The sequence below is a fragment of the Jatropha curcas genome, chromosome 2 (genome assembly GCF_041381405.1).
Source record: "Jatropha curcas cultivar XTBG-Jc1 chromosome 2, XTBG_Jcur_1.0, whole genome shotgun sequence".
Lineage (NCBI taxonomy): Eukaryota > Viridiplantae > Streptophyta > Magnoliopsida > Malpighiales > Euphorbiaceae > Jatropha > Jatropha curcas.
In genome coordinates, this window is record NC_143152.1 from 5276105 (window position 1) to 5420283 (window position 144179).

Here is a 144179-nt window from a genome sequence, read left to right on the forward strand (position 1 = left end):
TTTGTAATAGTTAATAAACCTTAAATGTTTTTGGTACCATCTTAGTGGGGTTATTAATTTCTCTCATTTTATGGGATTGTTTCTCGTTATTGAGGAGTCTTTTATATGGATCTTTTATTTCTCTCGCAGTTCGAAATATAAAATGGATTGTTGATTGCTTGTAGTTGGAGATTTTGGATCTTCAAGTTTTCAAGTAAGTTTTGTTCTACCAATAGAGCCTGGTAATTTGACATGTTTCTCTAGTAAAAGTTTGATATATTAAACTCTTCTATGTATGTCAATTCTAATATTCTGAAAAATAATATTCGAATAATATTGTAGAAGTTTCTTTTATCGTTTTATTTAAAAATAGACCAAGCTTTACCCGAAAAGTTAACATCTTCTGTGAATATCATCTCTAAATAGAAAATTTCAATTTTCTATGCTTGTATTTCTTATTTTTATGTGAATTTTAGGATGTGCTCAACTTATATTCATGATTAATGAATTATCAAGTATTTTTAAAAAAAAAAAAAAAAAAGATTAACAAATCTAATTGTTTAGATTGGAAGTTGACCGTATTTTGGTACGTGAATTATAGTTATTTGCTATATAAGGTAATGTATTTTATTATTATTGAATGATATTGTTCTAATAATTTGGGGTGCACCAATATGGTATATGCCACTTGTTATTTAAGGTATGAATTTGTGCCATATGTGAATTTTTATATTTATATATGTTAATGTGATGTAAGAAATTAAAAAGTTATTCTCAAGAAGCCAAAGCTTAAACCATATTAAGAAGTTTAATATTTCCTTTAGAAGTCTCCACACACACATATATATATTTAGAAAATGATATTATTATAATGCTATAATTTAAGCGGATTTATAAGTTTAATACAACCATAAACTATAAGCTTGTATGAGCAATCCATAACGGAGAATAGCTATATATGAAAAAGAAAGAGTTACATACATCGAGTATACAGGGTCATCTATATATTAAGTCAATCAAAAATAATTTGTTGGTTCAAATGAAAATATTTTTGACTATTCATGGGAAAAAAAGATAAAATAATAATTGTTTAAAGACAAGACATTTGCAAATTTACTTGGTGTATGGATGGGCCATATACCTAATATAGACAACTCTTATACGTGAAAAATAATACACATGATACTCAAATGAATGTGAGTCCACTAAAAATATTATTATTATTATTATTATTAGAGTAAAATAGGAAAAGACAAATGATATTTTCCAAACCAAGTTGGTTTTTTAATAGCTTTTTGCATTTTAGTTAGCAAATCTACTATTTTAGATTTAAAGGTAATAATATTTTGGCAAGTGAGTTATAGTTCTTTGTTGTATCCAGTAAGAGTTTTAATTATTGTTTAATGATAATATTCTAGCAATTTAGGGAGGACTCAATATGATATTTGCACTTATTATTCAAGATAGTGAATTTGTGCCATACATAAATTTATATTTATATATATAAAGGTAGAGTAAAAAAAATAAAATGTGGTCCTTAATGTGCCAAAGCTTAAAGAAACATTAAAAAAAGTTTATTATTTCTTCTAACAGTCTTAAATTCCTTTATTTTAAGATTTTTTAGAGAATTATATTATTATAATGCTATAATTTTAAGTGGCAAAACCATTAAGAAAACCCCTAAATTTATGGTTATTTTAATTTTATCCTAAATTTAATTTTCTTTTTCAACATTAGTTACGATACCACTCCAAATTCAAATTTTACGCGATTTAATGGATAAAAAATTATTTTACGGGGCCACAAACTTTCTCGCGGTCAATTTAACATAAGGAATGGTCAAAATTATTTGCAAATATAATGTTTGTCTTTTGTTTTTAGATAACTTTCGTGACTCATCTGCATCATTCACTATTCAAACTAGCTTGATCTTCTTTTTTTGTCATTCTTATTTTGGCTAGGCTATAGCTAGTAGCTGCTTCTCTTTTTCTTTACATTTAGTTAGATTAAGGATCATATACCAAGATTGATGTGTATGGAAATAATTATACATGAAAAAGGAAAGTGTTACCAAAATTTGATGTATGGAGCCATTTATCTACCAAACAAATCAAAATAGTTTCTTGATTTAAATGAGAGTGATTTTGACCATTTACTGAAAAAAATTAAAACAGTAAAATTTTCTTAAAAACCCATTTATAGAATTGTTCCATATAACAGGACCAGGTAAATCTTATCCATGAAAGTCTATACTATACTCAAATTTACGTGAGTGCCTGTCACGACCCGTCTCTATGGGCCAGACCGGCACTAGGGCCCAGGTAAGCTTAAGGCCCCCGAGGCCCGTAGTAAGCCTAAATCACTAATATCTATGATTTCAATATAATATTTAAAACATTCAGCCTATATTTATAGAAAAATAAATCTCAAGATTCTATTAAATTTCGGCCCAAATTTATCAGTTACAACATTTCCACAGATCGGACCCAATTAACAATGCATCACATTTATAATAATAAACGATTAAAAGTATACAAATCCTACAACTGCGGAGTCACTAACTGTTAGTATACATAGCAAAATAATTATGGAACTAGGAAAAATTCTTTATTGCCCTACGCCGAAGAAACATAGCCTAAATCCGATTAAAGGAAAAACCTACTTCCTGAAAAATCAAACAAGACATGTGAGTTTTCTAAGGAGTAATAATTATTGCACAACACACGCAGTCACACAAATGTGTACACATATTAATCTAGTCATCCGACTAGTTATATGCTCACTCAGCCAGTCACACAAATGGCATATCACCAGCACTCACAATCATAAACATCTTCATATAATCACATCACGTGGAAATTAGTCAGTGGCGCCACCTGAAACCCCAACGAGCCGTCCTCACACATGGCTCGCCCTCTCATACATGTGCACCAGGGAGCCGATCCCCCATACGGCCAACTGGTCTAATCCTCACTGACCAGTCCTCTCATTGTATTTCCATTCTCTCTTTTCTTTTCCATACCAACAGGAGGCAACCCGGTGGTCTCCATCCAATCTAGATCATCAAGTGCTCACAACAGGAGGCCACCCTGCGGGCTACAATCAAATCTAGATTATCAGGTGCGCAACAACAAGAGGCCATCCTGTGGTTCTATATAACCCATATCATCAGGTGCACACGGGGGCGCCGATCTCCCATTTTCCCGGCCGACGGTCAAATATCATATCATAATCAGGATCCATATCACAGACCGTCCTCACAAACCCATGGTGGTCCACTTCATCCCAATTCCACACAAACAAGGCATAGTATATTCATAGCACAAGTAATCAAACATTTCAATTAAATGCAGACATATTAATCAATTAGACATCGTAATGCGATGCACAATTAAACATCCAAAATTAATGCAAATAAATAAATAAATAAATAAATAGCATTAACAATAAACAACAATAATAATATAAATAACAATAATAACAATAATAATGAGAATAAATAAATAAAGATGTGAATGATTAAATGAATAATAAAGACAATAACTAATCAGAGCCCTATATTTATTATGTACCAAATCATAGAACTAATCTAAATAAGACTTATTAATTATGTTATTAATCAAAATTTATCTAAGTTCTATCGAAATTTCGGCAGCACCTCCCCTAAAAATTGGACTATCTACCTGCTCAGATATCGCAATATTATCATATCTTTATCAATCATTGCACACAGCCCATCCGTCGGGCAATCAATCAATTTAAAATCCCATCCTCCTTCCAAAACAACAATACTCATACAAGATTATTTGTTAAGTCATAAGCCGACCAAACTAAAAACTTATGGTAATTAAATTGTTAAGCTGTTAAAACTCATTTTTAACAGTAACTATTTATAACTACTATTTATTTAGATTCGATCATCTAATTATCTAACTAATTAGTTCCGATTCGTCCTTCACGTTTCGATTTATGACAATTATTCCAAAATGACTTATGTCCTAGATTTTCAACATTAAATATATTTAGCTAGGTTGAATAGTGATTTTTAAATTATATACTCAACCTAATATAATCACAATTTCTAACAAGTGAATCCTAAGTTCGAATTCTCCTATAAATCCCCCAATTAAATTCACAAGCTTCCAACCTAATATATTTACAAAAGACCATAACTGTCTATATATATTTAAACTATTCCAATAACCTAACTTCTTATTATTCAATTCAATTTATTTAATAACTCAATTAAATTCGTTACTCAATTAATTCTTTATATACAAAAATTAAGAGTTGAATCTTAGAACGTACCAATTGAGAATCGGGCAACGATTCCGTGATCAGCGTGAAGAGAGGAACATTCTGTCTCTCGGGGCCTCGCCGGAGTGTCGCCGGCCGGTCACCGGACCGCCGCCGCCCGCCGCCGTGCACGGTGGCCGAAAAGTCGCGAGTGTCCAGAAAGTTGCAGGGTTACAACCACCCGACTCCAATTTTTGTGAGGATTCCAAATCTACAATCGGTTTGTTGAACTAGTGGCTCGTTTGGCCGAAACAAGCCCGACAGTCCCTTCCTTGCCGGCGGCCATGGTGTTTTCGATTTCTTCCACTAAAACCGTCGCTTCTTGGATGGAAAACGTTCACACAGGATGGAGGAGTCGATCGGAGCTCACCTTGAAGCTTCACGTCGCCGGAATCGCTCGATCTCGCCGGAGTTGCAGCTGCGTCGCGAAGAAGTTGAGGAAGCCATATCCGCGCCACTGAAGGTTCGATCGGAGCGAGGGAAGACTGGAATCGTGCCCAGTATCGCCAAAGGAATCGATCGCCACTTCATTCTTGTCGAACGGTGGCCGGAAGCGAAAAGGAAAGGGAAGAGGAGGGGCTGTCGCGCGTGCCAGGAAGAAGAAGGGGAAGAAGAAAGAAAAGAGAAAGAAAGGCGATTCTAGAAGAATCTGGGTCATTTCGGTTCGATTCGAACCGGTTTGATTCAATTCAGCGATTTAGCTCGATTTTGTTTTGTTATCTGGTTTTTTTTTTTTTTTTTTCTTGGTTTTTAGGTTATTCGTGTGGTTTCGAAAATTAATTTGATTTCTGGGTCCGGTTCGATTTATTTTTAATTATTTTACTTAGGTTCCTTAACTTTTTCTCCATTTACTCAATAAAAATTAAAAATATTAATAGTAATGATATTTGATTTTGGGTTAATTAATTTATATATATTCATAATAGATTAAATTGCTGGAGTTTCATATTATTTCTTGAAAATTTTAACTGTTTTCAAATCGAAACTTCTGATGATATATTTGGGCTTAGGCCCAACTCGCAAACCTGGGCTCGATTTGGGATTTTTATTCTAATTGTAGCCCACACGATCAAAATTTCTGATTTTTGATTTAATAAAAATTCAAAGGTTTCGAAAATAAAAATTCGGGGTGTTTCAGTGCCACTCAAAAATATAATAATTATTATTAGGGTAAGATAGGAAAGGACAAATGATATTTTCAAAATCAAGTTGGATTTTTAATAGTCTCTTGCATTTATGTTAATAAATCTACTTGTTTAGATTCGAAAGTAATGGTATTTTAACAAGTGAGTTATAGTTCTTTACTATACATAGTAAGATGTATAATCTTTATTTATAATATTGTTTTAACAATTTAGGATGGACGAATATGATATTTGCTACTTGTTATTCAAGGTATGAATATGTTCCACCTGTTAATTTATATTTATATATATAAATGAATGTAAAAAGTAAAATGTATTCTTCATGGAGCCAAAGCCTACACCAAAATTAAAAAGTTCAGTATTTTCTTTACAAGTCTTAAATTCTTTTCCTTTTTTAGACTTTTTAGAGAATGACATTATAATGCTATAATTTAAGCAAATTTATATGAACACATATTTTTACATCTTTATATTATTAAAAAGCAATTAGAAAAGATACAGTTCGAATCGATGTTCAATTGAAATGTTCAATTGGTCAAGAATCAAATCAAAAACTTAAAAAAAAATCAAAAGGTGACTTTTATCTACTCTTTTGATTATAACATTCGCTAATAATTCTAGTGACATTAAAAATTAGACTTTCCAAAAATTCTAATTATATATTGTATGCCAAAATCCGCCTTAAAACGAGTGAGAATGGAACCTTAGAAATCAGGTCAAAGAAGTTTGAAAGTAAAAAACTGAAAGAAAAGTTGAAATTAGGGCAAGATTTGGCACTGGCTGCACCTAGGCTTGGCATCAGCCGCAAACCTATTTGTCGCCGCCACAGGTGGCTAGCAGCAGTTGCAATTGAGTATGCGCCATAAACAGCTTTGCGGTCGTCGTACTCCTGGCACATGGCACACTCTGCTCAGTGTTTTAACTTTGATTTTGATGAATTTACCCCTAATTTTCCCTATAAATGGACACTTAGGCCTCATTCTTTCATACTCTAATTTCTTCAACTGTATTGATATTGAAAAATCTCTCTTCTCTCTCCTATTGCAATCTTTTGCAATTTTAAGCTTTCCCTTTTCCAAATTAATTAGGCCTTCACCATCCTAAAATAAATTAATTAAATTTTCAAATTTGATTTATGGCTTTTCAATTTTATTTAAATTAATTAATTTTTATCTTTCCAAATTAATATTTTTTGAACTAAATTTGGCCTGCTTTTCGCGAAATAAAACAGAATTGAGATCTGGATTCGTTGTTTTTCAAAATCCTCAATATCCCTCCAAACTAATGTATGATTCCATATTCCTTAATTCTCTCTTCTTCACAAATTTGAATTGCGAAAATATGATAAATAAAGATAAAATAAGATAATAGAACTTCATGGTTTTGATTCCCGATCTGAATGTAGATCTAAGGGATATGCAGACAGATTTTGAAATTTATCTATAAATTATGAATAAAATCAACAGAAACCCCTTTCTCCTTTCTCATGAAATATTATTTAATTTAATTTATTTAATTTCTTTTTTTAAGCATAAAATATTATTGATTTTGTTTATAATATTATTTTTATTTGCTCGTGCATTATTTATATATTCATGCATTATATTAATTGTTCATTAAAAATTATTTTCATTAAATCTTGTTTTAATTTTAAGCCAAATAATTTATTGCTTTTATACCAAAAACCTACTCCTCGAATCCTTTTTTGTTTCGAGTTTTAATGCACTTTTCCATTAGACAATAATTTTCTTGGAGACAAATTGGGAATTTTCTCTAAATTTTTCCTTTAAATAATAATTAAACTTAAAGGTGGTGACTCTGTTTTTTTAAAAGCAAAACAGATTAAATAGGGTTTTTTCTATATAGTTCTAGTCTAATTAAGCATTTCAATCTCTTTAATTAGAATGGTGCTGGGGTGTAATCACATAATTTACAAATTTAATACAACTATAAACTATAAGGGTAGCCCATAATGAGGACAATAACAAAAATAATATTTGTTTTTTCAAAACTTATTTATCAATTTCATGTCAAATCGAAACTCTTTATAAATTTATTGTTGGTGCTGTCATAGGGAAAAAATTATTGCATTAAAACCATAATTTCTGCTGGTAGTGTCAAGATAACACAAAATTATCCTTACTACTTAATTTTAAGTAAAAAATAATTAAAAGAGTAAATAATAAATTTTATTTTGTGAAGAATTCACCAAATAATAAATAATAATAATTATTACTTCCTGTCAATGAAATTTTAACTCACCTGAGAATTCCATCATCAATAGTTTGAGCTATGGCAAAAAACAGAGAAAGAAGGTAAGTCTATTTTGTGCAGAGCTCAGTTCGACCTGTTTGCCTCTTGTTTACTCGGTTTATACACATTAAAGCCCATTTTTACAGGTTTGAGCCCAAACCTAGGAAACACTCCGATCAAGCCCATTTTTTTAGAAAGCATTTTAGACTGTCTGCATCAAAACATGAGACAAGTACAAAGGAAAGGGCAATGACATTTATGTTAGATACCCTTTCTAAATAACTGTGATCCTATTTAACTTTTTGAATTCAGTTTATATATGCTTGATTAAATATAACTTGCTTATAATGTCGTTGGTTGTTATAAGAATTATTAGAGGTTGTTAGGCATTTATTTATAAATTTCGAAAAGAAATTTTTTAGTTTAGTGCAGAGGATGAATTTTAAAGTAATTTAATTCAATCCGTAAGATGCTACTAAGCAGCACCGATAAGTTTAAAGTCATAGAAAGACGAACTTGGAAAAGAACTTATAATTACAATTTGCAAGGAAATTTCTTTCTTGCCACGTAAAGAAGCTTGTGCGATAATTTGTGTGCTTTGTCTTTAATTTTCTCTTGCTTTTTATTTTTATTTTTTTTTTTTTGACATTTGAATTACGGATTATATTAATAAGAGAAGAAACGAGCAATACAAGCGGGAGCACCATTCCAAGTTTGAAAACAAGTTCCACTAGGGACGGATTTAGCCAACACATGAGTTATATCATTTATTTGTCTTCTAATCCAAGTCAATATAACATTAGGCAATTGGACTAAGAGTAGTTTACGTGACAACACCAAACTCGGACCAGTCGCTAGCTAACTAGCAAAGAAATAAGAGGAATGTAAAGGAAGGCAGTACAACAGCTTTAATGTAATAAAGTTCAATGCAGCAGGATCCAATATAGTAACGGTCCAATTAGATTTAAAGAAAGCATGAAGGCATTTATTTACAGAAAACAGTTTTTTATTTTTTATTTTTTGTTCTGTAATAAAACACCTTTCTTAAAAAATAAAAATTAGAAAACAGAAAATGAAAAATGAGAAATGCGTTCACTTGATAATAATAAAAAATTATAATTTAATTTAACTTCACAAACTTTATTTAGAATTTTCATAATTAAAAGAAATAAAATATTATAAAATAAATTTAGAAATTTTGTATGTAAAAGTTTTTGAATTTTTACTATTGATTATTTATAATAATAATATCATTTTTATCATTTTATAAAATTTTTCAAAATTAAAGGATATAATATATTTGTAATAATAAAATTAATTATTTATTAAAGCATAATATTAAATTTTATTTTACTTAAATATTTTTATTTTTCAAATGAAAATATTTTATACAAAAAATTATTTTGAGATATTATAATTTTAATTATGAAAATTTCATTTTAAAAAAATGGAAAATAATTGGAGAACATGTAATTTTGTTATAAAGAAAAACTATGGAAAACAACTTAAAACTGTTTTTAAATCTTAGTTAAATTTTGGAAAACTGAAAATTTGTTTTCTAGTTTTTCAGATAGAAAATTGACTGATTTGAATACAAAATTCTATTTTCCAGTTTTCTTGAAAAATTTTTTTAGAAAAAGATTTTTCTAGAAAACTACTACAGTTTTCTACAGGTGAACACACCCTTAGCATTTAAAACTCTTGTCTTAACCACAGTTGTTTTTCACTAATTTGGTGAGCCAAAAGAAAGGCTATCTTGCATTACGTAATCTACAGTATTATTTCGGCTCATAAAAGTCTCCAATGAATTAACTACTTTTTTTTTTTTCTCCATAACATTTAGGTATGCAAATAGCGCCACGTGACGAAAATAAAATGTCAAAAAACCAAGTTGTTGATTATTGTTAAATTGGTAGATCCAAAAGATTGACGAAACTTTTTTGGATTTTTTTCTAAAAAAGCAAATACATTACAATAAAAGTTGAAAGTTTTAATTTATGGAAGGGAAAAAAACTTCTTCAAAAATTGGTGTACCCTAGTCAATATTTTTGTTTTTTTAATATAATTAAAAGGTGTAATTTCTTTCAAATTATAGAATTAAATATTGTTAATTCTCTCAATCAAATTGATTAGTCATGAGTCAACATTGGCACAACACAGACAGCATTTCCACAAGACAATAGCATAAAAATGAAAAAAAAAAAAAAAGACCGATCAAATCTTGAAAAGTTTTGATTTTTTGAAGGAAAAATACTGTACAATTTATGTGGTTTACGAAATACAATTCGGTCGTCTTTGTCTTTTTTAAAATAGGTTAAAACATTCTTATATTCTACTTCCATAAGACTATAAAGTTCTTCTATCTAATTTTTAGATTTTTTTCCGTTAAGCAACTTATGAAATGACGAAGATCCCCCTCTTATTTTTAAAAAATAGAGGGACAGATTAATTGTATTTCTCAAACTATAAGACCGTACTGTAATTTTTTTAGTATAATGTTTTGGAATCTCTCTTTCGATCTCTGTGTTTTCTTGTTGATTTAATTAAAATGATACAAAAAATGGACAAAAGAATCTAATAGTATAATAAAAGCAAAACATAGAAATAAATCAATATATTTTTTAAAAAATAAAGACAGACTAATTACATTTCGCTAACTACATAGATTATACTGTAATTTTCCCTTTTTGAATTCATTGTCGTCTTTAGGCATGGCCGGTTCAGTGAACCGCCGGTTCTAGATGTTTAAAATTTTGAACCAGAATCGACCCTTGAACCTCCGGTTCCAGTTCCTGCATGGTTCCGGCGAACCGACGGTTCGAATTACGGTTCCGATTCGATTCCGACATTACGCAAATTTTTAAAAAAATAATAAAATTTTGATTCCGAATTCATAAATAAATAATAATTTTAAAATGTTTAAATTTTATTAACTAAATAAATTATTATAAAATTTTAAAAGAAAAACTTCTATTAACTAACTTAGAATTATTATTATATTAAATTTATAAATTTTGCTAATTCACTAATATAGAAAACTATAAATGGAATATAAAATTAATGAAATGAGTTGGAAATTATTATTTTCAAATACTAAGAAAATTATTAAAAAAATCAAATGAAGTAAATTTATGAATGGAAAAAATTGAGATTAGAGAAAGAATTTGGAATTAGATGTAAGAAAATAAAAAATAAACAATAGATAATTCCAATATTAAGAAAAATAAAGCAATAGAAAAAATAATGAAATATGGAAATTTGAGAGAATTTTGATTGAGAATAAGAGAAGAGTTATGATATAATTGGCTGTGAAATAAAAAATCATCAACTCATCATATTTATACATGTTTCTCATTTATTAGTTTGCCAAATTGTCCCTTATAATAGAAAAATAACAACTATATTTTTGGATAATTTAGTAAATTACAGTAAATAAATAAATAAATGATTAAAAAATGAATAAAATTTATTTACCAAAAAATAAATAAAATAACACCTATTATATCAAAAACTATTGGTTACACTCTTTTTTTATACACTTGAAAGTATATATATATTTTTTTATAAATCAACTATTCATGTATCATTTTTTGTATAAATTAAGTAAAAAAATGTGTATTTTTTTCACCACTTTTTATAACTTATGTACCATTGTACTTCTCTTCGCCATAAATCAAATCAACTACAATCAAATCAAGTAATATAAATTTTTTTATAAAAATTTTAAGCAACAATTTTTTTGTGCATCCGGTTCGAACCAGACTGGAATCGCTGGTTAACCACCGGTTCCGGACCGATTCCGATTCATATTTTAAGATTCACATGAACTTTAATCGGTACTTGAACCGCCGGTTTCGATTCAAAATTATGAACCAGCGATTTTAGTCCGATTTCAATTCATTTACAGTACGGTTCGGTTCTGATTATGGCCATGCCTAGTGGTCTTTAGTTAGCAAAAATTGTTGGCAACCTTTCTTATCAGTTGGGCAGTTGGATTGGAAATAAGTGCTTGACTTGGGGACACAATTATTGGAGGCGTTTATCAAATCATCTAAACCGCCTTAGCCCATTCAAATTGATTTGAAACCGCAGTTTTAAAAAATTGAAAATTTTAGTTAGTTTTGTAAAATAAAAAATCGAGCTTTTGATTTGATTTATGTTTTTAGGATTAAAATCATCCAAATTGAATCAAACATATATGTGTGTGTACGTGTGCATTTTTTAAGTTTTTAAATTCAATTCAATTTCTTGAATGAAATTTTTCTTTGTATTAATTAATATATATTGGATAGTAAATTATGAAATTAATTTATATCAATAATGGTTGAACAATAATTTTATATTAATTAAATAAATTATATAATTATTTTATAAAAAAGTTTAAATATTAAATATTCATGAAAAATTAGATTAATATATATGTAAAAATTTTATGTTAGCAAAACTATAGTTTTTTATAATTTTTCAGTAATAAATACAAAAATAAATCATAATTTAGATTTTACATTTATAAATTGCTTAACCAATGTTTATTGAATATATAATTTTTTTTTTGGTAAATCATCCGATATCCAGAACTTTGGACATTGCTTAATGGATCCAGCGCCTCATCCCACTGGACCAACTGGTAGTTGGTAATATAAACCATTTTTTAAAACATACTAAGAATAAATATATAAAAAATTAATTTAAAAATTTTCAATAGCTATTTGAAATCATGTGTACTATATAGCATAATTTGAATTATTTTATTCCCTATATTTAGTATAATGTTATTTTTTTTTATTAACTAGATGAATGATGAAATTTAATTTTTCTTCTAAATTAAATCGCCAAGAAAGATTTAATTTAGTTTGAAATTTGATAATTTTATTTGGTTTTAATATTTTTCAAGCTACCATTTTAAGTTTTTGATTCGATTATTATATTTAAATTGAATAAAACTGATCGACGAGCAGCCCTAATAAATATTATGACCTGGGCTTTTTTTTTTCCACAACGATGACTTTGTCTTCTTTTTGGAAACTGCATTGAGACTCTTGAATTCTAATTAAAAGGCATTCTAGTCAACAATATAAATATCAATAGTACTATTAGACATCAACAATGACCATTGACCTGGAATTTTGAAATATTTTTATGAGTTATATTAAATTTATTTTCATGGAAAAAAACAGATAATTCACACTGAAAATATTAGAAATTTTATAAAGGAAAAATAAATTCTTCTGTGATTTAATTGAAAGTTTATTATTAAAAACTTAATGAACAAATTAAGAATTAAATTTATTGATCAATTAGGCTAATTCTTTGATAGATAAGTGTGATTTTCAATTAGTGTACTGACTTATTAGTACCATTAATATAATTTACTTGTTAGATAGAGCTCATCAGTGACTACTTTTTCTTTTTCATCCTTTTGTAATTTAATTATAAATAAATCAGCGAATTTGTAAATTTCAATTTTATTTAGACAAATTAACTAGCAATATTTTTTTTTTGAAATAGTAAGATAATACATATAGAATTACATCAAACAAAATCTTTAATATAAAATCCCTAAATATCATGAAAAACAATCTGCTGATATTTGTGCAAAAAGAAAGCAGTAATAACGCGTTTGATATGAGTGGTTCAATACTTTTATCCCTTAACACTTAAGTAAATTACGAAATAGCAATCAATAAATTGTATTCTGCATTTTATCCTAATCGTGTTTCTTAAACTATTAAATGGATATAGCCCCTAATTACTCCGTCCACAGGACAGAGAGAAAAAAAAAAGAAATCAATAAAATTTTCTTTTCTCAGTGTAAAAAAATTAAGGAATATATTTGGATCATCATGTTCTAGGTTCGTGCATGCATCAAGACAGATTAATTTAAGATTAGTTTGTTTTTAGTACTTACATGAGGTATTCAAACTCGTGTTCGTTTAACGGTCCATAAACCTGTCTAATTTTCGTTCGTTTTTGAGCTAGTTCCGGGGGGGGGGGGGAGTTGGTGTTGCGGAAGATCAAACCTGTGATCTTAACTATGGTAATCAACCCGGCAGATGTTTTTTTGCCACTGAATTATCCTATTCGGATTAATTAAATATAATTATGGATAAATAAAAATAAGAAAAGTATAATTTTTATATATTTATAGCAGTCAACTATGGTTAGACATTGTTTATAAACAAATTGAAAGCAGCCAGATTGACTGGACTTTTTTTGTAGAACGGCAAGCAAAAACAGAATAAGAAAAGGTCGTGTTATGCAATTCTCCGTTCTATAGAATTATTTTTCTTATTTCTCTTCTAACTAAGTTCTATATATAAAACTAAAACTCCGACATTACAATCATCAATCTTCTCTGCAATCTTCAAATTAACAAGCAAAGAAAAAGAAACCATGGCCGCCTCTTCCGCCTTTGCTGCTGTTGCCAAGAGGTAAACGACCCATCTCTTCTTCTTCTTCTTTTGTATAGTTGTCATCACCATCACTTCTTTATGACATTTTTTATTCCTGCAGACTACAAGGCAAAGTTGCCTTAATAACCGGAGGAGCTAGTGGGATCGGCGAGGCAACTGCAAGACTTTTTGCTAGACATGGCGCCAAGGTTCTCATCGCCGATGTCCAAAACAAGTTGGGTCAATCCTTATCGGAGGAAATCCGGTCAGAAACCGGACAACCTGTATCATACATCCAGTGCGATGTAACTCAAGAAACCGATGTCGAAAACGCAGTAAACACTGCCGTTTCAATGCACGGAAAGCTTGATATAATGTACAACAATGCAGGAATTATAGGAAAATTTGATCCCAATATTTTATCACTGGAACGCGAAGATTTTAAAAGTGTGATGGACATAAATTTGTACGGTGCATTTTTAGGAGCCAAACACGCCGCAAGAGTAATGGTTCCAGAAAAGAAAGGGAATATCCTTTTCACAGCAAGTGTTGCTGCTGTAACTTATGGTGGGACTCCATTACCTTACGCAGCATCAAAACATGCAGTTGTTGGGTTAACAAAGAATTTAGCAGTTGAATTAGGAAAATATGGCATTAGGGTGAATTGCATTTCACCTGCTGGAATACCAACACCTATGGCTGCCAAAATAATGGGGGCGGATATAAAAACTGTGCAAGAAGTATCAATGGCTGTGGCAAATCTAAAAGGAGTGAAGATTGAAGCTGATGATGTTGCTGAGGCTGCATTATATCTTGGAAGTGAAGAGTCTAAGTTCGTTAGCGGATTGAATCTTGTTGTTGATGGAGGTCATTCTTTAAGGCATTCAGATTTTGGTTTTGAAGATAAATAAGTCTTAATTAAGGTTTAATTACACTTAATAAGTCTTAATTAAGGTCACACAAGGTGATGATTTTTTTTTTTTTGGGTTAAATTTGTATTGATCAAGGAAGAGATTTGTTTCGTTGTTGGTGAAATTCAAAACCTTATGTGATTCTTGAAGTGTTTTATTTTTGTTATTGTAGTAATAACAACGATAATTGGAATAAATGTATTACCTGGCTCTTCTGTCCAAATGATATTCAAAAAAAAAAAAAATTAAATTGTGTTTATTTATACTTCTAATTTCCCTTATTAATTATTTTAAATGGTAAATTTTCTATATTTCTTTAATTAAATATAACAATTTTCTTATCAAGTTCATTGACTGAAAGGGTTCGGAGAGTTTAAACAAATGAGACCACAAAAATTCATTTGAAAGAGATTTACGCTTTAGCTCCTCTCACTATCTCAAGTATGGGTGCGCATTTGGTGATTTCAGTCAATTTAATTAATATTTTTAACAAAAATAAATTAATTGATATTTTTTTAATTAATAACTCAACCGAATTGATTTTTTAATCAAAATTAATTGAATCATTTTGGCCGAATTAATTTCGATTATTAGTGTTGAGATTCAATTGAAATAAAAACTAACCGAAATTATTAAAAGTTAAAAAAAATTAAACTGAAATATTTTTAATTGTTATTATTTACTTAATCAAAAACGATATAATTGGGAGTAAATTAATTTGATTAATTTGGTTAGATTAATTTTTAATCAAACCTTTAATCAATTATCCAAAATCTAATTTTTTTTGAACCGGACCATTAATTGAACAATTTTTCACTGAATCGAATTGATCCAACCGAATACTTACCTTAATATGAAGGACTTTTTGTCTTTAACATTTCACTATTTTCTGATTTTTTTTTTTTTTTGAAATAGGTTATTTTCTTATACTTGTTTACCTTTTATATAATGAGGTAAGCATTATTGATTATTTGACTATATTAAGTAAATGTCACCGTTACTATTCATTATTTTTGTTATTGCCATATTGCTGACTTTTGAAACTTCATCGTTTGGTGTGATTGTTTAAAAAAAAAAAAAAAAAAAAAAAATCTTTGTCATAGGTAATGGAGAATTAATTACTTATACTCACTCTCCCGTCCCAATCTTCCACTATTTTATTAGTGATTAATTATGCGCTAAGTCAATATTATGTTAAGTTCAGACCAATGACCAAGTCGCATTGAATTTGGAATGTATAATACAAACCGTTGCATTCATCATTTCTAATAATTAATACTCCCTCCAAAAAAATAAATCAATTTTTTATTTTCACACATATTAAAAAAGTAATTTTAATTTTTTTATACTTGGACAAAGTCCATAAATCTGACTAATACCGTTTTACCCTTGGAGGCAAAAGGGTTGACCCGAGGGAGTTTGCATCGTGGAGGATTGCACCAATGACCTAAGTCATGGTAATCAACCCTGCAAATGCTCTTTGCCACTGAGCTACCCTATTCGGATTAAAAAGTAGCGATTATTATGGCTAAAACACAATTTTATTTATATAACTTACTTATTATGTTCATCTTAAATAACACATGAGCAATTATTATGTTGAAATAACAAATAAGAATCGACAAGATTTATTGAAAATAAGATAAAATTTAATAAGGGTATAATAGAAAATTTAAGGATTAAATATAATACAAAAGAAGAAAGTGGACTATATTTTGAGACAAACCAAAATGGAAAGATGGATTATCTTTTTAGGACGGAGGGAGTGTAATATAATAATAGTAGGAAGTGATATTTTCTTAGATTCTGGATATCATTTAAATGGCTATACTAATAATTATAGGTAATAATCATTTAGTAATATCTTTCTATAAATTATAATTGCAATAAAATTTAGTTCATAATTTAATTTAGTAATTTTATTAGTTATCTAAAAAATTCATAATCTGATTAATTAATTACTTTATTTTATAAATACTCTATCAAATTTAAAAATTAAATATTTGTAGTGACTCTCAATATAAAAAATAAAACCACGAAATATGATAGTAATTAATTATAATATTAAAAATATTTTATAAAGAAACTTTAAAAATTTTCAATTAATTTTGTCATACTTTTCTACTTCAATAATTTGATTATTGTTTGAATGTTTTGGCATCGAACGAAATTGACCGCTGAATTGTATGTTATGATCACATCATGTCAATATCTGATACGTTCGACATGTGGAAAATTTTTAAAGAAAGAAAAACCAAATCAACAGACCACTAAATTCTAAAATGGAGGCCGGCCTGGAATTAAAATTACGTACCGTGAATCTACGAGTTATTTGATAATGCAAATTGGATATAGGAAAAAAGTTTTTAAATTTGCTTTTCACTGAAATATACCTATAATGTATTAAATTAGGCGATTTCTAATAATTGAGTTTAAATACAATGGTTTAAAAAAAAAAAGTTTTCATGAATTAAATATTTTTTTTTTTTTTCAAAAGAAGGTTAGTCAAGTTAACCTTCTAGAAATCAGTCGGAATTTCATTATGGTTCTGTTTCGAGTCTTTCGTTTGCTCATTTTTATTTCTTGGAGTAATAATAACAAGTTGGTATCACAGTAACTTATTTTTTAAAAAATAATTAATTTTCCTTTTGTAATTAAGAATATTTTAAGATCAATTCATAAGCATCAAAACTATATATTTTTTCCAGATAATTTTAAAGATACATTCAAAAATATTATCTTTCTTAAGGTGCTTTAGAATAAACTAAACTTCCTTCTCCAAAAAACAAAGAATAAAATAAACTTTAACTGATAAAGGAGAAGAACTTGCATCTTGACGAAATTGATTAATACATTTCTACTAATTGTCAAAATACTAATATTATATTATAGTATTAATTATATTCCACTGCCATTTACGACGTAGAGACACACACTGATAAGACCCGAAGCCTATCAGAGGAATTTCTTTATTCCAATTCTCTTTAAGCTCTCCCTATAAATGACTATTCTCAACTTGAAGCTCCTCTAATGTTTGCATATTCTTGTTTCTGCAAACCAAATTCGATCATGGCCACTCTTGCCAAGAGGTACATATTCTTTCTTTTCTTTCTTTTTATTTTTAATTTCCTCTTTTTTTGTAAAATTTCTTTCTGTAAAATTAAAACGAGAAAGGTACTAAATTACAATTTTTTGACATTGGAATATATATTCTTTAATTAATTAAACCCTTTATTTTATAAGTTACCGGCATCATTATATTTCTATAATCAATCGCTACCATCTACAGTTTTATTTTGTAATTATATATTTAGCTCCGACCAAAATTTTTTTAACTTGCAATCCTATAATTAAGGTTGTCAAAATTGCTTTTTTAACCAGAATTAATGGAAGGATTTATTAAATTACATCTCAAATTATAAAATCATAAAATTTATGGAATGAAATATAATTGCTTTTTTGCTCTAAACGATGAACTCATCCATTTTATAACATGAAATTAAAACATCATATTATATTTAATTTCCCAATGTAACAAAATAGAATTAAAAAAAAAAAAAAACATGATGCATAATATCTGGGTTACATATATTGTTCTTACGTGACATAAATTCTACAATTTTTTCTCTTTATTTATTTTTTAAAAAGTATATATTGGAGGAATTAAAATTCTAAAGAACTGTACTATTATCTGTACAGGTTACAAGGCAAGGTAGCCTTGATAACCGGCGGCGCAAGTGGAATCGGAGAAGCCACCGCAAGACTCTTTGCCAGGCAAGGAGCGAAAGTTGTAATTACAGATATCCAATCCGATTTGGGTCACTCTGTATCAAACCAAATCGAATCAGAATCCAACCAACCAGTATCCTACATTCATTGCGACGTATCAAAAGAATCCGATGTCCAAAACGCAGTAAACGCTGCCGTTTCAATGCACGGCCACCTTGATATAATGTTTAACAATGCAGGAATTACAGGAAACTACAATCCAAGCATATTATCCATTGAACGTGAAGATTTTAAGAAGGTTATGGATATAAATGTTTATGGCGGATTATTAGGAGCCAAACACGCCGCAAGAGTAATGATACCAGAAAAGAAAGGAGCTATTCTGTTTACTTCAAGTGTTGCAGCAGTTACTTATGGTGGTGTACCGCATGCTTATACGACGTCGAAGCATGCAATTGTTGGGTTAACCAAGAATTTAGCTGTAGAGTTAGGGAAATATGGGATAAGGGTTAATTGTATTTCTCCGGCGGCGGTAGCCACCCCTTCCGTTGTTAAAGCTTTGGGTATGGATGAAAAGCAAATAGAGGAATTTAATTTGGCAATAGCAAATTTAAAAGGAGTAAAAGTAGATGCGAATGACATGGCAGAGGCAGCTTTGTATCTTGCGAGTGGAGAGTCTAAGTTTGTCAGTGGATTGAATCTTGTTGTTGATGGAGGTTTTAGCTTGAGACAATCTGGTTATGGGATTGATAAGTCTTGATTTAGTATTTACTTTTCTTGAATTTGTCTTTTCTTTGAAGTTCTGAAAAGGGGTAAATTAAGGTCCAAATAAGTATGATTATGATCTTAATACAATTTTCTATATTTAATAAATATGTCTAATATTTTTTCTCTCTTTATTTGCAAATGTATTTTTATGTTCGAGAATATTTATGTATATCCCTCTGCATTAAATTTTGAACTCTTGACCATTAGGTAAAGTTAAAAACGATTTACATTTCAAACTCATGATCCTATAGGTAAAAGTGATATGATAGTACAATCTATTTTTGTTAATCCAACTGATTATAGTTTCTTGATGAAGTAATTAACTGTATTTTAATATTTTCTCCATTCCATTTTGTTAGCTTTTTATTCCTTTTTTAAATGTCCTAAAATATTTATAATGTTTGTAAATTTAGATATATAAATAATTATTTTTGAGAACATTACAGTAAAATCTTTATATTTTACAAAATACAATTACCGTCTCTGTCTTTTAGAAAATAAATTAAAATGTTTTTATAATTTACTTCAGTCATACTATAAGATCATTTCGTCTAAATTTTGCATCTTTTCCATTAAGTACATTATAAAATGACGAAAATACTCATTTTGTTTTTAAAAACACAGAGACAAACTAATTGTATTTTTCAAACCATAGGGGCTGCACTATAATTTTTCTAGTATAATATTTTAGTATCTCTCATTCGACCTCTGTATTTTCTTGTTAACTTAACAGAAAAAATACAAAAATTGAAACTTAATAGTGTAACAGAAGCAAAATATAAAAACAAATTAGTATACTTTAAAAAAAATAGGGACGGATTAGTTGTATTTCACAAATCACAAGGATCGCATTGTAATTTTTTCTTTTTTTTTTTTTCAAAATAACATCTATGATTTTTTTTTTTTCAAAATAACATTTATGATTAGTATACATTTAATTATGCGATAACATATTTCTCACAAACCAATACCATATGTAATCACATAATGCAGCATCTTCCATGTACCCATTAAACTTAACAAGTGGACGACACATGCGGCTTAGTTTTGAAGAAGGAAATTAAGAAAAGTTGTCCAAAATTGTGAAATAGTCAAAGTTCGAACTTTTTCAATAATTTACACTCTCTTTTTAGTCTTTTTATTAAAGAAGGAGGGCATTAACCCATAGAACACTCATTGCACACGCTGCCAAAGGACCCCTAACGCATCTGCTTGAAGCTGCATACGAAGAGCACTTAGAAGGCTACTCCACACCCTTTATTCAATTATGAATCACTACAGAATTTAATAATTAGTTATAAATTTGTTGAATACTTCCCCTGACAAAATAAAATTGATGTCAAAAGAAAATATTAGTGAAACATTATGCAACCAAATTTGGTGACATTTTAACTCATAGCATACTAGCTAAGCTAACAAGAAAACGAAGAATTAATATGATAAATTTTGATTTTACATAGAAGAGAAATAATTGACTGAATTTTATTAATTAGTGCACAATACATACTAAAATTCATATGAAATTGATCAAAATTGTTATGGAAAGTATGAATCTAATAAAAGAAATTGAAGGCCTTAATACAAAAAAGGTTTAGTGCTTTAAAATCTTTGTAGTAACTGGCAAGCTGGCAGCTCCATCAACAAAAAGGTTCAACCCACTTACAAATTTAGAATCATCACTTGCAAGATATAAAGCTGCCTCTGCAACATCATCAGCATCTAATTTCACTTCTTTCAAATTTGCCATTTCAGACCCCCATTCTTGCACTTGCTTCGCATCTAAACCCAATGGTTTAGTGATTAAAGCAGTTGGTACAGGACCAGGTGAAATACAATTAACTCTTATACCATATTGCCCTAACTCTACGGCCAAGTTCTTGGTCAAACCAACAACGGCATGTTTTGAAGCTGTGTAAGCATGTTGTGCACCATATAAAGCTGAAGCAAGACTAGCGGTAAATAAAATACAACCTTTCTTTCTTGGGATCATTACCCTTGCAGCGTGTTTGGCTCCTAACACTCCACCATAAACATTTACTTCGAGGACTCGCATGAAATCTTCACGTTCAGCTGACGATATACTAGCGTTTAGACTGCCAGCTATGCCTGCGTTATTGAACATTATATCAAGCTTTCCATACACTGACACAGTTTTATTTATTGCGTTTTCCACTTCTGTTTCATTGACAACGTTACAATCTACGTATATAACTGGTTGTCCAGTTTCTGACCGGATTTTCTCTGCTACAGAATGACCTAACTCAGATTGGATATCGGCGATGACAACTTTGGCACCATGGTGAGCAAAGAGTCTTGCGGTGCTCTCGCCAATGCCACTGGCTCCACCTGTTATTAAAGCTACCTTTCCTTCTAACCTGCATAAGTAATTTCATAAGGAACTAAGACTAACTTGATGGGGCAAGAATTGGAAAAGGAGTTTAATTATATGAAGGAGATAAGAACATGCTTACCTCTTGGTAATAGGAGCAAGCGGGGAAGAGCTTTCCATGATCTTTTAGGCTTAATAATCTGTTTGGACGATGAATAATTATGAGATCCTTCAGTTAGGAGTGTTGCTTCAGCTTTATAATTAAAGAAACGATGATATAGAAATTACTTAATTAGCAATTTTCGCTATCAAAATTTTTGGTAATGAAATTTCATTTAAACACATATGCTATGCTCTGTTATGCAACACCTTTTCACGTACTGTTTACTGGATTGAGGTCAAAATATCACCTCTACTATTTATATTGTTGTTGATACAGTGTTTGCGCTCTTATTTAGAGTTTGAAGAAGTATATTATGAAACGTAACGTCTTTGTGTTCGATAAAATGTTAATTAAACAGTTGATTATAGTTATAAAACATCAAATGATTTTGCTAAAAATAACTAATTTTACCGAATAGATTCATATACAACGTATTGAAAATTAAAATATTATAACAGATTAATTTCATTTCTTTAATTAGAACTAAAATAATATGAGTGAACATTCTATCTATTTGATTTGAACTCAAATGAATCAATATAAATAGAACATATATTGAAATTCTTAAACTTAAAATCATATTAAATTTTAAAAAAAATAGTTTGGAGATTAAGGCTTGATTATTGATATTGTTGTAATCTGAATAAAAGTTGAGTAGTGTATAGAATCGAATCGAATCAGTTCAATTGATTCAATCTTAACAATTTTTGATAGATGTAGGTTTATTTTTTAGGTTTAGAAAAAGTTGAACTTAAAAAAAAAATCAATTTTCTCTATTACAATTAAACTATATAGAATTGATTTTATGAAATATCAAAATGGACTGAATCTTCGATTTGAGAATTCGATTTTCCAAAGTGTGCTCCATATAAGAGTACCCTAAGCGTACAGTCATTTATATAATCGAAACAGATATGGTAAGATTCTGAAAATACCCTGCCCCTAAGTAATTTGCATATAATTTATATATTCTTTTTATGTTTTTTGAATATATTTTTAGTTTTTTTAATATATAAACATTTGCTCCAAAGGTCTTGTATAAGTGCTTTGAATACTTCAATCATAGAACAGAAGACAAAACTAACTACTCATGCTTTTCAAAAATCAAGTTCATTTGAACTTCTGACTTTCTGTAAAAATATAAGGAGCATGAGAAGTGGATGCCATAAATTAAAGTTAGGCGACTGTTCATGATAATAAATCAGAATATAAGTAGAAAGAGAGATAAAATGGCGACAAAGAGAATATAATAATAAAAATAATATTAATTACATACCTTTGAAGTGGATGCTTCAGACTTCAAAGTATCCTTTGCTTCTGCCAGACTTTTCTGAGGATGAAGAAGAACTCTTAGCCCTTCATATTTATAGGCAAATGAATTTCATGTTCTATACTAAAAAGCAAAGGTCATTTTCAAAAATAAAGATTCAGAGAACCAAATATGAAAAGAAAGAAAAACTCTAGATAAAAATTTTCAGTGGATAAATATTAAAAAAATAAGAAAAAAGAAAATTCCATAAGAGAAAATGAAGGGTAAAAAAAAGAAAGGGAAATTTATTATTTAGTCCCTCAGGTTTTACATAATTAACCAACTAATCCCAGATTTTGCCCAAATATCTAGCTAGTCCCTCAGGTTTAACTCTGTATAATTAAAAGGTCTTTCCATTCGAAAAGTTGATTTTTTTCCGTTAATTATAGACTAAAAGACTAAAACACCCCTCCCTAGCTGACGTGGACCATAAGAAAAAATTATTATCTAATCCCTCAGGTTTTACATAATTATCTAACTAATCCCAAGTTTTGCGCAAATATCTAACTAGTCCCTCAGGTTTAACTCCGTCTAATTGAAAGGTCCGTCCGTCCGAAAAGTTAGTTTTTTTCCGTTAATTGAAGACTAAAAGACTATTCATTATCGCTTCATACAGGTCTAAAATACTTGTTATATTTGCGGTTTTAAGGAGTAATAAATATTTTTTTCATATTTACCCTTTGTGTATGATTAATAATTATTACTTCAATTTAATGATTTTCTTAGAGATTAATATTAAATTAAGAGTAATATTGTCAAAATTTATTCAATAATTTATACAAATTTAATAATTTTTTTAAAAGACATGAAATTCTAAATGTGACGAATATTATAGAATGAAGATAGTAATATTTTAGAGACATAATTATATTTAATGGTTTTCGATTTGCAAATATTCATAATCTAAAACTAAACCGTACATTTAAGAGAGAAAAATGATTATGTCTCCATCGACTTTATATGAAACTCTTCAATTTTCATTTTTAAATTTAGCGAAGCTAATTTTCCTACTCGTGTAATTAAGCTTAGTCTATACAATTCTACATGTGCATAAAATTATAGGGAAAATTATTATTTAGTCTTTTAGTTTATACAATTCCCTCCCTTATCGCTTTATACTGGTCCACGTCAGCTAGGGAGAGGTGCTTTAGTCTTTTAGTCTTCAATTAACGGAAAAAAACTAACTTTTCAGACGGAAGGACCTTTCAATTAGACGGAGTTAAACCTGAGGGACTAGTTAGATATTTGCGCAAAACTTGGGATTAGTTAGATAATTATGTAAAACCTGAGGGACTAGATAATAATTTTCCCTTATGGTCCACGTCAGCTAGGGAAGGGTGTTTTAGTCTTTTAGTCTATAATTAACTGAAAAAAACCAACTTTTCAGACGGAAGGACCTTTTAATTAGACGGGGTTAAACCTGAGAGACTAGCTAGATATTTGGGCAAAATCTGAGATTAGTTGGTTAATTATGTAAAACCTGAGGAACTAAATAATAAATTTCCCAAAAAGAAACGAAGGAGATGGGGAAGGACTAACAGTAAAAAAACTTTTGAGTGGACAAGAATAAAAATGTATAAAAATGTATAAAATAATAAGTGGGAATGAAAAGGAAAAATGATGAGTCCTCAGAAAATGTGGATTCAATTTCAATCAATCCATTCAACACAGCGTGACTCACGGGCTCGCGCCAGCGCCTCACTTGACCTGACCATTCAGATGTGGAATTTGAACCCACTCAGGCTCAGCTTCGCACTCGCAGAACTCGCATTCGCGTGCACATGGACTTTCAAAGCGCAACGTGTACCTTCTTAGACTTGCAATGATGTTGCAACAAAAATAACAAATTAAGAGGAAAAGGAATCAAATATCTCCGCATATTACAAAATTTTGTACAAGTTCATTCGAAAAATCAAAATATAGTGTTTGAAATAAAAAAATATATATTTAAATTCTACAAATTGAATTCTATAGAATTGGGTATACCTAACTTAAATTCTACTAAAATTGATGGAATTTATAAATGAATTTCACAAAATTAACTTTTAAAATATTTATTGACAAAATTATCTTCCACTGTAAACTCAACTATTTTTACTTTTTTTTCTTTGTTATTTATTTTGATTGGAAAATTCCAAATTTAATAACGTTTTTTTTATCCAATAATAACATTAGTTTAGATATATATTTTTTTAAATTTCAAACTAGTAATGACTTTTTTTTCCCTTTTGACGTCGAATAATAACGTTAGTTATTATTACTATGAAATTATAAAAATTGAGTATCAACAATTGTTTTCAAATGCAATTAAAAACAATAATAACATTCTTAATTTTTTTTTAGTTTCCAAATTAATTACTTAAATCAACAAAATTTTTTACATTAATTAAAAAATAATTATTATCATGAATGTTACTACTTATATAACTAATTAATTAGCGTGGAATATTAGTGTACTTATTTATATGAAATTTATTATTTATATTTTGATAAAAAATAAAAAGTTATTATATTGTACATAATAAATATAATTGGTATTATTTATTTATTTTTGTTAAATTATTATGTCAAGGGTGTTATAAGAAATAGAGACAAATGAATTTTCATTTAAAAATTTATTCCAAATATAATTTTGTGAAATTTAATTGAATTTTTTATTTTAAATTGTAGCATACCAAACATAACAAATTCATTTACAAATGGAATTCTATTTGGAATTCATTTACAACTGAATTCTACAACCGTAATTTATATTCTACAATTATAATTCATTTATTCCAAACGGGCTGTAAAAGGATAAATTCAGAGCCAAACCCTTAAACATGTAAACATTATCTTTCAACATCTCGTGTACGATTCTGAAATGACAAAATCATAAAAACAAAAATCGCTTCAGTCTTTTTTACTCTAATCTCCTCAATCAAACAAATAATTAATCTCCCAAGAAAACATATAACACAATAGAAAAATCTAAAAATATTTTTTTTCAAAAAAAATAAAACAAAGGAAAACAATAAGGAGTAACTATTATTTAATTAGGCGAGATTTTTCATCAATCAATTTACAAATATGAATTTTCAGTAAAAAAACCCAAAAAAAAAATATACACATGCTAATGAAAAAATAAATAAGTAAAAGCAAATCAAATTAAAATTAAACAAAAGAAAAAAGAAATGCACATGTTGAAATAAATCAAGAGAGATTTCATTTTTGCATATTAAAGTATTGGATGGTCAATTATCGCTACAGAAAGAGTTCTTAAGGAATCAAGCTCATGAAACTAGTTAGACAATTCTCTTCTAACAATAACTCCAGGTCGCAATGAATTTGGTGAAAGTAATTGATAGAAAATAGAAATTTTAAGAGATTCAGATAGAGATTTTACATAAGGAGAAAAGAGAATCAAAACAAAGAATATTAAGAATAGTGTGAATGACTCGGAGTTAGCAATCGTTTTGATGGAGATGAGAGTTCTATTTAGAGTGGAGAATAAATATAGAGGAAGATTTTAAGGAGGGCTAGATCACCGATAGCTTTGACAATGATGAAGAAAAATACTTATGAGGCGAATAAAAAGGTAAAATGGGAATAACAAAAAAAGAAATGAGTTAAAGTATCGTATATTGTTTTTGTCAACAATAATTTTTGGTTGCGTTTTAGCATATACGAACACATAATTCGGTGTTATGCGCCGATTAATTATCATAAATTGCATGTTTTTAAATATAATTTTAAAGTCATGTCATAATATAATGAAATATAGTATTACATAATATTATATATGATAATTTATGTTTTTTAACTTCATAAATAATAATTCAATTTATAGGAAACATTATGAATACTATACATGCATAATTATAAGAAGTCATAATAATATTTAATTATTTATACAGCTTTGTAATGCTATTTCTTCAAAATATTTGTCACTGCAAAATATTTTTTTAATCAAATACACTTACAAATTCATGTATGTCTGTTTTTGCTTTAATTGGCACAACTTTATTATAAATTTTTTTACAATACAATTTTATTGTCAACATATAATAATTTTAAAATATTTTGAAAAATAACAACAACAATTAAATGAATTATTAATGAAATTAATTTCATTTTTAATTTATAATTTAAATAATCTTTAAAGACAGTTATATTTATAATTAATTGACTTATATAAATTAAAAAATTTTAATTTGATAAATTTTACTAAAATTTAAGCTATGGCATGAATATAACTAAAGAATAATAAAATAGTTTAAGTGGGAAAATAATGTTGGACAAAAATTGATTAAAGAACAATATGAGGGTTAAGTGAGAAAAATATTATTGTGGTAAGAATATAATTAAAGAATAACAAAAGAATTAAAAGGAAAAATATCTTTGGGTAGAAATATAAGGAATAGCAAATAAAATGGTTAGATTGTAAATATTTAAAAAGTAAATTTAAATATTTAATTTTTTTCTTTTTTTGAAATTAACATTTGATTTAGTTATTTTTGTTAATTGTTAGCTGGTAGTAACTGATAACTAATGGCTGGCAATTTAGAATTAATGAATTTTCTTTTTTTTCTTTTTTTTTTTTTTTTGACATTCAATGAATTTTCTATTGATAAAGAAGTCTATTATTATGGCATTTGTCACATACACCGATAATAGCATGTCACAATAACTTACTTTGTTTTGTTTTATTTTTTATTTTTTTTTCTAAATTTGAAAAATGTACTAACCACAAAAAGTAGATTTCAATTAATTAAAGTTTATCAAGTTCATATTGTATAGAATTTTTACAAAATTTAAATTCTCAATTCACTTAAATTAAAAATCTTTTAAATTAAATAAATTTTTATTTTAAAATTTCATTTAAAAAATATAATATAATATAATATTTTATTTATTAATATTATAAAAATAATTTAAAAAACAAGAAGAAGTTTTCAAGTTAAACTTAAAATATATGGACTTACTTAATTAGACATTTTAAATTATAAAAATTAAAATAAAAAAATTTTCATGGCTAAATGTATATTATGGATTTCTTAAAAAAATATAAGTGAATTTAGGATAAATAACTAAAAATTAATTGAGGGTTTCACAAACATTTTTATATAAAATAAATATAGAGGTGAATCTAATTGGCCTTTATAATTTTCAGGAAAAAACTTATCAAACACTTAGACTATGGAATTATAGGTGCATGTTAACTTATTTTTACTCAAACAATTTCAAATAAAAGATATCATAAAAGTTTACAAATTGAAAATTGAAAATAAAATAAAAAATTTCAATATTTTGAATATTAGAGAAAGAAATTCGAATCTGAATATATTATCATATCGTAGATACACTTACCTGTTAATTGCAAAAATATTATTTGGCAAAATGGCTGATTTTAACTACTTTGTTGGGCCTAGCAGGAACATTGTTGAAGATAAATGTGCTCTTCTGGGAAAATACGGAACGCCAGCAAGGCCCGCTAGTCAGGTTCAAATCAAAACGGTCTGAATTATTTAATATCCTAACCAACCCATTTTCTTTTGATACAAACCCAACCCACAATGAACTGTTTGACCAAATTCCACGGACTCGATGAAAATTCTCATCCCAATAATTAATTGTAATTGGATTAATTGGATTAATTAACTAATTAATCTAATTAGTATAATACTAAAAAAAGAATTAGAACCTCCACTTGCTTGTTGGTTCTTCCATCAAACCTAATTGTGATGATGAACTTAGAGAAGATCCTTTTAAAGATTCTTATATTAGTTTAATTTAATTAAAACAATATATCTAAGCAACCACTACTTAGTTAAGACAAACAATTGGAAACACTAATCCACTTCTTTAGTGGCAATCCCATTTAATCCTTTCTTATTATTTTCTAATGCTAATACTTTACCCTTAAAGGGACAAAAAAACATGAATTGTTTCGTAATTAATTAATACTCTTTCTATCCATTTTTATTGCTTTTCAAATGCACATTCATAAATAAAGTAACTAATTATTTAATTATCACAACAAATATTTTTTAATTTAATTAAAATTATTTTTTGTTTCACTTAACAACTCCAATCTCAATAATATTCTTTCTTTTAATATGCTACTACTAAAATTAAGAGAGAAAATAGGAAGGTGATAGGATAAGTTCTCAGAAATTATTCTTTCATGGAGATAAGAATAAAATTGAAAAAAAAAAAATAATACTCTTATAATCTTCTCAAATTAATAGATAAGACAAAATGGTAAATAAAAATAACTAAGAGAGTAAGTAGATCCCATAAAGGTGAAAAGGAAAGAAACAATGACAAGGATAAAAATATACTATTAATAAAAGTGCTAAATTCGAGAAAAGATGTCAAATCCAAGCAAAAGCTACTGAGTTTGTGACTTATATATAAACGTTTTGAGGGTAAACAAATATCAAGATAAACAGATCAAAGGAATACTCACTTTTAATCATTTGTTCTTTTCGTTTGTGGAATTGATATCCATAGATAACAAATTTATAAATAATTAAAAAAAAAAGAAATAAAATATATAATGTTAGTCTAAATCACATATGCATTTAAATAAAAATTAAAATCATTTTTAAAAAAAGTCTAAATAATATTAACATGCCATCTTCAAATCTTTCAAGGAACTCTAAATCTTTTTCAATATTCATGTGGCAAGTTGAAGATCGCAATCAATCTTATGTATATATGAGAGCCTCAGCTATTATAGGAGATAAAGAACTCCTAAAGACATTGAGAACTCTACCTCCGGTTCTGAAGCAAGACTCTGAAGCAACTGTGGAAATAGGAATGGCCAATATATTTCGAGCCATATGTGACAGAATAGGGAATCTACTATAATTTAATTTCTAGCACTTTAATATATCAAAATTTTCCTTATCCACCACAAGAGTACTCTCACTTAAGTAGGCATCTAAGTCTGATTGGCAACTTATATCACCACTTTCTATTTTTTGCTTCATAAATTCATCACTTAAGTCGATTCTAACTTTCTTTGTTAAATTCAAATGTCTGATTTTCATATACTCTAAAAAGTGCAAACTCCATAAACTCGAACTTAAATCGAGAATCAAAAACAGCACCAACATAAATGAGTTTGTTCATTTTATTAGGATCTCCCAAATATTTATCAAATTTAGCTTTCATTCTATCACCCATAATTTGCACTTCCAAATCGTCACTCCCTTGCCATTCAACTCCACTAATTTCATGAAAGAATGTATTAGATGTGACATACAATGATCCTAAAATTCAATGTAAAACATAAAAAGCTCTTAAAAATTTTACCATTCTCCTTACATTTCCCAAATTCAAATTGGATGGTGCCCCATCTACCTCCATAAGATTAATGGTAAAACATGGATCTTGATTCTTAAATCTCTCAAATATTGCGTCAAATTTTTGTCCAGCATTTAGCATCAAATAAGTAGAGTTTCACCTAGTTGACACATCCAAACACAAAAAACTCTCACTTCCTATCTTCTCTACTTGACAACATTCCTTAAATTTCTTCAATCTAGCAGGAGATTATCTCACATATCTTACTACTTCTCGAACCCTTTTCATAGAATCATTCACTTCTTTCAATCCATCAACTACAACTAAGTTAATTATAAATGCAATACACCTCATGTGGGTGTATTTGCCATCTGCAATGCTAGACACCCAACTAATTAATTTTCTTTTCAAATAACCGCAGCAACATCATTTCAGCTAGCATTGTCAATAGTATTTGTGAGGACTTTATCAATCCCCCATTCAAGCAAACATGACAAACTGCTATACCAATAGACTCAATATGAGTAGCAATTATACAGAAACTAGAAATTCTTTTTTGCAACTTCCAATCACTATCAATATAATCAACAATAATACACATATAATTAATCCTTTGCTCTGAAGTCCATGTATCACAAGTTAGACATACTCTAACACAAGATTTTCTAAAGTAATTTTCAATTTCAATTTCTCATCCAAGTATAACTAATAATAATCTCGAGTGACTGTTCATCTGTATGGAATGATAAACCTAGGTTGGGCACTAGCTATGAACTCCTTAAACCCCTCACCTTCCACAAACTTAAATGGAAGTTCATCAATAATAGTTATACAAGCTTATTTCTCTCTTATAACATCTGGATCAAATTTCCAACTACCTAAGATATCCACATTCTCATATTCAAAAATCAATTGCAAAAATAATAATATTTGACGTGTGTCTACCTTATGTTCATTATATTTGCATGCAAACATGTGATTTCTAAGTGAAGTTGTGCCGTTTTTTTGGATCACAATAGAATTCTCTTTTGCAATAATTACACTTGCCCTTTTGATTTCCCTCAGCATCCACAAATTTAGTACAATGATCCCACACTTTAGATCTTAGCTTCATTGCCTTTCTCTTCATTTTGGTGGGTGCTTCAATTTTGATTGGTTGGCTTGGTGTAGTTCCCATTGGTTCTGTGTCTGCCATCTAAAAGCAAAAATAGAATATCAAACAAGTATATAATCAATATAGTTACATGTTTCATGTTGTAATAGGAAAACTAAAAAGTTACATTTGCAACATGAAGAACTAGTAATATAATCAATATAATCAACAACAATATATTAAATTTGAATATTTAGTAAAACTAGTATCAAGGACATAATATGGCCTTAGTAATATAATCAAGAATAGTATATTAAATTTGAATATTTAGTCATTTTCCTTTTATATTTATTGGTTAATTGCATTTAATTATTTATTTAGCCATATATAAAGTAATAAACGAAACATATATAATCCATATATATCTGATGACAATGAAGATCAATAAAAAAAAAGGTATGTAAAATATAATTGAAGCAATATTAACAAAATATCCTTCTTATGTAATACTTATATTCTATTTGTTGGTTTTATTTTTATCAAAGGCAGCATAAGAACATGAAACAACAAATAACAAAACAAAACAAATAATAAAACTGTAGAAGAAGTCAAATTATTTAATGAAGAAAATTATAAAGAAAAATAAATGACAAAATAAAAGCCAAAAAACTAATAAAAATAAAACAAAACTAAAAAAGCATAAGAAAAAACCTAAAGAAATACCAATTGTTTGTACTTGTAGCATTAGCCTATAGGATTTGAGTTTGTCAACTTGGAATAAGATAGTCATACACAAGAGAGAGAATAGCGAATGTAGCGGTAATTGCTTGAATTGGACTGTAGTGTAGGGTAGGACAAGATAAAAAGTCGAGTTTACATGAATACATGAACTGAAGACGTGAAGAAACTTAAAAAAAATTAATATATAAGGTTAGGTTTAGGTTTAAAAAACGTTTAAAGTTTCGGTCTTATCGGCCTATTTGGGATTTGCTGTATACAACTAATCCAATTACCGAAACCCAAAATATATGATTATATTCTACCGAATTTAACCAAATAATTCAAAAATCAAACCAAATAAGCCGAATTGGTTCCGTCAAGTTTGAAAATTCAGGTTAAATTGTATATTGCCCACTCCTAGTGGCAAAAAGCACTTACAGAGTTGATCACCATGGCTTAAATCATGCGTTTAATCCTTCGCAATGCAAACACCCCCAGGCCAAACCCTTTGCCTCCAAGGGTGAGTGGGATTAGTCAAATTTGTGGACCATTAAAATAGGACCGAGCCTGGATAATAGTAAAAACATAAAAATATATTGATATGTACTCCCTCCGATTCATTTATATAGATAAAGTTTCTATTTTCGGTGTTGCATTTATATAGATAAAGTTACTTAATTTGAACTGTGGCCAAAGTGCAATGTCTAAATTACCTTTAATCTACTTTGTTTACAGTATGACCAAAGTGCAAAGTCTAAATTACCTTTAATTTGCTTTGTTTAGAGTACTAGCTTTTTAGCAAAATAAAAATGTGGCAGATAAAGTTCAAATATTGCATTAAATATGATTGACTAATTAATAGTTGTATTATCAAATATGATTGACTAACTAATTAATAGATGTATTATCTTTCTCTCTGTTTTAAGTAAATTGCACACATTTTTTATTTGAGTAGACATATTTTATGACAAATTAATCATGTAAAAAATTATGGAAAAATGAGCATGGGTTATATAAGTGGGACACAAGAGATTGTTTATCAAATTTGACTGAATGCTCTGCCTCAAAACGATCAACGATTAAGTCTAAGGAATCAACGGTCGGAGTGAGCATATTTTCTAAAGTTATGGGCGAATCAAGAGGTTGCAAGTTCAGATCAAATGGATGTGATATGGTTGTAGAATGTGGACTTTTGGATTTTTTTTTTTTTTATGCTGTAATTCGTGTGTAATTTCTTAGCTATTGAATTAATGGTATTTATAAGTGAGTATTTAGAAAGAATTTGAAGAAACAATTGATGCTATCAAAAATTTTGACTCCACAAAAGTTATTTGCACATACTTCCTTTATCAAGCGTCCACATTTCTTAAATGAAAATTAAACTTTCATTTCCCACCAAAAATTGAGAGGCTAAATTTAAAAATATTATTAGGAGATAAAACTTGGCGTTAATTAGGAGAAATAAGTAGTTTTTACCTTGACTCATTCTTTAATCATGGATATAATTCATTAATTGTGTTTATATGAATAAATTGACATCACGTATTTTACTTTCAAAATAAACATTCAATTAATGCAATGTTGGGAGCAAAATAGAAAAGATTTGGACAAAAATTACATTTTAATTAATTTCTTAATTCATGCGTAAAGTTAGTTGTGTCTCTATAAACAAAATTGTTATTTTTTTATTAATTGTATAAAAAAATTTATTATTATATCTTTTATATAAAAATATAGAAACACATTAATTTATATTTCATATCTATATACAGTTCTATTTTGTGAAACTTCTAATTTGATTTATTCTAAAACAACAGAGAGTTTCATAAAAAATTTAAAAAAAAAAAAAAAAAAAACTAAATAGCATTGGACCTTCATGAAAACTAAACAGGTTGACTCTTTAATTGATGCAAAAGGGTCATTAATTAGTTAAAAGTTTAGTGATTCGAATACCCAAAGGGCTTAAAAGAATCCCACAAGAAAAAGGAAATCCAGGAAAAAAATAAACAGCAGAAAAGAAATATTAATATACAGACAAAAGTATGATCATCACATAATGTAAGAAATGCGTCCCAATATCAATGGATGACTCAGATTAACAAAAACCTAAAGATGACTTTGGATTTATTTATTTTTTTAAAATATTTACATTTAAGATGGAACATATCAAGTCAACTAGAATTAATTTAGTGGATTCATAAAATAATGTCATGTCATCTTTTCAAATAAATATCCAAAATTCCACCATTGCAACATGTGTGACATGGAATCAACTTCCTGCCAAGTTGTCGTAAATGTAATTTTTTTACATGTGAATTCATATAATTTGAACAAGGCTCAATTTTCCTTTTAAACTCGACATATGATTTGTTTAAAAAATCAGATTTTTATAAAATTATCACTCCCACTTTATAATAGATAAATAAAAAGGTCTAATTATTTTTATAGAGAGATTAAAATAATAATTTTTAATATTTTAACTAATAAAAATTATTTAAAAGTTCAAAAATAATAAAGAAAAGATTTATTTAAAAATATAAAAAATGTATATATATATAAAAGCAGAGCAGTTTGTGTTATATGGAAGCTAAATGTTAGACTCTGAAAATGCCAAGTATGAGGAGAAAAATAATTATTTAGCACGGTTGTAAAAAGATAAGGTGTAATGATAGGAATTGTAAGAAAATAAGTTGTTTTATCTTTTTAAATAATATCTTTATTCCGATAATATTTATTAGTTACATTCATCAAGATAATGCATTAAATTAAATTAAAATACAGAGAACCCAAGCCAAAATAAGAAATATTTAATTTATACTAGGAGCTAAGTTGTAAGGACACGAGACACGAGATACCGAATGTACGACATATATGATAATAAATAAATAATCATTTATAATAAATAATAAATAAAAAATACTTAACTTTTTATTTTAATATAATTAGTTTAAATTAAAAATAAATTAAAATACATATAAACAAAACTATAAAACAAAAAAATATTTAATTTCTTATTTTAATGATTACCTTGACGTATGGGTAATTTTATATACCATAAGTTAGATTGTATAGACACGGAACACGAGATACAAAAACATAAGAATATGATAATAAATAAATAATAATTTATAATAAATAATAAACATAAAGTAAAAAAAAAAAACTTAATTTCTTATTTCAATATAATTAGTTAAATTCTCAAAATTATTATCAGTATTGAAAAATCTATATCTATCTATATAATATATAAAAACATGGTAGTTTGATTTATATGGAAGCTAAGTGTAAGTAGTACAGTTTGCCACTTGGCATTATTTTGAAAGAATGACAGATAATAGAATTCACACAATTTAGCACAATTGTAAGAATTGTAAAAAAGATCGATTGTTTTATACTTTCAGATAATCCATCCATCAAGATAATATCTATAAAAAAAGATTATCTTTAGTATTTAATTTAATATATTAATATAAATTTGTTTCTCCTTACAAAACAATTAACAAGTAATGCACACGCTTAAAAAGAGTGTGAATAAACAATATATTATTATTAAATAAACAATATATAAGTAATTTAAAAAATATAAATTGGAAGGAACAGATACGATAATTTTTAAAAAAGTTGGACATCCACATGCTTATAACATACTATACTAAATAAGTAATATATTAATATTTTAAATAAATAAATAACAATTTATAATAAATTGTAAACATAAAATAAAAAAATTAATTTCTTATTTCAATGACATAAAAAAATATTTAAAATATTTCATTTTTTATTGGTAATAAAAAAATCTTGGTTGATTAGCTTGGTGTATAGAGTAGTCTAGTATACTAGGAGTTGAGTTGCAAGGAAACGGAATACGAGATACAGAACGTACGAGATACGATATTTTTTTTAAAATGTAAGAGATTCACTCGCTTAAAACACACTACACCAAATAAGTAATATATTAATATTTCTAGTAAATAAACAATCATTTATAATAAACATAAAATAAAAAATATTAAATTTATTATTTCAATGACACAAAAGCAAATTAAAAAAAAATCATTTTTATTGATAATAAAAAAAATCTTAGTTGATTAGTTTGGTGTATGGTGTAGTCTCATATAACAAGAGTTACATTGTACAAACACATGACACGAGACACAAAAATATATGAGATACGATAATTTTTAAAAAATGTAGGACATCCACACACTTAGGACATATTACACTAAATAAGTAATACATTAATATTTTAAATAAATAATTAATTATTAATAATAAATTATAAACACAAAATAAAAAAAATTAATTTCTTATTTCAATAACACAAAAACAAATGAAAACTTTTATTTTTTATTGGAAATAAAAAAAACCTTGATTGATTAACTTGGTGTATGAGTAGTCTCATATACTATGAGCTATATTGTATGGAAATAGGATACGGCAATTTTTAGAAAAGGTAGGACATTCACACGTTTAGAACATAGTATATTAAATAAGTAATACATTAATCTTTCAAATAAATAAACAATCATTTATAATAAATTATAAACATAAAATACTTAATTTTTTATTTCAATGACCCAAAAGCAAATTAAAAAAACACTTTATTTTTATTGGTAAAAAAAAAAAATCTTGATTGATTAGCTTGTAGTAAGGAGTAGTCTTATATACTAGGAGTTAGGTTGCATGGAGACGGGACACGAGATCCGTGAACATACGGATACGATAATTTTTAAAAAAGGTAAGACATCCACACGCTTAGGATATAGTAGACTAAACTAATTAATACATTAATATTTCAAATTAATAAACAATCATTTATAATACATCATAAACATAAAATAAAAAATACTGAATTTCTTATTTCGATATAATTAGTTAAATTCTCAAATTATTATCACTATTAAAAAAATACATTAATAGTGTGTATGCATTTTTTAATGTAGGTCGTACTAGGAGTGTCAAAATGGGTCACGACACACGAACACGATTCTCCTAACACGCGAAATAAATGGACTAGGGTTGAGGTTAAACGAGTTCGCATCATAAATGAGTCACCTATTTATGACACGAATATAAACGTATGGTGTCACAGGTTGACATGTGGATTAAGCGAGTGACCCATTTATTTAAGAGTAAAGAGGTAATCTTAGTGTTAAATATAAATACTCCCACTAAAACCTATTTAAATTTTATTATTTTTTATTTTAATTATAAATCTTGAAGAATTTATACATTTTACATGTGAAAATTTATTTTTAAATATGATTGGAGTTAAATAGGTTAAAAATTAAAAATACTATAAGCAGGTTAAGTGTGTCGTATATAGCTCAACACATCCACTTAACTTATTTATAATATTAAGTGGTTACACGAGTTGTATATAGGTCAACACGACCCATTTAACCTATTTACGATATTAAGCGGGTTAAACAAGTCATATTCGTATCGACCGTCTAATTTTTATATTGTGTTTGTGTCGAAGATATAAAAAATTATTTTATCTTTTAATATTGCTCCGGCGCATCATGCGGGTTCTAACGCTAGTAATTATAAAAACAAGTTTCAGAACCATGTTGTCTTTTTGATTTAAAAAACAAATAAAAAAAAATCTAAAACAGATAATTTGAATTTCAGAAAAAATATATAATCATTTAAATGACATGAAAATTATTATTCCATTAAAACATTTAAAAAAAGAATGAAAAAGAATTAAAAATATGATAGAAATCAAAAAACGAATAAAAATAAAAATCTAGAAGATGATCAAAACAAATAAATAAATAGACTACAATTATTGAAACGAATAAATAAAAATGAAAAATGAAACGAAACCATTAAAAATAAAGAAGATGATCCATGGTAGCTCGAAAAACGAAATTTAGAAGAACACCATGTAATTGAATCATATCAAAATTGAATAAAGTTCTCCAAATAGAGAAAGATATCACTTAGAGGACATGTTGGGGAGAAGAATCTTATGTATGGATAATATTTGCAAATCCTTTAACATTTTTTATAAGTGCTCTTAAGATTTTTCATTTCTTTAACTATGAGCCCTACTACCAATGATTGCATTGTTAGCATATTTTTCTTTTGACAGTGACAGAGATGAATTACATACATAGATTTTTCATCAAATAACTATTTAATAACGTTAATGAATTTTTTTTTTTTTTTACTTTTACTTTCTCCCTCTATTAAATTTAACTGTTTTAAATTTTTACAAAAATTAAGAAAATGATTGAATTATCTTAATTCTAAAAAAAAAAATGATTAAATTATCCTTTAATTGATACTCATTGAATTGAGGCAAAGTTTATTCCAGATATATTCACTTCAAGTTGAAATTGCTTTATACTGTATATAAATATGAAAAGAGTAATTAATGAAAAAACAAAAGACACCAAAATTTTTAATTTGGTAACATCCTCTACTAATTATTTTAGATTTAATAATTTAGAACACAAAAATTAATAATTAATACAAACATTCATCTTGGATTATATTAACAAGAGAGAATGCAAGTCAATCAGGTGTGGTCTCGTTGATCTTCTAACTTATGTGAGGAGCGAAAAGCCTTTAATGTTATTTTGGTCCATCAATCATCTCAATGAATAAAAAATTGAAAAAGAGAATGCAAATCCTTCTGCTTCTTCTCCATTTTATTACCTACACAAGCTTGTCATTCTCCATTTTCTTGTTCCTTTTTTAAAAGAGTTTGGTCGATGAATCCCCAGCTGATATAAGTTATAGCTTTAGTATTGCACATCTACTTCACAAACGAAAACATGAGGAAAAAGACAGCTTTGCTGTGTATAAAGAAGTGCAAAAGCTAGCACAATCTTAGGTCGATTGCATATCCAACAAGAAGACAAAACACAACCACCTTCTTCTACTTGCACTTACAAGAGACTTCCACTTGGAAAGATCTTTACCACGCCAAAGAGGCACTACTTTACTATTGCAAATTCAACACATGGCAACACTCACAAATAAGTGGGAATGTGACTTTTTTTTTTTTTTTTTTTCCTCTTCAATAATTACGCACAATAATCCTAAGGAGTTTGCTCGGCAAAATTAGTTGTTTTAATAGCTATTAATTATTTTAGCAACGTTTAATTATTTTATTAACGTTTAGCTATTTGAGCACCTAATAGTTTTGAGTAGCTTTTATAAAACGCTAAAACTAAATGTTACATATGTTAATATTTTATAAAACGTCATCTTAATTTTCAAAAACTAGTTAAAATGTTATATCACCGAACATTATACAAAATAGCATTTAATGTTTTGATTGATCAAAACACTAAAAGCTATTTAAAAAGTTATTACCGAATTTAAGTGGTGCAATTTACGTTTTTCATGCATATATATTTTTTAATTTTTTTTGTAATTTAAAAGAAATAGAATTCAATTTATAAAATTAGTAAATTCATCTTTCACTATTTTAAAAAGGAGATCAATTTTTATTTTTTATTAATAATAAAATTTAAATCACTTAATTTTATTCCGAAAATGTATTTTTAAAATTTACAGATTTTATTTTCTAACCTGATGACAGTATATAAAACTCTACGAAATTTGTAAAATCCATGAATGGTACATTCTATTGATTCAAAAGATCACTAAGAAGAATTTAGATTTTATTAATAAAAGCATGATCTATTACGTTTTTAAAATTTGTGGTCCTCAACTTTAAAATATATAAAGAGAAATAATTTGGAAGGGTGTATTAAATAAGATTGTGTTAGATTTTAAAAGAATTATTGAGTTTGACGGAATTGGTGGATTTTCTAAGATTTTTACAAATTTCATTAGAATTCTACATAGAGTTTTATATAATTAGTGGAACTTTTTTTATAGATTTTGATTGATTTTAAAGGAATTACAATAAATTTTATATATCCAATCAAACTTAATTTCAAGATTTAATTAAACAAATTAAAAGGTTTTAGAGCCAAATGAAAAATTGAAAAACAATGAGAGACTAAAAGAAAAAATATGTCATCTTCTCCGAAATCATTATTTTCTTCGTTAAAAACTTATCGCTGCCGACGGTGAAACACTTGCAATGGCCAACATCATCGGCGGCCATCCCGCTCCCGTTAACCGATATATTAAACAGGTTCGGTAGTGGGTATCCTATCCATTATTCGTAAAAAGTATATTTTAAATAAGTTTGAAATTTGGATAGTTAAATATTCGCGGGTACCCTACTTGTTTAAGAGGTACTTTAACGGGTCTTTAAATGGAAACATGTAGTAAATATTTAAACGAGTTCGATTATGGATACGTAAATAGGTATTTAAATGAGTTTAAAACGGATCCGGATAGTAAAATTTTAAACCGATATCTATACAGATAGTTTAAAATTCGTGGATACCCACTCCTTTTCGTTCTGTTAAGGGTGTATTGGATCAAGAGTCTGTTAGATTTTAAAAGATTTTTAAAATTTTTGAGTTGGAGGATGAATTTGTGAATGACTCTTTTTTTCATACATAACACTCTAAAATCCAACGAAATCAATAATTTTATAAAATCCTTCCAAATCATTAATTTTTTAAATACTATCAAATTTGTATGGACTTTTAAAAAGTCATAATTGAATACCATCAGATTTTTATAGATTTTATAAGAGTCTGAATTGAATATCACAAAATTTTGATAGACTCTAAAAGAATCTAGATTAAATACCATTGAAATTTTAAAATCTTTTAAAATCTAACAGACTCTTAATCCAATACACTCTTCTTAAAATTTTATCAAAAAAGTTAAATTTTCAAATTTGTGTGATTGTGGTTACAAATAAAATCCCAAATTTTAATATAAAATTTAATTACTAAAATGGACCAAATAAAATAGATTATAACTTTCTAAATTTAAAAGAATATCTCTCTCCTACAAAGGAGACCACAAAGGAAATTAAGTAAAAGGAATTAGGGGTATTAAAAAATGCAATCAAGACCTAAAAGAGTGAGTGAATGGCTTGTTTGGACCACTTTAGTTTGCTTAAAATAAATTAAAAAAAAAAAGTCTCCACTACTAAATTTTGCTAAGAACCATAGAATGTACGGTAAAATGGATAGAAAATCCAATCCATTTGTGAATAAATAATAAATAATAATAATTAATTTGTGAATTTTCCTTAATGAACTTTTTCCTGATAAGTCAATTTGGATCAACAACCTTAATTAATTAAACTATAGAAGCAAAGCAAGTGAAAGCAGGAAAAGAAAATTAAGGAATAAATAATTACTCTGTTTTCTTGTTGCAGAAGTTCTACTTCATTTACCAATCTTAGAAAACTTTTAGGCCGCAGCTTCAAAATTTTTCTCTTTTTACCATTTACTTTATATTTTTGGACAAATTAATATTTGATCCTTGAAGTTTGATCTAATTAATTCTTAAACAAATTAAAATTTTATTAAGAGAATACTACAAAAAGATGGAAGGGATAAAATGATTAAAGTGTTTTAATAATTCCTTAGGCCAAGGTTCAAATCTCGGAGAATGTTTTCTTTTAAATAGAAGGGGTCAATTGCCCCTTTCTTCTAAAATGTGGCCTTGTAATTTGTCTCTATTCCATTTATCTTTTTATTTTTTAAATAATAGAGAAGAGATATTCGAACTGAATTTCAGTTTGTATATATATTTATCATTAAACTATATTTTAGTGTGTAATAAGTATTCATCATTGAAATATTTTAATTTATTGTCTTTATTTCGTATAGTTTTCTTCGTTAATTCTAAATAAAGAAGTCTTTCATATTTAACAAAAATCTAATAAAAATATCATTTCATAATTTATCTTCTTCATATATATATATACATGAATAAGATAAATTATGAAATGATATTTTTATTAGATTTTTGTTAAATATGAAAGACTTATATATACAAGACTAATAAACTTATACCTATCTATGATTTAAACTGATAATCTTTCTTTTAATTTTTTTTAAATTAATAACTTTCATAATCAATATGATGGAACTAGAACCTACTTAGCTACATATAACCAAGACAGAAACAAGCTTAGATGTCTAAGTCACCAAAGATATGCACATCAAATTTTGTTTTCCAGCTTGGAGCCCATGGCTCATTGTGTAAAGACAGTGAAGCTTTTGTCCGGTTCTTTCTATCATTTGTTCAATCCAAAGCTAACTTTACCTGCTAAATTGGACATAACTGAAAATCAAATGATAAAGAAGGAATAAAAGTGAAAGATTTGTGGACCTAAATACAATACTTGCTTTCCATTTCTTGAGGACTCAGTCTGTATTCCTACCTGCACTAACTCAAATCAATCTGGACCACTAGAGTTTAAAAAAATTTTAATTTGATTGTTACATTCTTGTTCTAATTAATTAATTATATGCCTTCAATTCTTTCTTTTCATTTCTATCTTACTTGGAAAAGTATTTCTTTTAATCAATGACCCATTTGACTATGAGAAGAGAAAAATCTTTAGGGTTAGCCTAATAAATAAAGTGAAAAGAAAGAAAGAAACATAGAAGCTCAATCTTTTCTTACAGCTGGATCCCTCATCTTTCAATTAACTTTGTCACTAATATATATATATATATATATATATATATATATATATATATATATATATATATATATATATATCCTCTGAGAGCGTTTTTTCCTTACGAGTCAATCGTGGCGTAAGCATGATTATTTAATAATTACATCAATTAAAATTGTTCTTTTTTTTTGTTCAACTATTTAAAAATTGAATTGGACATGTCGATCAAACTTATTACTTTAATATTAATTTTATATCAGCTGATTTTTCAATATAGTTAAACAAATTGAATAACTCAGCTGAATAGTTCATTAAATATGTATATCCCTTTTAATATACATCGAAAATTCCTAAAAGAAAAGGACGTTTAACCATCAATAATAGCAATTTCAAAAATATTATTAATTTTGCTATTGGATTATTATACCAGTAAAGGTTAATTACTATATTTTCAGACAAATTTTATATGAATTCGTAAATGGTTGGGTAACTTTTTAGTTAATTGTCAATTGTGGATTTCCAAATAAATTGAGTTAAAGCTAGTAAAAATATGATAGAATAACAACAAAAACAGTTGTGAAATATTATAGTACCTAGCAGGGAAAGACAATGTTGGATATTAGCCGGCATAGCCATTTGTACTGTAGAGATCATTTTCTCTATTCTGATTTGTAGCTTCCTATTTAACCTCTCCCAATAATGTTCAAGATTCCCAATTTTGACTATATAGAAAATTGCATACAAATCCTTGATTTTGACTCAATTGTAAGAAGAAAGAGTTAGTTTTTATAGTTTAATAAGTTTCTCCAAAATACTTGGACAAAAGCATTAATATCATCGAATAAAAACAAATTAAATAAAATTTTTATATCAGACAAATTTGTTGGAATATAAGCCCGCAATGTATTTTTTTTTTAAATTCATCGGAAGCTTTTATGGACCGAAATTAATAAGAGTGTGAACTATTCAACAGAGATATCCCTCTCTTTGGTTTATAAACTGGTAAAAACACCTATGGTTGTGAGGACTCGAACTTGAAACTTCTTACTTCTCACACAAATAAGAAGACCAACCAAACCACCATTTGATCGAAAATATATTTATTTTCTAATATTGGTAAACCTATTATTTTTGCATTTAACCTCCAACAAGATTTGTCTTACTCCCATCTACCAACCGACTCAATGCGTATGACATCAAATTTGACTTGTGAGAAAAAAATTATTGACTTGGGCAATCTATCATTTGGAAATTATAAGGTTTAATTAATTAACTAATAGCTAATGTTCTTCATTTTGTTGTTTAAATTTTTGGAGTTGAACCATACGGTGTTTAATTATACTTCAAGTTAGCAAGATATGACTTAAACACGTAATCAGTAAGTAAAGTTATAAAGAGAAAAGCCATCTTTCAATATATAAACATATTAGCGACAGAGAAAATAAAAATTTAACTACCAATAAAGTGTTAGTTAAATAGTAATGACACGAGTCCTTATAAAAGTAAAAACATAAGTTCGATTTCTAAAAAGTATATTTACTGTGAGGGTTAAAAATTTTTAAGCTCTACGGCATGAACTCCATTTATTTATAGTTTATATCTAGAAAAAAAAAAAAAAAAAAACCCTTTTACAAACTCGTCTAGATAAATTTATCATATTGTTTTCCTTTACAATATCCCAGTGGAAGTATACAAAAGTCCTAAGCTACTTTAAATGTTTTATTAATTTGAAACTAAATGAAACTATTTGTATAATAATGAGAAAATTGAAAACATTTAGTGTTCAAATAGCTTAAACAAAACGCAAGATATAATATAGTAGTATGGTATGTTTTAATTCCTCTCCTCCACCCAAAAAAAAAAAAAAATTAAAAAGGACATCCTCAAGCTTTCTTCTGCTTTATAAAATAAAAGGAAAAGGAAAAAAAAAAGGTGATCACCACCCAGCATATGTATATATATTATTAATTTTACACATCAACAACCTTAGTGTTGAGCATGCAAAAACCACTTAACCTTTGTAAAGTAATTATCTGTAACCCACTTGTATTAATTTAGAAAAGCTAGACAGTTACAAGATTACCATATATAGATGGCAAGCAGTTACTCCATTCCAGCTGCTTGTACCCACAGCCATCAAGAACCCTATTTTTAGATCTTTTTTAAGTATAACAATAATAATAATAATCTAGCAGTAGGAGCCTCAACCTTGGACTACTAAAAAAATTGAGAGATTTGTTTTTCCTTTTTCAATTTTATATATTAAAATATTAAAGCAGCTGATTTGTACAAAACGACAACAAACGTCTCAAATCTGCATCCAAATCTATGGAAATTTAACAATTTTGTAAGTGGGAGAAGACTTAATATTAAAGAATAAGAAAATACATGTATTTATGCATGATACTATTGAGATGTTGAAAAGAAATTATATTTATATTAATATATGACATAATAATAGATTTATGATCGAATCTCTTTTTTCAATTTTCAAAAAATTTATGTCTTTATGTAAGTTTATAATATATCATATTCTTATTTATGAAATTTAAATATTATTATTATCATTTATGAAATTTGCATCTGAATTTAATCTTTTTTATATTTATTAGTTTATTAAGGAGCAACACTTAGTTACTGACAGGTGCTCGTAGTATATATTGTTTTTAACAATAATGTAATGTTATATAGTAACGCTATTGCATGTAGTACAAAAGACTGGCATGAAAGCTAAAGCTTATTGGTGGCTGGCCTGTAGTTCTATCACACTTGTATGCATTTACATTTCCCCTTCTCTGTCTCTCTCCCTCTCTCCTTCTCTGCCTTGTTCTTTTTGTTTTTGGTTGAAATTGAACCGACATGGCTCCTAACAAATGGGGTTTCTCACTTCCTCTGTTTCCGTAGGACTTTCTTGAAGCTGCTGCTTTCTCTGCTACCCTTACGTGAGTTCCCTCCCATCTTCCATCTGTTACTCTTTCTTTCAGCTTTCTCTCTTTTATCAGAAATCTGTTGTCTCACTATTATGTTAATTCTTTTCAATGTTTATTCCGATTTCTTAACTGAAGTATCTGGTCCTTTTGTCAGTGTCTTTTCACTCTAATACTTGGGTTTCTTCCATTTATCTTCTCTTTTTCCCCTGTATTCTAAATTCATCATTTGTTACTGTTTCTTTGTTTTAGTTTTAAATTTTAAATTTTTGTTTGGTTTTGTTTTATGCAAAATTGATTGTTGTAATAGAGTCTGATATTTAGCTATATTTGTTTTCTTTCTTTTTTTCTCTTTTCCAAGTTTTTATTTTTCTACTTGTTTTAGTTTTGTAATTTACTGTGGTTATTCAAACCCAGATCAATGAAATTGGTTGTTTTCCATTTTATGACTCATTTGATTTTGAAGCATACTTTCTTGAAGAAGAAAATTGCAGAATATTAGTTGGAATTTTGATTATATTGTACAGATTGCAGACATTAATTTGAACAATATCAAGAAATAGCCTATTGAAATCATTTTGAAGGTGTTAATGGCTGTGAAAACTCTGTTTTTCAAAGAAAATGATGGGATTGTTCATAATCCAATTGGGCAACTGTCATCAGTCCCATCAATACCTTGGTGGAGTAATCTTGGACCTCAATCTGCTTACGGTGAATCTTTTGGATCATTCAAGCTTTCATCAATGGAGCAATCAATTGGAGGAGATCAAGTTACTGCTATGAAGCAAGCTCGGCGCGGCACTGAGCAAGGGCTAGACATAGATAAAGGGAATACCACTCAGTTCACTATGTTTTCTGGTAATCTCTTCTTTAGTTGTCTGCAATTTTGTAAATTTTTTAAATATTGGTTACATTTTCAGTGGATTACAGAAATATAAGTTCTCTAAAGGCATAGAAACATGTTCTGCTATCTTCTTTGAGTTATTTTTAGGCTTGGTAGTATCTTGACTTGCAAAAGTCTAGTGTATTACATGTGCAAAAAAAGATTTGACAATAAATAGTGTCAAGTTTGGTAAAAAATAGAATTCTTCTATGCTTCTGTTTTGTATGATTTTTCCAATCTTTAGAGGAGTAAATTCTCTTGATATGAGAACAATGATATCATTGTATTGCATTTGGAAGGTCTAAGAGTTGAATCCAGTAAACTAGATTGTGCTATGATTTGGTAAATTTATTCATTAGTAGGAGGCAAAGCAGTTTATGGACTTTTTATCTCAGTCATAAGTATAAATTATTCACAGAGGGACCTGAACTCAAAAACGTAAATATTCTAGAGAGAACTTGTGGAGCTGAAATATGTAACAGGGCAACGCAAATGCTAGTACAAGGAATAAATAATACTATTAGTTTTGCTAGCGAATAAAACATGTTGTGACAAGAAAGAAAACACCTATATTATTCAATTCAAAGAGAACTCCTATACAAGAAAAGTGAATTTCATCAAATAATGTTCGATAGCGGAAAGAATGATCATAAACTAGCCTCGTGCATTCTTAGCTGGTTTCTAAAATGGATTTCTTTGTTTTGCCTGAAAGATTTTACATTTTTTCTGGCTGTTGGTTTCAGCTTGGGATGTTATTTGGAGGTTTATTTTAGCTTGCTTAGATCTTTAGGACGAGTGGTATAAGGTCATTGATACTTGAACTGTAACTTTGCATGGATTCATATATATTAAGCCGGCTCTTGTATAAAGGTTTAAAACTTTGCATGGATTCATATGTTGACCACTCATGTTTTATTCAGGTGACTGCAAAACCTCCAATGGTGGACAAAAGTCTCCTCAGACAGCAATGTCTCTGCAGAAAGCTCTGCCAGAACATTGTACTCATATTGACCTTGGATTCAGTCCGTCCATGGTATTCTTATTTTGGAATTAACAATTTCAATTTGTATAGTATTCCAAATTAGTTTTAACGCAGATGTCTAATGCTGCTTCTTGCTTCTGAAATAAACTTGCAGATCTATGCAAAATATCCTCATGTGGATCAATGTTATGGAGTATTTTCAACCTATGGACCTCAAATTTCTGTATATCTCCTTTCCTTTTTATTTTTTTTTTTTCCCTTTTCTAAGCCTTTGTTTTGAAATGGGAATATTTTTGAAGGAAAGAAAATATGTTAGTAAAATATTAAGGGAAAGGATTTTCCCTTGTTTGAAAAAGGTTGGAGAAATATCAAGGAAAAGAAAATATGCACTATTTTCTTTCAGGCTCACAAAATTAGAATCTTTCCAAATTAGAGAAAAAAAATGATCAATGAATTGAGAAAATTGCATTATTTAAAGTGAAATGGATTTCATTATTTTCCTTCATGCATTATTTTCTTTCCTCTCTTTTCCAAATAAAGCCTAAGTCTCCAACTCCTTGAAAATGTATGTTCTGCAACATTTATTCATTCATGTATCTATTAATTGTGATATAGGGGCGAATTATGCTGCCAATGAACATGACAACAGATGACGGGCCAATATTTGTCAATCCTAAGCAGTACCATGGAATCATCAGGCGCCGAAGGACCCGTGCAAAGGCTGTACTAGAGAATAAATCAACAAGAAAACGTAAGGTATGATCTATTAATTTGGCAACCAGATATAGTACTTGCAAAACAGAAAACTCCAGATCTAGGTTAAATGTTTTGGTCCATTTCTAATGGAGGTCCTTTTTTGTGTGTCCTATAGCCTTTTATGCATCTTTCACGTCATCTCCATGCAATGCGCCGGCCAAGGGGAAATGGTGGCCGTTTCTTGAACACAAAGAATTCCAATGGAACGGTTGAAATTGAGGCAAAGAATGCTGGTGGTGTTCAACTATCTCAGCCAGCCGGTTCTCAGAGTTCTGAAGTGTTGCAGTCTGATAGTTCAAAGGATCATGGTGGATCAAATCTTTCTGGGGCTGAAGTGACAAGCATGTATTCTAGGAGAAATTTTGATCACTTCTCAATCAACCATCTTGCGCCACCACTTCATTCCTTCTCAGTCATAATGGATACTGGGCATAATGTCGTTATGCCCAATAAGTGGGATATTGGAGCTGCTGCAACCTGAAAATTTAGCAATGGAGGTGTGGGATAATGGAGCTTAGTTCTTGTACTAGGCAGTAACCACTATATCCCACCCGTTAATGCAACCAAATTTAGTTTGGGGATCGACTCCACTATTTGGTTGCGGGCAAATCATTCTTGGCTCATTTGCATTAGGGTCACACAGTCATTCCATGCAATGCTAAATTCATGGAGGATTGGAGGTGAAAAACTTAATGCTATTAAAAAAAAAAAAGCTAAAAAAAATATTAAATAAATGGGTTCATTCCCATTGTGTAATGGTAATGTGAAAGTGTGATTGTGTGTTTGTGATGTTAATTATGCTGTAGCTTTGTGTTCTTGAAGTTCAACATTTGCTTTCTGTCATTATGACTTCTTCAAATAATGTATGCTGCTACTTTTATTTGTGTTATAACCATGTCTGTAATCATCATGTTTTCTCTCTTGTGTAATTTTATTTTTTGGCAACTTGGATCTTTGACAACTTGAAAATGAAAATTTAATTAGTATGAAACCTCCTAGGTTGTGGGAACTTTCTACTCTGCCTGAGCTGTCTTGCCGTATCTAAAATGGCTTCGAGGTGCAAATGATTTCATTCCTCTATAGTTACTCCATAAAGAAAATTTTTAAAGAATTGCGTGATTACATCTCAAAACTGAAATATTCAATCTATCAATATCACAACTTCACGAGAATTGAAATGCACGGCTAATAAAGTGTTGGTTGGGGTGGTAAATGATCTTAACTCCCGTAAGAATGAGAATCGAAATTCAATTTTCAGGAAACACATTTTTTTTCATGGTGAATATGCTCCCTTACTAGGGAGATGTACTTTTTCAATATTTAATTTCTTTTATTTGAGAAGGTATAGTAATTGAAAAAAAAAAAAAAAAAGGCCAAACCGTTTTATAAATTTATAATTGTATACAAATCTTTCAAAATAAATTATTTACCTTGAACTTTGAAAATTAATTGTAATTATACCCATTTAGTCAAAAAAAAAAAAACAATGTATTATATTTTATCATTTTATCCAATCACCGTACTCAAACTCAATTTTTTTAAATTGTATAAATTATGATGTAATTTTAATTAAATGGATTACAACTAACTTTTTACCGTCTTAAGAATTTAGGATTGTAAATAAATCAAATTAAATTTTATTGAAAAATCGAGTTCAAACTCAACTCATTTAGAAAGAGCTAAATGCAAACCTCATTCGGCTTATCTATATTTTAAACGAATCAAACTCAAATTTGAGCTCAATTCGCTTAGAATATATTATCTAAAAAAATAATTAGTTTACCATCTTCAATTCAAATTTGAGATTTTTTATAGATTTAGTTACTGTTATTAAATAAATTGTGAATTAATTTATGAGTCTTATTTCAAAATTGGCATTCGAATTGTTTATTAAACAAGTTGGATAAACAGTTTTGAATTTAGCTCTTTAAATTTATTGAATAAGTTCGGATGAGTTTTTTTTTTTTTAAAAAAAATAAAAAGGAAAAAAAAATCAAAATAGCTCGCTAATGATTGAAGGCACTTTAACCCTAAACGCAGTCTGACCACCAACCCCTAGAAAAAACATTTATTTCGTCTTGAAAGCCAATCCAAACCACAGTGTGGGCCACGTTTCACAACCCAACGAAACTTCCACCCAAACCCACATTGGCAGGAAGCCGCATTAACAAAAACTACGAATCCAGCCTTATCCACCAATATTCTTATTTCAAGATTTCTCCTTTTTCTTATTTTCCCCAAGCCCAAAATATCTTCATCCTCCCTCGATTTTGCCTTTGGTATATTTGGATAATTCTCAATAGTATTATCCCTTTTTATTGGTAAAAAAGATCTTCTTCCTGCAGAGTGTCAGCTCTCTTCATGGCTGCATCAACTGTTTCCTCTCCTTCTTCTCTGCTACACACCAAACACTCCATCACCACTCTACTTCCACTCCCTACCCGTCAATTAACAAAACCCTTTAAACCCCTAAAACTCCTCAAACTATATATCCAATTTCGCAATCCACTCTCTCTCTCCTCTTCTTCCCGATTTTGCCCATCTTTCTCTGCATTTGACAGCACTGAAGTATCCCAAGATGACCGTCAATCTGAAACTGAAGAATATGAGCAAGAACTCAAAGAAGAAGAACAAGAAGAAGAAGGAGAAGGAGAAGAAGAAGAACTGAAACCCTCAGAATCGAACGAAGAAGGGAGGCTGTTTGTAGGAAATTTGCCTTATTCAATGACTTCTTCACAATTAACTGAGGTTTTTCAAGAGGCTGGTCAAGTGGTCAATGTTCAGGTTTGAGTTTTTTGTGTTCAATTTTAGAGATTGATTCCTTTTAGGGTTTTCTTTTATTATTATTGCTTTAATTTTTTTTTTTTTGGATGGGTTTTGTGTTGTAGATTATCTATGATCGTGTCACTGACAGGAGCAGAGGGTTTGGGTTTGTTACAATGGCAAGTGTTGAGGATGCTAAAGAAGCAATTCGGATGTTTAATGGATCTGTAAGTTCTTTGTTATTTATTATGGTTTCAGCATTTGTGATGCAGGAGCATCCAAATTAAATCAGAATGTCAGTTTTCCTGCTCTAGTTAAGATTTCCGTAGTTTTTAAGTAGGAGGATCAAAATTCTTATTTTAGAATCGAAAATAGAATCAAATGGAGAATCAAAATGCTTATTTTTAGAATCAATACAATCCAATAGATCTAATATTCAGTATAACTTTTCAAATTAATTAAAAATAATACTCATACATTTATGCATATTTTTCCCATTAGTTTTATAAAAGATACTAAAAGTCTAATTGCGAACACTGTATTTACATAAATTTCAATTCAAAGTCATGTGCTAAACACAAAATGAGAACCTAATGAGTCGTGTAGTTGCCAAGTTCAAAATATCAAACTATTATGTTAAGATTTAAAAAAAAAAAAAAAAAAAAAAAAAAAAAAAAAAAAAAAAAAAAAAACATAGTAATCCATCAAGCCATTAAATTTTGTATCCAAATTCGTATTCATTTGTTATCATTTCCAAATTCAAGCCCTTCATCATCCTCTTCTTTTGATATAACTATGTACTCTTGCTCTTCTTCTACATTGACTTTACCACTTGTTTTGTTGGGTATGAGAATTATTGCACAATCAAATTGCATAAAAATTTTGATATTATAAGATTCAAATCGTCCAGCATGAAAATTGAGTTGAATTGAAGCATATGATTTGAATTGCGAATTATAAGATTTTGATAACATTGAAGATTCCTATATAGTAGGTTAGTTTTCCTTCTTTATTCACGATTCTTCTTTAATAGAATATTAACTAATTAAGAATACTTTTCAATATAAAATTAAGATTTCTCCTAACTAGTATAAATAGGGCAACTATCACAGTTTATGTATTGAATTTTAATTTTAGGAGGCGTTCAGTTGGTTGGTATAGAAGTGCTACAATCCTAATTACTGAATAGGTAGCCTAATTCCTACTTTCCCATGTGTTTCCATCTCAAAAGATGGGAAAGTTGAATTTCTATAAGAAATAACCTAATTTAAAAGTACTTTACTTTTCTGGAAAATTTTTATTATTACTCAAACATGATAAATTGACATTCCTAAATTACTTTTCTAGGAATCGATTTTCCTATTCGTAGGAAAGTTGAATTTTATAACTAAATGCCCCCTGAGTTTTATTTAAAACTAATTTTATATTGTTCCAACTGCAATCATATTATTCTAGCTATAATTGTTGAAAACTAATTGCCTAATCTCTACCACTACATCAATTTGGTTAAGTGGAAAATTATTCATATATTTATTTCTCTCAAATTGAATTCCAAGATATATATTTCTTGAAGATGTTTGGTTCAGTTAATTCATGTAGCGAGTAGTTGATTTGTACCGAACAACTAGAATTTTAATTAGCAGAAGTTTCAATTAGCTTTTTGGAGCCTTTTTCTATTAGCTACTTGCTGTTTGTATTGTATTGCATTTGTGTTTCATTAATCTTATAAAAATAATTACTAATACAACCTTTTTTTAAATTAATATTTTTATGTGATTTTATTTATAATTATTTAAAAATAATAAATATGTATTAAATACGATTATAAAAAATTTATTTAATATTTTTTTTTTATGTAACACAATAATATGTTCACTTTAGAAATTAAAAGAATATATATTATACATTGATAGTATATCAAAATAATTATATTTTTACTTATCATTTTGAATTTTAATGCTATCAACAACCATTATCAGCTAAGAGTAGCTAATAGTAACAACCAATGTCTTGGAAGATCACACTAATAGTAAGATTGCTTATATGCATATATTGTCATTATATTTTTGTCCACTACTTGAATTTGGCGAGAAAATATTTGAACTGTAATTGGATATGTTTGTGCTTTGTATGCATTTCGGTTCCATTTGGTTTGAATTGGAATTGAGGATAAATTCTTGGAATAATGTTCCTATTCAAAATGTTTTTGATGTTTTGTAGGAATATCTTGAATTTACCTTGAAAATGATCAATTTTTAAGAATGAACCTTAATATAATAAATAAATTCTATTTAGTTATTGAAGAAATTACTTGGAATAGAATTTTCTGAAATGAAACATCTGTTCTCATTCTCATTCCATTTCCGAGTAAAACAAATGTCCAGCTTGCCCTTTATTGACTTAAAGTTACTTTGTGCGAAGTGCTATCCTGGAGGATGGGGTAGCTGAGCATAAATCAACTCCCAGATCCTTCGCTGTAGGTCCAAATCCTGCACTGCATCTATTCATGTGCATGCAAGTGCGTGGGCTTACAAGTTACCATGTTGAGTGCTGTTAATTGAGTACCATATGCCAAGAAGAAAATGATAACTTTTAGTGGTTTTGTGGTAAACAGCAAATTGGAGGTCGAACTGTTAAGGTGAACATCCCGGAAGTGCCAAAGGGTGGTGAGAGGGAAGTAATGGGGCCAAGGATAAGGAGCACCTACAAGGGCTTTATAGACAGTCCGCACAAGATCTATGCTGGGAACCTAGGTTGGGGCCTCACATCTCAAGGTCTTAGAGATGCTTTTGCAAGCCAACCTGGCTTTTTAAGTGCCAAAGTCATCTATGAACGGGACACAGGAAGATCTCGAGGTTTTGGGTTTATCTCATTTGAGTCTGCTGAGAATGCGGAAGCTGCTCTAAATGCCATGAATGGAGTGGTAAGACTGAATTAGCTAGTGATTTTGCATATTTGAACCTGTTTTCTTTTTCTCCCAGTTTTTGAATTGTCTGTGTGATGACAAAACTAGGAGGTGGAAGGGCGGCCCTTGAGATTGAATTTGGCTGCAGAAAGAGCACGTTCTCCTCCATCTATGGAAACAAATTCAGAAGATAATCTAGAGAGCAGTGAATTGGTTTCTAGTATTGGCTCTTGAAGGAAAACACAATGGGTGCTTGAATATGCTACGAAATTGAGGATCGATAGACCTTTATGAGAAAACTTAGCTATCTACAGCCGCGCGGATGAGTTCTCAACTCCTGATGCTTCTTTGTTGTCAGAAAGCAGCAAAGTTAATTAAAATCCAATCCTTTGTTGTGCATTTTTGGAGTGATGTGACTCCAGATTGTAAAAGATTTTAAGAAATATGCGAGCCCTGAGTATTCTTAATGTGCAGAGAATTCTTTTTCTCGAACAATTTAGTAAATGAAGTTCCAATCTTATTTTCTCTATCTGCATTTATTGTACTATCTATTGGAAAATGTTGAATATTTCATTGATGGAAATTATTTATACGAAGTTAGGGCTGCAAGATGCTGGTTGTTCAAACCTTTAATTTAACCTAACAATATTCTCGATCAGTTAATTATGCTTTTGGTCTTCCATCAGGCCAAATTTCTGGTCTAAGCGAAGAATTATTGATTTTAAACAGTTACCGTTATTAGTTTCCATCCAGGGTTCAACTTCTCAGGGGGTCAATGGGAAAATTTCAAATTTATCATTGAATACAAAGTTCAATCTGTATACAAAGTTCTACCAGTGAAAATTATGGCACTCAATTATCAGGTGAGATGCCCCCAAAAATATAAAATCCATGAAAACCTTAGAGCCTGAAGTCAGGGCATTATCACGATTATAAGATTATATGTATTTTCATTACAATGCCATTTGAGAAAGCATCATTCATACTCCACAAATCATAAAAAGAATCCGAGGATCTCGCACTCGCTTAAGAAAATTCTCATAGTAGCAAAATCATCAGAATTTCACTGAGAATCATGGTGATCAGCAAGAAGAGCGTCTGCTGCAGAATCCAAGTCATGAGGAAAGAAAACCCTGCAATGCATAGGAAAAAAAAGAAACTAAAATATAAATGACTCGAGAAGTAAGCATATGCGCCAGGCATAGAGGCTTTAATTGGCAGAGCTACATGGAAAATGATTTTTATTCAATATTCCAGGACAAGTAAAGCTAAACAGCCAAGATAATGAAAATGGAAAATATTCAATTTTGAGAAGGTTCATTACTTTTGAGTTCTGTTTGGTTAGATGAATTGTGGTGGGAACTCCATTAAATGCTTACCCACAGGTATTATGGTAAATGGTCCTGCACATTTGATTCATGTCATTGATACCTTTACAGCCAGCCACAACCTCAAGAACTTGCCTGGAAAAAAAAGCCATATTTTTTCAATAAAAAGACGAGAAACTAACACGTAAACAAATGCATAAATGACAGGTAAATTTACTGCCACTACCAAAACAAACGTACACATGAAAACCATGATAAACACTCCCCAAATTATAGAAGCATGTTCCAATTTCTAAGTTTGATGGATCAGATGAATGTATTATCAACAGATTTATGGTTTCTGAAAGGCATGGCTATCACAGGAAAAAATAACATGCATGGACTTGGAAACATATACTAATCAAAGGCCAATCTTTACTAAACAACAAGCTTATATCAAAAGCAAAAGCAAGTTTGGATGGGTGTTTGGTAACCAGCATTTTGCATTTGGCTTCCAACCACTAGTTAAGGGTATTCAGCAAGTTATAGCAGTTGGAGCAGTGTTTCAAAATCCAACAATTGGCTGTTCTAAATTATAACTCAAATGCTAAAAGATAATATTTTCTAGCTATTAGCATTTGGTGCTTTGTTCTATTTGTTAATATACCAAATGATTTTAAAACTTTCTTTCTAAAATCTTTCATTACAAAAAGTCTTCAAAGTTTTTCTGACTAAACTTTGCTTTATATTGATATTGATCAGAGTGGATATTGGAAATAAGGATTCATATAGCTGACCCACTAGTTTGGGACTAAGGCTTAGTTATTACTGTTGTATTAGCATTTGGTACTTCAATTGATAACCATCAAAATCTAACCACTAACAACCAAAAGCAATAGCTGAACCAAATAGGCTCATATTATGCAAATACAAGTATTAAAATTTTTCATACATTTCATGTTAATGCAACTTTGATTGTTATAGAACCTTTCAATGCTATATTGTCACTCTCCATTCAAAGACGTTCTCCGACAGGCATGATTTCTATTGCAAAATTAATATAACAAGATAATCATTTTCGAGAATAAGATAAAGTCCAGAAACAAAAGGCCAGTAATATGCCACTGGACAAAAATTTCCTTACCGAACTAAACAAGGTTCATTCCTGCCTTTGACAATGCAGTTCTGATCATACTTCTCTTTCTTCTTTGATGGCCACAAAGAATTTACATAAGTAATCCCTGCATGAGTGTTCTTGATTTCACAATAGGGAGAATCTGTCTCAATCATCATTCTCTCAACAGGAATACCCTTGACGACATCAAGGTTCTCAGTTGTCTTCAATGAGCAACCATTTACACCTGTTTGGTATAACCTCAGTGAAGAACTTTACATTTATCCAGATAACAGAGATAACTTGAACTATAAAATGGTGGTTCTTTTCAACCTATATACATATTGTTGAATGAGAGAAGTTTATCGCAATCTTCTGCACTGCCAGTAAATGAATGAGTGACCCCAGCACTGAATCTGTAAAATTAGAAGAGAAAATTACATCCACATTTATTAACCTGTATGTGTCATCCAATACACACTATTATTCATGGGAGAAATGTAATTTTGAAGTTTGACACAAAATTTGTCTAGCATGAGAAAAGAACTGAGGGAGGGACCATTACATCTAAAGTTTTACATGTATGGTTTTCCCTAAATTGGAAATACATCCAAGAACCATAAATCTACAAATAAATGAGCCTTCTTTTCAACAGAGATGATAACAATGACACAAAACTACATAAATCATGTACACAAAACTACATGCCAGCAAAAAGACATTGATAACAAAGTAAAATGACTGTGTAGCCCGATTTAGCAGAAATTAAGAAACTCACTTTTCCTTGTTGCGCTCCACAATTTCACAGAAATCTTCAGCTGCTGCACGCATGTGTAGAAACATAGGCAGCTTTGTGACATGTGCTAATTCAAACTGCTTCTCAAAATATCTATAGTTTCCACATGACAACAATCGAGCGGAAAATCAGTTCAATTGACGAAAACAACCAATGAAATGACAAACAGATTGAGCTGCCAAGAAGCATTTACATCAGCAGTGAGCCAATGACTTACTTTTTTTGAATCTCTGGTGGGCAAAAGTGAAGCCTGTCATAATCCAGTCCACACTCACCAACTGCCACGACCTTATGTTGAACATCCAAATGTAAAGCACATCATAAATGATAATATAAAGTAACATGAAAACTCTTTAAGAATTTTTGAAGCATAAGAAAAATGTAGTAAACAGTTAAACACATAATGTTTGCATGAATGTCATGGTTAAACATGTATTGAAGTGTGGAAGATGTCAATGAAAAAATATGTAGATTTAAGATCCAAGATACTTTACTAGAACTTGGGTTTGTTCGACAAAAATAGATGTCTTAGTAGTTGTCAACTGTCCTAGTAACTGTTAGCTCTTTAACTAATGTTTCATCAAATGTTAAAGGGAGTAACATTCCATAATTCGTCCTTCACTCGAAACACTAGTATAAACGCGTACCCTACCGAACACTATAAATAATAGAGTTAGTGTTTTGACTAAAAGTTATGAAACGTTGTCAAACGGGGCCTTTGACTCCATAGAGCATAAACATTGTAGTATATGAATTTTATGTGCAATTTAACACATGAATTTTATGCGCAATGTAGCACATGAATATTATGTAGAATGAGTATCATATTCTTGTACAAAAGATAAACATAGCAATCAAATCAATAATGGTAGTATGGCAGAAAACTACTAACAACTATCCATTCAATTTCAAATGCACAAACTTTTTAAAGATATAAGGCACATGCATGTTTCACAGAATAATAATTATCATGGTTTAACATCATCTGAAGACCAATGAAGCATACCTTCCCTTTCTGAACTCCCTCTTGTGCCAATGACAAAAGAGCCTGAAAATGCTGCTCAGGATCTCCACTTTCTTCAAACTCCTGAATCATATAGAAATATTACATTCAAAAACATCCCCAATCAAACCACAAATGTGTGTATATCCACAACACACCAAAAATTATCAAAAGTGACAAACTTTAGAGGAACAAAGATCCACCTTGCACCTTGTAGGGTGGACCCCGACCGTGCAAAAGAGCCTTCCTGTAGCAAACAAGTAAAGTTGAAATGAATGAGCTTGTGTGTGTGTGTGTGTGTCTATATATCTATATATATACAATCAAAACTCAAAAGAACGAGAGAATGATGCAGATAACAAATAACAACAGACAAACCATCAGTCTCTGCAATCTCAAGAGCCTTCTTTGACTCCTCAAGAGATCCACCAGTTACCTGTTATGACAAGTCCGGGTATGGTTCTAAGAACACTACATGATTTTAACAAAAATTATGAAACATTCATTGTGAAATAGGGTTCAAGATAAACTCAATATTTTCCAACTATTTAAAATTTAGAAAACTAAGAAATCAGATTAACAATATATAGCATTAAATTGCACTACAATCTACTGAAACCTATTAGATATTTGATATGTAGGAAAGCAACCTCCCCAGGCTAATTAGTAGAAAAATAGCTTCAATTTGAGAAAGCATATCTCTTATACAGTGAACTAAAATTAAAAAACTCAAAGATTTGCAAAAGGGTATGAAAAAGAATTACAATTATTCTATCAACACCAGCACTCCATGCTCGACTAAGGACAGTGGCTATATCAGCTAAATGGCATTGCTTGCCGTTATAGATTCCTTTGAACATTCCATCTGCAAAAAAGAAAATACATTTCTTAATTTGAGCATACAGAGTGAAACAGATTAGATTTAGAAGAGATGCTCAATTCTAAATTAAGTGTCCGAAAAAATGTCTAACAGACCTGTGAAGTTAGCCGCTATATCTGCTTTGAGCAAAGACAAAACACAGAGAAAATGAAGCCATTAGCTATATAACTTTTTAGATTAGCTTCGAAGACAGAGAGAGAGAGAGAGAGTAAAAGACTGATTTTTGGAGTTCAAGTAACGAACTTGCCTATCATTCGTATTGACCCCATTGCTGAGCCAGAAAGATAAACGGGAGGTTGATTGCTTGTATTTCTAGAATTGATTCTTTTTCGAACAACAGAATGTCCAAATAATTGTAACAATTGCTATTAGGCCCAAAAACCTAATAGTATAAAGTTTGAAACTTTACACCCAAATCAGAATCTGGGCTTTGGATGGTTAGTTCTGTTATTACTCATTAGCCCAAAATTTCGTGCCTTTTCACCTCCAAGTTAATGTTTTTTTTCTCAATGATTTTTATTTGTTTGTTTCTTATACGTTTCTTTGAGATAATCAAAATTCCATTTTTATGTGCTTTTATTAGTTAAGTCCATTAATTATATATTTATTTTGTAAATCACTGGTTGGAACTCTATTATCAAGGACCACTTAATATGGTTTAGAGTTTAATCACAGTTAAACTCTTCGCTCCTCTTTACAGATGTATTTAGCAGAGATAAAATCCGAAAACTCTTTTCATATACACAGTCTGTATTGTCAACTGATCAATAAACCGTAGTTACCGTTAACAATATTTGAAACAATATTTGATATACATATTAGGTCTCAAAACTTCATTGACATGTGGCGTAGTGCAGCGTTCCTAAAGGGTGATGAATTTATAGAAGTTGCTGAAGTATCAAGAGGTTTTTTTTTTTTTTTTTTTTTTTTTTTCTCATTGAGCCTATATGTAATATCAACGTGTCGTCAAGTTAATAAGTTATGCCCATAAATGATAAATTCAATGGGTTAACCCAAACAAGAAAATGGGCTTTGGACGGTTTGTTGAAAAGCCCAAAATTTCCCGCCTTTCCGCTTCCCAATCAATAATACTTCTCCCAAATCCCAACTTCTGTTCTGTTTGTTGCTTAATTTATTGAGTAGGGATAGACTCTAAACAGGTTCAATTGAATTAAAAATAATAGAAGCGAGTTATGGTATATATATATATATATATAAGTTAATTGAAATTTTAGAATTATGCAACTTTTCATGAATCCAAAGTAAATTTGGCATTATAAAAAATAAAAGAAAGTAAAATTAATTGTTGTTAAATTTTAATAAATTATTTTAAAGTATGAATTAAGATCTTGAAATTTGAATTATTTTTACTGTTTAAAAGGTTTAAATGAAATTTTAGATGTAAAAATTAATATTTAAATAATTTAAATCTAATACATGGTAAAAAAAATTTGTATATGGGTATTGAAACTTTTAATTTGTTTTTATAATTTTATTCTTTTTATTTTATTAAAAATAATTGATAGAGTAAATGTCTTTTTGAATTAAAAAATAATAATACTAAATAAATGTAAGTTAATTTTTATTTCCAAAAAAATAAATACAAATTGTTTTAAAGGTAAAAGATCGTTTTAATTTTTTAAATCCACGGTTTATATTTATTTGTGTTAATCTAACGATGAATAAACACTTCTGTATGGATACAAAAAATTTTAATTCTCAACAGTTATTTCACCCCTCGCACGTGTTGCTTGTATATTCACAAGGGCTTTCCCTTGAAATAGTCAATGTGCTTGATATGAAAACCTATAACTGCCAAGAAAAAAAAAAAAAAAGGAAATGTCACAAATTCAGTTGACCAAATTAAGCATTTTGTTCTTTTTTTAAAAAAAATAAAAAATAAAAATTTAACGTGAACATTGGGCAATTACGTGTTTGTTTTCTGTGAACACGAGCTTCCTAAATCATATTCCAATTCCTTAATCCTTAATTAATGCCAATTGTAGTCATTGGAAGTCACCATCTTTGAACTAGAATTCTGATTCATGTGAATGAAAAGGTCACATTGCGTATTCTCAAAGTGATTACATGCACGTATGGACATTTTTTACATAGAAAAATAGCCGTCTAACCTGCCAACAAGATGGAACCGAACAATAATTTGGGTCCTTGTTTCAGATTTGTAGAGCGTCCATGACTACCAGATACATAAATTATTTTTAAATTATTGTAGTTTTACCGATGCCAGTCCAAATTAAAGAATTGAAATTCTTTCTCCTTAGTTAAAGGTTTAAGTTTAAAATTTATATTTTATAAAAGGTCTCTAGTTTGAAATAAAACTCGTAAAAAACAGTAAATGTATATACTGGTAAAACACGAACAATGTAAAATCAAACCTAACCACACGAAGACAATATAGTTAAGGGTATAACAAATACTTGCCAATTATTTATGTACTCCGAATTTAAAAAATCTAAACAATGGACATTCTCATTAAAAAAAAAAAAAAAAAAAAAAAAAAAAAAAAAAAAAGAAAAAGGATCCATTTATTTCTAGAGAAAGAAAAGAAAAATCAATCAAGAAATATTCAGACAAAAAAATCAATCAATCTCAAGTTTCAAACTAACAAGTATTCCAAAAAAAATAACATATATGCATATAATCACCATATATAAATCTATAAACATATGAAAACCTAAGCCTGCGGCGGCGGTGGAGGAGGAGGAGGTTGAATCTGAGGAGTAGCTGGTGCATTGCCGCCACCTCCTCCACCCCCTCCCCCATTGTTCTCCCATGGTCTGACAGTGAACAATACCACAAACAAGATTATAACCAGCAAAATAATGATAGCATAGCAAGTCCATTTCCGGGTGTTCTTCTGTAAAACTCTGGCCGTATTCAACTGCTGGGCTCCGGTGCGGACATAGGAATTAGCTCTCTGCATATTGCTTTCAATATCATCTAATTGCTCACCTTGAGCTTCCACCAATACTGACATGTCTAAAAACACTTGGTGTAACTCCTTGAGATTCTTCTCCATTTCCTTGACTGCATCATGCCTCTCTTGTATCTCATTAATTGTATCCAAAACCCTTCCTCTCCCTTGTTCTTGAATTGCTTTCTGGAGAAATGTCTCACTCTCACCTGCAATCCAAATAATTTCATATTTTCAATCAATCTATATAAAGTATCCATCAAATTCCATCATTTGGGTAACATTTCTTTGGCTACAGCAGGGGCAGCTCTCGTCTAGACAACTAAATTGGTGAAAATATTAATCATCGAATCCGTCTCCTTATAGAATTGAGTCATTTGGATAACATTTCGGCTACACAGCAGGGTATTCTAGACGACTAAATCGGTGAAAACATATTCTCATCAAGTCCTAATGCTTATAGAAATTGAGTAGACCAACTAAACCGTGATTGATTGGCAATTCAAGTTTAATTTTGAAGCAACTAAAAATTAGACTATTATAAATTTAATTTTCCAAAGTTTAATTTAATCAAATTGCATAAATACTCGAATCATTTATATTATGAAAATAAAATGATATATATTTATTATTTAATTATACTTCGTTTCAAAAAATTTCAATTCAATTTTATAAAAAGAAATAAAAAAAGTGAATTCTTCCACAATTTCTTTCTCCTAATAGAGCTGTAAGTCTCTAATTAAACAAAATGGAAGTCAAATTCGGAATCAAAAGTCAACTACAGACCTGTAGAGATCAAGCGATCTAGTGTTCTTTCATCGGGATTTTCACCGTTCACCGTAAAATACCTTCTCTGTACAGTCTCTCTATACTCCGACGATATCTTCTCCCTCAAACTATTGAAACTCTCCATCGAATCCTTCAATTTCTTTCTCAACCCGTTGACCACAGAAGTTCTAGTCCGATCCGATGAAGACCCCGGTCCACAGCCAGGCAGACTCCGATTAGCAGCGTTGGAACGGTCCAGCGCCTCTAACCTAACCTTGATGAACTTAGCCTTCTTCAACGCCTGTGCCACATCAGCATCCATTCGCGACCGCAAATCCTTGACGGCTTTAGCATTGTGTATAGTCTTGCTCTGTTCATGAGCAGATTGCAGAGACTGGTTGAGTCGCTCTAATTCTTTTAACTCGTCTTTAACAGACTCAACATCTTCAAAGAACTTATTGAGATTGACACCACCGGCGGACGGTGTTTCGGACATCTGGATAACGTGGTGGTCCGGCGACGCATCTTCGCTACGGAAGCGAGAAAAAGATCCAGAAAACAAATCATTCATTTTCCCGTTCCTTTACTTTCCCTGATAGTTTTTATTTCCTTTTGTTTTCTTTGTTTCTTTTGCTTTATAATGGATGGCAGGCTGCTAGATAGAAAGCGGCAGGTGAAGAATGGTCAAATGGGTTGCCAGATTCAACAGAAGAAGGGAAGAGGAGAGGGGAGTCAAATTGGTGACAAGTGGACAGTTTCTTTCTTTGGTTATAATTAAACGAAAAATATTTTCCGGGAAAGTGAGATTGGAAACATCTGGGAAAGTGAGGATCTTGAACCGAGTAAAGAAGGTTTTAAACGGAATGTTCTTTGGTTGATTTTTTGGTTAGAAATTAGAATTTGAAAAACGCGTCTATTATAGTTGTAGGTGTCAAAAGAATGCTAAAATAAAGAATTTTTTTTTCCATAATCATTCCTTGCTAAATATGCTAAAATGGAAGAGTTGGAAAATAAATAAATAAGTAATACACTCTCTACCTTAAAAAGATAATCCACTTTTTATTTTCACATAGGGTAAAAAAATAGTAATTATTATAATTAAAAAATAATTTATTAATATATAATTTTTTTATTATGTTCATATTAAATAATACTACATGAACAATTATTATATTTGAATAATAAGTAAGAATTAGGTTCTATTTATTTCCGTAAAATAATTTTCAGGAAAATATTTTTCACAATTTTCCGTTGTTTGGAGCGTTTAGAAAAATAAGTTAACGGAAAATATTTTCCTAATCAAATGAAAATTAAATCATTTTTTAAGAATAATAACTTTCTATTTTCAAGAGAGTAAAATATTTTCCAGATATTGATAAACCTTATAAATCATTTTTTTTAGCTATTAATCACCGTAGTCACTAGAACAGTTACCATATACCACCGACCACCACCACCGACAGCTTTTATAATTTATATTTTTTATTCTTCTCATATTTAACAATAAAACTTTTTAAATTATAAAATTTTTATTATTATTAATATTTTTATGGTCTTATGAGATAAAAACTTTAATATTTTTAACTAATTTTCAATATTATAACTAAATACCAAAAAATAAGTCATTTAAAAGATATTTTTCAAGGAAAATGTTTTTCATAAAAAATATTTTTCTGCAAATTATTTTATACAAACAAATGGAGCATTAATAAGGGTTATTGAAAATAAAATAAAATTTAATAAGAGCATAATAGATAATTTAATGATTAACTATAAAGTCAAAAAAGAAAGTGAATTATATTTCAGAACAAACCAAAAAGAAAAAATGAACTATTTTTTCAAACGAAGAGAGTATAAAAATTATAATTTTATCTTTATATTATATTAAAATTAACTATTTTATCTAATTTATGCAGTTGACAGTTGATTCTTAATTTACAGCTATACGGTGTAATTTCTTATCCAATTGCTGCATGTTTGGTAAGTTTTCTATCGCATATAAACGAGTCAAAATCAACACTGATTTAGCTATATTAGCTTACTGAAGTTATATTTTATTTAAACTGCATTAATCTCCGAAAAAAATATTATTAATAAAATTATCTAAAAATACTAACTTTCTATTAGATATTATTTAAAAATTTTAATTATATAATACATTAAAATAAAAATAATATACTCATCTTAAAAATTAAAAAAAACTTATTAGTACATCTAATACATAAAAAATAATATCTTTAATAGTCATTTTACATTTTAATAACAAAAACTATCAAAATTGTATCAAACACCAACATTAATCAGTTAATTGCTATCAACCACTTGTTATCAACAATCGCTATCAATTATTAATTAATATAAACAGTTAAACCAAATGGGGCCTTAGTCAATTTTGTATGCAGACGTGAGTAGATGATAAAGTTGTTTTAATACAAGAAGATTATATTAGATGACCTAAATATCATGAAAAAGCCAATTAATAAAGGTCTGATTGGTCTTTCTACCTCTCGTAAAAGATGTAAGGAATGAAAAATCTCGAGTTCAAATCTTTACTAATTTAGTGAATAAAAATTACTATTAATGAGTAACTTATAATATTATTCTAATTCATTAGTCCAACGGAATTCTTCCTTTTCTAATGCATTTTTGTCATAATGCAATAATGAATTTTAAGAACCGGTTTAATAAATTGGCCCACACTCCAGTCATTATTCCTTATCATTGACAGTGAGTTGTTTATCTACTACTACGGAACTTAGCCGCTGAGTTGCATTTATTTACTTGAATTTCATATACACGCACCCACGTAGGAGAGTGAAGCACACGCTCGAAAAGACCTTCAAATTCAATGCAATTACACAGTACCGGTATAGTTGGCCATTTCAAATTATGAAAATTTTTAAGGAAAAAAAAAATACAAAAATTATAGTTTAATATTACTATTTGAAACAACCTCGTGCTTCAAGCCCATTTTATACTTAATACCTCAATTGTTAGTATTGAAAAATTAGGTCAGTTGTTCAATTGCATGTTTTTGGACCTCTATTTTTTAAAAATTGAATTTTATTATGTAAACTAATTCAATGATACCCTCAAAATCATTAGCTCTTTTCTGTTAGTAAAAATGAAAATAATCACTTGAACCACATTTGAAATTTAAGAAATTCCTCAATACCTCCCCCTTTATGCAGTTCTCTTTGATTTTGTTTCTTGATTGGCCAACTAATCTCCGTAGCATTCCCTATCCCTTGTAAGCCACCAAAGACTAACTAAAAATAATCACGATCATGGAAATAAGAAAGGGAATGGAGGACCTTACTTATCATTGACAATGAAAACAACAATAAAATTAAACACGATTAGTAATTGCGATAAAGACTAACAAGATTAAGGGCATAAACTAATCAGCCGACTTGCGAACTGTTCGAAGTCAGTTCGAAAAGAGCATATATATATATATATATAATAGGATACTCGAACTTCGAACCGAGCTCGAATTTAAAATTTTTTCAATTGAACTGGAACCTCAAGTTGAGCTCGAATCAATCTCAAGTCTAAAATTTTTAAACTCATTGATTTTCGAATCGAGCTAAATTCTATCAAGCCAAACTTGGAGCCTGACATGTTCGAGCCCAGCTCGGCTCATTTACAACCCTAAACAAGATGACTAAATTATTTGACGGATTGTTAATATGGGACTATTATATTAGTTTTTTCACGACCGAGATCATTTCCGAGTCCTGACTAATGCATTACATATAATACAGAGACAGAAATTAAATAATAAACCTCAGCTTCGAATCAATTTGATAAACAAGATTGCTTTCACCACAGAAACGGTTAGTTTGTTAAGATAGCATCTGAAACAATAACTTGAATCTCAAAAAGCAAATCCAAAAAGAACGTCCCAAGAGAACAATTGTTTTAAACGTTTCATTCATTCATTCCCACTATTATTTCTACGGGGCAAAAAAGAATGTTCTGTTTCCTGCTTACCTGTGGCTTTTTTCCCAATTCGTATTTTTGTGAAAAAATAAAAAAATGAAACCAGTACATTGAAATAATAATTTACAAGGCAAAGGTTACAAAAATTAGTCATACAACGGTAGTACCTGAAACTGTCGATGGAGAAACGCGGCCAAATCTCAATCAGATTGGAGAACAGTAAGGTAGTATGGATATCCAGGGCTTGTTCCCATTGTCTGTTTTGTCTCTTTTACATTTCCTTGATCATTAACAGGTAGAAGTTTCCAATTCAAAACATAGTTTGACAAATCATATGTACCAGGCGAGAATACACAAATCTGAAGAGGAATTTCTGATGATGACATTGGCTCAAGTTGAACTCTGGTAGAACGCGTGCCAGACCAAATGAATGGCGAGACACTTTCTTGTGATGCCGATTTTGCAATATTGGTTCCAGGAACATCAGAAGTCACTTTGATGTCATCCGATAGAGATAGGTTGTGCCACCCTACTTGATTTCCAGAAGTACTTGTGTCGTCATCGCTTAATTGACCATTGCCACTCGAGGAATCAAGGGTAATAATGCTTACAGATACAACAGAATCTGATGAGTTGTAAATAGTCATTTTCAAGTTTATTTCACAAAATGAAGCAGAAAAGTTATGATGTCTGGTCCGAGGCCCATCCAACACCCATGATATTGCGCTTGCGCTAGCAGTACTGTACAAGTTAAAAAAAAAAATTAGACAGAGCCATAACTAACTAGTATCAAATCCACAATGAAGAGGAAATTTTCAAACTATTTGAAACAAATAATTCCTCAATTTTGAATTTCATGTTTTCATGTTTAGAACAAAAAGAACTTATTTTTTTTTTCAATTCTAAAAAAAATTCAATTCTGTGGATTAAATAAAAGAAAAAACCAAATGTTTGGACAAACATGCCCTTGACATCATCCTATTCTCTTTTTCTCTCTCTCCCATTTTTCTCTACTTTCAAACAAAATTTTTGTTATGTTTTGGAAGTGAACACATAATTACTTTTTCTTTTTTACCATTTTGTGAATGCATCTTTTTTCCCAAATAAAATAATTATGTAGGAAAGTATTATCTGTTCAATTCAAATACATGTTTGGTCCAAATTTAAGTTTCACAAAATTCATTCAAATTCCATATTTAAGTTGTGTTAATGAAATCTAGTTATAAATTAATTCCATCTATGTGTGAACCATTTGTCAAAACAAAGGGTAGATATGAGGCTTGCCTGCAGTGACACGCATGATGAGAGAATAGATGAGTTGGATCAGAAGTCCCAGGTTTGATATCACTTTTCAGTAGCCTAGAGATCAAAATGAAGTCCACTGTATTTGCTTCGTCCTAATACATGGAAAAACAGAAGGCTCAAATTATTGATAGAGCATCAGGTATGGCACGAAAATAAGCAGACACAATAAGGCCATAGCCTATAGTTAGCCACCATATATTGCCCACTTGCCTTTTTCTGTCAGTCAGAATATCATACTCAAATATAAGAAATTTCTATTTTTGACTTTATTCAACAATAACTGTTATGGCAAATATCAAATGGTAATTTAGAGTTTGAATATTCAAGTGAGTAAAGGAGATGGTAAAAATGGTTATGATAGCGAGAAAGGCAATAATGAAATGCGATAGAACCACATTCAATTTTATGATAGAAATTACCAACCTGATTAGAAGTTTCATGTTGCAGTCTTTCACAATAATGAAAATTAGCCAAAGGTGACCTTGATATGTCAAAAAGTGTATCTTTGCAACCCTCAGGAGTCAACTTTACATCACTTCCAGGGAAAGAGGAAAGAAGCAAGAGTCTTTCTTCAGCAGTTAATGATTTCCTACGGCTCTGAAACCAAAGAAAAATATGCAAAATATTAGCATGATCTGCTGGATTTTAAAATGTCTGTGCAGATGGACTTCCAGAGAAACACATACAATTAAGATGGTGCAAAGATAGGGCCGCAAACTGAGCCGTTCATGACTGCCTTCGTGACTCGGCCTGACAATGGCTAGTTTAAATCATTTATCTACACTAGTTTTTTTATGACGTGTTGCACATTGCCATTGCTCATTATTTACTCATTGTTTATACTTGTTTACTTTTGTCATAATACGTAAGTATTGATCATAATTTTCTTCTTATTTAATTTTTATAACATTATTAATACATGCATTCATATTAAGAATAAGATAAATACAATGACCACATATCAACTGTTAAATAAATATTAATTTTTATATCAACCTTAAAAAACACATAATCCAATCAAAATAAAGTAAAATTAAAAATGTAAAAAGCTCATATTTAATGATGTCTATTTATTGATTTATAATGTTTACATCAATATTTAATGATATATAATTAAAATGATTAAATTTCTAAAGACATTATTATGGCAAATTAATTTTCAAACTTAAAACAATATATCATGTGTGTGTGTATTCATTTATCTATATGTATTCATTTAAAAATTAATTTTTAAAAAGATATCCAATCAAATTGTAGAAAAATAAAAAAAAAATCTACACAAACATACATATGCATGTGTGTGTGTGTGTGTGTGTGTTTAAAAATAAACTAAAAAGATAAAAATTTTCAAAGTCTTAATTATCTTTATATGTCTATTAAAAAATAAAATTTTTAGAAAAAATAAATCCAATCAAATTGTAAAAAAAAAAAAAGAAAACAGAGAAGATAAAAAAATTAAAACTCTTTATTATTTTACTTAATTTTTTAATTGACCATAACTAAGGATGTCTCTAATATTACTAAGGATAATTTTCACAAACCCATTATTCTCCCTTCATTCCACATTTCTATATGTTACAGATAAAGCTCATTTAGGCTTGACCGCTAATAATTTCTCAACTTTATAGTTTATACTTGGAACATAAAAAAACTTAAAAATTACATATTTTCCCAATAAAGTACTAAGTACAAGTTTTGCTATGTTTAGAATTTCAATTAAGTAATATAAAAAATAATTGCACTTGCTCAGGTTGGCTCATTTAAAAGGAGCCTCCAGCACTCATTTTATGAACAAACCAGCTTTAACTAGCTAGAACTCAAGTAGACTCAACCCACTTGCAACCTATGCATTAGGGTCAACAGAGCCATAAGAAAATAGAAAATGGAAAAATTAGCATGTTTGCCTCTGAGACATGGAAGGTGGAGAAAAGGGTAAAGAGGAATTATTTCACCTACCTTGATCATGAAGAAGCAAGATAATGCTTGACCAGCAATTAAAGATTCTGAAGGAAAAATGGATTCAACAGGTTGAAGCAGTGAAATTTCCCACTGGCATCCAACAGATGTTAACTGATTAACCTGGAAACTTTCCGAACTAGTTTTGTTGACGACATCCATACGCACAAGAAACTCTTGCAATCTTGCTGGACAAGGACTTACTGTAAAGGACACATCTAATGACGGTAATACCTATTAAAAACAAATTTTAACAAATTAACATTAATATGATCGGAAATTTTTATCAACAAGTGCATCACCAACTCAACAATATTTCATTCTTGACAAAGGAAAAGGAAGAAAACAAAAAAAGTAAGAATCAAACTCAAGGTAATTATCTTTACAGTAAAATATATGCTTTTTTAATCCAGAAAAGCATTTTTATCTTATCACAAGTAAAAGAAATCTATTCAGGATTAGCATTCTGTCCCAAAAGCAGCACATGTTATTATCGGTATTTCATATGGTAACAGGTGGTTTTTACAATAAGAAAAAAGAAAGAAGTTTAATCAAAAATCTGTCTAACATATTTTACTATGCACCTGCAAATTATACTGCATTCGTAGAGTGCGGTATCTCATGACGCTCGATGCATCCCCCATCTCATAGTATATAACTATATGCAAGGAAATATTTCCAGGATCAGCAGCTCGAAGCCAAAGAGGCCACAATAAAGGTCTTTCCCTTTCTATTGAGATATCCTGAAATACCAAGTAAATGTAAGGCATATAGTCAAAGACGACCTTAAACTAATTTGATGATAATTGCCAAAAGACAATGCAGATGGCAAACTGCCCAACGGACCTCTGGAAATAGAAAAACACCATGAGACACTTTCTTGGAATCGGCTGGTACTCCATTTTGTTCAATACTTGTCTTCTTTTCCAAGCAATCAGGAAGTTCTAGGTTTAAATCCTCATGATTCCCAATATTAAGGAATCTAGGATGACTGATCTTCATTTTCAGATTCTGCCAGAATTTAAAAACCATGCAATAAATTTAAAGAAACGATAACATATGCATCTTACAGAAAACAGGGGAAAAAAAGCATGCTTGCATATGTGGAAAAAGAAAACCCAGCATCCACCTAGGTAAGCTGAACTCTGTTCTAAGGAATAGATTAATTTTCTCCCAGGCTTTCAGCTTGAGCAACATTACCAAATACAAGAATAAGAGAATCAGAATCACGAGAATGATGGCTCAAAAGGCCAACCTGATTTTTCCCCATGGAATCAAGAAGTTCCACTACACTACCCAATTCGGAGAAGATAAATACAAGATACTATTAACTGATGACAAATTACTATTAGATTGCCTGTAAAAAGCATACCTTTACAGAAAACTCTGACCGGTTCCTTAACTCTAAGACAACATGTCGCAAATCTCCTGCATATGCTTTCTCAGGCAGAGAGCGTATGAAGCCCTCCAACTTGGGTAGATTCTGAACATGAAAAAAAAAATAGACTAAGGAAGGAAAAGTTGAACAAACTTAATCTGCAAAGCAAATTCAACAGAACAAGCAATGTGAGGGACAGATGGGTTTTTCTAACACCTTGATCACTATAAATTTAAGGTCATGACTAAGGGAATGCTTAGCCTTCCTCCTTCCTTTTGCATTATTTTTCCTCTTCACAAGATTGGCCTCTAAGTTGTAATAACCAACCACTGAACCTGATAATTTCCATCTAATTCCTACAATGTTTAGATTGCCTTCCACTCTGGGAGTAACCGTTAGTTGCACCTGAAAAGGCAAAATAGGTTAGAAATAAACCTGAATTTCCTGAGATAATAGAAACTGGCAAACAAGTTATCTTAATAGAACATTGCTAAGGAAAATAAATCTCAACATCAACAAAAGTAACAAACAAATACTTCAACTCCAGCAAACTCTACTCAATTTCTAGCTCCACTAGGACAAAGCATGAGGATAAGATTTAACTTATACAATGGCACAAAAGTCAATCTCCATTTAATGAAATCTCGCCCCACAAAGTTAAGGTATATTAGTAATTTACTTGAGTTTCTTCCATTTATAGAGTGAAGACAGCAAAAACAAATTCAACAATGACCCAAGCTAGTAAATCACATGATGAAAAGTTCCAAAACAATAATAAGCAGCTAGCCTCAGAGAGGAAACAGATCCTTGTAAACTTATTTTCCCTAGGAAGCACTTACTGAATTGGTTTCATTCCCTCCCAATGTGAAGTCAACCTCTGACAGAGTAAAAAAAGAAGTGTCTGGTTTCATATCCCTACAGTCATCAAGTGAACGTCTAAATTAACAGTTGTCAAAGTGGAAGAAGAATCTGTAAACATTATAAGAGAATGCTGAAACAATTATTTAGGAAAAAGTCATTAAATGTTCACATACATACCCCAACCTTTTATAGTCTTCGTCATTCCAGAGGTCAGTGGCTGAGCTACTTACATCTGCATCAGCAATAGAATATTAATCACCCAACCGCACAGAATTAGCTTACACCCAAATTGACAAAAGGAAGACAGCAACAGCAAAGAGAATTGCAGACAGCTGATAGTTACCAGATTTCAACTCATCTGACCCTGAAAGCTCACATATCAAGGAAACACCAGATAAGGAAATAGGTATTTTCAAGGGATTCTCAAACTCAATATCCACCTTTATTGCTTCTGCAAACAAGACAAAAAAGTACCAGTATTAGTACTGAAACTGGATAAGGCCCTCTTGCCCCCTGGACACATGCTATGCTCACACAAGGCTCTATCCAGCAATATTCATTCCATGCTTTCATAACTATGATACTCATGAGGCTAAGTGCTTGCTTGTGGTCTGCTTAGTCATTTGGTATATATATGAAATAAGTTCTTGCTATAGTTTGTAGCCAGTAAAAGTTCAATAAACATAATAAGTCCCAACTCCCAAATAAGCAGAACTACATTTTTGCAACTTTTATTTATCTCTCTAGAAATGGTTTCTTTTATATTAAAAAAAATAATAATAAAATAAAATAAAATAGCCCTCCTAGATGAAACTTATTATCAGAAGTCAAGAAAATAGAAGTTCTGCTGCAGTACGTAACAAGAATAACTCTTAGCAAGTGAGCTAATCATGAAGGGACATGCAAAAAGAACTACTCAAAATATGTATTATATAAACCAACCAAAAACTAAGGAACTTTATGCAAAAATACTATCACCTTCATACCTCCAGCCACACAAATGTTAGATTCCTTATATTTTTTTGGCAGAAGCTTTGATTGTAAGTCCAACCAGTTAGTCCTGGCAGTGGACAATGAAGGAATCATGTCCTCCTCTAATGAACGCCACAAACTTTCTCTAACAGTAACCTGGAATATTTTGACATGAAACAATAGCATCAACCACAAGGTAACCTTCTAGTCAGATAGTCCTTCAATTGTGAAGATTGCAATAAAGATCACAATCAGCAGAATTTATAACAAAAGTACATTATGTTTGATGTACAAAGTTATGTTTTACAAATTGCATCACCTAAATAATCGTTCACATCATCCTAATTTGCACAGTGGGGACATTCATGTTTCACTTTGTTCAATTGGATGCAAATAGTATTCTATCTTTTACCAATTAAGCCTTCCTGAGAATAAATTTATATACTGCTGACAAATCAAAATAGTATTATTTTATTCTTTTAAATATTTTATCACTTTAATAAATCTTCTAAAAATGTTTCATTGACTCCATTCTAAAACAACAAACCATGGCCTACACCCATACTTCATTCCTTGCATCCTCACCTCCCTCCTTTGTTGAAGATATGGTAATAGGCAAATTCTTATCGCCATCATTTGCTACCAATTTCTACATCAGAGGCAAAAGACAAGTAAATGCATCAAAGTAGCTTGTATCCAAAAGACTTCAAGTGGTGAACAGCTTCCAATAATTTATAACATCGCACTTGATGTCCTGGGAACTCTAGTGCAGAATGTAGATGTTGAAGTAGAGGCATCCAGTTGCCAAAAAAGAGATACCACTACTAGATGTGAGTCCCAACCACCATGGATGTGACAAAGGACAGCTCCAAACAGAAGTTCCATAACCATTAAAATAATCACAAAACAAAACAAAATGGATAAATCAATTCTCTTCAAGCAAATAGATTTTTCTTCAATGACCACAACAACTCAGAGAAGAATGCCCAAAGGCCATTGATTCCCTAAGCTTTCTTCTTCACCCTCCAATATTTCATGTAATTTTTTAACTTTTATTTTGGCGACGCAACTGTACGAGGGAATTAGGGAATTTTTGGCAGAAGGTTTTGAAGATTAGAGAGGGGAGAGAGTATTGTGTTTGGTTAGTGAGAATTTGTGATAAAATTAGGAGGGAGGGGATTCGAGAGATTAAAGAATTTAGTGAGAGAATGAACTTTTGTATTTTTTATAAAGTTTAAAATATTTATTAAAATAGTAAACAAATATTAATAATTTTTTTTTAACCTTGTTAGCAGCATATATATTTTCTCACAAGGGCATAATTGATTGAACAATACATCATTAATATGTAACTGACCAAACTTGAACACGAAGGGCCCAATTGCATATTTTACTAGTACACTATTTTACTATTTTGGCCTATATTCCTATTTATGTCAGCAAGCATACATCTTTCTTTGAACATGCATAGTTGCATGTGCATCTCTCTTATGTATGAATGATGTGAGCAAAACAATTTAACCATATCCAAATAAAGGGAAAGAACAGAAAGAGAAAAATGGCATCTTTATACAAGTAATAACAATCTTCAGCTTTATAACTGTAAGTGAAAAAATTAAGTTTCATATAAGCAATACATAAAATTCAACTTACTACTGCAGGTGATGCATAGGTTCGATGATCTTCAAAAACAACCTTGAGTGATGAGATATTTATAACAGGCAACTGAAGTCTTAATACCTCAAATGTTTTCCCCGTTTTCTACAATATCCAAGAATATGACAGTCAAGTTCACAAGTGATGTAAGATGCTAAGATTAACAGGTCTGCATGATCAAGACAGAACCAATACTGAACTCAACTAAGCTTAAAATAAAGCACCAAATAGCAATAAAAAATTTAAGCTTCAATGGAAGATTATAAGTACCATGCTCTAACTTTGTAATAAGAGGGCAATAACAACCAAGTCTTAATCTCAAACTAGTCCACAGTACCATGTCAAGAAACTAGCTTTCTAATAAGATGCAAACTCTCAAAAGGATTCTCTTCTCAGTACAGACAACGGTTGCTATAGGCTTAGAAGACTTGTACACTAGAGGGCATTTAGTTCAGTTGATTCATGCAACTCATATCTTATTCGTATCCAACAGCTAGGTTATAGGTGTTCGATGATCCTTTTTAATCGGCAGCTGATAGCTGATGAAAGTCTCAATCAGCTGTTGATTCCATCAACTACATTTTGAAGTTTTTTCGTATGGACTGGTAGCTAATTTGTATTTAAATTTTATTTGGACTTTATTAACCTCAAAATAATTTCTAATAAATTTTTTTTTCTCAAATTAATATTTTTCTAATCATTTTGTTTATACTTATTTAAAAATAAAAATTTTCTATTAAATATTGTTTAAAAAAATTTAATTGATAATTTTATTTGTATAATACATTAAAATAAAAAATAATATTTTTACCTTAAAAAATTAATATATATATATATATATATATTTATACATGCATATGTGTGTGTGCGCGCGCATTGTACATCATAATATGTATATATATGTGCATTATACATCATATATGTAAAAACAATTATACCCTTAATGGATATTTTACATTTTAACAGAAACAGCTACCAAAATTTCACATGAAACCAACATTCATTAGTTAACCACTACTAGCCACTAGCTATTAGCAACCGTTATCAACTACAAGCTAGTATGAACAACTAAACCAAACAGGCTGGAAATCAATTTCCTGAATTTCTCCACATGGCAGGCACTGAAATCATGTTACGCAGGAAAAACTAATGTATTAATTAATATTCCAAAATCAAGAAGCACAACAGCAGCATCAACAAGAGAACTTCTGCATTGCAGTCAAACAAGATATAAACAAACTGTCACTAAATGGGAATGCACAGTAGCCATAATTATCATGAGAAAATATAGTGCAGATTAGAGTTATCGAAGTCCCCATTCAGAAATTAAGGTAAATTCAAAGGCACTCAACCAGCAACCTACTTGTATAAAAATATATTAGATTATCTGAGTCAAAGAAGTTCCACATGAATCCAGGCTCAATTGCATGGAAATGTGGAAAACAAGGGTTACACCCCAAGAGTCCTAAGAACCCTATACATTGCTTTTTCTAACATATCTAACAAGCATGACAGTGAGAATTTGCAAGTACCTGAACAATTTGAAGAAACTCTCTGAGGAATAGCTCCTGTGTTGTCTTGGACTGATGACTACAGGTCAGGACTTCCAACATATGACTGGCAGCCACATCATACAGTCTAAGAAAAGCATACCATCTACATTATGCAACAATCCCACCATCAGTACTCTAAAAATCTTCCACATTATAAATTTTGTAGTGCAAATGTGTAAATCATGCAAATACAACAGCATCACGTCAAATAACTTACTGTCCGATATGGAAATAAACATGATCTTTGATGTAGCTCCAAGTAGTTCCTTTGTAAACAGAGATAGCACTTCTATATGTACGAATTGCATGTTTAACCTAGAGAAGATGAACCAATGAAGCAAAAATTATTTTCAGAAGAAGCAATATATCACAGGCCATATGTAGAATTTTTCATAAATAGGTACCTGGTCACATTTTTTATAACGATCACCAGAAAGAACAAGATGAAATCCATACTTGTGTAACATGGGGGGTTGAGACAACAAGTAGCAATAAGATGCTTGCTCAAGCATAACAGCCGAATGTAGCATCTCCTGAGAAGAAAATTTTTGTTAATAACACAAAATATGTACCACTATTGATTTGTAAGATAATATTGGACTTACCTCACTGCTGATGCGGAAGTAAACTGTGGCAGCCTCTTTGTATTGATCTCTTGTCTTTAACATTTCCACCCACCAAAGACCACAGCGTGTAGCATTTTGCTGAGCAGATGGCCCAATTTTCTGTACACATACCAGATGCAATGTAATTAAACAAAGTTGAAAATAGCATTCTAGAGTTGACTAACCAAAACAATGATATATCATGAATTAACAACGAAGCGAGAAAGAGCTATACATACTAAATAAGTAGTAAATGCATTCTCCATGCAATATTCAGCTTCCTTTCTGGACTGATCCGACATAAAGTACGCAAGGCCCATCATTTCCTGCATGAACAAAAAGAAGAATACAGATAGTGTTAACAGGAGACCAGTAATGCGGAAACGGAAATGGAAAATGGATAAAACAACAAAAAAACAACAACCAAGCCTTAACCCTAAACTAGTTGGGGTGACTATATGAATTCTTTGTTTCAAATATCCACTCTGATCAGATTGGGAAATGGGAAAAGGAAATGGATACGAAATGGAAATGCGGAAAACATGTAAATATAAAAAATATCGGGGCATTTTACAAATATCAAAAATTTCACATAAACTATTGTTCACCATCATTAGTTTCCAATTTGACATTATTTTCCAATTTGATAACCTAATAAAGCATTATAAACTAATTAATTAAAGCCCCAAACGAATAACCTAACTAAAGCATTATAAATAAATAAATAAATTAAGGCAATGTTTATTGCCGATTAGGGACAAATGCCCATCCAAGATGCAAAAAGCCACAAAAAGCACAGCAGCAGCATCCGCCAAAATTAAATGAATGAAAGACAACAGTATCACCAACATGGCATCGGCGACATAGAGAAGAAGTAGCAACTAAGCAAGAAAGAAAATAAAGCCTAGTCTTGGGATGAAGCAATTTTGAGAGAGAGAGAGAGAGAGAGAGAGAGAGAGAGAGAGAGAGAATGAGATGTGTCACCATTGATGGTGCATCCCACTCGTCCTGCTGTAGTCGCTAAGAGAGAGATCAACAGGTTCTCACTTTGTTTTTTTGGAGCAGTTGTCATTTATTCTTGAAGGCTCGATGGAAAGTGTTGAAAAATGGATTTTTAAAACAACAAACATGTTTCTTAGCTAGATACACATTTCCATTTTTTTGGAAAATTACAAAAATGGCTTCAAGAAGTTTCCGATCCATGTTGTACACTCCCATTTGGAAACAGGAAATGCAACCTAAGTGGTGTTTCCATGCAACATAGCCAGGAGAGGATTAGATAAGTTTTCAGTCTCAAGCTAGAGTAGCGAGAGCAGAACAATGAACTCCGGGCAGGTAGGCAAAATAGAACATTAACAATTAATCACTTTTTTATCTTCTGGACAAAGTATTTTGAACATGCACAAATTTTACGAATAAAGTTTCTTTTGTACACACGTCCCCAAACCAAAAAAAAAAAAAAGAAAAATCAACAGGCACTGCTTCTAGTCCTTTCATTTATCGAATAAAAAATGACACTGTTTGTAAAAAGCCAAAACACACACTGTACAGAGCAAACATAATGTACCGCACCTAGTGGTGGTAAAACCAACCATAAAAAGAAAGTATCACTTCCCTAAAAGGTCCAACAACAAGGTTTTGCACAAACATTGCCTAAAACAAGTTTGGATTGACCAGATTTTCTATTTATTATATAGCACATGATATTTTGCAAAACAAAATACAGTCTTGTATGAGAAACAGGGAGGAATAACAGAGAGAGAGCAGAAAAATGAAGAAAGCTACTCCATGTTCAATGAGACCAAAATAAATCATTTAGAACTGTTCAAGGTATTATTCACTCGCAAATAACAAACTGGCTATCAAACTGACCAAATAAGAGGATTAAAGAAAAAAGAATTGAAATTACCTGTACACCAGCATATCGCTTCCAAGCCTTATCAAGCTTATAATCTGTGGAAATAAGCCTATAGTTTGACAATGCAAGTTCATAATCTCGTAACATGAAAGCAAAGTCACCCAGAACTCTAATCTGAGACTCAATAGAACTGAAGGTATACCTTCAAAAAAAAATGTAAATTAGAAAAAGTAAAGTAAGAAGCGAAGACATGAAACAACATCATAATTTAAAAAAAAAAAAAAAAAAAAAAAAAAAAAAAAAATCTGCAGAACATACATGGGGCCATTGGCCGACTCTGGTGTGTCTTCTTTCCCTTTTCTCCACCATAAGTTTTTAATTTGGTTTCTAAAACCTTTCCTTGTAGCAGATACCTAGTCGATTGGATATAACTTAAAAAAAAATGGAAAGACAGAAAAGGAAAATGGAAAAAGAAAAGAGGAGGTAATGCACTAGAAAGAACTAGAATCTCCTTAGTCCTCACAAATTGAAAAAAGAAAATTTAGAGATTCAATACCTGTTGATTGAGCACACGGACTTTCTGCTCCATGTAAGGGATGACATGTTTAGATGATAATTCTTGCATCAAATCCTTTATCTGCACCAATTTGTACAAATCATACTTGATTAAAGTATCTACAGAAATTATCATTTCAATTTGTTTAAGGGGAAAAAAAAAAGAAACATTAACTAATGAAAATGAAAGCAAATTACCTCATTAACATCATCAATATTAAGGAAACAACCAAGATGCTGATTTGGAGAAGCAACAGATTTCTGTCACATAAATAAACAAGACAACAGCCTTAATCTTATTCATGTTGTCCAATAATTCAAACCAAAGATTATATATCAGATGGAGTTATCTTTAAAAATAGAATGAATATTTAAAGTTAGCTTACACAAGAAGCCCACAAGTTTTCTTGATGCTCTATTGGCCCATCTTGAGAAGAATTAATGCAAAGCACATGGCAGTCATTTGAACCAAATGTATTTTTCATCTCTGTTAAAAGTTTTGCTGCCCTGCAAGCAGAGAAATGAGATAAAAAGGCCAATCGCACCACATTCATGCCATATAGACTTATCCCAAACAATGAAGTCCTATAACCTAAAAGGATGAAAGACGCTAAAAATTACCTAAAGTAAATACAGAACAGAATAGAGAAAATAGCTAAATCAAAGTTTGAATATTACAGATAGAACAAGAAAATTATTTTCCTTTACTTCTCCTTTTATGAGAAGACTAGGTAAAATGGGTACTTTTCTAGAACCCACTAATGTAGTTCCAATCGTCACAGTATCATGAAAGACATATGCAAATAAAAATGCATGAATTCCACCTCATACAAAATAAACTAAGCAAAAAAACAGCTACTCATGTGTCTAGATATTTTGCTTTCAGAAAAGGGATAAAATATCCATCTCTTGGATAATGCAACCACTATGCAATTACAGATTCTATGAAGAGTAAAAAGAGAATTTTGAATGCAACAAGGAAGAAGGTTATTAACAAAAAAGCCCTCCACTGGACATAGCTACTGAACAAACATAGCGCGTCTAAAGAATCTTTGTTATGTCTTATACTGTTGAATTGATTGACTGATCTGGAACTATTGGTTTCTTTATTATTTGTGTGAAGAAATGCACCATGCTATTTCAAATGTTGGCAGCATAAAGAGGGTTGTCAGGTAAGGGCCTATTGAGAATTACTCCCTCTCTCTCGCCCCAACACCACCACCCCCCCCCCCCCCAAAAAAAAAAATAAATAAATAAAATAAAATAAAAACCTCCTTCAGTTCTTGTATACTTTATTTGCACTTGGGATCAACAACGTTATCCTACTTCTTAAATGAATTTATTAAACATCAAAGGATAATTGAAACCTCAAGGTTCTCAATTTTTCCATACCCATCCAAGAAACCAAGTACAATTATAAATACCAAGAATTCCTAGCCTGCAAAATAATATATATATATATATATATATATATATATAGATAGATATATTCTCCTTTGCTAATTCTCAACTCAACATAAATATAAATTCCAACCTTCTACCAGAGTAACTCTATTCTTCTTTTCCAAGGCATCAAAATACTTAATCTCATCATTGTGTTTACTTCACAGCCAATTTAGCTTCCTTTGTAGCAAAATTGTTATGTTTGATATTTTCCCTAATCGAATAGCTTTGCTAACCTTCTGTAGATATCCTTTCAGTGCATAATATAGAAACCACTTCCCTTTTCCTTTCTTTTTCTTTTTAATTCCTTTCAGAGCCCACAATCTGTTTTCTCCCATTTCTACTCGTGCTCACTCCCTCCCTTTCTCATTAAGCCCACGTGACAATGAAATGCTGAAGTGAACCAGGAAACTTGACATGAATGTAGCAGCATAGGCATCTTTTTTTTAACATGTTTCCATCGTATTTAATCTACCATATGCTTCTTCCTTCAAGCCCCAACATCTCCTTCTTTGGTTCATAACTTGAATCATCTTTCACCAATGTTTATGAAGCAGCTAACTAGTAATCTATGTTTCATTATAAATAATTCTTCCTCACAACCATGCAGAAATTACACACTGATCCTTTATCCCCATAAACAGAAAGAATAATTGAATAAGGGAAAGATAGCAACATAGTAGATCCTCTGGTTAAGTTGCCACCTCTATCAAATGCAATGCAATTATATTGCCATTATTATAGAAACATGACGCTTAAAACATAACAAGAACCAAAACATAAAAACAATAAAAATACAGCCATACTTCTCTGAGGAGCCATCTTGATTATCATGCACCAATAGATAATGTTTTAAAATCTTCGGGTCCATGGCGCCATCATTAAGAAGAGACGGCAACTTGTTAGTATTGAAAAGGTCAACAAATCTATTGATAGGTTGTTCATCCTTTGAAGAAACAACCAAAAGACCTGCAAATTAATTTTAAAAATTAACATAAAATCATGTCCAAAAAGGATATCTACATTTGAAAAAAAAAAAAAAAAAAAAAAAAACTTTCCAGGAATAAAATGGACCAAATGTATTGAGCAAAATGAAATAAGAAGTGAAAAAGTAACAAGTAGTACAATTCCCAATAATGTTTGAAAGCTTACATGACACAGGGTGATCAAAAGCTTCATGATCTGAAAAAGACACAGTGCGCACAAGCTCTTTATTAAAAAATTCAAACCATGATGGTAGAACTTCAGATCCAGTGCCTGCACAAGAGCAATGAAATGTATTAACTTATACTAATCCTCCAAGCTCAAATCTAAAGTAAAGAGTTCATTAGCATTATGATGCTTAAAAACATTTTTACTAAAAAAAAAAAAAGTAAATACTAAAGACATGAGACGGCTGTTTTAAACTATGTTGCACGGAAACGTGGAAGCGTGGAAACGCAGAAACAGACACGAGGAAAACGGTATTTTTAAAAGTATAGGAAACGGATACATGGGGAAATGTGTAAATTTATAAATATAAAAAAATAAATTATTATAAATCATTAAATATATTCAACAACAAGTAAAGTTCAAGCAACATTTTAATCATATCCAAGAGAACTACAAGTTCCATACTCATAAAAAACACATGTTTTGTGAATTTGTATTTATTTATGTATTTATTTTAATTAGATAAATGAGCTTTTGAAAGTTTCCAGTTTACGGAAACGTATTTACAAGAGGGGAAACCTGCTTCCAAATTACTCAATTTATGGAAATGGCCAGGAAACGGTCCCAAGACATTTCCGAGGAGTTTCCAAGTATTTCTGTGCAGAAAATGTTTCCAAAACAAAATGCAGAATCAGTAGCCAAAGAAAGTTTCCGTTAAAGAAACAAACTATTTAGATTAGCATCATTAAATATCTCTAAAAAAAGATAAACAGCTAGTAGTGTATATTTACTAGAACAGGTATAGAGCACAACTCAGTTTCCAAGAGGAAAAATAGGATTCTAAATAATTGTTAAAAGAATCTTGTACGATGTATTTTCATCCATTAGAAAAGACATTAAAAAAAAAAAAAAAAAAAAAAAAAAAAGAAAACAGCTTACTAGCTAGTATATTACCAATAGGAGGTGGGTCCGAGCACAATTCAGAATTGTCTATCTCCCCAGCTTGGGTTATAACCTGCTTTAGTCTCTCCTTTGCTACCTAGTTGAACCAAAAATATTATCCAGATATAACCAATAACACTCAGAAAGAAAATTTCACTGCCATACAATAACTTTCCACTCCACTAATTTGCCAATGTGTTCGCAGATCAATATATAATAGCAGGCTGCATGTTTTGCTAACGTGATGATAAACAGACAATTCTTCCTATATTTCCCAGGACCTGGAAACCCTTCTTGACCAAATACAAAATTCCTACATTAACAAATTGACAAAAAGAAAAGAAGCTAAAATTTCCACACTGATGGTTCATGTGATGTTAGTTTTACAATTACCCTCAACCAAATCAAACACACATTGAAAAAAGAAAAATCTGACTAAGAAATAAGGGAAGGATATCAAAACAAAACTAAGAAAATAACATAACTTGCTAAAATTTCTACAAGAAAAACTAAAAATTTAAAAATTCCAATTCAAAGATTACATATGCTATCAGCCAAAAAATCATAGCATTTACCTCCAGATTTGGCTGCCGAATATCTGCCTCGTAAAACAACCTCAGCTTGAACTTCTGTAGTCTGTAGGGTTGATCACTCGACGTCCGTACAGGCACTGCATTAAAATCGAAACAAGAAACACCTTAATTTCCAGTACAATTCATCTCAAAACTCCAATTACAACATACAAACACAAATTTGTAGTGTATTGAAAGAGAAGAGAGGCTAACCGTCGATGTTACTGAAGTTGCAGAAAGGACTGAGCATATCTATAAAGGAGAGACCGTTTTTGAGGCAGGCCTCTTCTACAAGAGGCGTACGGAGAACCATGACCACCGGAGTGATTTCCTCCAGCAACATTTTGCCTAGCGGCGTTGTAGCTGGATCCATCCTCTACAGGTACCGAGTCACTCGACGCACTCACTGCGTCAACTCGTCTTGTAGGGTATTTCCTTGATTGGATCTCTCGCCCTTCGGCGCTAACGGCAGAGACTGAAACGGGAGAGATATTCTTCAGTCGTTAAAAGGACGGGTTACCGACTAGCGTATCAAGAAATGGTTGTGACCCGTTTTGTTTTTTTAATTGGTGCAGTACAAAGAAACCCAACTTTAACTCTAGAGCAAAAAATTATGGATGATTTGATTATTAGTACAAATAAAATGGAAATAAAGTTAAATTTAGCCTTTAAATTTGTTCAGCAAAATAAAAAAGAAATCGAATTTGATCAAATTTTTTAATACTTTAAATAAAAGTTTAAAAATTATAAAATTATCATTTCTTCTAATATATTTTACAAAACATATGATGTAATTTTAATTCGCTAAATATAAGAAACCATGGATTTTATATATAATAACCTAGCAATATGTGTCAATATTCATATTAATACATGTTTTATAAACTCAAAATCATCGGATCAAAGTATATACTTCATATATTATCTTTCTCTATTTCATATTTATTTATTTATTTTAATAAATTATACAATCCGAACCTAATTATAGTTTTAATCAATATCAATACAAGAATTCTCAAAATTATATATACATGGAATAATCAGAGGCTAAATTGGTTCACAGTGTTCAATTTGATATTTTTTTATTATTATTTTAAGCAAGTTCTTAAAATGGTTGAAGATGTCAAATGTAACAATTTTGCATCCCACTAAACAACTTAGAATCAAATTGCATGCATGCATCAGTTCACCCCAAACTTTACAATATTTTATAATTTCACTTTAATTTGATATCTATGTCAATTTTATCATGATTTCGATATTTTACTGCAACCGTGGCATCCCTCGTGCCACCAAAGCTGATCGAGTTGGTTTGCTAAAGAGCTAGTCGTGTTTGTAGATATTAAATTTTAGTTTCAAGCTGATGGATAATACGACTAACAAAATGCGTTCAATCACTGAATTAATTCTTTTATGGGCTCATAAGAAGAATGTTAGTTCTTAAATTATTTTTCTTTTGTTCTCAGAAGTGGTATACAAAACAATACTCAAATTGCTAGTTGTGTTGCCTCTTTTTGTCAAGTTCCCAATTCCAAATTAACCCATTTCGACTTTTTATCTCTTAATTAGTTATGAAATTTGGTTCAAATTTTTGTATGAGCTCTGAATCTAGTTGTTCTGTTTATAGACAGAAAGCCATGGAAATCTTCTGAGTCGCTCAGTAGGATTATATTGGCGAAGGTCCAATTGATGCACCTGTTGAAGCAAAAGATGTATGGGAGGTAATTTCTCAATCTAATGCTTTCGTAGCAAGTTTGTTAAGACTTAATAAGTGTTTTCTAACTCATGCCTCTTCTAATAAATGTTCGGCATTCTCCCTGAGCAGTGAGCATGTTCGGGACCTTGCAAAAATCAAAATGAACTGGAAAATATCAAATTATATATCCATATCAAGAAATTAAAAAGTGATTAATTAGAAAAAAAAAAAAAAAAAAAAAAAAAACCTTACCATTCCAATATTAAAACCCTTGCTGTGAAAGTAATCTGCCAAAGATTTAATACGATATGGAAATGATAGACTTGCTAACTATGAAAAGGACAAAAGTAAGAAAATCCATTTTCTGAAAGAATTCTTAATAAGTCATTGTCTAGACAAAAACCAAACTTCCAAATTAGGTATTAGCCGAATCTAGAATCTCCATGTCCACAAGACGTGAACACTGAAGTACATACAGCATTACTAGCCAGGTAAGCTTACACCAGATACCTACTGCACATTCACTCGAGAAAGCTGACAACCTGTGGGTCTCTGAAAGTTGAGGGTGTTCAACTCATTCTTAAACATGATGGACAAAAAAAAAATCAACTGGACACTCATACACGTTTTGGTGGAATGTATTGTACACGTTCATCTTCACATAAATTCTGCAAGAAGCCCAACAGAATGGACAATTTTAGATGATGCACAACATACAAATAAGAAAATGAACATACAAATTAACAGTATAAAAGATCAAATAAAATGCAGCCACAAAAAAAATGCTTAGCAGCCAAAAAGACATCAAGTGGCTAATGAAATTCAACCTGCAGTTGTCATGTAAAACAAAATCTTCATGAATCACATTCCACTTTGCTCCCAAAGTAAAGGAAAAAAAACAAACAAACAAAAAGAGAAGAAAGGGAAAGAAGACGAAAAGAAGGGTTGAGGAGGCAGAGAAGGGATGTTGAAGAACCATCAAAATATGCAGCAATTAGCATAACCAGACTAAATGGTGCAAGCAAGTGAATCCTGGAAACAGTAACCTGAAACACACCAGTACAACTTTCTCTGAAATCTTGCAATTTAAAAGTTCCATAAACTCAAAATGTAAAGAGACCACTAAGCACAGTTCAAGTTGCAAAAATAACTAGCAAGACAAACAAACATAAACACCAGTAAAATTAACAAGCAACACCCCACTTTTCTCAAACTTAACTTATAAAATAGCAAATCAACTTCAATATGTTCACACTTAAGAGATAGCTAATTCGGATGGATCGTTCAAACTATTAATCCCCTTAAGTCAGAAACAAGTTAGCAGTAAATCAGCTTATTCGGCTTATACTTTGCATGCATAAGTCAGTATTCAGTTAATCCTCTTAACCTTTGAGTGACTGAATACATGGAAAAACTATTTTCTTAAGTGTGAAATCATTTTTATTACCGAGTAATATAAATTGCAGTGACTAAAAAGAATAGAAGATACAAACCTGCAAGTCCTCTGGCAGTGCCTCTGAGACAGCAAGAGTGTAGCAACCAGGAACAAATCTTCCTGCAAAAGATTTAAGAAAAAAGTATCTCAGAGAAGAGGATTATGGCCTAGTACAACAAATCTACATGTGACAATACATGAAAATGATGAAAACATCACCATATTCCTAGAGGGAAAAACACATTCAAGGTCACAAGCACCGGCATGCTTATGTAAAATTATGCCTTCGGATGTCTAAATATTGTGTATATATGCTTTTTGAATGTGCATGTACGTCTCTAGCTCTATGGCCTGCATGGTATATCCCAAATAATCGAATGCCCCAAGTACTTTTCATATTGGAAACACAACAAAAAGGGATGGATATATGTGATTATTGGACTACTGTACCAAAAGAAGAGAAAAAATACAGTGAAAGATGACATATAATGGTAGAAAACCAATCTTAAAATTAACAATTTTTCAAGTTGCACTACTAGCAATAATATGCAGAACAAGCCTCACAGCTAAAGATCTTCACGCCATTATAAAGGAACATTAACACTAATAGGACCTGGACCTGGACCTTGTTGAAAGTGCACCGCCTCTCTCTCTCTCTCTCTCTCTCTCTCTCTCTCTCTCTCTCTCTCTCTACAATGATCTCTACTTTTTCATTGTTGCTCAACCACAAAGTTAACATGTGGCTATGATTTATTGTTGACCATGAAATCAACAACTCAAAGCTAGTATATATAAGTGAGTCGAGTAAGAAAGAGATTGGTGAGTGAAGTGAAAGGAAGAAGAAAGATTGAGGAAAAATTAGAGTGTGTTTGACTAGCGATACTCAAAATTCTAGCATTATAGTGTAGTTACTCTTAATAAAAGCGACTTTCAATTTAGTCCATCTTTCTCCCTTTTCATTTTCAACAAACCTGAAGTAAAATCCGTAAATAAAACATCAAATCAATTTAAATAGGACCTGGACATGAACCTGAATCAGAAATCCAAAATAGAACATTAAACCAATCTGAAATCCTTCCGCCGCATCTCCTAACTTTGTAGGTATTCAGACTCGGTATAAAAAATAATCTTGTTCTCCCACAAGAATCCTTAAATCCTTGTAAATCATAAATTCAAGGGGTAAAAAGCACTGATAAGACAAAATAGCATGAATCTCTTCAAAATTTTAAGATCATATTGCATGTTGCCTAATAAGGCTAGAAACGAGTGAAAAAAATATGACATAGATAACTAGTTTGTGAGAGAAGAAAATGAAATAATAGACTTGAAATGGAAAAATAAAGATGTAAGCAGAGCAACAGCAGAAATGTCCCTCGTACCAATTCTCAGCCAGCGAGCAGCCCAGCTTCTACTTGGGTCCATGACAGAAATTATCCTAGAAAGATGCCAGCAACAAGCAAAGCATTAAAAAAGAATATAGCGATGTAGAGAATGTTTACAGTTTAAAAGAATACATTAGCATTTACACAACAACTAAAGATTTTAAAAGAAGTATAGTGTTGCATATGAATAATTAAAGATATAAATCAATACCCATTAAAGTTGGGAGTAGTGCAGTCAACCACACGCTCATGATCTTCATCCATCTTAAAGAAGGGGCAATTCTCGCATCCAGACTCTCTAAACTGCAATAGAATCATATCCCCTTCATATATACAACCCATAATGTGGCTACATAAGGGGAATGGAAAAGAGGGAAGTGACCTGATCATAGGTTTTGACGAGGCGGCAACGAAGACAAGCCCTCAGCTCATGACCAAAGCTAGTCGGAATTTGTGCCGGTGCGCTTCCCATTCTCTTCTTCGTCTAATTTGTCTGCTCTTGCAAGATTGCGATAAGAAAGAAAAACATAACACGCTCGAGTCTTGAGCGACTATAATTTTGAGATGGATTGGGTTGATATAACATTGGGCTTAACTCAGGTAGCCCAATTCACCATTGGGCTTCACCTTAGCCTTTTCATAGCAAAACGAAGAAAATTTGTTCCGTCGTGTTTCCTGTTGACTTTTGCCGTAAACTAGAGCAACCATATCCTAAAAGCTGGTCGTTTGGTTTCAAAACTTCTTTTGCTCACACATAAGTATAATGAACGAAACGAACACTCTTAGAGATATTTCATTTGTCGTTTTTTGTTTGATATAAACACGTAAACAAGCCATCGTCTATGTGCCTTTCCCCGTCAGCAGCAGCAGCGCCTTTGCCGTATGAACGAATTCCTCTTAACTTAAATGTCTCTGTGCTTACTAAGCACTAAATCTTCCTTCACTTCAACTTTCACTTTCACTTTCTTTTGCAAACGTTTCCTACTGCTAGCCGCGCCCATTTCTGCATCAGCTTTCTCACCTTTTCACCTGCAGATCTCAACACTCGCCATGTCTCGCCGCCCCAACTTCCAGGGAGGCCGCCGAGGTGGAGGTGGAGGTGGAGGTGGCGGTAGCAGCTCCCCTGGTCGCGGCGGCGGAGGACGTGGAGGAGGAAGAGGAGGACGTGGTGAGCAGCGTTGGTGGGACCCTGTGTGGCGGGCGGAGCGCTTGAGACAGAAAGCTGCTGAGGTATTGGTGATTATGGAATCGACAATTTTGCATTTTCTTTAGGGTTTTAGTTGGTTCAGCCGTTCAGCTGCTTTGAAGTTAGCCACATAGTCGAATTGAACGATGCATTTGCTAGACGTTTAAATGTTTGATAACTTGATTGCTAATGATTATGAAAACCAAATGGAAAGTAAACTGTGAAATGTCATTGTTTCAAAAACTAAAAGTATCTGTAGAAGTAAATTAAAAACCATGACTCAGCTGAGAAAAATTTTTTCTAAGGAAAGTAAACTATGTAGGGTAGGGAATTGAAGAAAGTTCAAGGCTGAGTTATTTCTAAATTTGTTTTCTCCAATGCCATCAAGAGTTATAGATTCATCTCTCTTTATTTTCGAGATAATGCATTTTGCAGATTGCAAAACGGAGATTTCTCTGTTTAGTTTCTATTTAGCAAGTATAAGTCCTTTATGTGATGTTCTTATCTATAGATGGAAGTTCTCGATGAGAATGAATGGTGGGATAAGATGGAGAAACTGAAGAATGGAAGGGATCAAGAGATGATAGTTAAGAGAAATTATAGCCGTTCTGACCAGCAAACTCTCTCTGACATGGCTTATGAAATGGGTCTTTACTTGTAAGTTATTTGAACTGATTACCTTATTTTATTAAGAGTTGCATTTGGAATTATTACGATGAACATTTAGGAAACAGTATAATGATGTATGCAAAGATAAAAACTACAAAGACACCCAAATTTAAAATGTATATTGTATCTTATTGCGGTGAAGGAATATTGTGATCTGTCTGGAGGTTCCTTTGTCCAATCTGTGTAAAGTTTGCTCCAATATTATGTCTTTGTAATTGATTTATGTCTTTGTTTACTCTGTCATAAGTTGAAGCATATGTAAATAATTTTGTTTTTATGTAGGCTTAATTTTTTTTTACTTTGGAGCTTCATCTTACAAGTCTTTTTCTTGATTTTTGTACTTGCGGGAAGGAAGCCATGCATATAATAAAGGACAGACACTTGTGCTTAGCAAATTTCCATTGCCAAATTATCGAGCTGATCTTGATGAGCGTCATGGATCAACACAGAAAGAAGTAAAAATATGCACCTATATAAGACTTTAATGTCATTTTTGACTTAAACAATTATTCTCATTCTGATATTTTTACAGATCCAAATGTCTGCTGAGACTGAGAGAAGAGTTGGAAATCTTTTGAACAGCTCACAGAGTCAGAGGGCAGCACCTGCAAATGATTTTGGTGCAGCAGCATCTAGTCAGGGGGACAAACAACCATCAGCTGGCGTAAAGATAATGAAACCTGTCCCTGACTTGGAGACAGATTCTACTAAGGAGAAACTCAGCATTGAATTGAAGCAGAGGCAGGACAAAATAATGGTAGATTTGCTGATCTTGTAATGAGGTGGTTGTTTACCTTTGACATTTACTAGGTGTGTCAGACGTTGAAACATTTACCCTATCATTTATTTACTGCTTCAGGCAAGTAATAATATGAAGGAAATGCAGTCTTTTAGAGAAAAGCTACCTGCATTCAAAGTGAAAGGCGAGTTTCTGAAAGCTGTTGCGGGAAATCAGGTACATTTTCTTTTGTCCAGATCAAGGTTGCTTTTTTTAAAAGAAAATTATCATGAATAAGGGAAGAAAAAAATTTTGTTCCTTGGGATTCACAATTTCCCAGTTTTTAAGTAACTCTGTCCATTTATTTTAATTCTTAAATGAAGGCTATTGTTTAGATATGATCATATGGGTTTTAATACCAGTTTGATGTAAATCTATTATATTGTCATATTAAATTTTTCTCACTAATGTCTACATCACAATGCTTTGCCATGGTATCTTGTTGTCTGATGTGAGTTGCTAACCATTTTAGTAAAGCAATATGCTTTTATGCCCTGGGTCCTATATATGATGGTCTACGATTCATGCGTTGAAATTTTAATAAACTTCTCATGCCTGGGGACAAAATAACTTAAATTTTAGGGGAAGATAACAGAGTGTTCTTGTGACTCATGTGATGAACAACTTTACGTAGATTCTTCAATGAATAAAATATAGTATAACTGGTCTGTAGTGTCTCTTACTCACTGATTGAGGATTATCAACAACTATTAGCATCTGATTGAGGATTTTGATATTCTCTCTCTCACTCTAAGTTTCTTTCCCACGTCATCATTTTGAATTTTCAACAAATTGTTTGAAGAAAAATTTTATGCCTTCATGAATGTTTGTATAAATAATAATCTTTAGCGGATTTTCATTGCCTTTGTTTGAATATTGCAGGTTTTAGTAATTTCAGGGGAGACAGGATGTGGTAAAACAACACAACTTCCCCAGTATGTATTGGAAGAGGAGATTACACATCTGCGTGGTGCTGATTGCAACATAATATGCACTCAACCACGTCGCATATCAGCCATATCCATTGCAGCTCGAATTTCATCTGAAAGAGGAGAGAATCTTGGTCAAACTGTTGGTTATCATATTCGCTTGGAGGAAAAGCGATCTGCTGAAACCCGTCTACTATTTTGCACAACTGGTGTTTTACTTCGGCAGTTGGTAATTGTTGTTACTCATGCATCTCCAGTTACTGCATGAGGCTTAGGCATATGTAATTCCTCACAGGTCTTTTATATCCATGCTTAGCTCTCAACATTCCTGGACTTGGACTTGTCTGGGATAAGTTAACCTAAGCATACTTTTAAACATATTGTGTAATTGGTGGTACAATATTGATTGGCTGCCAGTCTGCTTTGTGCATTACTAGTGGCCTTAATGTTGAAAGTGAAATCTTAGATTTCTCAAAGCAGCAAATTAAGGAAGTAACTAAGTTCATAGTCCTTATTTCTTTATTATTCCTTCTTGTTAGGAACTTATTTGTTCTTGCCCACTTCTAACATTTTATTTTCTGCTTGTTTTAAATTTGATGTTGAACTGCAGATTCAGGATCCTGAATTGACTGGTGTGACCCATTTGTTAGTGGATGAAATCCATGAAAGAGGCATGAATGAGGACTTTCTATTGATTATTTTGCGAGATCTTCTTCCTCGGCGTCCAGATTTGCGTCTTATTCTAATGAGTGCTACCATTAATGCTGGCTTGTTCTCGAAGTACTTTGGAAATGCTCCAACTATTCATATACTGGTATTTGATCATTGTGATTAATAGCAAGGAGACATGCTTCCTTTTTTCTCCAGCATGTTGAATATGCAGCAGGATGCAGCTATTCAATTTTCTTTTGCTTTTTATAATTAATTTCTTCTGATATGTTGGCAGGGATTTACTTTCCCAGTGACAGAGTTATTTCTGGAAGACATATTGGAGAAATCTCGTTATAAAATCCAATCAGAGTCTGGCAACTTTCAGGGGAATTCAAGGAGGAGAAGGAGAAGGGAGCAAGATTCCAAGAAAGATCCTTTAACTGAATTGTTTGAGGCAATACTCAAACTGTCTGAACTACAAATCTTATAATATATACCTCTCCATCTTGCTCTCTATTAATAACCTTTCAAGGAGTTTAGATCATGTAAATGATGTATTTTAATGGATCACTATTGCATTAGGTGTTTGTATATAGAAGTTGCAGAATTTCACATTAATTATGTTTCATTTGAGTTAGTTTCATACCCCAAAGAAAAGCAGCAAAAAGCAAGTACTGAAAAGGAATAGTTTGTGTCTATAGTATGACCATAGGGCATTAGTTTCATCTTGCATCTATGTAAAGTGAATTGGAGATTATTGCAGTCAGAATCTCAATTTCATATTTGTTGAATTGTGCATAGACATTCAGAGACATCACAACAACAATGCCATTTGAATTTATTTATTTATCTAATTTGTAGTATTAGTTTTCTGATTATTGTACTTAGTTCTTTTTTATTTTATTGGGTGGTATTTTGGGGGGCAATTTTCTGAATCATCTGCTTGTGTTAGAAGTTTTGAGTGGAAATCTTTGTTCATCATGAGGAGCTTATACTCACTGGGGCATCGCTATGCAGGATGTTGATATTGACTCTGAATACAAGAATTACAGCACATCTACTCGAACTTCTCTTGAAGCTTGGTCGGGTTCAGAGCTTGACTTGGGTCTGGTTTGTACTTTGAGAAATCAATTTTGATGCATGTGCTTCATTGTAACAGAGAAAATTTTCATTCTCAAAGAGAATTACAGTGTATCTGAAAGTTTGCTTTGTTATTTGCTTTTGTTTATTGTTAATGTTGAAGGATACCTTGTATAATGTAATTAACCTGGTATCTCCTTTCATAGTCTCATGCATTGTGACAATAATTTAATTGAAAGTGCTACTCTACAATGTTATGGTTGTTTTTTTGAAACTTGTTTTATTAGGTGGAAGCGGCAATTGAATACATTTGTCGCCATGAAGGAGATGGTGCAATTCTTGTATTTCTTACTGGCTGGGATGAGATTTCCAAGCTGCTTGACAAGATTAAAGGAAATAAACTTCTGGGAGACCAAAGCAAGTTTCTAGTCCTTCCCCTGCATGGTTCAATGCCTACAGTTAATCAACGTGAAATTTTTGATCGTCCTCCCCCTAACAAGCGGTAAATATCCTTATGGTATTAATTCTATATGGTTCATTCTTTAGGATATCTACAGGAAAAAAATAAACTTTTTGAAAATCACTGGTTGCTAATTTGATGATATCTCCTTGTCCATATTGCATGATGAGCTGCTATGATTGCTCTTCAGGATCAGGATCACTTATATAAACAAATATTCAGCCAAAAGTTATGGTGCCTTTTGATTTAATTGGACATGGTAAATGCTAGGCTTAAAATTGTAAAGTTTCTAATTGCTGAAAACTCATTGGGATTCAAGAGGGTGGGATGTTGTTTCTAGCCATTTGAATTGGAAAATCTGACCAGCTGCAGTGCTGCAACCTCATTTTCTTATTATAGGCTGCCTAAATTAGAAAATGTTTCTTGTGACCTCAGTCACCCTACTGCTGAAAAAGCTTGTAAGCAATTTTATTCATCTGTTTCCATTCTTTCAGGTACGATTCCTTTGTACCTTGCATTGCATGTGATCTGAGGTCGAATTCCTTAGTATGTTTGTTTGTCTCAACATTGATTAGTTGACATAGCTATCTTCTTAGGATGACAAGAAATAACAGCTTTATTTGCATGTTTCTTTTGCAATTGAGCACTTCTTATTGCCTACCTGTTAACTGACACTCAGTTATGAGAAATTAGATTTTCCTTTCTCTTGAATCCCTTCTCAATATAAAATCCCCTATTCTTTAATTTTTTGCAGAAAAATTGTACTTGCAACAAATATTGCAGAGAGTAGTATCACAATAGATGACGTTGTGTATGTTATAGATTGTGGAAAGGCAAAGGAAACCAGTTATGATGCTCTAAACAAGCTGGCTTGTCTGTTACCATCATGGATTTCAAAGGCTTCAGCACATCAGGTATTGATTTTCACTGCCAAAGCATAATGGGAACTAAATATTTGAGTTACTCATCTGTCAGCCCACAATTTAAAAGACTCTTGTTTCTTGTACGATGAAATTTCAGAGACGTGGTCGTGCTGGCCGTGTGCGACCTGGAGTTTGCTATAGACTGTATCCAAAAATTATCCATGACGCAATGCTTCAGTATCAGTTACCTGAAATTCTCCGAACACCTCTGCAAGAGCTATGTCTGCACATCAAAAGTCTGCAGCTTGGAGCTGTTGGATCTTTTTTGGCAAAGGCACTTCAACCCCCAGATCCTCTTTCTGTTCAAAATGCTATTGAACTTCTTAAAACCATTGGTGCTTTAGATGATAACGAGGAGCTTACTCCACTTGGTATGTACTCTTTGATTTTTCTTGCGTCTGTTTTATATATTTTGCTCTGGGATATTGCTGAAGTCTAAATTAATAAGCTTAACAGGTCACCACCTCTGTACTCTACCCCTAGACCCAAATATCGGAAAGATGCTTCTGATGGGGTGTGTCTTTCAATGCCTCAATCCTGCTTTAACAATTGCAGCTGCTCTTGCACATCGTAACCCATTTGTTCTCCCAATAGATAGGAAAACTGAAGCTGATGCTGCAAAAAGATCCTTTGCTGGTGATTCTTGCAGGTTTTGTTTTTAATGCCTTTATGTTCTAATTGCAGAAGTTGGTTGCGATATGACACAATTATGATGTTGGAAAATGTGTTCGTTAATGCAGTGACCACATTGCACTTGTTAAAGCTTTTGAAGGATATAAGGAAGCAAAACGTACTCGGAATGAAAGAGCATTTTGTTGGGAGAAATTTTTATCCCCGATAACATTGCAGATGATGGAGGACATGCGAGAGCAGTTTTTGAACTTACTATCGGACATTGGTTTTGTGGACAAATCCAGGGGTGCTAGTGTAAGCTTGTAGATTTTTATATTTTTCATGTTCCAAATTGGGATTCTATTTGTGATAGCGTGATTTGGTCATTTCTTTGATTCCACTGGACTTATCTGTCTATCTCCATCTTCTATTCTTCTGCACTTTATCTGTAGCATGAACTGCATCATATGGCATGTCTTTTTGAATTCAGGATAATAGATTAATTGATGTATATTGCTTCATGCAGGCTTACAATCAGTATAGCCATGACTTAGAGATGGTATCAGCAATCCTTTGTGCTGGACTTTACCCAAATGTTGTGCAGTGCAAAAGAAGAGGAAAACGGACAGCATTATACACTAAAGAAGTTGGGAAAGTTGACATCCATCCTGCATCTGTAAATGCAGGGGTTCATCTCTTCCCTCTGCCATACATGGTTTACAGTAAAAAGGTGAAAACAACTGGCATTTATATCCGGGACTCAACAAACATATCCGATTATGCTCTGCTTTTGTTTGGTGGTAATCTCATTCCTAGTAAAGATGGTGAAGGTATTGAGATGCTTGGAGGTTACCTCCATTTTTCTGCATCGAGAAGTGTATTGGAGTTGATACAGGTAAAGATTTACTCTTACTTCTTGCTTATGCAACTTTTCACTGTTAAATATATGCAAGCATGTTGAATATGGTGCGACTGAATTTTGGTAATTGGGTTTTGCAGCAATTACGGGCAGAACTCGACAAGCTTCTGAAGAGGAAGATTGAGGACCCAAGCTTGGACATTTCAGTTGAGGGAAAGGGAGTTGTCTCTGCTGTGGTTGAGTTGTTGCACAATTACAATCTACGCCGCTGAATCTTCGAGTTTCTTTCAGGACTAACATCTTATAATAGCAGTCCTGCCATTTGCTTAAAATTTTTTCTTACTGAATATTTATATAACATAGTAAAATAACTTCTGGTTCAAGAAGGTAAGAGAGCTGTTTTTTTGAGTTATTTGCACAGTTTTCTTTCAGGGCTCGAGCTATTTATTGCGATGTGCATTGTTAATGAGGGAACAAGTGCCAGATTTATATATGTAATTGGTAACAATTACTAACAAAAGAAGAGGGCAAATGGGGCTTTTGCATTTTCTCAATTTGATGAGTTCTTAGAAACAAGGCGAACTTGAACTAACTCTTAAATAATGTTTTTAATTAGTGAATATGTTTGCAAACTTGAACCTTAACCAATGCAATGCAAACAATCGAGTTTCCAGTGAGCAATCAAGAAGCCTGAGAATCTACACCTCAAGAGAAGGCAACGAGTCTATTGTTTACAGAGAAGCCCGACTAGGGATGATCAAATGACCCGATCGGAATAGTGGTGGATCGGTTATGGATCGGATTGGGATCGTACAAATATAGCATAATCTGATCCGTAAAAGGTAATTTTATTTTATTTTTATATATTTCTAAAATTGTTGATTATAATTCGAGATGTGCAATTGGTTTTATTCTTCTTTTTTTTCTTTTCCATTTATATTTTAAATCATTATCTCTAACTCTTTCACCATTTTCACATTTTTTTTATCTCTACTTCAAACAAAAGAATATAAGACGAACATTACAATCACTAGCATGATTTCTTTTGTGTTTAGTAATTCGTAAAGTCTCTTTTAATTGTCATAGTATACAATATTTCAATTATTGTTAAGAATTTTTTTATTTTCAAGCACAATAAATGATATGAATTCTTATTAAATTATTGTTTTGTTTTCATTTTTCTTTTAAACATAATAAAACGGATAATATCTTATTCAACCCGATCCGCTTCGACATTTGATTCAATTCGAATTCGAGCGGAGCGGGAATGGATATGGATATATGAATATTTTCGCGGCTCGGATGTGAATTTTGCATAATCCGATCCGAATCCGATCCATGATCATCCCTAATCCCGACCCCTCAAAATGCATATGGTGGGAGGATATGGTGGGAGGAGGATAAAGTGCTTTTTTTTTAGTATTAGAGAAATAGAGATTTGATCTTAGATAATGTATTTATCACTTGATTATGTCATGGTATGCGAGAGAAAAGTAAGGCTGTGCTTTAGATTCCATCATGTTATTTCTCAATTTTAAGTCAGTAACAGTAACCAACAAAATGTCGTAAGGTTATTATTGGATATTAACAAATAATGACATCACCCATGGCTCTCTCTCTCCAAAATTTAAAATCCTAAAGAGCTCTCTTTTCTTCTTCTTCTTCCACTGGCGGCCATTGGTGAGCTCTTACTGGTGATCACTCTTTTTTCCCTTTTTTGCTATTTTTTTCTTTTTTCACAAATAATCTTCAAATCTGAGTTATTGTCTTCAATTTCTTGGGATTTATTATTGTTTATATCTTGAAATTTTATTTTCAGATTTAGTTTTGAGTTTTTTTTTCCAATGGAACGAAGAAATTTGAAGGGTAATGAATAGTCACTAAGTTTAGTGGAGCAAACGATCATCTATGACACAAATATTATGCTTTGTCAACTTGATCAAATACTTTAAATCAAGATTGTGTTTTTTTTATTTTTTATATAATTGGTTTATTATTAGATTTCATATACAAAAATATAAAAATACATTGATTTATATTTCATATCTGCATACAGTTTTCTCTTAATAAAATTTATAATTTGATTTCTTCTATAACCAACAAATGTGGACCAGATGCCTAATATATACGAATATCCTGAATTAGTGAATTTCATATATCTTTATGATCTCACCCTATTTTGACTTCTTTCTTTTTGTCGTCTGTACTCCAATTTGACTTTTTTAACAATAGCGCTCTTAATTTGCAATTAACAAATAAAAATTTGAAAAAAAAATCCATTAGTCTAAACAAATAATGTTGCACAAATTAGTTTTCAAAAAAAGAAATGCTGCACAAATTAAATTTTACTTTTTAAAATAAATGTGCTAATTAATAATTTAATAACACAAATTTTTATTTATCATCAAAATACCCAAAGCACACATAAAAATTTAATTAATAAAATATACATTTTTTAATTACATATTTTGTTTTATATTTTCTATATTTTAAATATGAAAATCCTAATTATGGTAATTTTTTATTGATAGTATGTCAAATTATTTTTTTAAATAAATAAATAACTTATTAATTATTTTTATTACATCTTAAATATCATATTTTTAAATTTATAAATGTGTCGCTCACTAAATGTGAATATAATTTGATATTCAAAAAAAATTTAAAATTTTATCTTTATTATTAATTTTTAAGAAAATAGAAATCATTTTTTATACATCCCTAATTGCAATTGAATATTTACTATTACTACAGATGATAGAATTCGGGATAAAATTAGAAAGTCAAAATAAAATAAAATTAAAAAAATATATAAAGTTGAAGGTATTTTGATAATTAGGCCTAGACCGGATTAGTTGGGGGCTTGCGCGTTGTAAAATTTTTTATTCCCAAAATGAGAAATATGGATTTTCTTTCTTATTTTATTCGTTATTTTTGTGTTTACAATTTTTTTTTCAACGAGAATTTTCTAGCTATCATGTAAAAAAATCTGCTGTCTTTTTGCATTTTATGCTTTTAGCGACACAGAAATTAAGTCTTTCTAGTTTTATCATTTTGTATGTGAATGCAATCAATGAGCAATTTTTGCCTATACATTTTGGAGAAATTCTCACTTCTATTATTATTTTTTTATAGTGTTAATCTCCTTGACGAATTATATGCTACAAGTGAGGTCAAGTCGACTAGCGTGGGCTTCTTGCCAAGCGAGGCATCACGCTTCTGTCCACCATGGTTAGATAGTAATTATATAACTCAAGTGAGAATGTCCCATTCTAGGAAATTTCATAAGCTATTATACATAATTATATTATTTTGAGATTTTTCCTTATAAAAACTGCCATTTATATTATTTTTACGCCATAACTTAAAAAATTTTAAAGTTCAAAATTTAAGATCTGTTGATTAATAACCTTTTATTTAGCTTATAATGTTTATGCTAGTATTCAAAATTTGAGAAAACGGATTGTGAAATGTTGCTTCATTTAGCATTTCATGAAATGCTATTTTAATTGTTGACAAGACATATAATACATATTAAAATAATTAATTTCAACGAACAAGCCTTATGGCTCGTTTAATTCAGCAGTTCATACCAACTGATAGCGGTTGTTGATAACCGATGGCTGATGGCTAATGGTTGCTAGCTGATAGCAGTTAGCTGATTATTGTTTATGTTTGGTAAAATTTTTTCAGCAGTTGATATATAATGTGTATGTATATCTTTTTAATTTAATGTGAATATATTATTTTTTATTTTAATGTATTATATAAATAAAAATATTAATTAAATTTTAAAATAATATTTAAGAAAATTTTTTAAATAATTATAAACAAAATTGTGATAAAAATATTAATTTGAAAAACAAATAATTTTATAAATAATTATTTTTTATGAGGTTAATAAAGTTAGAAATAATATAAATATATAAATAAGTTATCAGCTAATATGAAAAAAACTTATAAACATAGTTTATAAAAACAATAGCTGATTGAGACTTTTATCAATTGTTTGATTAAAAAAAGTTTATCAAACACTTATAACTTAGAGCATCTCCAATGTAACTATGGATTGTTACTGATGTGTTTTAATAAATAAAAGTTGTGAATGGTGATGTGGTTGAATGTATATTTATAAATGTTATATTTTAAAAATGATTATCCAATGCATTAAAAATAAATCAATTTCAGCGTGAAAAATAATTTTGAGCGCAAATAAAAAAAAGACATAAAGAAAAATAAAAAAATAAGAAAAAAAATGAATAAATAGGAAAATAAAGAACAAAAATAGATAGTGTGATAGATAATGTCTCTTTTTGTTTTTGACATATCAGACTCACAGATTACAATATTGTATAAATCAACTAAACTAAACTCACCCTTAGTATAAAAAATTATTTTTTCTTTCTCTATTTTCCTCCTAATTCACAATTATTATTTACCTTCACATAATAATACTACAACAATTCTATTTAAGGTAAATAGTTATTTAGTCCCTTAGATTTGACTGTCATTATAATTTTATCCCTCTTATTTGGTAATATACTAATTAGTCTTATTAAATTATTTTAGTTTTTCTGTTTAAAAGGGTGATTTTTATGATTAAATACCCTATAATATTTAAATATTTACTCTTTCGCATTTAATATGATGTTAGTATTTAGTTTATCACTTTTACCATCAATTTTTATATAGCATCTCAGTTAACAGAAAAAATGATATTTTTAGACAAAGGATTAAATAGTTTTTAATAGAGATAAATCTCAGGGACTAATTAGTATATTTATCAAACAGTATAGATAAAATTATAATTATTATCAAATACGAGGGGTTAAATAGTTATTTAGTCATCTGTTTTAAAACCTGTTACTTCTCTGCTGGTATAAACCTAACAGCACTATAAATATGCCCAAAACAGCCGTATTGTCTCCTTTCCCTCTCTCTTTCAACTCGGTGACTTCTTGAAAACATGAACAAAATTCCCCCCAAAATCCAATCGCCCATAAAACCCTAGAGCACATTGTAAATTGGAGCTCAAAGAATCTTCAATTTCTGCGCTTTTTTTTCTCTCTCTGTTAGCCTGACTTGAATTCAAGGATCCGAAACTACGAAGTATGGGTCGGCCAGAGCCCTGCGTGCTGTTCTCCCAGACCTTCGTTCATCCTCAACTCGACGAATACGTTGACGAGGTAACCATTACCAGCCTCTCCGCCACCGGTTGTTCAATCTTCTTCTCTTCCCACTATAGATTATTTAACTTTTTTTTGTTTTTTTGTTTTTCTTTTTCTAAATTTTTAATTTGGAATTTTAGTAAAGTTGGATGAGCAAAATCTATGTATTTGTTGTTGAATTAATTGTACTGAGTTAGTAGATTGTGCTATTTGATTTTTCTTAGTAAATGTGCACTTTTTTCTTTGTTTTCAGGTATTGTTTGCTGAACCAATTGTAATTACTGCTTGTGAGTTTCTTGAACAGAACGCTTCTTCAAATTCTCAAGTCGTTCCACTCATAGGGTATGTGATTTCAGAAATTGATTCAGTTATGTTTCACAATTATGTCTTGTATTTGCCTATTCTGGTTTTAAGAGTGACATGAGTTGAGATTTTAGCTTTTGGTTTTAGAAATTGGTGTCAAGCAATCTATAGGAATGAATAAAAGGACATGCTACTGGCCATTGTTTAAGCTACGATTGCATTCTAAAGTGCTCCTATGTCATACAGGGCTACCTCACCTCCTTCATTTGCTCTGGAGGTATTTGTTCAGTGTGAGGGGGAGACAAGATTTAGACGTCTATGCCAGCCATTCCTCTATTCCCATTCTTCATCAAATGTCCTAGAAGTTGAGGTAACTAATGCAATTTTGTATCACTGTATCTTCCTATTTTGAATTTTATTCTTAGATCTTGGTGTGCTTTCATTTTCTCTTGTTTCACAACCTCCTGTTTTTTTGTGAGAAATTGCAGATATTCTTCTGAACGAGTCATGTTGTTCTTCCCTATTTATTTGTTATTAACTTTTATTTTGAGAAATTAGAGATAGTTTTAAATTTATGGTTGAGAATTTTCATCTTGCTTTATTTGCAGGCTGTTGTAACAAACCATCTGGTTGTAAGGGGTAGCTATCGCAGTCTAAGTTTGGTCATTTATGGAAACACAGCAGAGGATCTAGGGCAGTTCAATATTGAATTTGATGATAGCTCTTTAACTAATCTTGTCAGTTCTGCTGAGGGAAAACTTGAGGATCTCCCCTTGGCATTGCATTCAGCTAATAGGACAGTTGAGGAATCTTTAGCTTCTTTGAATGTATTATCTTTACCTGTTGCCCCTTCAGATATACCTGTTGAGGTTAAGCAATTTTTACAGCTAATTTTGAAGATGTTAGGGTTGCCATGTTTTGAGGATTCTGTAAATAAAATTGTAGGTGCTCTAGTGAAAGCAGTCTGTTCTTATGTTACCAATGCTTTATGTTGTGTGGGAACCAATCAGAAATGTCTTAAAATGGGTGATGCTGAGGAATTTAAACAGTTGCACGATGTTCTTATTGAGGCTAGAAAACAGCTTCTTGAAGTGCTTCAACATGGCTCTGAAGATGAATCAGCTGAATTATTGGCGGAGTGCACTGCTTTTGAATGTCAAGCTGACTTGGCTACTTCCAAGCAGTTGGTGGACATGTTAAATCAATACTTCTGTTTTAACAGGAACTCCACAAATATTGGACACCACCGTCTTTCAAAGGTGATTTAGCTACATAATGCTTCAGCAACATATGATATGTTGTCTGCATCTGCTCATTAAATACAGATATTGAAAGAAACAGACATTCCTTTCATGTTTTTCTTCTCTCTCCACACGGACACACGCATATGGAGACATGCACAAAGTGGTGTATCTAATTCTTCTTAGCTGAAACATAACTGTTATTTTCTTGATTTCAGAACAAGAATAACATTCTGGGGCTGAGTCTGTCTCTTTTATTGTGCTCTGGTAGAGAAAGTTGCTTTCACTTTGTCAATGATGGGGGGATGGACTGGCTTGCAGATGTTCTGTCTCATGACGTGCATGATTCTTCTGCTGTTATGTTATTATTACTTGGAGTCATTGAGCAGGCTACTCGTCATCCAATTGGTTGTGAAGGAATTTTAGGTTGGTGGCCCCGTGAAGATGAAAGCGTTCCATCTGGCATTAGCAAAGGCTATAACCAATTGTTGAAGTTACTATTGCAAAAGCCACGCCATGACGTGGCTTCTTTGGTAGCATATGTCCTTCATCGCTTACGATTTTATGAAGTTGCTTCAAGATATGAGGTATTATTTCAATTTGTGCATGCGTGTTTTTATGTTTTTAATTTACTTTGTCTTGGTAACTTTTGGTAATTCAATTCCTTGCCAGCATGCTGTTCTGTCAGTATTGGGGGGCCTTTCTGCTGTTGGAAGAGTTACAAGTGTTACTTCAGAAATGCTGATCAGTGCTAAATCTCAACTCAAGAGGCTTTTGGTCAGTTACAATTTTGGGTTACATTTACTTTCATATATATGTGGATATTCAATTCTTAGTTCATAGTCGTGACAAGTATTGATGCAGAAATTGATACGTTCACGTGGTCCAGTTGAAGATCCTTCTCTAGTGGCTTCTGCAAGCAGGTCATTGATCCTTGGTCAAACAGAAGGATTATTGTCATATAAAGCAACTAGTGGTTTGATTGGTTCATCAACCTGCTGCTTTTTAAACTGGGATGTTGACCTGCATTTACTTGCACTCCTGAAGGTATAATTTCTAATTCTGATAGACTTAATTTTGATGTTCTTTTCAAGGAGAGATTTTTGCATATAAGGGTGCAGTATCATATATTAGTTTTTTGAAGGACGCTTTGTACTTTTCTGTTGTGAATGGCACTGAATTTATTAAGTACAATATTTAGTATAAGCTGCGGATGGCAGGGAAAAGCTGCCAAGTAATACAACTGTACTTTTGGGCAGTAATTTTCATATACTGGTTATAGCATTCAAAAAATTTTAAACAGCTGTGTGGGGAAGGCTGAAAGATATTACTAAGTTGCATTTTTTGTGTATGCTGGCTTAGCATCATGTTCTTATAAGTTGTTATGGCTGCATAAGTTGGTTACCACAAAAATGCCAAGATACTTTTTAGACCAAACATTAATCAGATGTTCTCAGCTTCATATGAATTCTGGGATCGATAATGGGGTGCATTTGCTGTTAAGATTATGGTTCATATACAGTGAGAATATCGCATAGCTACAGTCTGTTTTGGGGGGAAAAAAAAAGTTACGAGGAAGGAAAATAGAAAGGCAAAATATGGAAAGATTTCTTCATTTTTTTTCTCATCATCTGTGTTTGGATAGGAGATTCCTCCCTTTAGTCGTCTCATTAGTTTGTTCATATTTTCTCTCCAAATTGGAAACTGTCAAATTTGTTTGTGTCTGAAGGAAATTTTTGCTATTTTCCTTCTCTTTCCAAAGGAAGGAATTTTATTTTCTCCTCCTATCTTGTATCAATTATTTTCCTTTTCGTCCGCCTTTCCATTTTTCAGAACATAGTCTTAATTTGATTTTTTGTTTAACACACAACACACATAGAGACCAGAAAATTGAGAAAAGAAAATAAAAGATATTTCCGTTCAAATTCACACCCTGACAGCAAGATGCCAAATTTAAGATGCTGACCCAGCTGATCCCTGCAAATTATGAATATATGTTATAACATTTTATTTATGACAAAATAAGTATTAAAATTTTTTTAAAAAAAAGTATGCTATTTCTCAGATTTGAAACCGTTACAAACTACAAGGACAACGATGATTTGAAGAACTGTAATTTCCTAAATTCACTTTACTCATTTTTTGGAGGAAATTTTGGAAAATAATGCAGGTGGACTTCCAAATCTTAAAGTAAACTAGGAAATCAATTTTCCAGGTGGAAAAGTTTGTAACCAAACAATTAATATGTTTTCTAATTTTATTGGAATCAGTTACTGGAAAAACAAAGGGTGCTTTCCATAAGTAAATACAACCTAGGTTTTTTGTTGTATTAATAAAGAAGGAAGCCTGAGTTGAAATCTTAACTATGCATTTTGCAGCTACAGCCTACAACCTTTAGCTTTCATAATAAAATACAGGTGGCTTGTTGGATGTAGGAGTGTTGTTAAGATTGACCCAGTGCACATATTATTCGACATTTGTGGGCTATGAAGGGTTGACGTACATAGTCTTCCTCCTATTTTTTGCAGAGAGTCCATTTCTATGGCTCAAACCCATGATCTCTAGGTCATAATTGAAGTAACTTCATCATTACACCAGCCACCAGGTTTTTTTGTTGTATTCATAAAGAGGAAGCCTGGGTAGACATCTCAAGTATGCGTTTTGCTGCTACAACCTTTTGCTTTCATAATAAATAACACAGGTGGCTCGTTGGATGTAGGAATGCTGTTAAGATTGACCTAGTGCATGGAGCCTCCAACATCTGTGGGCTATAGGAAGGATTGACGTATGTAGCCTTCCTCCTTCCTTTTGCAGGGAATCCATTTAGGTGGCTCGAACCCATGGTCTCTAGATCACAAGTGGAGTAATTTCACAGTTGCACCAAAGCCACCCTCTCATCTAGGAATGTTATTGAACCACAAAATCATTGTGTTAGCTTTTCTCTTCTTGACTCTGTATCTATTTACTTTTATTTACATGTGTGTGAACATAAAATTTCAAAAAATTACACATTATACCATAATCTTGAATGATTATACGGACTTGTGCAGCCAAACTGACTAAGAGGACTCTTGCTACTTCTGACAGCCATTGTGGTGTTCTTTTCTTAGTTAAACAATGACCATAGACTGGAACTTTAATAACCAAGGGTACTGCCTATGATTGAAATGTGAAAATATCTAAACAAATATATTTTTCTTTTAACTTTTTTATTCATCAATTTTTGAATTTTTCACCTTGTTATGAGATTTGTTATATTTGTGATTTTTGTTTGTAGTTTAATCTGGAAACATTGATAAGTGGTGTTCAGATGAATGCCTGGCTGTGTTTGAGTGTTTGAACTATTTTCTTGGAAGCAGGAAAGGGGTTTTCTTCCTCTGTCAGCTGCACTGTTGTCTTCAGCCATATTGCGTTCAGAAGCTGGAGATACTATGGACATATTTGTTGATATTGCTTCAACTATTGGTGCCATACTTCTCTCACTGCTTATGTCGCGCTCAGGTTTTTGAAACTGAAATTCGTTTTACATTTTTCACCAGTTGAATAGATCAATGTAATTATGTTGCTTTTTTCTTATTCCAGGCTTAATCTTCCTTTCACATCATCCTGAACTTTCCACTACATTAATAGATGCTTTGAGGGGCAAAGATGATTTAAGCAAGGAAGACTGTGTTCCTCTTAGATATGCATCTGTTTTATTGTCGAAGGGATTTGTTTGCAGTCCGCGGGAAGTTGGGATTATTGTTGAGATACATTTGAGGGTGGTTGGTTACTCTTCCTAGCTGAGTATCCATTGTTTTTCTTATGTTTTATCTTAATTCGATTTCCATTATTGGGTCACAACCTAGGATGGTGATTTACTCATGCTCTGTTGCAGGTTAATGCAATTGATCGTTTGGTTGCATCAACTCCCTACTCTGAAGAGTTTTTATGGGTGTTGTGGGAGCTGTGTGGTCTCTCTAGGTGGAAATTATGATCTTTTGTTTTACTTTTGACTCTAGACCCTAAAAGGAATGTTGCTTGAGTTTTCACATGCTTTGATCTTGATTTGCAGGTCAGATTGTGGACGCCAGGCTTTGTTGGTTCTTGGATATTTTCCCGAGGTAAATAGAACTGCAATATTATGTAGTTTGGAGAAACTCAGTTTCAATTCAATACTCTGTGCATGGGTACTTTTCAAAAGTATTGATATGATGTGAATGTTGAACTTCGATAGTTTCAAGTACCTTTTTTTTCAGGTGAAGTAAATGAGGTTGCTGCGATTTAATTCTCTTATGTCATCAATTTTACTAAAAAACTGAGTTCTCCTTAGATGTGAATGTACTTAATGTTGGTGCACGAGATGTTTTTCTCAATCCATTATGTTCAAGGTGAATGCAACTGTAGTTAAATTATCAAAACCTGCTTGTGATGCTATCCTTGTTGGTCGGTCAATATTCTCTTCATTTCTTGTGGTATTTTGCATCATTTTTGTGCAGATGCACGCTTTGCTTTTTTTTTTTTTTTTCTTTTTTCCTTGTGACACCTTTTCTTTTGGGTTTGGGGGCAGGCTATATCTATCTTGATTGAAGCCTTACATTTTGTTAAGGAATCAGAACCAGTATCCAAGAACAATGGTAAATTTGCTCTCTTTGATGTTAAGTTTGGAATTCTAAATTTCTGTTTTTTATCACCTAATATATATGAAAGTGGATAAAATGCTGGGTTTCCAGGATCTTCACCAATAAATCTTGCAATTTTTCACTCTGCTGCTGAGATATTTGAAATCATTGTTAATGATTCAACTGCATCTTCCCTGGATGCTTGGATTGGGCATGCTATGGAACTTCACAAGGCATTGCATTCTTCTTCCCCTGGATCCAACAGGAAAGATGCTCCAACTCGGCTGTTGGAGTGGATTGATGCTGGTGCAGTTTATCATAAAAATGGCGCTATTGGCCTTCTAAGGTATTCGGCTGTGTTAGCTTCTGGTGGAGATGCCCATTTGACCTCAACCAGCATTCTAGTCTCAGATTTGACAGATGTGGAGAATATCATTGGAGATGCTTCTGGGGGTTCGGATATAAATGTTATGGATAATCTTGGAAAAATTACATCTGAAAAGACTTTTGATGGTGTTTCCCTTCGTGACTCGTCCATAGCACAGTTGACATCGGCCATTCGAATATTGGCCTTCATTTCCGAAAACTCAGTATGTTGATTCTCCAAATTTTCCATAATATGACAATAAAATTAACTTGGACTCATTATAATTTTACTGTTGTAGACTGTTACTGCTACTCTTTATGATGAAGGAGCCATCACGGTAATCTATACAATTCTGATCAACTGTAGCTTCATGCTTGAGAGATCCTCAAATAATTATGGTTAGTTATTGAACAATTGCCTGGTTCAATTATTTGTTTATGTGGATTAAATGTGGACATAAGAGTTTATAGAATGCTGGAGGAAGTGTTTTCTGTTTGGAACCATGATTTTTAAGATTAGAAATGCTTGTAATTGCATTTGTGGAAGAAGAATGTCAAATCTAGAACTTAGTATTGTATAAAATGAGTAGTTGTTCTCATTGATAAATTGAAAGGAACCTTAAATTCACAATGGTACCTGTCTTTGTTTTAAGTGAACTAGAGGCTTTTGGTGTGGTAGATATAATATTAAACTTTGATGCTAATTACTATACATAATACTGCAATTAATGTCTGCCGTCAAATCTTGCTTTTCAGTCTTCATCATAATTAGTTGTTTGATATTGTATTGCTGAAGCTGAACTTCTACCTAAGTTTATGCCCCTGGACTAGGGGCTTTCAATTTATGAATATAAGATTTTAAGATTTGTACTCTTGCTGGCATAAAAGAAAAGCACACTAGTATAATATCTCAAACCTTTCTCTTAAACTTATGGCATCACTCAAAGGCCACTGTAGAATTTCTCCGACTTTTGATTTTCTGGTATTTGTTAAAATTTGCAGCTTGTGATCGTGTTACTGAACTATGTTTTGATTCTTGGTTGGTGTTATATATATTGGGATTGGATATATTTGTGCACAATTTTAAGTTTTAAGGTTCTCAATCAACAATTTTTTACTGTGTATTGATGATTTTCCTTTATTGGTATTCTTTGAATGTCTTGAGCAGATTACCTTGTTGATGAGGGTACAGAATGCAATTCTACTTCTGACTTCCTTTTGGAACGTAACCGTGAGCAGAGCTTAGTTGACCTTCTGGTACCTGCTTTGGTATTACTGATCACCCTTTTGCAGAAATTACAGGTGATTTACCATTTAATGCTGAGTGCCTTCATGAGATTATAATTTTCACTCAGTCTTTGAAGCAAATTTCTTTTGAGGAAGATACATATACAATTGCTTTTACTTGGGGAATAATGTTTTAGTGAAATTCGAGACTTCCAATTCAGTTGACTGCAATTGTTTTTGCATTTTCTTTGTTACTGATCGACTGATCGCGATAAGGGGAGAAGCAAAAAGAACTACTGGAATGATTTGGACGCTACACTAGACATGAGCTTTATCTTTTGTAGCTTTTAATTCTGTATAATTTGCATTACTCTTGAAAATCTACAAGAATTGAGGTGTTTCATTGTTATGTTTATAGGAAGCAAAAGAGCAGCATAGAAATACAAAACTCATGAATGCACTTTTGCGACTGCATAGAGAAGTAAGGTAATTTAGGTAACTGAGGTTTGTCTCTTTATGGTTTTGCTTTTGTTATCTGTTTGTGATCAAGTGGATAATGTTAATTGCAGCCCAAAGCTAGCTGCATGTGCTGCAGACTTGTCCTCTCCTTATCCGGAGTCTGCACTTGGTTTTGGAGCTGTTTGCCATCTAGTTGTATCAGCACTTACTTGTTGGCCTGTATATGGTTGGACTCCTGGCCTTTTCCACTCCCTCCTTTCTAATGTTCAAGTTACTTCAGTGCTGGCCTTGGGTCCAAAAGAAACATGCAGTTTGCTTTGTCTTCTGGTATGCAAGTTTTACACGTCATGTTTTATCCAACTATCAATCCGATTATTGTCCTGGGAGCTTAAGATTATTATTATTTTTGGTTCCAACAATGCTGTTTGTTTTGTGATATTGTGTGGACAATGCTTTTGTGATGCTGTGAGTGCATTGTGTAATATTTGCTCTGCTGTGAACCAAAGAGAACTATCCGATTTGGTTCTCTTTGGACTGTGATATCTGACACTCTCTCTCCATTCTTTTGGTTGCAAGAATGATTTATTCCCTGAAGAAGGCATCTGGCTTTGGAAGAATGGAATGCCCTTGTTGAGTGCCCTCAGAACTCTGGCTGTTGGTACAATACTGGGGCCACAGAAGGAGAGACAAGTCAATTGGTATCTGAAGCCTTCGCACCTTGAGAAACTGCTTAGCCAGTTAACCCCACAGCTGGACAAAATTGCTCAGATTATCCATCATTATGCTATATCTGTATGTCTTTCCTAGTTGCATTGATTCCTTCCATTTTATTCTTATTTATGTTGTAAAGAATTTATATTTTTGAGTCAAGCCTTCTTGTACACCACTTTTGTCTATTTTTTACCTTTTGCTTAATATTTGTAAACAGTCATTAGTAGTCATCCAAGACATGCTACGGGTTTTTGTAATTCGCATTGCTTGCCAAAAACTGGAAAATGCTTCAATACTTCTGCAGCCTATATTATGCTCCATTCAAAGTCATGCTTCTGACTTATCTTCTTCATCAGATATAGATGCTTATAAGGTAAATGATATTTGCTACTCCTGCTTTGTACTTCATCTAGTCATTTGTATCAAATTTGTTTCTCTCTCCTGTTTTCAGGTCTACAGATATCTAGACTTCATTGCTAGCATTTTGGAACATCCTATCTCCAAGGTTTGTTAATTTTTCCTCTTTATTTTTTTTTCTATTTAATTTCTATTCTAGCAAAGAATGTCATTCATTGCTATGTTCTTATTTACTAGGCGCTGTTATTGGAGAAGGACTTTCCTCAGATTCTCATGGAAGTGCTGGAGAAGTGTTTTAATATCATTGATTCAGATGAGAAACAGGTCTCAGACAGTAAACTTTCTGCTACATATGGGTTTACTTTGATTAGTTGGTGCCTTCCTGTATTCAAGTGTTTGTCACTTCTCTTGGCTTCTAGAACATCTTTACTACACCCTGGGCGACATGAGTTGTGAGTAGATATCAATAGTTAATTGTTATTTTATTTTATTTTCTTCCTTCATCTACTCCCTCAGTATGATGGTTTCATCAACATGACAAATATAACTCTTTGATGGCTTGTTAGGCTAATTTCTGCAAATCTGAGCAGCACAGATTGTCCGTTGATCTTACTATACCTCTTGAAGTTTTGCCAGGTAATTTCTTGTGGAATTCTCTATGATAAGATTTTAATATATACTGGTTAATTATCTTTTACGTTTTGTTTGAAGTCGATGTTGCATTTTTCATGCTGTTATTATTCTTCATCATTTAAAGAAATTACAAGAATGTGGAAATTGCAAAAATCTTTGTGAACTGTCAAGTATTAACACAAACCCCAACAAATCCCATCCGCCACCTCCCTTTCCCTCTTGCTGTTAAAAAAGAACTCCTTCAGTTTTATCTTAGGTTAATGTTCTTTTTTTTTTTTTTCCTGTTGTTATGGAAAAGAACTTATTCCTTACTTAGTAACTGTAACAACGAATGCTCCTATTTTCCAGGTTTTACCAGTTGGAAAAGAACTACTGTCTTGTATTGCATGTTATAAACAATTAGGTTCTTGCAATGAAGGTCGAAGTGCAATGGCGACCTTGCTATCCCATGTAAACTCCAGCGTTGAGGGGCTTAGATCAGAAAGAGGGCATGAAAAGAATGGGAATTATAATCTCGATGATTTTAAATGGAAAAAGCATCCTTTGCTGTGTTGCTGGAAAAAGTTGATGCAATCAATTGATTCAAGGGATGGTTTCTCAGATTTGGCTATTGAGGCTGTTAATGAATTGGCTATAGGTTCATTGTGCTTTTGCATGGATGGTAAAAGGTGAGTCAACTAGTACGAGCTAAATAATCTGATTGATTACTCAAAACTGATAGAGGCAGCTGCTGAAAGGACATTTTTGTCCAAAATACTTCACAATTTAAGGCTTTTGCATATAATATAGATTATTTTGGCATGTGAGACAATCTTATCTGCATTTTCTCATTTTATATAAACAGCAACTATTTTTTGCTGACAAGTGATAATTGTTATGATGCCCATTGAAGATGGTTCACCTAATGTATCTTTCAAAAACAAAAATTGTGAAGTTGTGAAGATTGGCGTTTATCATAGTAGTGGTATTTTTCACTTGGGGATGAGATATTGAAAAAGGCTAGATAATACTGCAGAGAACCAATCTGAGTTGGTGGAATACTTGTTTCTTAGTTTCATGTAATTGCTACTTGTGGGAGAAATTGATTAGTAGTTTTTATGTGTTTTAGAAGGCTACTAAAACCTTTCTGTCTAAGTGACCATGTACTGCAATTTGAACTCCATTGTCAATATGATATGGGAGAGGCACTTACCTTAAGGTTTTATTGGAGAAATTGAGAAATAACAATTTTAAGTGGAGATGGCTAAAATTTTCTTATTGGTTATTTGACTTATTGTAATTTAATTTTTGGTACCAAAAAAAAGAAGGTAGTGGCTAATGGAAGAGTATGCTTGTTTAAAATTGGGTTGGCACAAGTTTTACAGGGAGGGAAATTAGAAATGAGAACATTGATCCTAATATTAAGAGACACCCTTGAGAACTCCAATGAGATGAAATTTAAGTTTTTAACTTAAGGATGGATTCTAGAGGGGGAAATTTATGTGGTAGCATTAACTTCTGCTAGTTTGTATGAGAATTTGTCTACCTAGCTTCAAAATTTGTTGTCTTGTGTGGTTGATCAACAACATCGGAAATTATTTTGATCGGCTCTCTGCTATAAATTTTGATGATGGTTGATCAACATCATAATGAGCTTATCAACATAAAGTAGTTTCTGTCGGAGTTCTTATACACCGTGTATCAAGTTATTTTGAATTTCCGGGTCCCCTTTACAGATTCAATGTATGGTTGACTTGTTCATTGCTTCAGAATGAATGACTTGTGAAACAAAGAATGTGTGTTTTGAACAGGTGAAAAAAGTAGAAGGTTTATAAATTTGTTGTGTCGTTTTAAGGTATCATATCAATAAAAAATAGTGAGTGTTAGGTCATGTCAGTAGATTATACCTTTTTTTCGTTTGGAGAACTTTGCAATCTATGTTAGCTCTGTAGGTTTAGAGTGGTAAATGTGCTGAGCATCATCTTAGGTTTGGTCTTCATCTCCTCTTGAGCTTCATTCCACTGAGGCCCTATCCTTGTTTCTTTTCTGTTTAGTTTGAACTTGAATGCTGTGGGTGCGATAAAACATCTCTTTGGGCTTCGTGAGGATGTGGATGGGACAGATGGCTTTGCAGAAAATATAACTTTAATACAAGAAATGACTACAATATTGAGTTTGAAGTCATCAGATGATGATGACTGTTTAGCTACCTCAGACATGGGAGCTATATTTTATCAGGTTAGCTGAGTACAATATTTTTCTTCACAGCGTTCTTGTCTTCTATTCAATTTTATCTGTAATCTTAGTGGCTTTATCATTTATGTACAGGCTTCAGAGTCTGCCAAGTCATTGTTGTTATTGTTGGAAAAGCCTAGTGGTTCAGTTACTCTGGATGATCTCTTGTGCAGTAAAGGCATTTCTTTGTCAATGAATAATGTTATGTATTCTTCAAAAACAAATCAGGTGTCAGATACTAATGCTGGAAAGGTTGATGATTATCTCTACCTTGGAGACCTTGAGGAGAAGTTCTTGTGGGAATGTCCAGAGGCATTGCCTGATAGATTGTCACAATCTATTCCTAGCAAGAGGAAATTGTCATCCTTGGATGGTGCTAGTAAACGTGTTAAAGGAGAAAATTCAGTAGCTGAGATCACAGGCCAAAATGCATTTTCACGGGGATTGGGTCAGTCTGCTACCTCTTCTGGTCCAACTCGCAGGGACACCTTTAGGCAGCGAAAGCCAAATACCAGCAGGCCACCATCAATGCATGTGGATGACTACGTTGCAAGGGAAAGAAATATTGATGGTGGCACCAATTCTAATGTTATTGCAGTCCAACGAGTAGGATCTACTGGTGGAAGACCTCCCTCCATTCATGTGGATGAATTTATGGCCAGACAAAGGGAACGTCAGAATCCTACAGCAGCTCTAGTTGGGGAGCCATCAGCACACTTGAAGAATACAGCTTCTGTTATTGATGCAGATAAGGAAAAAATGAACAAGTCTAAGCCATTGAAAACAGATCTTGATGATGATCTTCAAGGAATTGATATAGTTTTTGATGGTGAGGAGTCTGAATCTGATGATAAATTGCTCTTTCCACAGCCTGATGATAATCTACAGCTGCCTGCCCCTGTCATAGTAGAGCAAAGTTCTCCTCACTCAATCGTTGAAGAGACGGAAAGTGATGCTAATGAAAGTGGTCAATTTCCTCGCTTGGGTACACCATTAGCATCTAACATTGATGAAAACACTCAAAGTGAATTTTCTTCAAGAATGTCTGTTTCACGACCTGAAAGGCCCCTGACTCGAGAGCCTAGTGTTTCGTCAGATAAGAATTTCTATGATCACTCTGAAGACATGAAGAATGTTATTCCAGTTAAGACCTCTAATGGATTTGATTCTGTTGCAGCAGTTAGTACTTCAGGTTTTCCTGCTGCTGTTTATAACAAGGCACCGGTGGATTCTAGGATAACTCCACAAAATTTCTATGCAAAGAACAGTCCACAGCATTCTTCAGGATCTCGAGGACATTATGATCAGAAAGTTCCGCCACCTTTGCCTCCTATGCCACCTCCGTTGACAATATCACCTTTAATATCCCAGAATCCTGATCCAGTCCCAAGTCAGTCATCCCCATTTGTCAACTCTTTGGTTGATGTGCAGCAACCCCTCTCTACAGCATTTCAAGTAAAGAGAAAATATGCCTATTGATCAAAATAATTCTTGGTTATGACTTGCATTTTTGTGTCTACTGCTTCTTACTCGGCACAAAGGGTAATCACTTTTTCTCTCTTTTGCAGGTTCATCCGGATTTTCTTTCTGCTTATGGTAACAATCCTACATCATTAGCATCGTCCCTTCCCATTTCAGACTCCAAGTATCCACGGGCTTCTATCTCTTCTCCCAGTGGATCTGCTGGGACTCATCCACCACTTCCTCCCACACCCCATCCTTATTCATCTAGCCAATATAATCTACCTTCTTTGAAGGCTCCTACTTCCCAATCTTCAGCATTTGGGATTACGGAGCTTTCTCAGATATCTAATGCACCCATGATTGATGGGCGATTAGGAAATCTTTCTGCAACAGGTGGTGGATATATACATCCTCCTGTAATGCAACCTACGGTTTTCAATAGGCCAGCTGCAATTCCTGCAACTCCTTATGGAAGCACGCCAACTCAGCAGCAAGTTGAGAACCCTACTATTATGCAAAATCTCTCTATTCAGTCTTCTATTCAGTCAATTCATCAGTTACAGCCTCTGCAGCCCCCACTTCAACGTCCTACACCGCCACCTCAGCATGTATGGCCACCAGTGCAATCTTCTCAGCTTCTTGAGCATGGATTGCCCATTCAAAATCCAGTTCAAATGCATCAATTACAACTGCTGCAACAGCAACAGGTTTCTCCTATGCATGCTCATTATCAATCTCAGCAGCAAGAGGTTTCTCAGTCAAGGAGGCAACAGCAGCAACAAGTTGAGCATGTTCAATCACAAGTACAACATCAGCATGGAGATGTTGCAACCCGGCAGCAACAAGAGTTGGGAATGTCATTACAGGAGTACTTCCAGGATCCTAAAGCTATAACTGTATGTATTCCACATGTAGTAAATGAACTTGGAATTTAATTTGCCTAATGCCTACTCATTTATGCACTTATTTGACTGCAGGCTTTATTGAGTAACAAGGAAGAACTCTGTCGGCTTTTGGAGCAGAATCCGAAATTAATGCAGATGCTTCAGGTTATTATCATTACTAAGAACCTTGTTGCTATTTAACATGTTTCTCTTTTAAGTGCTGGGATATGTTGTGGCGAGAGCTTTGTTATATAGGTGCCGGTTGTATTTGCCTCTTGCTAATTATGGTCAAAGACTTATTTTCTTTTAATTTTCCCCTTTGTTCTGTTAGCATGTTCAAAAGATGCCCCTCTTATTGCATTTCCATTTTTTGATGATCTGCTCTAGGATATGCAAATCTAAGGGCGAGTTAGGTGGGGCACCCAACTTCTGTGGGACTGAGTGTAATCTCCTTGTTGTTAAAGCTTTGAATTTGAATTTTGCATATTCTTCAAAACACACAAACCAAGTGGGGAAATATATATTCTGAAGGGAGGGGAAGACAGAAAGTGATGCTTTATATAATTTGCTTGTGCATAAAAATTTTAATAACTCCAGGAGAGATCTCGTCCAGAGGTGTCTTCTGGAACTTCTGATTCCCTTTTTTTCTGTTATATTTTTTCTATAAAAATAATGTAATTTGGCTTTGACAGGGATTTTCACTTACCATGTTGGTTAGAAGTTCTGGTTCATAATAACAGTTGGAGTGGTTTAAAAATTTTAGGTTTAGATTCAGTCAGGTAGAGCAATGTACTCCCACTAAGTTAACATGCTTTTGTATTTTGAGCTGTATAACTAGGAACCAAATTAACCTGATTAGTTCTTCGTAGAAGAGAACTGGGACCAAATTGAACCTGTAAGAACCAATAATAAACTTACAATTGGTTTGTTTTGTTCTTCTGTTGTCCATTGTGTAATTGTTTCATTCTAATGATTCTTGTTTTCTGAGTTCCTAAAAAAGTTGAACGCAGATGGGCAAGGGTAAATAGTGATGACGATGAACAGCTTACAATAGCTCAAATGACTTTCTGGATAATTTGTTGCATTTTACTTTTACATAAGACACATTTATGAGATCAAATTGTTGTTATTATGCTGCAATGCTTAAGATCGACACGTTTCTTGTGGTTTACAGGAAAGATTGGGTCAGCAATAGCAACGTTCTGTGGTTTGATGGCGTACGCCCTTTGGATACTGTTCAAACCACATTGAATTATGTCTCTTATTTCTGTATTGCAGGAATCATCCATTCAGCTATTAATATACTCCCTCAAATTTTGCATTAATGTTGTACTATAAACTGTATATATTGTTATTTCAATGATAAATATCATTGAATTGTCTTTTCTTTATTTACCCATATATTTATTTTGTTTTTGATTTTCCCAGATGACAAGTATTGTTTGTCTTCACCCGCACCTTGTGGTTCAATTAGATTTGGTTAAATCTGATTGGATTATGTATTTGTAGGATAAGATATCATTTCTGTTCTCATATCAAACATGAAACTATGTAAGACCTAATCATGATATTATATTTTATTACAGCAATATTATTATATTTTGTTACGGCCTACCAAATGAAACGTAAAATTTGAAGGAAGTGATTGTTTAACATTTGGTGCATCTATGGCTGGCTTTAAATAAAGTGTATCTACTTGATTGGAGTCTACTAAAAATTTGTTAAATTTTAACTCACAGGTGGATTGGTTTCTTCCTTTTAGAACCTTTTACTCTAAGTTTGGAAAGTACTTTGTTTATTTTAACCTAATAACATTTCGTTTCTCCTTTCTTTTCTGTTATTTTTATTCATCTCTCTTTGCAGGTAGGAAATTATAAGAATTTAGCAAATAGTTTAAAATTCATGAAAATATTAGAAAATTTTAATTAGAAAAAAATTGTTGCTTAATTCCTAATAAAAAATCTAGAAAAATGTTAAAATAAATAATTGGTATTGACTTTTATAATATAATAATTAATAAAATCAAGTAAATACCTTGGAATGGAGAGTTGGGAAAGAGAGGATCCCTTCTTTCTTAATCAGGGATTTTAAAGTTGAACTCTTGGTACAAAATCCCTATAAACACTTAGAAAAGAACACTTTGCCCTATGCGAGGAAAAATCAAAACACAAAACAAATTCAAGTCAATTATAAACTTTAATTTTGAATAAAAATAATCAAATTTTTGGTGAGGTGTCATCTCATATAAAAATTGAAATAAAAAAATTAGATGTATATTTTGAGATTCACAAAGATTATTTTGCAAATTTTGATTTCCAAGTAAATTAATTAATTAGTTATTTCATGCTCTTATTTATCTATTGAATTTTTTTATAAATTCTTAGTTTTTTTAATTAATATTAATGATTCTCAATCGTTTATTTTTTAATTATTATATTAAATGCAATAAGAATTAAAATATATTTGAAGGAACATTTTTTTTAAAAACATTAAATTGATATTAAATATAACAAAAAAAAAAAAAAACTATTAAGTCTTAAAATTGTGCCTTTTTTTTATGCTTGTGTCTTTCTTTCTTTGAATAATCCCACAACACTTGTCACGGTGTTATTTGTGATTGAAAACAAAGAAGGTTATTTTTTAAGTATCAGGGAGAGATCGAATATAAATCGATTGTCAGGTTGTATATGCACTCACTACTAAATTATATCTGTTTTGCAGAATGTTATTTTATTTTAAAACAAAATAATGGTAAAACATTTATGTACACCAAATAGTTAATTGTTCTAAAAAATAATTACTTTTTGTTACTGCTTTTTTTTTTTTTTTTTTCAGTAAAAAGACATCAATACTCTTATTTATATTGTTTTTTTTTTTTTTATTGGATTTACCTCGATGTAAATAAGTGTAAGACCAAAACTCGTTAATTGGAAGTGAATATTTGCATGCAAGATCCTTCTTCAAATCAACAAAATCAGGTTCTTTCACAAGTGAGCTTGTTACGAAAGTTAAAAATCTTTGGATTTCTAACTGATAATAAATTATAGGTCACATGATCCAAGGAGCCCATGATCCAAGAGATCCTTTTCAACTTGCTCAACATAACCTATACATCTAAGAGACATTCCTCCTTCAAGAAACAACTCTTTGCATGTGCAACTCACACGTGACCTGTTTTCTTCAATTTTATTTCTTTTTTGCTAATTAGATTTCTAATTACAAAGTTCAAAATCTAAATCCCACTTTAGAAGTAGAGATTTAGATTTTACTTAAGGGAAAGAGAGTAATTAATTAACATTTGTAGTATTATTTGAATATTAGGTATGGAATGCCATTTGTACTAACTAAACTATGCTTTGTTTAATCTTTTGTGTCTCCTCTTCTAAGTAACCTGGATTAGCCTTTCGAGGCCATTGCTTCCTCTGCTACCTTCATTGCTATCAATCGAATCGCGCCACGTGTAACAAACACCGACACCATGTATTAGCCTCCGGAGCTGTTACCTATCACCAATCACCCTTAATGGCACCGGAACCCTAATACACACTCATGTGGATCATTAGTGCATACACATTTCCAAGATCCTAATAATTATTAACTCAAAATTTACACATTCTTGAACACTTTCTACTATATTGACACACCCATCTCCCCTTCTCTCTTCTCTCTCTCTCTCTCTCTCTATCTATCTATCTATCACTTTTCTTGATCATATAATTAATTCATGTTGATAGGAAATTTTGATTTGAAGCAATTTTGTTTGTGATGGATAGAGGATGGAAGCCTAATGTTGAAATATCACCAAGTTGCCCTAGGTGTGGTTCTACAAACACTAAATTTTGTTACTACAACAACTATAGCTTAACACAACCGCGATATTTTTGCAAAGGTTGCCGGAGGTATTGGACTAAAGGTGGATCGTTAAGGAATGTTCCCGTGGGCGGAGGTTGCCGGAAGAATAGAAGAGGAAAATCTTTAAGGCTATCTAGTACTCATGATGTACATGTTCCTCATTCAAGAAGCTTATTAGGTAATTGTGGAGGTAATAATTCTAATAATAAAGGGGTTTCTCCTCCAATGGAGTCTCGTAATAATAATTCCATGATATCGGAGGGTTCACAGATTGATCTTGCACTTGTTTATGCAAATTTCTTGAATCCACAATCAGTTGATCATTCTAAAATTACTACTACTGCTGCTCCGACTACTATAACTGCTGCTGCTGCTGCTACTACTACGGGATTCGAAATGCAAGAATTGGGTAGTGATTTTGATTTCAGTGGCATTTCAAGTGCAAATTTGGAATTAACTAGTCTTGCTATGGAAGAAGGCTCTATGAATGAAAATGATCATCAATTGATGTATTATTGTGGAGTGGACTCATCCACAAATAAACAACAACTTGCTAGTAACTTTAAGATTCAAGAATCCACAAGTGGGTTGCCACCATTGCCAGGAGAAGAGATTTTGTGGGATGATGATAATACTGGTAACTTGCAGGTCACACAAGAGCCAGTTCTTGGACTTGAAAATGATCAAGATCCTAATAATCTATTGTTCGGTGATTGGAGTCCGTTTGATTTGTCTAGCGATGATACTTTTTCAAGAAGTTGATATATAACTAAATGTGATTTTTACTTTTACTTTTATCCCTAAATTGTATATGTTTTAAAACGAGTACTACCACATGAGTTCACAATAATGCATACGGGAGCAATCAGTACTTTAGTTTTCCTTAGTTCTCTCGTATCTCACCAAGGTTATATTTGATAAGCTTTGATGGAATTAATATCATAGAATCAAATATCTTTTTAGTATAAATATTACATCACAATTTTGTGTAAACATTACATTAAATATGCATTTGCTTGAAAGTTTGAGGCTTTCTATTAATCTGCTGGTAGAACGTGGCAATCAGGCTATGTTTCAGTTATTGACAGGTAATTTGACTTCTTCGGTCGGCATTCATCAACTAGTTATGGCTATTCAGACAATATTTTTACGCGGTGTCATGGTGCCAGAACGTTGGAGCCTTTGGCATGCGTGTGACGCTTAGACTTAGCTCATTACCTAGGCCAGCCATGCATATTCGAAGGGTCTTTGCATTCTTTCCGACTGTAGCACTCGTCTTGCAATGCATATATAAGAATCTTGCACAACTATATAAGGGCTCAATGCCTTCGGGCATCTCGAGTAGCATAGTCCTGCCTATACCGAAACCTCCACTTCAGGAGAGATATGCACTATAGGCCCTCGGCTCTATAGTGTTCATAGAGCTCCTTCTTTATGGAGACATCAGTTCCTCTTGATAGAACATAATGCCTGCATCCTAGCTCATTAGGGCTTGGTCCCGCATACCGTCCCCGTGGTGGCGGAGAGCATTACGCCGGATCTCCCCTCTTATATTCTTGGTCCAAATGCCATTCAACATGCTATTCTCATTTCCACCGGCCCCGTGGTGGCGGAGAGCATTACGCCGGGTCTCCCCTCTCATATTCTTGGTCCAAATGCCATTCAACATGCTATTCTCATTTCCAATAGCCTTACTTCGTCCATAGGGTCACCATGGTATGGTATCATGGATAGAGACGCAGGACTCACACCCCTACACGCGGTTTGTGTTGAAAGCAAAAGGCATATGCCGTTAGGCCTAGGTAAATATTGTATTTGTCTATTTTGGAGGTAAGGTTTGTAGAGTTTTGTACAATTATAATTAGTTCTTTTAATTGTTTCTCATATATTTTGTTCAAGTAATTAACAATTAACAGAAAAAAAGTGATCTACCAATAAAGGTTGAGATAAATGGTTCGACACTTTTTTTATTTAATAAAATCGATGGCTTCATCTTTATGAATGGAGTAAATTTTCGCTAGGATTAAAAGTAATTTATTTGTTTGTGAGCCGGCTTTATAAAAAAAAAAAAAAAAAAATGGTGACCTCTATTAGGTTCTGAGTTTGATGTTTTGGAGATAATTGATAACAGCACTACCATATCAAATATTCTTGTCTTTCACAGTTCAATTCAGCAAAATCGCTTTGCCTACTTCCAAAGTAGATAACTGTAAGACTAGTCTATGGATTATGTCGTCAGCCTGATTTTGTCCCTGTATGAGCAGTGGCCCAGGGCCCGCAATCAACTCTGAAACTGTTGTATAAAATCCATTTATGGAATGTTTGTCCAGACAAGGCCAACCAGGCCTCATGAATCATCCAATAAGTCGGGTTTTACATTTTTTTTTTTTTTAAATCAATGATTTGAAGACCTATTAATTCTAACAGCTGCTTGCGGAGTTGATTATTTGGACCTTTCTATTTACCTAAAACAAAATACTAAATATAACCCTTTCAGGACTGTAAATGAGATAAGTTGCTCTTGAATTACTTGAGACTCGAGTCGGTAAGATAAAAAGCTCAATCGAGCTCGTTCTATAAGTTTAGTTAGCAGAGCTCGTTTAATAAACAATTCAAGCTCGAGCTCAGCTCGTAAGTAAGCTTTATCAAGCCTAGCTCCACGAGCTAGCTTTATCGAGCCGAATCAAACTCATGAGCGAGCTCAATAAGTTAAAATCAATTAAATCTATATTAAAATGACATGTTTTGGTTTAATAAATTTCAAGCTCTAGCTGCAGTTCAACTCATTTATGTTTATCAAGCTGAGGTCAAGCTTGATTATGGTTAAACGAGCCAAGCTCAAGCTCGATCTCACGAGCTCAACTGGACTCTACTTGTTTACAGCCTTAAATACTTCCTTTCTCCACAAATATAACTCATTTTAGAGTATTTTTTTTATAGATACTTAACTCTTTGGAAATATTAATGAGAAATTAATGAACTTTTTTCAAATTTCACCCTTATATTTTTTAACACATCAACTATTTCTACAACTTTCTAAAATCATCTCTAGTCAAATTAATGGTATGAGATGAAGGGATCAAATTAAGGAGAATTTTATTATAATTTAAGAAAATTAATTATTTTTTTAATGACTATGTAAAAATTTTAAACAGTGGCGTGGATGAAGGGGTATATAACTGAACCTATAATTGAGGTCGACTTCCCCGTGATACCACTGTATAAAAATGTTCATATGTACACAGTTAATGTTTCTTATAAGTTTTTCAGATGGATAGTGGCGAAATCAAAAGAAATCGTTAGAGGGCGATTTTTTTTTTTTTTTTTTAAATATTAGAGGTGTGAAATTCAAAATTCAAATATAAAATTTTCTATACCTTATAAAGTAAATTTTAAAAAAAAATTTAAAATTAGGGGACATGGCCACTGATGGCCACTCCTAATTTTGCAGACTCAAATAGTGAAGTACAATACTAAAATTATTAAGAAGCAAATTTGAATAAAATCTTAAGCAAAATAATGATAATGGTAGTTAATCATTGATTTAGTACATGGGTGGTTCCATAGTACACCATTAAGCATAATTAAGTAATTTCATGAACAGAAAATAAATTATAGTAATTCAAAATAAATAAAATTTAAAATAAATTAAAATTGAAATTCTCAATAAAAGAAATTGATTTTAATGCTACTTTTATATATGAAAATTCTTACTTCCTAATCTTGTTAATTAATCATACTAAATATAATTTATGAAAAAAAATCATACTACATACATATATGATAAAGGTGGTAAGAAAAATGAACATAGATACACAAAAAAGTATAATAGCACAAAGGGTTTATCAAAACCAGAAGCCAGAATATAATAGACCAATATGCAAAATTAGTTTTATTAAATAATAATTAATTTGATTCTGCGGTGAAAGAAAATTCTTAATTGAAGCTTCTTCAAAGTTCTAGAACTAATTAAAATTTCAACTCTTGCTCACACGAACCGTTTTTTATGTTTTCTGCTAACTGAACCTTGGAACCATATGTATTAATTTGCTGCTTCCTTTTAGTTTGTTGTCACTGTAAATTTGAACACTCCAGTCACTTTAGCTCATCTGGGAATTGACCTTGTATTAATTAAAATTAACAACCATTTCTTGAATTGATCTTGTACTCCCATAATTATTTTCTTGACTGTGCCAGGATTTTGAAAACTTCAAGTGCATATTAAATCAAACTTCAATATATACAAATTTTCAAAATTTAGTCCACTTGTAGTTTAGAGGTCATGGATTTGAATCAGGGAAAAAAATTTCTCTAAAACAATAGAGGGAAGGTTGTATATTATCTTTCTCGAGAGCATACGCATATAAAATGTTTCGTGTACTGGATCACCCTTTAATCGGCCTAATCTAAAAAAAATAGAGAAATTTTAATATCAAACCAGTCGAAGAATTTTTGATGCATGAAGAAAAGAAAATAATAAATGGACGGATTTAGGGGTGAGCATTTGATTAGTTTTCAACCAATACGGAACCAAATAAAACTAATAAAAAAATTAAAAACTGAATTTTCAATAATAGAGACAAAACCAAATATTGCTTTATTGTAATAGATAGACAATATATCTAATCAAACAAAAAATGATAATTATCTCTCATCTCTATAGAAATAAATTAGAAACTATACTCTAATTTCTCACACAAAACAATAATTATTTATTAACTTGGTGAGGTGAAACAAATTTCTATCAAATAGATTTACCTATTAATTACAAGTTAAATATATTAATTATAAGTTAGGAACGTCATCCTAAATTTTTTTTTTTTGGGCTTAATTTTCAAAAAATGGCACATTTTTTTTTAGGTTTATTAAAATTGTTTAAACTGAAACCGATTAAACTGAATAGATTTTGATCACTAACCGAACCGATTACATTGAAAAACCAAGCAAAATTAACTGAATTAACCGGAAAACATCGAACCGAATGCTCACTGGTGGATGGATGATTAGGTACTGTACCGCTACTGTGGTGATGTTGATTGTGTTAAATAAAAAATTAACAATGTAATTTATAGAGACAGAGATGTGGTCGATTATGTAGCACATGTACAGCAGAGAAAGTCGTAGGGATTGCTTATTATTTATAGGATAAGAAGCGTTTGAAAGCTGAGTATTTCTATTTTATGTATGGCCTATCGTTTTGTTAGTTGGCAACTGCTTTATATTGATCAAATCAACATTGTTTGACCACCATTTATTTATTTATTTTTATTTCTTTTTTTTTTTAGTTTTGAGCCGAAGATTTAGTAACTAATATTGGGATTTGCCTAATTCAATTGTGTTGTTGCAATGCCTAATTTTTTTTTTTTTTTAAAAAAAGTATTTGTAAGAAACATAAATTTTATTTGTGCCAAACATTTATTTCTTAGGTGGATTGAGAATTACTCCTCTGCCTAACACATAAATCGTTTTTGAATAATTATTTTGTTTCAAAATATAAGTCGTTTTGAGTATTTTAAAAAGTAGTAAATAATAGTTTTTCAATGTTACCCTTAAAAGATAACAGATGAATTAAGGTTTTCCCCAATGTATTTCAGTTGCTACTGTACAACACTTTAAATAGAGAGAGCAGTTACAATATGATAACTTACAACCTGTAATACTTAGCTATAGAAATGGCTAATCCTTATCTTATCACTTAGGACTTAATACTCCCCCGCAAGATTGAGGTTCCACAACGAACACCAATCTTGTATCGATTTGTCGCAAATATGGACCTTGGCAATGCTTTTGTCAACAAATCTGCCAATTGGTCCTTAGAAGAAACATGAGCAATTCGAATCTTGCCTTTTTGAACCAAATCACGCACAAAGTGTATATCAATCTCGATGTGCTTCATCTTGGAATGATAAACCGGATTGTGACAAGCATATGTGGCTGAAACATTATCACAATATAATACTGGACAAGAAATAGAGCTATTCGAACAACCCAACTCAACCAACAATGATTGTACCCAAACCATTTCTGATGTTGCCGATGCCACTGCTCTATATTCAGCTTCGGTTGATGACCGTGCTACCGATTTTTGCTTCCTAGAAGACCAAGAAATAGGTACAGATCCCAAATACAAAACAAATCCAGTTGTAGACATTCTATCAATCGGATCACCTGCCCAATCGGCATCCGAAAAGGCATGAAATTGCAAAGAAGTGTGAGGAGACACAAGAATCCCATGATCAATTGTAGACTTCAAATATCTCATTAGACGTTTGAGGGCCTCCCAATGTTTAGCAGTGGGTTTCTGCATAAACTGGGATAATTTATTGACTGAATAACAAATATCCGGGCGTGTCCAAGTCAAATACTGCAAAGCTCCCACCAATTTCCGAAAACCTGTACCATCAACAATGAACTTATCATCATCATTTTTAACCAATATAGCTGTCGTGGCAATAGGTGTTCTAACCGGCCTTGAACCATCCATTTTCGCTGTAAGTAAAAGCCGAGTAATATAATGATGTTGTGATAAGAAAAGTCCATCTTTGCACCGATGGATATCAATCCCCAAAAAGAAATGTAAGGGCTGTGGCTCCTTAAGTGAAAACTTAGAAGCAAGTTCTTTCTCGAATAACCGAATAAAGCTTGGACTATTTCCTGTGAGAAGTAAATCATCAACATAGACTAAGAAATAGCAAACTACACCATCGTTACAATACAAAAACAAAGAATGATCACATTTGGATTGAATAAACCCAAAATCCAAAACACACTTTCGTAAAGCCTGATACCAAGCTCGTGGAGCTTGTCGAAGGCCATACAAGGCCTTCACCAATTTACAAACATGATTTGGCTTAGAATTATCAACAAATCCGGGTGGCTGTCTCATATAAACATCTTCCTGTAAAGGCCCATGAAGAAATGCGTTATTAACATCTAATTGTCTGATGTCCAACCTTTTTGTCACTCCAAGTGTAAGAATAACCCGAATTGTTGCTGGCTTTAAAACAGGACTAAATGTTTCTTCAAAATCCACCCCCGGTCTCTGACTGTAACCCTTTGCAACCAAGCGCGCTTTATACTTTGCAATACTCCCATCTGGATTCTTTTTCAACCGAAAGATCCATTTGCAACCCACCAAATTTTGATTCCTGTCGGGAGGCACTAATAACCAAGTTCCATTAGAGATTAATGCATTATATTCATCAGACATAGCAGCACGCCACTCATTATGATTTAAAGCTTGCGAAACACATGTTGGTTCAATAGCAGTAGGTAAAGGATATTTAGTGACTAGATTAAGACGTTTAGGCTTGAAAATATTATTTTGGGATCTAGTTCTCATAGGGTGCATTCACGCAACAGGATTGGAAACAGAAACAGAATCTGATACAACTTGCAATGGGACAGGATCAGGCTCGATTAACTCAGACTCTGGAACAGCTACTTCGACTGGAACAGAAAGTGAAGCAGCTACGTTATTTGGAGAAGGAGTGACAGCTAAACTAGAAGATAACAAGTCAGTAGAAGAAGTGTCACTATTAGAAGAGTAAAACGGAACCGCCTGTACAGGAGGAGCAGAATTGATAACAGAAAGATCATACCAAGAATCGACAGGGGCTGTAGCATTCTCCAGTTTATCTTGACCTGGAAAAATCATTTCACAAAACTGCACATGTCTAGAAACATAAAGTCTACCACTATTATAATCATAACAAAGATAAGCACTCTGGTTGGAAGAGTATCCCAAGAAGATACATGGTTTAGACTTTATATAAAATTTATTTTTAGCATAAGGTCGAAGACACGGGTAGCATAAACAACCAAAAACCCTCAAACTATTATAATTTGGATGTTGACCAAGAAGCTTATAATAAGGCGACAAATAACCAAGAATTGGAGTTGGGAGTCTGTTAATTAAATATGCTGCAGTTTTAAAAGCATAAGACCAGTATGTTTTCGGCAAAGAGGCTGAATGAAGAAGAGTAAGCCCAGTTTCAACCAAATGTCTATGCCGACGTTCCGCTGCCCCATTATGTTAAGGAGTGTGAGGTGGTGTTAGAAGATGAGAAATACCATTATTTCGAAAAATTGATCCTAAAGCAGTATATTCACCTCCCCCATCAGTATAAACAGACACAATTTTAGTGGAAAACTTATTCTCAACAAGCTTTTGAAACACGGGAAAGATTGTAGAAACATCAGACTTGAATTTTAAAGGAAACAACCAAATATATTTCGTAAAATGGTCAACAAAAATAACATAATATTTGAACCCATCAACAGATTCAACAGGAGCAGGACCCCACAAGTCTGAATATAATAACTCTAAAGGACGAGAACTTTTTAAAGACGACGTCCCAAACGCGAGTCTATGACTCTTATTACATTGACAAGAATCACAATTAAAGCTTTCACTAAGAGAAACAGGCAAACTGAATTTAGACAAAATATAACTTGAGATTTTCTTGGAAGGATGACCAAGACGATTATGCCAAAACAACGAAGATGCACGAACACTAACACAAGCTTGAGGACTAGAAGCCAATCGGTCTGTAGACAAAGACGACAGACGATACAAGGAATCCTTAATTCGCCCTTTTGTTATGATCTCCCCCATGACCAGATCCTTCACAAGAAAACAATCAAAGAAAAATTCAATGGACACATTATTCTGTAAACAAAACTCAGAGACAGATATGAGATTCTCTCTAGTTTTAGGAACACACAACACATTAGTAAGAGAGCATGTCTTTGAAGGAAAAGAAAGACGCTGTGAACCAACATGTGTAATACGCAAACCTGATCCATCAGTCAAATGAAGCTCATCAAGGCCATCATATGGAGCATGAAGTGAGAGATTCTGTAAATCATTGGTGACATGATGAGTTGCCCCAGTATCAAGAACCCAGCTGTTGTCAGGAGAAGCAGAAGAAGTAACTGAATTTGCCCGTGGTTGAGGAAAATTGTTCTTGAAAAAATTCTTTGCCTTAAAGCATTGTTTTGCTGAGTGACCAGGTCGATCACAAATCTGGCAAGTAATCTTCGACCGACCATAATTGTTCATCTGTCGACCTTGAGAGTCAAGAGGGAAGTTGGACTTATCAACAGAAGCATCATTCTTTCGAAAAGAAGATCCTTTCCGAACAAAATTGGCAGTAACTGGCACCACTTCAAAAGTTGGATCAGTGCGTTTGAGATACAACTCATGTGCAAGAAGCTTGTCTTCTAATTCTTCAAACGAGATTATAGAATCACGAGCACGCACAGCCGCTGCTATTTCCTTAAACTCAGGTCCAATTCCATTGAGCACATAAATAACTAAATCAATAGCAGATACTGGACTGCCACAAAGAGATAAATCATCAGAGACAACTTTAACCATCTGCAAATACTCAGAAACTGACCTGGATTCCCTTTTAAAATTAGATAATTTTTCACGAAGAGAGATGATTCTAGTCGCAGATTTGTTTGCAAAGGAACTTTGAATCCGATCCCAGGCATCAGCAGAGTTATCGGCTGAATTAACCACATGCATAGCAGAAAAACTTGTAGCACCTATAATGGCAGCCAAAATCAATTGATCTTGACACACCCAGAACTCATAATCAGAATTCGGTACCTCCTTCCCATCTTTCTGTATAACCGAAGGAGGAGGAGAAATCGTTCGCTCAACATACCCAAGCAAACCATAACCCCTAAGGACAGGAACCACCTGAGCACGCCAGGAAGGATAATTTTGGGACGTTAACTTTAAAGGAAACTGAGAAGAATTGAATGAAATCAAGGTACGGCCAGAAGAGTGGGTAATATTTGGAACATTCGATGATGAAGCCATGAAATCTAGCAATAGAGTCGAAGGAAAAGATAAAAGGGAAAAAAAAATAGAGAGCTAATCTTGGATGATTAGAAATGTATAAGAAAAAAAAAAAAAACCGTAGTTTTTACGGCTCTGATACCATAAAAGATAACAGATGAATTAAGGTTTTCCCCAATGTATTTCAGTTGCTACTGTACAACACTTTAAATAGAGAGAGCAGTTACAATATGATAACTTACAACCTGTAATACTTAGCTATAGAAACGGCTAATCCTTATCTTATCACTTAGGACTTAATAACCCTTATTTACATCAAATACAAAAAATATATTTGTTTTGATATAAAACATAATTTAGTTAAATTATTTTTAATTTTGTTATAATCCAAAAGAGTTAATTACTTCCTTAATCCTCATGTAAAAGCATTAAACGACTTATATTTTGGGATAAATGGAGTATTTCTTATATAATATAATTATTATGAGAGATAATTTAATTTTTTTTATTCATTGAATACTATATGTGAAAAAGTATATATTCTTAGTTTAATTTTCATCAAATAGAATTCTCCAAGATTTTCTACTTCAATTTCTGAAATCCTAATATTAAAAGTTGCAGTATTCTGTATAGTACAAAATGAAAAGTAAGTATTGAACTATTTGTCAAAATGGAAATGCTGGTGGTCTTAATTTTTATATATGATAACAACCGAAAAAGAAAATAATGAAGATAGATAGAAATTGTTTGTTAGGGGCAACTGAATCCTCAAAACTAATTTTAAGTCAACAATATTTAACGGTAACTAATAGAACCATTAATTATTTTAGTAAAATTAATGTGAACTCCACCTAATAATTATACAATCAATAATTTTGAAACACATTTATTATATATTATATAATATAAAAAATCAAAAATCAAAATCTCTCTCCACACACACTCTCTCTTGTTTTGTACTATATAAGAATGAATATAGACAGCTGGATTAACAAAAATGCATTGTAACTCTAAACAAATTTTTCTTGTAAAATCAGAAGTGAAAATATAGATTCGACGTAATTAAGAGAATTTTATCTAAATATTATTTCGAGTTTAAGTATAAAGACGTGTGATTAAACAAGAAACAGAGAGAAAAAAATATGAGTTGTGAATTGATAAAAACTTAAATAGTTTTGGGGGCAAAATGGGTTTTGTCTCCACTTCGGTGTGGTTCAATATAAATTAATTAAACAACGTGACGTTGACCTCATGGCTGTATTAAATTAAAAAGAAAACAAGAAAAGTAAACCTCCAGGTCCAGCCACCATAAAAGGTTCCGTTCAAACATGGGTTGCAGCCGTTTGAATGCTTCAGGGGACCCACTTAATATAAAAAAAGTTGCTGCAAATTGCCAATGGTGTTTGCACTAATCAAAAGAATTTTCCTTTTTTTTATTTTATTTTATTTTATTTTATTTTAAAGATAAGTGACTTTGTCATATCGAAGCAATAATAATTCTCTAAGTTATTTGATTAAACTATTCTTTATCTTATCTTTATCTCAAAATTAAAAGTAACATAAGAGATAATTATTATATTTAACATAAATAAAGATAATTAATATTAAAAAACCATTTATTATTCTTTAAAATACTTAAAACAATTCATATTTTAACTCATTAAAATACTCAAAACAATTTATGTATCTTTAGACGGATAGAGTATAAATTTGGGAGAATTTATCAATTAATTAAGCTTAGTCTTTGTATTAGGATTGACAAATGAGAATGGTTTAAGGTTATCAACTTATAATCTATGTAAATTAATTATCTTGTTATAGGATAAATCGAACGTTGATTACCACCTTTGCATATCAAATTATTGTTAATTTCAAGCTACAGGTAATAGTACAAACATTTCAAGCTAAGGCTATAACAACAAATATTGTTAAACTCGAATTTTAACTCATTCAAAAATAGTAAAATTCCAACTCATTTGATACCATAAACAAACTAAACTTTTACATTTGAACTTGAAATCAACAAGTCAATAAAAATACATCAATCAAATTAAAACAACATCATTTTGATGTAACTTGATAAAATTGATTCAGAATTAATTAATTAATTAAATTTAAAATTGATTCGTGATGAACTAATTAGTTAAATTTTAAGTTCAATCCAATAACTTTTATCCAACTAATTCAACTGAACACAGAAGAGGAAATTAAAGATATGTAGTACACGATATCAGATGAGTCTCAACTTTCATGTATATCATTAATTTGCTTAAAATAGAAAAATTTCCAATATTTTTCATGCCATGTAATTGGACACCACTTTGTATCCAAGTATAGATCTACTTTTCTTTTTCCTTGATATGTAAGAATTATGTACAGACTAGCTAATTAAAAAAAAATTACACTAAAATATGAATGATCTCTTTTTTTTTTCCTCTCTTGATTAACTAATTAATTAATTAATTAATTAATTAACTAATTAAGAAGGATAAAAAGAGAGCAAATTTGCAGGTATACAAGGAGAATTCTTCCAAGCTCTAGCATGCAATTTAAGCACTTCTCTAGCCTTCTCTTTATTCTTGATTCCACAATCCACTTGAAGCACTAAACAAAGCTTAGCCACAACACCTATTTGCAGCATTTCTTGAAGAACATTGTTGGTTGCTGAAAATTTTGAGATTGATAACAAAATCCGCACTGCTTTTTCACTTGCCACTTGAGAAACTCTCAGTATTTTCTTGGAAACTACTGCAAGCCCTGCGCCATGTCCTAACAACTCAGCTCTTCCTTCTGCACATTGGCAGACCAGATCAAGAACCATTAACGCCATCTCACAAACCCTTTTCTCTGACGAATCAAGAAGAAGATTAATCAAAACAGACACTGCATTGGCTGCTACTGCTTTGACTCTGTTTCTTCCCCATGGACAAAGATTTACGAGCAATCGTAGAGAAGATTTTGTTGCTTGATGTGAGATTTGATCGCGTAAAATTTGAACTATTTCGACAAATAGTTCTTGTCTTAAATTTATAAGCTGGATCGGATCAGCAACTTCAAGAATTGACTTCAGTAACAAAACTGAATATGCCCGAGACTCGTAATTCCCATTTTTCAAGATTCTTGTTAAAGAATCAATAATTTCTGCATTTTTACTTATAAGTACCTTCAATCCAGATTCAGATAATTGAAGACCGTAAAGAAAGCTTAAAGCTTCATCGCTCAGACTTATTGCCTCATTAATCTCTTCAAGATTCGAAGACGAATATTCTTCAAAAGATAAAGAATTGTAGGTATTAACAATGGAAGCCAAGAACTCCACAACGCCTGCAGATTCCATGCATCTTTTATTTGTATCATTAACATTAGCCATTGAACGTAGCTTCTTCAAACATTTCATCTGTTGCTGTGGCGATGACATGGTGGCATCTTTTATAAGCTTAGATATCTGTGCTTTGCTAACTGGAGGTTTTGGAGTTGGAATTCTTTCTATGCCATGAGAAGCATTAAGAGTGCACCAAGATTGTATCAAACGCATAAGAGTTACGTTTGGAGTTAGCTCACAATCTGATATGACTTGTTTGGTGACCGGACAAGTATTGTTTTTGCCTGAGAATAGCCATTTTTCTATACTCTCTCGATCATATGTAATTCCAGTTGGTACTGTAACTGGATCTTTCATTATTTGCAGAGAAATGGGGCAGAGAAAAAATGGAGGGACATCAATATCTTCCATTTTTGATGATCAAGACCTTGAAGAAAGTGTTTTTAAAGAAAAACCCAGATGAGATGAGAGATAAGTAAGGATTAGGAGATAGAGTTTGAGGTTTTGTTGTTGTAGGCGTTGAGAATTTGGTTTGTTGTTGAGTTTTTTCTGGAGAAGATACAGTTTTATATATGAGACGAGGAATATGAAATAGTGAGTAATGAGTTATTATCCAGTGTTCAAAGTCAAAACACGGAAAATACGAGAGTTGAGAGATGGGTATGACTTTTCTAAGGTATTTTGATAGGCTCGAGAATGACAAACTTTACCAAGTCTTGAATTTTCTTTCTATCGATGTGCTTTACGGTGCAACTCAAATGTTTAACTCATGAGAGTAGTCTATAATAAAATGCATTAACTGAGTCTAAGCACAATTAAGTTTTATATTTCAACTCCCTTCAAAAAAAAAAAATAATAATTATTTTCATAATTGAAATTTTAGAAACAAATCTTTAAAGAATTTTTCTAAATTTTTATATCAATTAGTATTTACTAGCCATTTATTTTATCTAATTGACTATGATGAATTAAATTTTTAGAAATAGTTACAATGAAAAATTTATACATTGAAACGGTGATTAGGTTAAGTAACACCGTAATAATTCAACAAAAATAAAATATTTTCAATGATAAGATATGTAAATTAAAATAAAAAAGATCATTTCTATTTTTTATTTTAATATATCTATCTCAAATTTGATTAAATTAACAATCCTATTTATGGTTCGAGATATTATCATTGTTGCACTTATAGTTAAATATTTAATTTCTTTTAGGATTTTATTGATTAATTTTTGATATTGATGACAGGTTTGCATTATATTAAATTAAATTAATGAATGAATAATTCAACAAGTATACATTTCTGGTTGTATTGATTAGGATTTAAATTTTATGATAAGAAAAGTTCAAAATAATCTGTAAAAATAAATTGACAAATCATAACACCACTTAATAATAATAATAAGTATAGTATATACCCAGCTTCACAAAAAAAAAAAAAAAAAATAGTATATACCCTTTTGACTTTCTCTCTCTAGAAGTTATATATTACTTTAGTAAGGGAAAGACGGTGCTGAGCTCGTATATTGGCGGTCTTCGCTCGTGTTTTAAATGGGGTGGATTCAGATGAACACTTACCGACAAGGAAGGAAGGAAAGGCGCTTTCGTGGCTGCTACTTGTTCCTTTCTTCACTCTATGTTTCTACTTTCCACTCAGCTCCAGCTTTTCCTTTATTTTTTTATTATTTATTTATTTATTCCTTCTCTCTCTTTTGAGTTTCCTCTACTCTTGACCACTATAATTATACATACACGTATACACACAGCTCCCCCTTTGACATTTATCCTATAATTTTTTTCTATATTTATTATAAAAATAGACATAGTATGGTCTGACTTTTATTATTATTATTATTATTATCTCATTACTTCTTCGATATAAAAACTATTCTCCTTTTAGGATTTATAGTTGTTTGCATGCATCTCACAGTGAAATAGGAATTTTATTATCTTGTATTAACTCTATTACATAATATTTATCACATTTAAAATTTTACATTCTTTAAAAAAATTATTAGATTCATCTAAATTTTAATAAATTATTGAGTAAATTCACTATATTATCTTTAATTTAACATTAATTTTCTAAGAAAAATTATAAATTGAAGTAATAATTATTTGTTATATACAAATGATAAATATGAAAAATAATATTTATTACTCATTGAAACAACAAATGTGACAAATATTTTGGAACAAACTATTTTCTCAAATGTGACAAATATTATAGAATGAAAGTAGTAATATCCATGCATTAAATTCAAGTGTTTTTAATAAAAAAAATCAAATAATAAATATTATAATATGTTTTTAATAAATAATAATAAATTATATATTTTTAGATAAGTTACTTGTAAGAAATAACTATAACCAATCAAACTAAAGTTTTATTAAAAATAATAATCAAACATATTATATTTTTGTCATATTTAATTAAATTATCTTTATTTTTTCAACCAATAATAAAGATATTATATTCTTATCATTTTTAATATATACCTTATTTTATTATATAATATAATTTCTTATTTTATCCAATAGAATTTAGATTCAAATAAGCAATTAATATAACCAATTAAAATTAAATTATCTTTATTTATTTTCAAACAATAAATTTAAAATTATTAAAGATATTATATTTTTCCCATATTTATTATATATATACCTTATATAGTATATAATATAACTTCTTATTAAATATATACCTTATAATATATAATATAATTTGTTATTTTATCCAATAGAATAAAAAAAGTCCTTTGATTTAGTTTCTCATTTACTTATTAAATTAACAGAATATTTTAATTTAAAATATTAGCCTTTAACTTAGTGTACTTAATTTCCAGTTTAAAAATCAAATATGCAATTTTAATATTTTACATAAAATTATTTTTACATTAAAATTATGTTGTATTTGATTTGGATAAGACTAAATAACCCTTAATGATATTTTTAATCATCCATCAAAATTAAAAGTCCGTAGAGACGTTTTAGGGAGCAATGTTCCCCCTCATTCGTACTTTTATATATATTATAGATTACTATATATATATATGGATTTTATCATATAAATAAGTTGGTTTTTTTTAAAAAAAAGTAATAAAAGTATAAATTTACAAAATACTACTACCTTTATTCCATAATATTTGTCACATTTGAAATTTCACGTCTTTTAAGAAAATCATTAAATTTGTCTAAGTTACAATAAATTATTGAAGAAATTGACTATATTACCCTTAATTTAACACTAATTTTTTAAAAAAACATTAAATTGAAGTAATAATTATTGGTCAGATACACGCGTAACCATAGAAAAAATATTTATTACTCCTTGAAACCACAAATGTGACAAGTATTTTGAAATAAATTATTTTCTTATATGTGACAAGTATTATAAAACAGAGATGGTATCAAATAACCTAAAAAAGTAGCTAAATATTTTTATCTTTCAGCAAATGAAAAAAAAAAGAGTTAGTTCAACTAATTGTTCAAAACATAATTTTAAAAAAATTAGTTGAATTAATAAGTGGATTTTACAGTAAAATTTTAAAACATTTTTTGTAGTGTTGTATAATATATATAAACTTTTACAGGTTAAGAAACGTAATCCCACTTGACTTATAGCATTTCACAATAATTAATGAATTAATTTTTAACATTTATATTCATTACTTTTAAAAAAATAATAATTAATCAAAATAATGACTTATAGCATTTCCCTTTGTTTTTTTTATCATTTTAAATTTAATGATTAATCAAATAATTACTTTTATCAAATAGAATATTAAAAACTACTTAAAAAAATATTACCCATATTGGTTAAAACATCTTTAATTTAAACATCAAACTAGAATTACATTGAAACACCCAAAACTATTAATAAAAAATTCCAACTAAAGCTATATATATAGCTGTTGGCTTTTGACTAACCAATAGTTTTGCATCCACACATCTACATGTGGCTGATGCTTGGTCAACTCTTATAGCATATAAAACTTTTTTTAGTTCATGCAAAGCATTATCCGATTACAACGTTAAATTACTTAAAGAAACAGTAAATAAATCTGAAATTAAATTATATAAATTTTGTCATATAATTGATTAATGCAATTTATTCCTCGTTTCAAATAAATAATTATAATTTTTTATTACGCATGCCCCTATGCTTCCTCCTTGGTGGAAATTTTGCTTACAACATATATTTTTCTTTTAATTAAAAGCACATAATTTAAACAGAAGATCCAACTATAAAAGAATGCCATGTTTTTTTTAAAAAATTTTTTTTGTTAATATTGTATGATTTGGTCAATATATGGATGGTCTAAATGATCCATCTGTTGCTTACTGAATCATTAATAAGTGTATAGATATATATATGTGATTAATTGATTAATTAATTATATTTTTTTAAAAAAATGATTACTTAATTATGATCAACAAATAATTTTGAAATGGTAACCAAATCCATTTGTTTTATTTCTTCTACATACAGCGTGTTACACACCTTGATTAGTGTTTGATTATTAATTTCATTAATGGGTGTTAGAATCAATTTAGATGAAAAAAAAAACCAATATTTTATTATTCATGTAAATCTAGAAATTTTTTGGTGATAATTACGTGTGTGAGATTTTCTCAATTACAGGATGTCTATCTATGTATGACGAATTAATTAATCTTTTTCTCTTAAATATAAAGAAATAATTTTTTTTTTGATTTTTCACGTGCTTCAATGATAAAAATAGAAGTGATGGAAGCGTTAATGGTGGCCAACAACCATATGCTAAACCCGTCAAAAGGGCAGCCGACGTTCTTCTCAACCAACCACTACTTCTCCATTTTAACGCTTTATTTTAGTTGTGAACTGTAAATTAAATTAAAAATGTCGACTTTTTAAATTAAAATTTATTTATTCAAAATAATTTATTAAAGTTAGTCATATTTTGGTGATGTAGTTTTTTTATAAAATAATAATAAGTTTTTTATTTTTAATTTTTAATTTTAAGGCCCACAGACTGAGAGTTGAAAGTTGAAACAGACAGACAAGAGCTGTCTTTATTCCTTAGCCACGTTTTTGGAGATGTTGTTATTATTATTATTATTATTGCATCAAGTAGCAAAGAGTAAGAGCCGTGTGCGAGTGTAGACGTGGACTGCGTGGAGAAATCTTGTTTACCCTTTCTTTTGCCCTTTTCGGTGGCTCCGGCGCCCCACTGCCCGCCCTTCCAATTTTTACATGTAGCAATGAATAAATTGTAAGAGAAATATAAAATGGTCCGTAAATATAGTTAAATTAATACACGATAATCTTTATTTTTAACAATTAACTAAGAATTTTTTAAATTATATCTTCGTTAACATTATAATATAGAAATCAATTTATATTTATTTTCACCTTAAGACTCTTTTTTTTTTATATACAATCAATTTCGTTTTTTATTAATTAATTGATAATCAAAAGACTCTAAAGTCTATTTAGATAGAAAGACTAAAGTGTAAAAAAAATAATAATTTAGAAACTTTATATTTAGTTTTGAAAAGTAAAAATTTTCATATGTTAATATGACTATAATAGAGTAATAAATTTATATTTTTTATGTGGCATTTGCATTCAACGGTTTTAATAAAATCTATAAAAATATTTATAGTTTTAAAAATAATGGATTTCAAATAACTTTGTTATTTAGATTAATTAAAAGTGAAATCTGTGAATTTAATATTTCATCGTTTAATTTAATTTTAAAATGAAATTCATGGATTTGAAGAGTACTCCTCAAAAAAATTAACTTAAGAGGCCATTTGAATTAATGGAGTTTGATTTAAATAATTCAAATATTATATAAATTTATCAAAATCATTTTAGATTATGATCTATGAATTATAACTTTCATCATACCTTAATTCTATTATATAAATCTACAAATGAAGTTTGGCAGTGGTGATTTGTTGCTTCATTAAAATTTAGTATATTAAACTCTCATGCAGGTGTTAATTGTAATAAATTTTCAAAAAAAAAAAAAAAAAACAAAGTTAATGGATCAACTTTTACACAGTAGATTAATATTTTTTGTCAAGATGATCTCTAATCAGAAAATTTTAATTTTCTATATTTGTATTTCTTATTTATATGGGAATCCATATTATCGATGTACTCAACTTATATTCATTATCAATGAATTGCCAAATTTAAAAAAATAAATAAATAAATTAAACCACTTGATTTTATTAAGAATTTTGCATTTTATAATTTTGCAAAATCCATAAATCTCACATTGTACTGAATTCCATCATTAATAAAAAAATAATAAAATTGAAAAAATTCCACCCATGAAAAAATTCCCCCAAAAAATAATAAAATTCAAATTTGCAATTGAAAATTCAATATATATTCAAAATCTTATATTACAAATTAAACTCAAGTTTCAACGCAATCTTTTCTTTTAAAAAAATAATTCTATAATTTTAAAATATATCATATTTATATTTTTATTGATTTGGTTAATAGATAAAACTATATTTCGAGTCTGGACAAATTAGTTCAAGTTTTTAGTCTTTCTGGACCTTTATTATTCGATTTCAAATTTTGAAATTTTTTTTTTTAAAACGGATGACTTTTTTGCAATAAAATAATGTCGACATGAAACAAACGTATGTCGTTTTATGGCTTTTAACTGATGCAGTGCATGTCGTAATAATGAGTTCTAAACTGAAACCATTCGACCACACGTGTCACTTGTGTAGTGGATTGTAGACTTTTAGGACATGTGATGTATTGGGCCTATTGGCACATGGAGAGAGGGGAGACCTTGAATGTCATTGCATGAGGCAGAGGAACTTCAACGCCTTCCACTTTAATTTAATGATTTATGGAGTTCTATTTTTGAATTTCACGTTCCACAACTCCATCATTTCACTACAAAAATAAATGCTGCGATGAATCTTCAAGTCAACCCCTCTGTTTGGTTGATTTCAAAAGTTAAATCAAGTGGCCCATAAACCATCAATTCTACTTCAAGGGTTTCAACTAGGTACGTAGAAGAGTCAGCTGGTTTACAAACTGTTCGAACACGGCTCAAAAAAAAATTTTGAAAAATTTGCTTAATTGGACTCAAGCTTAACTTTGAACCTGAGCTTGAGTCGGCTCACTTAGCAAACGAGTCGAACTCAAGCCTAGTAATATTCAACTTCAAAATTTATCGAGTATTATCGAGCTTTTATATATACATATATATTATATTTATTTTCGGCTTATTTGAGCTTCAAGTTTTGAGCCGAGCTCGAACTCAAAATTTATAAAGTTGAATTCGAGTCTCAAGTTAAGTTTGAGTCTAAATTTTCAGGCTCGTTAAGTTTCAAGTCAAACTAAATTCTATAGAGCCAAACTTCAAGCTTTACTTATTCATTTACACCTTTAGCTCCAACCCAATATACCCAAGTATGCCCAACTAAAACCTTTGCTTTGGGATCACAGTTCCAATTCGATCTGAAGCTTTGGTGGTTTGAATTTTTCTTATTTATAGTTTTAAACATAATCGGGTAGTCCAACATTATCGGTTCATGCTGATTTCACTGCTTAGCAATGTGTTCGCCTTATTTTGGACGATACAAGAGTTAATTGCATGTAATGTAAGTAATTGTGTGAATATGCAAGTTGCTATGTTGAATGAAAATCTCTTTGATTATGATTTCGGCATTTCAAGAACATTTCATGTACAAAACAAAATTATCATGACCCGTTTCTATAGGTCGGACCGATATTAAGGCCCAAGTAAGTTTAAGGCCTCTGAGACTCGTAGTAAGCCTAAACTACAAAATTCAACTGTATCAATATGAATTTTAAATTATCAGCTCGTATTGCCATACATAATAAATCTCATAATTATATTATATTTTAGCCCAAATGTAACGTCATAAACATTTTATAGTTTGGGCCCAATTATAATACAAAACATCCTTAATGTGATCTAACAGATTCATGTATTCACAAAAATAAATAACTAAACCTCTTGATCAATTTATCGATTACAATCTTACAACTGTAGAGTTCACTAACAGATAAATATAAATAAGTTTTAGTACATACATCTATGTAAATTAAGTAACTGCTGACTCTAAAAGTTACTTTTCTAGCTCTGCAAGGAAGGAGACAGAGCTTTAACCCGGACAAAGAAGTATCTACTTCCTGGAAAAGTTAAACAAAAGAAATGTGAGTTTAATAATGAATAATAATTGCATAACACAAGCATTCACTCGAAATGCTTCCTAAGATATTAAAATGGGCACTCATCCAATCAAACACATGGCACATAATCAGCACCCACAAATGATCACACATTCAAGTAGTCGAACGCATGGAGATTGGTCTGTGGCATCACCGAAACCCCCAATGAGCTGTCCTCACACATGGCCCATCCTCTCATGATGTGTGCATCAAGGAGCCGACCCACATACATGGCCGACCGGTCTAATCCTCACTTGACCAGTCCTCTCATTTTTTTTATACTCTCTTTTCTTTTCCATTACCAACAGGAGGCTACCTTGTGGTTTATCCATATCAATCATATCATTAGATGCATACGGGGGAACCGATCTTCCTATACATGACCGACGGTATCGTAGACCGACGGTATCGTAGACCGCCTCCACAAATCCAATGGTGACCCACTTCATCCCAATTCCACGCAAACAAGGCATAACAATATCACAACACAAATAATCAAACATCACATTTAAATCCAACACATTAATAAGCAAGGATTATGCAAATGTACAAATATACACATATATACAATAAATAGAGAGTAATGAATTAAATAAGTAATAATCAAATAAATAAATAATTATAGTAGTATGTGGTAATGTAACTATGCATGATGCAGATGGTAGTGCACTGTTTATAATAATAAACAGTGACAGAGAAGATAAGCTTTTGGATTCGGATTCGTAGGAGCGGTGGACGAACTCGGACGATTTAATAAATCATAAATGCAAGGGAAATAACTAAAGTAAATAAAGAGATTTATTTTGAATATACCATATGAAACAATTATACAAACAAACCTATTAACTTAGTCATTAAATATAACTAGCTTAGATTTGATCGAGATTTCAGTAAAACCTCCCCTAAAAATAGGACTTTCTACCTGTTAAGATAATGTCAAATACTCACTATATATTTATTCAATCTCCACAGCCCATTCATCGGGCAATCAATCAAATCAAATGTCCATCCTCCACTTAATACCATCACCAACATCCAACCATCAATTTACAACTTATAATAACCTCCAATCATGTTCCAATGATAATATCAATCATTCTTTACTTCATATAATTATAACTAGCTTCAATAGCTATGTACCTAACAGATGAAAGCTTTAATACATATACATTCGAATAAAACTGATATCATTAAGTTAATTTCAATTACTTTCACTTGGTAGTTCCTTAGTGTCTAACTATTATGGTACTCTTCATCAAATCTTCATTCCTTTATCCTTGCTTAAAGATAACAACCACATATTTATACCTTATTAAATTTTATATTAGCCACTAAGAACAAATGCTTCTATTAAATTAAAATTTAATGAATAAATCTACTAAGAGATCCAACTTGAAACTTAAAATATACTAAACTAACTAATTCCTAGCAAGAATTAAACCTACTATTTCAAATATTCCAATTTATCTTTCACGTTTCGATTCATAACAATCATTCTAAATGATTTGTATTCATAAGTTCAGAATTAAGTGTATTTACTTGTTGAGGTTCTCTAACAAGAATCATAATAATTTTTATTAGGCCTATTCGGCCACTCCTAATTTCAACATAAAATTAAAACTCCTCTTATCCCAATTCATGTCAATTTCCATGCTTAGAAAACATTAAAATTCAAACAAGACAAATAATCACAATTAAATTTGGACCCAAATCAAACTGACTCAAGCCATTTTCTAATAGAATTAAGCATTCCTTCAGCTTTGATTAGCTAAAGATTACTATTAACTAATATATTGAAGCTTAATAGCTAAAAGATCCACAAGGAGGTAGATTCCTATTTTAAACATTACTTTTGTGTAACTAATTCTTTCTTAGGTATTATTCATGTAATTATTTAGCTAAATAATTTTTTTTAAGGCATAATAACCTTGATTAACTAATTTTCTGCAGTTTTATACTTTCTAAGCCTAATTACAAATTCAAGTCAAACAATAGTTTGAATATCAATCAATGTCGGATTGCAAATCTAATAGTATAGTCATACTCGACGGGTTGAGTGCAAGATTCTGCCTATTGTGCACTTTCCAGTCACCGGAAACCTCCACCGTCGCCGCCGGCCACGGTGGCCAGACGGGCGGCAGGCCTCGTGTAAAATAACAATATACCGAAAATGAAGAAAACTTCCTGTAAAGTTCAATTTTGAGGTTAATATCTACAAAATATGGCAAATTAATTACTAAAATCCCAAATTTTATCGATTTTCAAAACCTAAAACTTCAATCATCTCAAATGGCTCATTCAAATTCAGTTTGTCCATTAATCATTTATCTAAAGATAACAAGATGGCATTTTCGACTCGCCTTGCTAATGGGAATCGCCGGAAAGCACTGAGGAGACAGGTTGATTCGCGCCACTGCAGGTACGTTCGCCGTGAAGGAAGGCCGAAGATGTGACCGACGGGACCTGACCGCCACTTGCTCTCGCCGAAAGGTGGCCAGAAACGGAAAAGTGAAGGAACAGCGGGCGCTGGAGCCCCCCCGGAAAGAAGAAGAAGAGAAAGGAAAAAAAAAGTAAAGGCTGGTTTCTAGACTATTCTGGTTCGATTCGAAGCAGTTTGGTCTAATTCAGTGATTTGATTCGATTTTTGCTTGGTTTATGGATTTTTTACTTAGTTTTTGAAAAATTTAAACTGGTTTACAAGTCTAGTTTAGCAATAATAAAATATTTTCCATTGAATTTCATTAATTAGAATAAAAATTTAGTTTATAAATGAAAATTCAACAAAATTGAATTTTCGGATCGTTTCAAAAATATTTGGAAATTCCTTGAAAATGTTTCGAGACTATTTGATGTAAATTGAGTAGTTAAAAACATCTTTTCGCTTTTGAAAACTCATTTTCTGATTAAAATAAATATATAAATAAATATAAATCTACAAAATATATATTTTCTATGAGTATGGTACTTGTAAATAATTTTTTTTCCTTTTGAATAAT

At 31.2% G+C, this 144179-nt stretch overlaps 13 protein-coding genes across 19 annotated transcripts; 7 read left to right on the forward strand and 6 right to left on the reverse strand.

Moving 5' to 3' along the window:
- The first annotated feature begins 13897 nt into the window (after positions 1 to 13897).
- On the forward strand, positions 13898 to 15173 carry LOC105635796 (short chain aldehyde dehydrogenase 1). The gene is made up of 2 exons (XM_012218902.4): positions 13898 to 14104; positions 14187 to 15173. The coding sequence occupies exons 1-2, from the start codon at positions 14067 to 14069 to the stop codon at positions 14974 to 14976; spliced, it is 828 nt and encodes a 275-aa protein (XP_012074292.1). The 5' UTR covers positions 13898 to 14066; the 3' UTR covers positions 14977 to 15173.
- A 2733-nt stretch (positions 15174 to 17906) lies between these two features.
- On the forward strand, positions 17907 to 19598 carry LOC105635892 (short chain aldehyde dehydrogenase 1). The gene is made up of 2 exons (XM_012219026.4): positions 17907 to 18065; positions 18676 to 19598. Exons 1-2 carry the CDS (start codon positions 18007 to 18009, stop codon positions 19463 to 19465), a joined length of 849 nt encoding a protein of 282 aa, XP_012074416.2. The 5' UTR covers positions 17907 to 18006; the 3' UTR covers positions 19466 to 19598.
- A 1450-nt stretch (positions 19599 to 21048) lies between these two features.
- LOC105635893 (short chain aldehyde dehydrogenase 1) lies at positions 21049 to 23384 on the reverse strand. Its single transcript, XM_012219027.4, has 3 exons — positions 23242 to 23384; positions 21945 to 22002; positions 21049 to 21848 (listed from the first exon to the last, which is right to left on the reverse strand). Exons 2-3 carry the CDS (start codon positions 21980 to 21982, stop codon positions 21065 to 21067), a joined length of 822 nt encoding a protein of 273 aa, XP_012074417.1. The 5' UTR covers positions 21983 to 22002; positions 23242 to 23384; the 3' UTR covers positions 21049 to 21064.
- Positions 23385 to 45639: 22255 nt separating this feature from the next.
- Positions 45640 to 49351, forward strand: LOC105635797 (nuclear transcription factor Y subunit A-10). Its single transcript, XM_089717224.1, is given in 7 exon segments — positions 45640 to 45853; positions 46423 to 46696; positions 47642 to 47754; positions 47858 to 47926; positions 48319 to 48459; positions 48575 to 48920; positions 48923 to 49351. Coding segments are annotated over 6 exon segments (963 nt in total). The 5' UTR covers positions 45640 to 45853; positions 46423 to 46428; the 3' UTR covers positions 48949 to 49351.
- Positions 49352 to 50698: 1347 nt separating this feature from the next.
- Positions 50699 to 54656, forward strand: CP33 (chloroplast RNA-binding protein 33). Its single transcript, XM_012218906.4, has 4 exons — positions 50699 to 51243; positions 51348 to 51449; positions 53837 to 54145; positions 54236 to 54656. The coding sequence occupies exons 1-4, from the start codon at positions 50821 to 50823 to the stop codon at positions 54359 to 54361; spliced, it is 960 nt and encodes a 319-aa protein (XP_012074296.1). The 5' UTR covers positions 50699 to 50820; the 3' UTR covers positions 54362 to 54656.
- Positions 54657 to 54899: 243 nt separating this feature from the next.
- On the reverse strand, positions 54900 to 59599 carry LOC105635799 (TatD related DNase). Of its 2 annotated transcripts, none has more exons than XR_005178582.1 (12): positions 59475 to 59599; positions 59323 to 59343; positions 59112 to 59212; positions 58726 to 58783; positions 58551 to 58594; positions 58351 to 58431; positions 57562 to 57632; positions 57327 to 57437; positions 56882 to 56964; positions 56579 to 56795; positions 55452 to 55590; positions 54900 to 55260 (listed from the first exon to the last, which is right to left on the reverse strand). XR_005178582.1 is itself a non-coding variant. In XM_012218907.3 (12 exons), exons 1-12 carry the CDS (start codon positions 59494 to 59496, stop codon positions 55191 to 55193), a joined length of 963 nt encoding a protein of 320 aa, XP_012074297.1. In that variant the 5' UTR covers positions 59497 to 59599; the 3' UTR covers positions 54900 to 55190. The 2 variants fall into 2 exon arrangements, 1 of the variants encoding a protein (XP_012074297.1); XM_012218907.3 differs by having other exon boundaries at positions 55507 to 55590.
- A 2214-nt stretch (positions 59600 to 61813) lies between these two features.
- SYP122 (syntaxin of plants 122) lies at positions 61814 to 63838 on the reverse strand. Its single transcript, XM_012218909.4, has 2 exons — positions 62949 to 63838; positions 61814 to 62371 (listed from the first exon to the last, which is right to left on the reverse strand). The coding sequence occupies exons 1-2, from the start codon at positions 63499 to 63501 to the stop codon at positions 61923 to 61925; spliced, it is 1002 nt and encodes a 333-aa protein (XP_012074299.1). The 5' UTR covers positions 63502 to 63838; the 3' UTR covers positions 61814 to 61922.
- A 3011-nt stretch (positions 63839 to 66849) lies between these two features.
- Positions 66850 to 84235, reverse strand: LOC105635802 (Tetratricopeptide repeat (TPR)-like superfamily protein). 2 transcript variants are annotated; one of them, XM_012218911.4, is made up of 28 exons: positions 83897 to 84235; positions 83687 to 83781; positions 83124 to 83208; positions 82170 to 82274; positions 81824 to 81986; positions 79961 to 80081; positions 79773 to 79835; positions 79576 to 79656; positions 79338 to 79432; positions 79071 to 79221; positions 77401 to 77487; positions 77162 to 77281; positions 76961 to 77089; positions 76774 to 76871; positions 76536 to 76659; positions 75001 to 75108; positions 73362 to 73503; positions 72719 to 72826; positions 72559 to 72607; positions 72354 to 72429; positions 71731 to 71919; positions 71509 to 71619; positions 70983 to 71147; positions 70721 to 70879; positions 70137 to 70370; positions 68604 to 68777; positions 68160 to 68272; positions 66850 to 67616 (listed from the first exon to the last, which is right to left on the reverse strand). In XM_012218911.4, the coding sequence occupies exons 1-28, from the start codon at positions 84054 to 84056 to the stop codon at positions 67076 to 67078; spliced, it is 3846 nt and encodes a 1281-aa protein (XP_012074301.1). In that variant the 5' UTR covers positions 84057 to 84235; the 3' UTR covers positions 66850 to 67075. The 2 variants fall into 2 exon arrangements, with proteins under 2 accessions (XP_012074301.1, XP_012074300.1); XM_012218910.4 differs by having other exon boundaries at positions 72553 to 72607.
- A 1479-nt stretch (positions 84236 to 85714) lies between these two features.
- On the reverse strand, positions 85715 to 88738 carry LOC105635803 (transcription elongation factor SPT4 homolog 2). 2 transcript variants are annotated; one of them, XM_012218913.3, is made up of 6 exons: positions 88579 to 88738; positions 88408 to 88499; positions 88194 to 88249; positions 87845 to 87970; positions 86873 to 86934; positions 85715 to 86047 (listed from the first exon to the last, which is right to left on the reverse strand). In XM_012218913.3, the coding sequence occupies exons 1-6, from the start codon at positions 88666 to 88668 to the stop codon at positions 85997 to 85999; spliced, it is 477 nt and encodes a 158-aa protein (XP_012074303.1). In that variant the 5' UTR covers positions 88669 to 88738; the 3' UTR covers positions 85715 to 85996. The 2 variants fall into 2 exon arrangements, with proteins under 2 accessions (XP_012074303.1, XP_012074304.1); XM_012218914.3 differs by lacking the exon at positions 87845 to 87970.
- A 287-nt stretch (positions 88739 to 89025) lies between these two features.
- Positions 89026 to 96897, forward strand: LOC105635804 (RNA helicase family protein). Of its 3 annotated transcripts, XM_012218915.4 has the most exons (16): positions 89026 to 89426; positions 89894 to 90039; positions 90407 to 90506; positions 90584 to 90808; positions 90911 to 91006; positions 91712 to 91987; positions 92369 to 92572; positions 92705 to 92863; positions 93427 to 93519; positions 93777 to 93991; positions 94704 to 94863; positions 94970 to 95243; positions 95329 to 95521; positions 95613 to 95799; positions 96011 to 96379; positions 96484 to 96897. In XM_012218915.4, the coding sequence occupies exons 1-16, from the start codon at positions 89103 to 89105 to the stop codon at positions 96613 to 96615; spliced, it is 3153 nt and encodes a 1050-aa protein (XP_012074305.1). In that variant the 5' UTR covers positions 89026 to 89102; the 3' UTR covers positions 96616 to 96897. The 3 variants fall into 3 exon arrangements, with proteins under 3 accessions (XP_012074305.1, XP_020535656.1, XP_089573944.1); XM_020679997.3 differs by lacking the exon at positions 89026 to 89426 and having other exon boundaries at positions 89900 to 90039; positions 90403 to 90506; XM_089717818.1 differs by lacking the exon at positions 89026 to 89426 and having other exon boundaries at positions 89903 to 90043; positions 90403 to 90506.
- Positions 96898 to 101242: 4345 nt separating this feature from the next.
- EMB2016 (mRNA methyltransferase EMB2016) lies at positions 101243 to 117570 on the forward strand. 2 transcript variants are annotated; one of them, XM_037640376.2, is made up of 28 exons: positions 101243 to 101529; positions 101765 to 101853; positions 102061 to 102184; positions 102423 to 103073; positions 103274 to 103642; positions 103728 to 103832; positions 103920 to 104102; positions 106415 to 106556; positions 106638 to 106819; positions 106933 to 107018; positions 107110 to 107158; positions 107605 to 107671; positions 107768 to 108246; positions 108322 to 108421; positions 109191 to 109324; positions 109668 to 109735; positions 109819 to 110035; positions 110285 to 110500; positions 110637 to 110792; positions 110871 to 110924; positions 111014 to 111228; positions 111343 to 111412; positions 111758 to 112077; positions 113443 to 113626; positions 113717 to 115078; positions 115192 to 115983; positions 116065 to 116136; positions 117146 to 117570. In XM_037640376.2, exons 1-28 carry the CDS (start codon positions 101455 to 101457, stop codon positions 117164 to 117166), a joined length of 6582 nt encoding a protein of 2193 aa, XP_037496304.1. In that variant the 5' UTR covers positions 101243 to 101454; the 3' UTR covers positions 117167 to 117570. The 2 variants fall into 2 exon arrangements, with proteins under 2 accessions (XP_037496304.1, XP_089573800.1); XM_089717674.1 differs by lacking the exons at positions 101243 to 101529; positions 101765 to 101853; positions 102061 to 102184 and having other exon boundaries at positions 102935 to 103073; positions 103327 to 103642.
- Positions 117571 to 119736: 2166 nt separating this feature from the next.
- On the forward strand, positions 119737 to 120585 carry LOC105635894 (Dof-type zinc finger DNA-binding family protein). The gene has a single exon (XM_012219028.1). It carries the CDS (start codon positions 119737 to 119739, stop codon positions 120583 to 120585), a length of 849 nt encoding a protein of 282 aa, XP_012074418.1.
- Positions 120586 to 131872: 11287 nt separating this feature from the next.
- On the reverse strand, positions 131873 to 133516 carry LOC105635806 (E3 ubiquitin-protein ligase PUB22). Its single transcript, XM_012218919.4, has one exon. The coding sequence runs from the start codon at positions 133368 to 133370 to the stop codon at positions 132117 to 132119; it is 1254 nt and encodes a 417-aa protein (XP_012074309.1). The 5' UTR covers positions 133371 to 133516; the 3' UTR covers positions 131873 to 132116.
- Between the last annotated feature and the right edge of the window lie 10663 nt (positions 133517 to 144179).

Excerpts from the sequence above, each read along its gene's own strand:
- LOC105635796 (XM_012218902.4), top strand. The coding sequence starts at position 14,067 with ATGGCCGCCTCTTCCGCCTTTGCTGCTGTTGCCAAGAG. Across the intron at positions 14,105-14,186 it reads TTTGCTGCTGTTGCCAAGAG|ACTACAAGGCAAAGTTGCCT; the intron begins GTAAACGACCCA and ends TTATTCCTGCAG.
- LOC105635892 (XM_012219026.4), top strand. The coding sequence starts at position 18,007 with ATGTTTGCATATTCTTGTTTCTGCAAACCAAATTCGATCATGGCCACT. Across the intron at positions 18,066-18,675 it reads ATGGCCACTCTTGCCAAGAG|GTTACAAGGCAAGGTAGCCT; the intron begins GTACATATTCTT and ends TTATCTGTACAG.
- LOC105635893 (XM_012219027.4), bottom strand. The coding sequence starts at position 21,982 with ATGGAAAGCTCTTCCCCGCTTGCTCCTATTACCAAGAG. Across the intron at positions 21,849-21,944 it reads CTTGCTCCTATTACCAAGAG|GTTAGAAGGAAAGGTAGCTT; the intron begins GTAAGCATGTTC and ends TTACTTATGCAG.
- CP33 (XM_012218906.4), top strand. The coding sequence starts at position 50,821 with ATGGCTGCATCAACTGTTTCCTCTCCTTCTTCTCTGCTACACACCAAA. Across the intron at positions 51,244-51,347 it reads GTCAAGTGGTCAATGTTCAG|ATTATCTATGATCGTGTCAC; the intron begins GTTTGAGTTTTT and ends TTTGTGTTGTAG. Across the intron at positions 54,146-54,235 it reads TAAATGCCATGAATGGAGTG|GAGGTGGAAGGGCGGCCCTT; the intron begins GTAAGACTGAAT and ends TGACAAAACTAG.
- LOC105635799 (XM_012218907.3), bottom strand. The coding sequence starts at position 59,496 with ATGGGGTCAATACGAATGATAG. Across the intron at positions 57,633-58,350 it reads AGGGAGTTCAGAAAGGGAAG|GTCGTGGCAGTTGGTGAGTG; the intron begins GTATGCTTCATT and ends GTTCAACATAAG. Across the intron at positions 57,438-57,561 it reads CCACCAGAGATTCAAAAAAA|ATATTTTGAGAAGCAGTTTG; the intron begins GTAAGTCATTGG and ends TGGAAACTATAG.
- SYP122 (XM_012218909.4), bottom strand. The coding sequence starts at position 63,501 with ATGAATGATTTGTTTTCTGGATCTTTTTCTCGCTTCCGTAGCGAAGAT. Across the intron at positions 62,372-62,948 it reads AGATCGCTTGATCTCTACAG|GTGAGAGTGAGACATTTCTC; the intron begins GTCTGTAGTTGA and ends TTTGGATTGCAG.
- LOC105635802 (XM_012218910.4), bottom strand. The coding sequence starts at position 84,056 with ATGGATCCAGCTACAACGCCGCTAGGCAAAATGTTGCTGGAGGAAATC. Across the intron at positions 72,430-72,552 it reads GAAGACTATAAAAGGTTGGG|GGATATGAAACCAGACACTT; the intron begins GTATGTATGTGA and ends TGATGACTGTAG. Across the intron at positions 71,148-71,508 it reads GGTCAGAGTTTTCTGTAAAG|AATCTGAAAATGAAGATCAG; the intron begins GTATGCTTTTTA and ends AAATTCTGGCAG.
- LOC105635803 (XM_012218913.3), bottom strand. The coding sequence starts at position 88,668 with ATGGGAAGCGCACCGGCACAAATTCCGACTAGCTTTGGTCATGAGCTG. Across the intron at positions 88,500-88,578 it reads TCGTCAAAACCTATGATCAG|TTTAGAGAGTCTGGATGCGA; the intron begins GTCACTTCCCTC and ends ATTCTATTGCAG. Across the intron at positions 87,971-88,193 it reads TGCTCGCTGGCTGAGAATTG|GATTTAAGGATTCTTGTGGG; the intron begins GTACGAGGGACA and ends ATGATTTACAAG.
- LOC105635804 (XM_012218915.4), top strand. The coding sequence starts at position 89,103 with ATGTCTCTGTGCTTACTAAGCACTAAATCTTCCTTCACTTCAACTTTC. Across the intron at positions 90,809-90,910 it reads AGAGGCAGGACAAAATAATG|GCAAGTAATAATATGAAGGA; the intron begins GTAGATTTGCTG and ends TTACTGCTTCAG. Across the intron at positions 93,992-94,703 it reads CGTCCTCCCCCTAACAAGCG|AAAAATTGTACTTGCAACAA; the intron begins GTAAATATCCTT and ends AATTTTTTGCAG.
- EMB2016 (XM_037640376.2), top strand. The coding sequence starts at position 101,455 with ATGGGTCGGCCAGAGCCCTGCGTGCTGTTCTCCCAGACCTTCGTTCAT. Across the intron at positions 108,247-108,321 it reads CCTTCATTTCCGAAAACTCA|ACTGTTACTGCTACTCTTTA; the intron begins GTATGTTGATTC and ends TTACTGTTGTAG. Across the intron at positions 110,925-111,013 it reads TGGAACATCCTATCTCCAAG|GCGCTGTTATTGGAGAAGGA; the intron begins GTTTGTTAATTT and ends CTTATTTACTAG.
- LOC105635894 (XM_012219028.1), top strand. The coding sequence starts at position 119,737 with ATGGATAGAGGATGGAAGCCTAATGTTGAAATATCACCAAGTTGCCCT.
- LOC105635806 (XM_012218919.4), bottom strand. The coding sequence starts at position 133,370 with ATGGAAGATATTGATGTCCCTCCATTTTTTCTCTGCCCCATTTCTCTG.